Raw genomic sequence first — 137141 nt, forward strand, 5'->3', positions numbered from 1 at the left:
GTATTTCTGAGAGGTAAGGGGTACGTAGGAGTGGAGGTATCTGAATACACCTGTCGGGAAACAACAAAGAGGTCTTATCTCCGGGCTGGTGGGACAGTGGGGGGAGAGGGGAGGGGGCTTCAATCTAATTACAGACTGGGCAGCTGATTTTATTGAGGTGACGCCCGACCCCAGGGTGAGTGTTTTTCTGTCTCCCATCACATTAGGGACAGGCCTCTCAAAGTACTTTTCCACACTAATTAAAAGGCTGACTATAGTACTTTGTCATATAGGAATTTAAAAAAAACATATTTAATGTAATATACAGCCTGATTGTATCTCCTAGTGTCTGCAGCAAACAGTCTCAGTCCATTTAGACTTCCGGTCTTCAAACAGTGTTTCAGTAAGTGATAAAGTCCTCAGTGCATCATTCACTTGGGTTTTGTGGTTTTAACATCCATTTTCCACAAGATTAGGGAGCTTCAAAGATGGGATACTAAAAAGCCATCCTTGGGCACTACCATGCTCAGAACCAAATTACAAGCCCGTGTGTGTCGTTCATCGTCTCATTCCCAGGACAATTAACTGCGTCTGACTGTGGCCTAATGAGCCAAAGAGCCACAGCATTTGTACTATCTGCAGTTCAGATCAGTTGCCATTAGTGGTTGTGAGCACCCCGGGCAGGAAATGAGGTTAGTGTACGGACAATCATTACTGTGGAGGGGCGGGACTGGAAAAAAAGAGTAAACTCATCAGGAAAAGTATGGGTCTGGACGTATGACTGCAATGACAGACCAGGAGGCTGATTGTTAACCCAAATGAGCAAGATCAACTGCTTTTTGTTCACATGACACAGATGACCTGTTGTTCCTATAAATGCATCAGCCACTTCACTACCGCTTAGGAGCATTCTCCAACCATGATGTGTGATTGAAGCATTGTGCCATCACAGGCAGTTTTTTCTCTTGCTGGGAAAATGCAACAAAACAGACTCAATGTACGACGTCAGGACCACTTGAGTAATATAAAAATACAGTTCCACTGTTTCAGAATCAGTTCTAATGAATTCAGAGATGTAAGAGATTAATGATGCTTGTTTAAAAGGTTGATATGAAAGCTCAATCTTCTCGACAAACAATGTAATTGTCTCATCTTGATCAAGACCTTTTCATCAGCTCACTAGTTCTCATTCAGGTATTAAAGCGCCATCTAGTGATCTATAGAAGTGTGCGACACCATTACACATTTAACCTCACAGATGTTGTAAAATCATTAACCTAACATTATCATCTTACCAAAGTGTAGAAGAGTTCTGGTATTTTAGGTGCCTGTCTGTGTTTTATGATGAAGGGTTGCCATTCATCAGTCATTCAAAAACCATGAAAAGAAGCGACGGTGCGGAGCCACGTCCTGCAGCAAAGCCAAACCATTCCTGAACGGGCTGCTTTGTTATCTTTCCACGCCAAACACAATGGAATTGCTGTAAACCTACATAATGTATAGTATGTTGTGACAGCATTACATCACTTGTTGGCTCTCGTCATTCAAACATTATTAAACTTGGGTTGTTGACATGTATAGATATCCATCTTTATATTCAATGCTGAACACACTCAGAAGTATTAATACGTCACTTAAGAGTTTAAATCTTTTTTTTTATTCATAAGATGAACAGTGGCATATAATAAAACTGCCAACACATTATTTCAGTCATTTTCAAGTGAAATTATTTGCATTAAAGGTCCGATCCTCTCATTATAATAAGACACTTTCTAAAAAGTGACTTAGAATCTCAAAATTATGACTTAGAATTTAATAATTAGGAACTAGCATCTCAAAACTATGGGATAGTGTCTCATGATTATAAGATGCTATTTTTCATCACAGTAAAAAATATCTTTGTCCATATCTCTTCCATATCTTGTTGTTATTTCCGAAATGATCTCGAGGGTCATCTACGAAAAGTTCGTTAACGTGGATCCAATGGGCTTTAGGACCCCACGGACGCCCACCGATACCCACGTGACAGGGCTTCACTGGCACGATGTTGATGATGATGCTTCGCTGGACTCTTAACAGAGACGTGAAACACCAGCATCACGTGCGTTGGCGACGCACCAGTCAAAGGTTTAACGTGAAGTCATCGCGGGAAGCAGCGGACATGGCTGCCGGGGTCGCACTCTTCGTCGCGGTGAACCTCGTTTGTTTATCAGCTGGTGGAAACTTGGTAAGGAAGAAGCTAAAACTAAACTGACGGTACATTCATTATAGAACAAGTCACTTGACTGACCGCAGCTGCGTAGTTCCTGGAACATTTTGATAAAAGTTTAAATAGAATCAGCTTTCCATTTATCTTGATTTTACAATAGAAAGACTCATTGGATTCAAGGCTATCCGTTCAAACTAATGTTATGCCCTGACGACCAAGGTGATGAATACGGGGCAGGTCTGCGATATGTTAGTTTGCTTAAGTACAAACCACAATACTATAGTGCAGAGGTCTTCAACAGGGGGGTCGCGAAATTTTTGGTTGATAAGACAATTTTTTTTCCACAAATTTAAATGTCTTCAGAATCAGAATTGTATTTGTCTTCTTTATTGTTACACATTAACATAAATCCAACATATTGTAGCGAATGGATAAATTAATGGAGAAGACATTATCTTTCAGTCCACAGCAGCTCTCAAGCTGGGCATCGGTTCATTCACAGCACCTTTCATGCTGATACGACAGCAGAGGCACTAGCCAATCAGATCACGTTCATGCTCACGTAAAAGCGCAAAGCTCAAAAATAAATAGAATAAAGGGTCCCTGCTCCATCTCGCCATCAGTTTGGGGGTCCTTGGCCTGAAAAACGTTGAAGACCCCTGCTATAGTGTACAAGTAAATGTCCTGCTTTAAAAATCACAGTCGTGTGTGCATATCGGTTACCACATATCTTCATTACATTGACACGTCTCAGCTGGTTTGGGAAAACTGTTATTCCTCATATCTTGGCATGATGTATTTGTTAATTTTCCATTTATTATAAACAATGTAAAATCTGCAAAGTAAGTTGAGTCTGGAGCTTCAAAGCAAATGAAGGAGAAAAAAGTAAAAGTATTTACATCCGATTTAGTTTAGTAGAAGTATCTTACTTTCTCGATGCCACGACGTCTCTTGCAGGTCTCTGGAGAACGATCGTTCTCTATAGACTACAAAAACAACTGCTTCCTCAAAGACGGGAAGCCCTTCCGGTACATCTCAGGCAGTATTCACTACTCCAGAATCCCACCGTACTACTGGAAGGACCGTCTGCTAAAGATGTACATGACCGGACTCAACGCCATCCAAGTGTAAGTGCACGCGCTTTGTGTGTTTTTGCATTAGGTCGGCTCTTTCTTTGCGGGACTTTTGTTCTTCCTCCCCACAGATATGTGCCTTGGAACTTCCATGAAGCGGTAGAGGGAGTCAACAACTTCACAGGGGCCCAAGATCTGGAGCGTTTTTTGCATCTGGCCAATCAGACCGGCCTACTGGTCATTCTGCGTCCCGGACCGTACATCTGTGCCGAGTGGGAAATGGTGACAAAAATAAGTTCACAATCTCAGCTTATTTATCAGTTAAGTGTCATAAATCAAAAATGTCCCAAGCGTGACAATAAACTATATTTGATCTTACCGCCGTAAGATCAAATATAGTTTATTGTCACGCTTGGGACATTTTATACAACGAGGAAATTGAGAAGGGAACCAAACAAATGATTTCACAGTTCAGCATAAAAGATTGACCTTTTTGTAAATGGAGATCCATCATTAAAGTGAGCAAAACCCCCTTTTTCTACCCAGGGCGGATTGCCAGCTTGGCTACTTCAGAAACCAAACATTATACTTCGCTCCGCTGACACAGGTGAGACCCCTGCACCTACTGCACGTGTCCTTGTCGTTTTGGTAATGCAAATACGCCGCTGATTTGGATTTCCTCTGCCTCAGATTATGTCCAGGCAGTCAGCAACTGGCTCGCTGTTCTTCTTCCCAAAATGAAGCCGTGGCTGTACAGCAACGGGGGCAACATCATAAGCGTCCAGGTAGAGCATGGAGTCGCTCCTTCTTGTTTGTATCAGTGTCACGACGTTGGTTTCCAATCATCCATCGCTTTCGGCTGCAGGTGGAGAACGAATATGGAAGTTACTTTGCTTGTGACTACAACTACCTGCGTCACCTGCGGACTCTGTTCCGCTTCTTTCTGGGGGAAGAAACCGTCATGTTCACCACTGATGGAAACACGGACAAGGAAATGAAATGCGGCACTCTGGAGGGATTGTATGCCACAGTGGACTTTGGCACAGGTATTGTGTGAAAATGATTAACGGGATACCGGCACTGTACTTCCTGTCATTCACAAAGGAAAGTTGTAATTTCTTGCATCCCCTCACGCAGACACCGACATAACTAAAGCCTTCCGCCGGCAGAGAAGGTTTGAACCTCGAGGGCCGCTGGTTAGTTATATATTAACCCGCTCATCTTAAGATGCAGTTATTACCGACTCCACAAAAACAAGCGCACGGAGTTGAAACATTTAAATGACGTCATAGGTGAACTCGGAGTTCTACACCGGCTGGTTGGACCACTGGGGAGATCGGCACGCTGTGGTTGACGCGCAGAAGGTCAGCAGGGTGCTACAAAAAATGCTAGTCATGGGGGCCAACGTCAACATGTAGGTCTCCCCGAACACACACACACACACCCCAAAAAACTAATTTCTTCCTGGATCACCAACCAATGATATGAATATAGAACACCGCCAGCCTTTTTCTTTAGGACGCATCAACCGGCTGTTTGAGGTGACGCTACTCCTACCAGGTGAAAAGTAACAGGCGTCTCTCTCCTCAGGTACATGTTTGAAGGAGGCACCAACTTTGGCTACTGGAACGGTAAATTCATCGTTTTTCATGATCAGTGTCTCGGTTGTTCACACGACCTCGCATAAAGATAAAAGGCTCAGCACGTGGCGCATTCGTCCCTTTGAAACCCCCCCCCTCCCTCTTCTCTCCACCCCGAAGGTGCCGATCACGACACCCGCTTCCGCTCAGTGGTGACAAGTTATGATTACGACGCCCCGCTGTCTGAAGCAGGAGACCCCACAGAGAAGCTGTCGGCCATCAGAGACGTCATAAAGCAGGTCGCCTTGATTTGACTGCCACCCGCCGGGGATGATGTGCTGATTACGCGTCCCTGGGAGGATTAACTTGATGTTTCTCTACAGTTTAGAGACATTCCCTCCGGCCCCATGCCACCAGCCACTCCAAAGTTTGCCTACGGATTTGTGACCCTGAAAATGGTAAAAAATTAATTCAGCTTCTGAAGGGCTAAATCCGTAGAGAGCTAGAAGTTGCGACTGATAAAATAACGGACATTTTTCAGGTTGGCAACGTCAGCGGTCTGCTGGACACGCTGTCGCTTTCGGGTCCAGTGACATCGCTGCATCCTCTGACGTTTGAAGAGATGAAACAGGTACAGTGTGTCCATCAAACAGGGGAAGGGGGGACCGGCGCTGCGGCTGCAATAAGCTTCTTGAAACGTGGAGAACTTCTAGAGGTCTGCAACCTGTCACGTCTATTGTGTTCAGTACTATGGATACGTGCTTTATCGGACCACGCTGCCCCGGGACCTCTCGGAGCCGACGCCACTTATCTCTCCGCTGAATGGGGTTCATGACCGTGCATATGTGTCCGTCAATGGGGTGAGCCTTCACAATGCACTTTTGTTGTGTGGGGAAAACATCACAGGTTTAAAACCAGCCGCGCTTGTTCCTAAAATGTCCGGGTTGTGAAAAATGGGAATTCTTCCCGGGTTCTTTGTTAACGTCCAGGGTCATTGAATGTTTGGAACAGGTGTTCCGGGGTCTGTTGGAGAGAGACACGGTGCTGGTGATGAACGTAACTGGACAGCAGGGGGACACTATGGACATCCTCGTTGAAAACATGGGCAGGGTGAACTTTGGAAGCAAGATCAATGACCACAAGGCAAGACGGCCAAGTCCAACCCTGTAGACTTTAGGCATTCTTTGGTTGATGAATCAATAGATTGATGAAGCCACAGTTATCAGGAACAAAAACTAAAATGATAACAAAAGTTGAAGACCATTTCTATTGCTTGATGGTTATTGTGTTTAGACTTAACAGAATGTATGTACTTCAGGGCCTCGTGAGCAACTTGTTCCTGGGTAAAGACGTACTGACCGACTGGAAAATCTACTCTTTGGACATCGATGGAGCCATTGCTGGAGGATGGCCTCATTCAGGCCGTCGTACGTCCTTCCCCGTCCCTCACAGAGACCCTTCAGTTGGACCGGTCTTGTACATGGGGACCTTACAGCCCAACGGCCTGGCGCGGGACACCTTTCTCAAGCTCACTGAGTGGACAAAGGTATTGTTTTATTGGAAGGGTTACCTCATGATTGCAGGGGGCGGGGGGGTGTATGTACCCATATAATGTTGTATTTTTTATATCAGGGTCAGGTGTGGATTAATGGTATGAACCTGGGACGATACTGGCAGGCAAGAGGCCCTCAACAGACTCTGTATGTCCCCGGACCCCTGCTCAGCACTGCCCTTCCCAACAACATCACAGTGCTGGAGCTGGAGGGGGCGCCAGCACACCGACGCGTTCTCTTCGTGGACCGACCTCAGTTCAATGTCAAAAAGTCCAAATAGGGTTCGGCATCACTGCCTTCTCCAACATTCAGCTGACGGAATGCTGCAGCCCAATAGCTATAATAATAATAATAATAACGATTCATCTGACACAAGAAATACGATTTCTTTTCAGCATTATTTCAGTGCCAGTGTAATTTATTGCCCATTCATAATCATAACGATCCAAGGCCAAATGCTTTAAAAGCAGCAGCCAATTGGTCATGATTTTGTCTTCATGGTTGAACATACACTGATGCCTTTGGAAATAAGTTACAATGAGAAGTCTTAGTTTGTTTTTTAAAAAGACATTTGCTTATTTACCTTTTCCATAGTTGTCGCTATTGTAAATAAATTATACATTTGTGTTTAATATGTTTGATTTTCCCAGTTGTCTTGAACATCTGACATAATAAAAATACAATTTTAAATCCTTGATTTGAGTTGAATTGAAACCAGCACATTGGCAAGACACGTCCATATTGAGACTCCATCAAGGCTGCCCAAGATCAGGTCGCTCCAATCTTTCATTATTCTTAGTTGTTATAAAAGAGGGAAGGATAATCTTCTCTGCATTACCCTTTGTCCATTTCGTCAAAGTCTTATTGTTGGCTGACTTCTGCCCCTGTGCGGGTGTCAGGTCCGGCCTGGAGGAGCGCGGGCTTTTCGATGTGCTTGGACACAGCGAGGGGTGCAGAAGGAATACTCCAGGTACTGAAAGGGGATCTTCCCCAGCAAGGACTCTCCACACATCCAGCACCTCCTGGAGACAATAAGACAAAGAGCACGTTGTATTTCTGTGTTGACAAAAAACATTGACGTGGTTCCATTCAGGCGGAATGTGAGGGACTTACTTGACATTAGCTACTTGCTCGGCTAACCTCCTCTCTGCTGCCAGAGCTCTCTGGAACGAAAACAAGAGAACGGGTATCATTTTCCAGATCATTTAATTAGAGATTAAATACACATTAACTCACCTTTTCACGGTCAGTTAGAGACGCAAACTTCTTCTTTTCCTCTTCCTCCAACTCTCGTTTCCTTTTTTCCTCCTTCTGCTCTTTTTCACGCTGTCTTTTTAAAGCTTTTTGGGCCTTTTTCTTCTCCGTCTTTTTGGATTCAAGCTCTGCCGTCAGGGGCGCAGGGACCTAAAGATGCACATGGACAAAAAAAAATAATTAAAAAAGGGGGGCTCTGCTTGTATTTAATGCCGTGCGTGGAACAAAAGTTAGACTGTACATTCTTACCTGTGCCTTGATGTAGTCATATTTGTCGGGATTCTCGGCCATGTATTTACGGAAGACATTCCTCGTCTCTTTGTCGGGACAGACAACATAAGGCGTCTGTCCTTTGTTATCCCTTTAAACCAATATGTAAGAAATAATGTTTCAGCTCCGGCATGGAATCGTTGCGTTCTGCTGCCGATTGTCGCGCATTTTCATACCTGCACGCTGGGTCCGCTCCTCCATCCAGGAGCAGCCTGACCGCGGCCTTTTGTGCAGCAGCTGAGGCAACGTGCAGCAACGTGAACCCCGACGAGTCTATGGGCTCATTGAGGAGCGGCGGAGGACTCGGCACATCAGAAGGGGCGCTCTCCGACCGCTCGCCGCTCTGCGGCGCTTCCCCCGGCGGCTGAAGGAGTCCGCGCAGGGCGTCCACATCCCCGACCTTACAGGCCGTGAACGCTTTGTCCCTCAGGCCGTACTCGTGCGACGCGTCGACGGTTTCTAGAGACACTGACAGAGGAATGGTTCTTTTCTGAAATGTTCTATATCACAGAGGCGGTGAGTTGCAAGATGCGACATGGTGAGCTGTGGTGAGGGAAAAGCACACATGCACACCTTCTGGTTGCTTCTTGCTCGGCGCTTTCTTCCTCGTCTTGGGCTTAGACTGGGTCTCTCGGGGGGCATCTTCTTCTGGGGTAGCCTCGAGCACTTCTTCTTGATCGTCCGCTTCTGTTTGACTCAATTCTGTCAGACGTGGATGTTAAATTCGGTTAAATCTTGCAGAACCGTCATGTGATAATCGAGCGGTCCCTGGGGGTTGTGTGATGTAGCTATAGGGGGTATATGGTGCAACACCCTGGACCAGACCTACCCTCTGTTTGCAGTTTGGATTCCTCCTCCTCTTGCTCCTTCTTCCTCCTCCTCCTCCTCCTGTGCCTGGGGGGATAGATTTCAAACTCCCTGAGGTTGAGCGTTCCTATTGTAAGCTCCTCCATCTCCAGCTGGATGTCTCCAACTTCTTCTTCACCAGAGCTTTCGGGATTTTTATCTGCTGATATGAAGGAAAAAAAAAAGAAAGAAAGTGGGCTGGGATACCAAAATTCACTGGAAACAGCGATATGAACACCTAAGGAGAGTAATAACATTTCTACCCACAGTGTCCCCACTGCGCATGTTAACCTCTGAGGCTCACCTTTGTCTTGATCTGCATCCGTTTGTGTCGTGGGTCTGGCAGATTTCTTCCAGGCCTTCTTAGATGGAGCAAAGACCGCAGACATGTCCGTGTCTTTCCCTGCGACGAGAGTATTTTGCACAGCGCATTGCAGATTACACCCTGGCCGTGCGACAGCGGGCAGAGAACATGTCATTATTCCGTGGATGCGCGATTTGTCGGCTCACCATAAACATGGACAGTGGAAAGCACCTCGTGTACCCGCCGAGCCTCCCGAAAGGTCGCCCTGCGCGTGGGAAAGGGGATTGCGTGGATCCTGCGATCTTTTTTTTCAAACGGAGCTGCACGACCCCCGAAAAAGATGCTTTTATTGTAGCTCGGCGCTCGCACAAATATGGCAGAGGCTTCCTTCAGGTGTTCGGCCCAGCTGACCAGAAGATCCTGAATGTCCTGAAATTTTTTTTATACAAAAGGGTTGAAAAACGTGGCACCTCGCTCCTGAGAACGGATTACATCAGAAAACGTTACATGGTTTATTTTTGAACTGAGAAACGTATTGATTATAAAGACTCAGTTGAATTAAAGCGTTAAACGCTCACAAAATAAGCAATTCGTGTCAAACGAGGAATAAATGACAAAATGCAACTGCTCCCTTGAATATTCAATGGCTAAATAAAGAAACTTTACACAGAGACAAAAACAATGTATTTTCAATCCCGCAGAAGAAAAAAAAAAAGTCAAAAGAAAGCATCACGACAGGACATCATAGCTGAATACGATTGTAAATAAAAAAGCAAACTATCAGTGTAAAGGAAGTGGAACCTTGCCTTCACTAGCGCTCCTTCATTGTATCGCCTCAGAGCAGCTCCAGCGGATTTTGGCGCGTGGCCGCGGTTCTGAGCGTCTCGGAGTCCTTGAGCGGTTCCCCGCTTCGCTCGCACCGTGTATCGATGGAAGGTCTTGTGCTGAAGGACTTCTTTTCTATAATTTAACACATTGTGCTCACATTTTAGTCTAAGCGCGACTGCAAAAAGCGTATTCCTTATTAAAGTGGTACGATACTAAAGAAAAAAAATCATAATTAGAGGCGATGAAGTCATGTATATGAGGCATTGAGTGACAGCTTATCCACAGAAGACAATTCATTTTGATAAACAAAGCTGGTTTACATGTTAGCGATAAATCTCCACCTACAATTACAGCCAGTAACATGTCATCTAAGATCCTTGTAAGCAAACAAACCAAACACACTCACCCTTGGAACACGGCGCCAGCAAAGTGGCCTCCACCTGTCATGAGAATGACCCACACGGTCTGCTGACTTATGGCTCTCAGGGACGATCCTGCGTCTTGCTCAACGTCCGCCTGAAATATCACAGGAGATCAGCATGAAACGTCCGTTAACCCACAACGTCGCGCCGCCGTACCCGCCGAGCCTCACCTGCCCCCGTAGGATGCAGCGGTACACCGAAAGATATTGTTCGGCCGAGTTCTGAAAAACCACTTTGTTGCAATGCCGCCCGGCGAGCGAACCGCGTCCGGCTGAGCTGTCGTTGGCGGTGCCGGGAACGTTGCTGCTTGTCCCCCTGCTCTCGCTGTCGGAGTCGTCGTCCTCCTCCTCCGAATCCGACTCGGAGCCCGAGATGCTGGACATGTCTCCTGTGAAGCGAGAAGCGAGGATGAAACGAGCGCTGCGAACTATACGATCGCGCTCGCCTGGGGGAGTTGGCACTCCGGTTTCCTCACCAGCTCCGGTCTTCCTTTCAAACTCCTCGGCTGTGACCGGCGGCATTCCAGAAATCTTTAGTCTCAGGTTGAAACGATGCCAGTCCAGCTTGTAGTGCTCCGTCTGGAATGTAGAAGGATGATGTTTAGCTCGAAAAATACGACCCACGCTCGTGCACATCCAACGGATCTCATTTCATTAACTGGAGCAAACTGTGAAGTTGTGTTTTTTTGTCACCTGTTCCTCGCGAGTGACGAAAGAGCTTTTGCAGGCGGTGCAGAGCATCTTGTCCGAGACCTCTCGGACCAGGCTGGACTCCCGATGTCTGTCATCCTCTGGGGATTTGTCCTCCGCCTCTGTGGAGGAAGCCAATAGAGGTTGAGCTCCATCTGGAAACAAAACACAACAACACAAGGAGCAGAGCTGCGATCCGAGCGTAGATACCGTGTGGGGCCGGGTCGGTGTCTCCAGGCGGCCTCAGGAAGGACTTGACCTCCCTCAGCCCGTTCAGAGCCTCATCGTTTGGGCACAAGTGGAAGATGGAGCGGTACTCGGCTCCTGACGTCATGTTCTGGACCGCTTTGACCTTTAACCCCAAAAATTAAGCCGTGAGAACCAGATAGAAGCGACGCAACGTGAGATCGCAGCTATCCAGAACAATACGCTTCGTGTGGGATAGACGCCTACTGGTCTAACAGCTTAGTCCAGCTCTTACGGAACAATTGGACCCTGTAGTGAGAGATAACGTTACATCAGCTGATGTAACCTTAGTGCTCTTTGAACGCCACATGTGGTAGTGACCAACAGCCTTTAACAACAAACATGGCGTGTAGTCCTCCTTTACATAATATGTAATTTGATGTATTACAATTAACGTTAGATACAATTAACTAATTTATAAAAAAATAGGAAGCAACTCACCATCAAAACGTGTTTAGAAAAGCAGTGCTAATGTTGTGTTACTTCGCTCGCTCCATGACACAACTACGGGAATCAAGAAGGGACAAACAAAGACAAGGCGCGCAGCGCCCCCTGCAGCGGCAGAACGCCGTCATCTCACCGAGCTTCTACTTTGCTTTATTTCCATTACAGTTATTTTTCCTTTATTACATTTGTTCGATCACTTTTATAGTTGCGTTGCAGATTTCGGTTATAAATTAAAAAAAATCAAATTAACTAATTACTTTACAGTAATTCTGAAATGGCCCAAGCTGCAAAATGAGTGCTTTACTTTTGTGATGGCAATATCTTTGCACTTTTGTTTAAATGCAGTACTTTAATTTGAAACAGAGTATTTCCGTACTGATTTTTTTTACTAAACATTTTATTAGTTGTACGAGTTTTGTCCTCTTTTCTTGCAAAAGGAGGGTGGTTGATTTTTATAAGGAATAATACGTTTCATGCACAGAGAGAAAAGCTTCATTAATGGAAGCTTATATGAATGCACACGGCTATATATTTGTATATCTCTATTCAAACCAAAAAGTATACTGTGTATCGTGTGTGTCACATATTAATGTTTTTTTCTGACCAATGGATTATTATAACTTGATCAAACATTTTATTAGGAGAAACAAAAAGGACACACAATCATTATAAATATGAATACAAACATGCCTGCAATCTTTAAAACACATGTTATATCTTTGAGTCACTTGGGTTTGTTTTGATGTCTCTTTGATTTTTCAGCTGGTGCTTGAATCAAAGCTTGTGCTGTTTGCAAAGAAACAGAATGATTACATGATGTATTTCAAATGCAACTTCTGTATACGCTCCAAACTCCTCTTACCAGCCATATTACGGGCCTTAGTCTCTGCCAGTTGCTCTTTCACCTCCCGAATTTCAGCAGCAAGGCTTTCCGCTTTTTTTGTGATGCGCTCACTCCTTTCCTGCAAGTCATTATTTTGATCTCTGAAAGACAACAAATATTTTGAAACACTTCTTGCACAGGGAAACCAGCTTGTTTTATTCACTCTCTCTCCAAGCAGGTAGAGCAGCTGAGCACATTGACCTTTCCACAGAGTCTTGTCCATTCAGTTGTTCAGAAAGGTGCTTTTCCTCTTGCAGAAGACGACCCAGTTGCACCAACTCATCGACAACATCACCTTTTTCAATCATCAGATTCACTCTCCGCACGGTTTCTGCTCTACTGCAAATGAGAACACCACTCATAAGTCACAACTGAACAAAGACGATAGTCTAGTCAACCTAAACTGATGAAAAAAAGGGTATAATCAGCACAAGCCTGTGTCTTTACATTTGGGAAGTGTTCTGCATAACAACAGAGAGCCACTCACTTCTAACAGATTAACAGATGAAATTATCAAGTTTCACAGACTGCAGCTCATCTTGACCTGTTTGCTTTAGGCACAGTTTTGTTTTCCTCCTCTCACTGGCTTCTCTCTAACTTTATCCAAAGAATGCTTGACTGTGACATTCATTTGTTGGATTTTAGAACTTCCGTGTTGTCATGCAAAGTTATTTCTCTCACAGATGGTTGCTCAAAATGTGAAGGAAAAAAAACCCGTGGGCCAGACCGACTGAACACAGTCCACCAAATCAACGTTAAATACTTGGTGTATAAATAACGTTACCATCGAATGATCTCTTCTTCAGTGCAAAGTCTCTTTCGCTTGACCTCGGCCAGGAGGCGAGTGTTTTCTTGGATCGCGTTCTGCAGCCCGCGGATCTGATCCTGCAATGAAATGAGAAGCCAAACGTGTTCACACCGCAGATCATTTTTGTCAAAACGCCATAGCAGGTTCTATATATAAAAGTCGTTGATAATTTGTCCGTTTTAAAAAAAACGTGTGTCGCTGGTTCCGCCGACATCAACGTTTGCACATTTGGCAAACGCTAAGTATTTGTTTCTTTCTATTTTTGAGCCGCTAGCACGACAGCGTCAACCTACCGTAGAACTGTGCTGTGACTGAAATGTATGACCGGGAAAAGCGGCCATGGTGTCTTATGGTAGTAAAACGTTTTCTAAAATCTCGTCCAACATTTATAAGCTGGCTTCAACAGGAGTTGAACCGGGTAATATGTTGTGTATATATAGCTCTCTTCTCACCGCGATGTTAGAGCCCGGATAGCTCAGTCGGTAGAGCATCAGACTTTTAATCTGAGGGTCCAGGGTTCAAGTCCCTGTTCGGGCGGTATGTTTTGTTTTTTCCTGTTCGGAATTTATTTAGAACAATATTATGTTACTAACAAGTGTGAGTAACTTATCACCTGAAATTAGCAGTGTAACATATAACTGGTTGGCGCGTTTAGCTTCAGTAGAGAGAAAACAGCTCTCCTAGTAGATGTCAAGACACCTAAAGCCTAAAATTGCCCCATAACCTGTGCCAGACATTAAACCATTTCATTTTAAGATAGTCATTGAAAGTGGGGCTGTAATTATCCACAGTGAGACCTCGCATTATCTTGCTGTTGGAGTTGTTGTTTATGAAATAATCAATCTAATACAGGGATCAAGCTCACTCACAAACACATAACAGTAACCTGGTAATTTAGCTGATATAATCATGGGTATTATCTCTGCACAGTGATCGGGAACACCTATAAAGCGTTGGTGTTTGTGCCGGTAAAATGGCAACACTGAAGCAGATCTGACTGGCAAATATGGAGCAGATTATCCTCTTGTGCCTGGTTTCCACCATTCTATCGGCCGTGCATGCTCAGGTAAATATGCAGATTTTAACAAGTTTAACAGCAAACTGCAACACAACGGCTAACGTTGCTCTTTTTTTCTGCAGAAATTCTTTTTCAGCCCAAATTGGGGTCCAATTGGCTATAAAGGTAAATGCAATTCGGATTGGATCTACTGTAAATGTTTGTGTGAGACAGCTGTAAAAACGCACTTGCAGACTTCTTTTCTTTTCATTTTTTTTAGAACGGGAAGAGCATGATAAGACTGCAATGGATGAAATCATTAAAACTAATGAGTTCCAAGGTAAGTTTCACACAACAACAAGTTCACTTAAATTCCTTTGAAATCCGCACAACTAATTATTTAATATTCACTGACATATGTCTCAGCTTCTCAGATCATAGATGGCACTACCACTCTCAGAGAGGGAGACATTGCTGTCTCATCTGGACGGCGCTCCAAAGTCTGCTTTGCTCGTAGCTGCCTCTGGTCCAAGTCAGTGGATGGACATGTCTATGTTGCTTACAGGCTCTCATCTGAATACTGTATGTTGGTTTACTTTTCCTAGTGTAAATAAATGTAACGCAATGCAGTGTGATGCTTAAAAATTCACAAAATTAGGGTTTGATGTTTTATAAAAATGTCTGTTCCTAACCACTCTGTCCACACAAATGTAAAGCTGAAATGGAGACAAAGCTCATAAAGAAAGGGATGGAAAATGTAGAGAAAGGTACCTGCGTGCGCTTTGTTCCTTGGACTCACCAACGAGACTACGTCGACATCCAGCCAAAGTCTGGGTGAGATTCTTTGCTTGGAAAGTTTGATCCCTCCAGTTTTTGTTTTGAAAACGTTCTGCGTGGAAGAGATGTGAAAATGCTGCAGATCCTGTCATCCTGACATTGAATTATCACTTCACATGAACTTTCCTGCTCGCCGGTACAGCACTGAATTCATCCTCAAAGTCCATCTAATGCTGTGTGTTGTGTGTGTGTGTGTGTGTTCATCCAGCTGTTGGTCCTTCCTTGGTGCACGCGGTGGAAGACAGACCGTGTCCCTCCAGAGTCCCGGCTGCCTCCGTGTCGGAGTCATCTCCCATGAATTCATGCATGCCCTGGGCTTTGTGCACGAGCAATCGCGCTTCGACCGGGACAACTATGTCACCATCAAGTGGCCAAATATTTGGAGGGGTAATCTCGATGGGGCAGGATGAGAGGCGGGGTGGGGGGGCGGTTTGGGGAATTTACAAATAGTAAATTCAAGAATAATTATGGTTGTCTGTATTTCTGTATGAATATGAAAAAGCAAAAATGTGAAATCAACAAAAAAATATGTATGTTACATATATTACAATAAAATGTAATACGTTAAATATTTTCCACCTTCAAACAGATCGGTTAAGGAACTTTGAGAAATTCAAGACTGACAGTCTGGACCTGCCATACGACTACAGCTCAATCATGCACTTTGGGATGTAAGTAACACTTGTATGTAGATCCCTCAGTGAGAAATCATGCCATGGTCCATGTGTTATTATGTGACACGTCTGATCTGTATGTTCAGGTATGCATACTCTCAGGACGGGGAGCCAACCATCATCCCAAAGAACAGCCAGAACAGCAATAACATCCGGCTGGGCCAGGCAACAGCCCTCAGCCACCTCGACACGATGAAAATCAACAAGCTCTATAAATGTGGTCCGTAACAAACATCCCAAACTAACCTCGGCTAACCGAATTTTCCCAATGGGCATATGATGCCGACCTCGTCACTTTTCTTTTGCCTCTCTGCCCACAGATACCATGGATGACAACTAACGGATCTGAACTGGGAGGAAACAGGAATTTGCTGAAAGGCTAGATGCGAAATCAACAATTTCAATAAAGATTCATTCAAGAGCCCCGCGTTGTATCAGAATTTTCCCTGTGTGCATGCGACCGTGTGCGTTTACACACAACATGTAACTAGATAGAAGTATGTTTTCATTAGAAGAAGACTGGAAAAATTGATACCTGGATTAGTTGGTTTGCCGAGAAACAAATGTATCCATCCCTGAAAGCGTGCACCATTAACTCATATACAGATATAATATAGAACTATGACGTCCTGCGCTGACGTAGAACTTCCATCCAGCGTTCCCCTTTGAATTTGCCCCTCTATGAAAATAAAAACACTTCTTGGAGATAGATAAGGGTTTGTTCTTATATATTTTCCTATGCGACAAAATTATTGTTTATCAAGACAGCGATCAACTGATAGTTTATCGCAAAATCACTAGTTGCGGATACAGTCAGACACAAATTGTTGGTCTGTCGGACCGGGTGGATAGTTATTCACGTGATGGCAGCTGCTGAGTTGTACCACGTCCAGCAGCAAAACACCTTCAAAATATCTTCATTTATGAAAGTGCTGAATCGCACACGCACTAAGTACAGCGTACACGTCAAGGTCAGCATCAGGACCACCTGTTAAGGATCAGCAGTGGACTTGAGTAAATTACACACACTGGATGATAAGGGGTCTTAATCATGCTTCATCGCGGAGCATGTGCCCAATCAGTGGAGAGCAGGAGGAGAAGTGCTTATAAACTGTAGATTCAGTGGAGGGAAGGAATTCATTTAGCTCCGACGACTGCAGAGGGAAACTGGTACAGCAGTCTGAAACACAATAATGCCCTCTACCATGATGCTTCTGGGTGTTTTGTTTGGCTTGCTGACCCAGGCGTGCACTCTACCCGTTAAGGTCCGTATCGAGTAGAAATATTTCACAACAAAAGCCCATTTTAACCTCGTCCGGCTTCGCAAAACCAAATGTATCACGGTGCACCTTTGTATTACAGAATTCTACTGGAGTGCACGATGGGAAAGTGAGGTCGAAAAGGAAATACTCAGGTGGGATCTTTCGAAAAAGTGTAACATTCACCTCTTGAATTCAAATGATGATAATCTACATATTAGATCTGTCTGTTTTTGTGTTCAGATGAAATGTTGGACCGCGATGAAATGAATACAATGGATCAAATCCTGGAAGTCAACAGGAGTAAGTACGCTGTGATTGTTGTGAAAAGTTAATCACAAGCTAAACACACCCTGGGCTGATTTAATGTTATTTTTTTGCCATCAGGATTGCGAGGCCCCCGAGGGCTCACCTTCAGAGAGGGAGACATTGCCAGCTCGTTTGCACGGAGTGCCATAACTTGCCCAGGCAACGCCTGTATGTGGCAAAAATCAGTTGATGGATTTGTTTATGTTCCCTTCATGCTCTCCCCGCTGTACGGTATGAATACACAGATTGAAGCAAGGTTTTGAAAATGCACCGGGAGTTCAAATCTTTCTCAAACTCAAACGTCTTCCCTGGCGTTAGATGACATGGACCGAATCACCATAGAAACTGGGATGCAAGACATCGCCTCGGGAACGTGTATTAAATTCGTTCCGCGCACTCACCAGGCCGACTTCCTGGATATTCAGCCTAGATACGGGTGAGCATGACTGCCAAAGGTATCTTTTTAAACCTCTTGGAAGTCGACCGTGTGCGTGATTCCGACGTGGCGATTGCGTGATGACGATGTCTTTCTCCTGATTATGTGCTCCCCAAGCTGCTGGTCGTTTCTGGGGCAGACCGGAGGCAGCCAGGTCCTGTCGCTGCAGACCCCCGGCTGCATGTGGTCAGGAGTGGCCTCGCACGAGCTGATGCACGCCCTGGGCTTTGTCCACGAGCAGTCTCGCTCAGACCGCGACCAGTTTGTCTCCATTGTGTGGAGAAACATCATGCCAGGTTCAGGAGTAAATGATGAACAATGTTGTGTTTGTACAACCGGAAAGCCTTCTCTTTATCTAGTCTGTGCTTTTCTTCTCGTGTTTTATTGTTTGCAGACCAAATTCATAACTTCAGGAAACATGTGACGAACAATCTGAATAGTCCGTACGACTACAACTCTGTCATGCATTATGGAAGGTGAGCTGCTCTTTGAGGCAACGTCTTTATTGGTTTTAGCATATTTTCCATGGGCATCACAACACCATATTCTTTATTTAACCTGCATACAGATATGCCTTCTCTGAAGATGGCGGACCAACAATAATCCCCAGACCAGATCCTTATGTTCCCATTGGCCAGCGAGACGGACCCAGTAACCTAGATCTTCATAAAATAAATGTCCTATATAACTGTGGTAGGTGAACATATTCTGACTAAAAGAAAACAAATATATTTGTTTTATTCAAAATGATTGATTGCAATTTCTCTCTTATCCCCACAGGTGTCACTAATTAACAGGCTGCAGTGTCATATTCTGATGCCACACGTGTGACGTGTTTACAGTAACTTCTTGTATTGAGTAGAGTAGTAAAGCAATTTCATCTTTCTATAATTGAATTATTATCAGTTTGGTCTGTACTTATAAATTCTTTCAGTCAACTCTAAGGACAATCTACTAATGTGTGCTAAGATAAGGATGAACAAAATAAGCAAGTAAGAATTGAAAACTGCTTTTCTCTTACATCAATCAATCACCGGTGTAGTTTTAAGCCTCCTGCTGCATATTAGATCACCTCTGGTCGTTGAATCGGCTTGTTTCTTTTTGTTGCCTCCTTATCAGCTTCTGCTCACTTAAAATAAAAAAAATGCAACTGTAATGGAGTAATAGTCGGTTTTGTGCATCGTCGTTTACATCAATGAGATGTCTGGTATTGCTTTGAGGTGGAATATATTTGCTGTACGGAATTTCTGTCTGACAAGAATTAAACTTTTCTGCAGTGTGAACATATATAGTTTACCTTTCCCGTCCACTGCACTAAACTTTGTTCAAAGGGTCCAGCGTTTTAAATCAAACCAATAAAATCAAACACAATACATTTAATTTTCATCATATTCTCATGTGATTTTTAAAAGTTTATTTAATTCAAAAATACCTTATACCTTGACTACATTTCTGGTTTCTGTAATACATTAACATGAAGAGAATACAAAAAACATGATTTGTTTCAAATAAATCAGTTCATCTTCGACTGAATTTTAACAGTGTTTTAGCACTAGATGACAATGTCATTGACATTTGCTTGACTGTGTATCCCACAAGGTAAAAGATTTATTGAACTTGATCAATTTCAGGTGTATATTGCCATCTAAAAAGTTCCTAAACCATCATACCAAGTGTTTCTTAGTAGTTTATGTTATTGGGATATAAAATCAGATAAAACATGCAATATGTAACTAACTCTTTAAGACTGAAATCACTTAAAGAAACTATAAGAGTACATTTAGGCAGAAAGTACAACAATTGCTTATGATAGTCACGGGCCGGCTGAATAGGAGCCGTCCCGCGCTGCCGGCCCGTGGGGGGTTTAAAGTGTGCACACACGCGTACACGCGCGCAGACGGCGCACGCACGCACGCACAGGCTGTTGTAGCTAGCTGGTTAGCACCGCAGCGTGAAAACCTGACATTGTATTATATCCAGTGGCACAAAAAATGAGCGATAACGGCAAAGCTTACGGCGAGCGGGTACGTATGCGAAGGCCTCACACGGTTTTAATTGAGCTAGCGGTGTTAATTCCGTGATGTGCAAATTAAAAGGCGGCATTACCGTTACGTTAACAGTCTTCACATTGTGTTTAGCTGCTAACCGTAGCTAGCTAACGCGGCTCTCCGGCGTTATATGGCTTATTCACTATTGTATGCAACGCAATCATGTTCATTACATTGTATTTATTAATGTTCGATGTCTCGACCAGGGCAAGGTCCGGTAACGTTACGGTAACGTGGCTAATATTCCTCGGCTTAGCCAGCTAGCTGGCTAGCTAGCTAACGCTCGCTTACCAGCGCTCGCTAGGCCGCAGCCGCATGCCATTAAGAACCCAAACCCACGGGTTCTATGAGCAGCGGGGTGAATGCTAATCGATACATATCAATAATTTGAAACATTGCATTATCAACATTGGCCGACATTACGTTGGTAAAGGGCGGTTATATAAGCGGCCAGGCGTATGAGCTATCGTTAACGTTAAGCGTCGTGGATTGCTCACGTTAATTTCACGGTAACGTCGAGGAATACAGCGTTTATGTCGGTGTAGTTTCTCGACATAATCGACCAACATTACAACGAACATTTTATACAAAAAAAATACCTCAAGATGTCTTCTCATTCGTTTGTATCCCCTCACACGTTCAGCCCTCGTGTTCCCGTTGCATAGTAATTGTTTTACTCCCCCAGGTCAATAATTTCGTTAAAGTAAATGATCATTACAAGGTCACAATGTGTAAATATGTTGTCACGGTGTTTGACCGGAGCGGTGTCTCTTTTATAAAATATCTGTATACTTTGTTACTCCCGAGATGTCATGTCTGCGCTAATGTTGAAGAGAAGCATCTTGAGGTCGTTAGGACTCACTTAAGCCGGTTTATTTATTATTTTAAAAGGAGTTCAGTAGGTATTATACACATTAAGTGGTTTGATTTGCCCGAGAGGCCACTTAACAAACATTGTCTGAACAGGTTCCATTGAAAATGGCACACAGTATATTTATGGCAAAATGACCTGGGTAAATAATAATGAGGTAATAATCACAGGCGATATTATTCTACAGGACAATGTGTGTGTTCTGTTTTTTCGCGTGTTTAACAAAAAACGCACAACCAATTTGCCTCTTAAAGGTTCTAAATGAAAGTGGCATGTCAGCATATGTAGAACCACTGAATGTGAAATATTTATTGGTCTTTAAATTAAAATGTTGTATTGTGGTGTCTTAAACCTTTCCATGCATGTCATGAGATTTAATAAAATAAAAGTTGAATGAGGGTGCTATTTTAATTGTAGTCATATATTCTTCATCCTTTTCTTTTTCATAAAGGTTAAGAAGAAAGTGCGGAAGAAGTCCACTTAATTTTCAATAATATGAAGCTCAGATGTGTGAAGCTGAATTGTTGAATGCATGCTAAAACATGACGAGGGAAGAAGTTTGGGCAGTGTGTCAGATGGGGGAAGTAAGAAGAAGTAAAACAATTGAAGAAAGAAGAATAATGTGAAGTAATGAAGTTACAGAAATGAAGTTGGTAATCTGGATAAGGCCGCAGCGCTAAGTAATTCTCTGGTCTGTTTGTCAAATGAGTGCATGATCTTGTTATGAATACAACAAACAGTTTAAATAATTGCCATTTTTACACCACTGACAAATTCCTGTTATTTCATGTTGCCAATATAATTAAATTGATTAATGTAATCCTGTTTAGCATATTATGGATGGCAACAAAATAGTTTACCTGTATTCCTAATCCACTATCCTATTTTCTGTACTATTCACAGGATAGTCTTAATTACTACATAGAATTATTAAGGCAAAATTCTCTGTGTGTCCTCTCCTTGATGCTGATAAGAGGTGTGTTGGTGTGTGTGTGATTCGTTCAGGAGTCTCGCTCCGCATCCAGGAGCGTGAGTCCGCGGGCCTCGGGGAAGTCGGCAAGCCGCTCCCCAGCCCGCTCACCTGCCCGTTCAAAAGAAGGCTCCCGCCACTCCCCTTCCAAATCTCGATCTGGTTCCAGGTCCAAATCGGGGTGAGACTTTTTTTGTTACATACATATGTCTCATGGAGCAGCTGCTGAGAAGTTCAATATGAAGAACCACAGACCCAGAATGAATGTTGGAATTGCTTCTCTGCGTAGATCTCACTCTCATCGCGGCTCACGGAGGCACTATAGCCGATCGCGCTCCCGCTCGAGGTCCTATCGCCGCCGATCTCACAGTAGGTCCTACAGTGGAGAGCGCCGGCGCAGGAGTCACAGTCGCTCGCCGATGTCCAACCGCCGCAGGCACATCGGCAATCGCGTAAGTGCTGAAGTCTGCTCTGCGCTCTTTCTGCATAATGCATGACTATATTGACCTTGTAAAGAAAGAAAATTTACATATTTTGTAAAAAAAATTGCAGGCTAATCCAGACCCAAACGGCTGCGTGGGAGTGTTTGGCCTCAGCCTGTACACCACAGAGAGGGACCTGAGGGATGTCTTCTCTAAATACGGCCCGCTGGCGGATGTCTCCATTGTGTATGACCAGCAGTCAAGGCGCTCCAGGGGCTTCGCCTTTGTCTACTTCGAGAACAACGGTGATGCTAAAGAGGTACAAGAACCCCACGTCCCCCATCAGACCTGCTGCTGGAATGTTTCTGGGTCTAAAGAGGTCATTTGTTCGATGGTAGGCAAAGGACCGAGCCAATGGTATGGAGCTGGATGGGCGTAGGATCCGGGTGGACTTCTCCATTACAAAAAGACCTCACACCCCGACCCCTGGGATCTACATGGGTCGGCCCACATAGTAAGGAACCTTAGTGTTTTCGTCGATCTAAAGATTATTGCTTGTATTGTTATTTTATTTTATTTTTTTATTTTTTCTTCATTTATCATATAATAAATTGAGAGGCCAATCAAATATTTATAGGCAGATGCAGAATATCATAAAACCAACACCACAGCATTTGAAACAAAGATGTATGTATGACACAAATAAGTTTATCATTGGGTGTTAAAGAATAAATACAATAGGTCACCAACCAGTTATACCTAAATATAAAATGTTTTGATGGCGCCGTTGATTTGTTCTGCCTATAATTTCTTAATGATGCATCGGCCAATTATTAATAAATGCTAGGAGCTAATATTACTTTTATTTATTGAATCAATTCCGCTCTGGTTACTTCAATTTGCGTCACCTGAAGTGACACATTTAGCAGGATCTATCCAGTTGTGTTGGGTCAATGTTTTTGTCAGACGGGAGTAAAACGTTGATAATATTGAATGGATAAAATGGAAGAACTGTAAGTCTGCGTGAGCTGAAAAGGAAATCTGATCTTTGCATTGTCTTCTGTTTAGTGGTGGTGGAGGCGGCGGCGGCAGCAGCAGCGGCGGCGGCGGAGGCGGTGGTGGCGGCGGCGGCGGTGGCAGCAGCGGTGGAAGCGGTCCAAGTGGTCCTCGCCGCAATTCTCGTGACTACGACCGTGGATATGACCGTGGATACGACCGTGGATACGACAGAAGCGGCTATGAACGCTATGACGACAGGGACCACTACAGATCATACAGGTGAATATCTCAAATGTCTTCTAAAGGTAGTCCTTTACATTAACAATGGGGAAATTAAAGTGAATTAATTATTGTTTTCCCTCTAAACCCCCCTTTTTAAATGTTCATTTTTTTCCCACTCGTTTCAGAAGGCGATCTCCGTCCCCGTACTACAGAGGGGCATACAGGTCTCGGTCCAGATCGCGATCCTATTCTCCACGTAAGTCATTTGTAGTAAATTTCCCGCTCTTTTTTTATTGAGGCAGTAAACTTATTGCAATGGGTTTAATCCCGTTTTTTCTTGGTTTCACAGGTCGCTATTGAACATTGCTGTCAAGCCCCTCCAACTCCCACACAGGAAGTGTTTCTGAATGGAATGATTGGTTTCAGAGTAGCTCTACTTAAGGTGATCTCCATACTTCTGTTGTCTAAGGTATATGACTAGTCAACGTGTGCTGGGGTCACTTTTAAAGCCGTGTCATTTGTCATGACTAAGCTGTCCCCATTTTGTCTTCATTTTAAATGTATCGGCAACAACTGCCATTAAAAATACATTAATGATTTTATTAATGTATTTTTTTGTATGCAAGATTGAGTGCGCATTCATCTTTGAACAGATTAAAAGGAAGAAGCTTTTTTTTCACTCTGACTCGTGTCCTTTCTTCCAGTTTTTCTACAGTTCAACCATTTTCTGCTGCAAGGCCGTTATGGTACAAACAAACAAAGCTTTTTATCCTGTTCCATTGCTTTTTGTGAGGATTTCTGCAGCATTTTAGTTCTGAACTTCTCCGATTGAATTCCCTAACCCTCCTCTAGCACCGGTGATCAGACGTCACCCATCCTCAAACGCTGCCCTCGTTTTGATGTCAGCTGCACACCTGTAAGGTTTTGCCGCAGCATCTTGGACGGCCGTGACACTGTCAGTGTTGACGAGATCTGTCCTCGAGTGACGAGAAATACGAACACCTGACAAAGTAATCCAAACCGTTTCAGAGGTCGTTTCCGCCGGCACAGCCATCTCCAGAGCCGCAACACTTTCTGTCGCCGCCGGTAACGAATAGAACTTCAGCGTGATTATATGGCCCCAGTTTATCTAATTAGACAACTAAATATTCCCTGAGCTTGTTTGCATGTCTTTGAATCTTTACCAACATGTGTGATTCATTCAGTGATAATAAAAAAGGAAAATTAAATAAAAGGGTTCATTTATGGTCACGTTTTTTATTTTACAAAAAATAGGACGAGGGATCTATAAGTCAATTTCCCTGAACTGATAATTAACATGTGGTGAAGCAGGATCTGCCACATCTCACCTGCTCACACCTTCCCCTACTGGTCACACAGGAGCACATGAGAAACTGGTTGATGTCCCTGTTTATTTAATCCTGTTGACAAAGTTAAATGGAAATTATTTAACGGAACGCTGATATCTTGAGTTTCAATTGAACATTTTGAAATATTCTGAAATTTTACTCTATCCTGCTAGGGGTGATTTTTTTATTTAATTTTTTTATTTAACTAACCTAAAGGTGATGCGTTAACGGTACAGTTGTTAAAGGTATTGTGTAGCACATTAATCCACTGTTTGATGTAAATTGTCTCAACCTTTCTTTTGTACTTTGAGAATACAATGGTTTCTAGTATGTTTTGCATGTGAATTTCCTCCTGGAATACAGAGAAGAAAATGAATCTACTAGATGAAGATAACGGTTAAACTCCCTGTTCTTGTGTGCAATACGCTACTTAACACATTTTATTGCCCAACAAAGGAAGGGACCTTTGAGACAGTGTAGTTATTGATAGGAATGTGTAAACTGTTATTGCCCCATGTTTTATTCCACATGGGATACCATGCTACAATCAGAAGCATTTAAGGAAGATGTAAATTGACATTAATTCCATATGAATTCTAGTTTGGTATTTTACTTTAGTTTTCCATTGTTCTTTTACCTTCTCCACCCTCTTTGAATCTAGACAATGTGTGTGTTTGTTTTGGTCAGCTGGTTGCTTCGTGTTATTAAATGTCAGATCTTCAATCCTGCTTAATTGTGCTCTTGGAAGCGGGAATCATTTTGGAAGGAAGAATTGTAAGTGCTTTGTGATTCACTTGGCATTTACCATGAATGTTTTCTTTTCTATGTAAATATTGATGCAATGGCAAGCCGGTTAAAGGTAAATGCCATAACTAGATATTTTTTAATTTACAAAACCTAAAAAAAAGTTTAAAACAAAACAGTTTAAAAAACAGTTTTTAAAAAAAGCAGACATTTGAAGCCACTAAAGACCTTGATCAGTTCTTGTATTTGGACTCCGCTAGGACTCTTTCAGAGAGGCCTGCTACAACATGGTTAGCATGTCATCAGGAAAGTAACTGAAGATCTGTTTTGTAAATAGGCCACAGCTTGAACATTCCTCTGTTCACACACTAAACGTAAACACAGCGAGGAGCGTCACACTCTCTGGATGGGTGGCAGTAATGTTCCAGTCACACGTAGAAACGAGTGCTGTAGGCTCCTCCCCTTGGCAACTGGTAACTCCTCCCCCCGCCCCACCACCATTCAGCGCCGAAGCCCTTCCCCTTACATCTCAGCTTTTATTTTGAAATCCACCGTATTTGCAAAGTACCTTACCTCTTCCCAAACACAAACACACACGGACACACATCACCCCAAAATATATGCTATACGCTGTGGCCTGGGTTATAAATGCAGACTGGCTGAGTGACACATGCAAAGATACAACGGAGGGCCAGGAATCCCCTTGTGTCACCTTATCAGCAACTAAAATAAATATTTGCTTAGTTTTACATGTTGCAATTGGATCCATTATCAATATCAACTGGCTAAGCACAACACGGAAGTGGCATTACCTTTAATAACGCCGTGTGAGGGTGCAGGTCGGAGGCCCTTATCCGGGGGCCCATGATAAAGATGCAAAACACTGCTGTTTATGCCGCTGTTATTTCTGCTCGAGGACAGAATGTGCAAGACTTTCTGTTTCAAGGTTTCACTTTCTGCATTGCTTTATAAAGATAACCTTAATTAGCTGCTGTTGTTGTTTTTTTATAAGCGTAGAAAAATCTTCAAAAATCAAAAAACATGTTCACAGATGTTTTTATTAAAGGAGACTTACGCATCGCCGGCGTGATTTTGACTCCCCGCGTGCGCACAGCTCCATAAATCCATATTTCTGCCCCCCCCCCATAAATAAAAGGCAAACTGTGGGGATCAGTGACACTGTTTGGGTCGACAAGTACAGTGACAACGGCTTGATTTTCCACACAGTAGCCCTTTTTCTTCACTCCCCCAGCCTGGAGGGACCCGAGGAATAAAGTCTCCTTTAAGCCCATCCCTTTGCTGAATGTACCCAGGGATCACCATGCCATTCCCGTACCCCCCCTCCTCCACATGTAGGCTCCCTTCCACGCCGGAGAACCGGGACTGATCCCACATGCACCTCCAAACATTTTGTTCTTGTGATTTTTTTAAGGGAGATTTTATTTAGAGGCGGTGCTTATTGGCTCCAGAGTAGCGTCGTAACGACACTTTTTTTTTCCTCCCCCCCAGTCCCTTTTAAAAAGAGTTAGACCGGGGGCAGAGTTGGTACTGGGGGGTCGCCTATAGTTTAGTCATTTCTTGGGGGGGGGGTAATCGCTGCGTTTTTTTTTCTTTCATACCATCAGATTTTCTATTTTATTATTTTTATTTTTTTAATTTTTCTATTTCTCTGAAATACCGCCACCCTCTCACTCTCAAGATCTGATACCCCTTCGAGATTTTTCCATTCAGACCATGAACAAACTATATGTTGGGAATTTAAGTCCTTCGGTTACTGTCGAGGACTTGAAGGAGCTCTTTGGGGAGAGGAAGCTGCCCGTGGCCGACCAGGTCCTACTGAAATCCGGCTATGCTTTTGTGGACTTCCCCGACCAGAACTCGGCCATAAAGGCTATAGAGACTCTTTCTGGTAAGTGCAAGATTTGATAAGTGATGCTGCTGCTGACAACGGGGCAAAAAGGAAGAAAAAAAATCACTTTGAGTTTAACTGCAAGATCGGCGTCAAAAATCCCCACAGCTCAGCGTGTCCAAAAAACAACGCGAAATAGTGGTGATATATTGTGTTAATAATGTCTTGTTGTTGCATGGGACAGTGTTTGCGAACACATCCGTGTGCCGTCGGAGTTCAGATGAACGCTCTCAGCCGTGCACGCTCCGACCCAAGAAAATGGATAATTTATCGATCACAGGACACACTTGGCGTTTTAGTGCCCGTTCGCCTAAAGAAAAAAACACACACACACACACACGCGCGAGCCGTCGTAACGCCACAAACGCGCACAATAACCTCCATTTGGGAGATTCCGATAGTCTGGTGCGCTACTTTGCGATCGCCCGCTGGAATGTATGGGATGGTCTGATGCTTCGCGGTAGGCATAATTATTTTTCACTTATTTTTTATCCTGATTTTATTGAGGAGAGCGCGGCGACGCCACCGCGAAAAACTTGTCAGATCCATGTTCCCCTGATGTCTGGCTATGTTTTTACGAGGTGTCTTGGAGGTGGGTCACGGGGGTCCGGAGGAAAGCGCTAATAAACAGGTAGCCGCGAGAGAGAGAGAGAGAGAGAGAGGGGGGGGAGAGAGAGAGCGAGAGGGACGAGGTGAGACGCTAATTCCGTGCTGCGCCAGGGCCACTCATAATAACCAAACCCCCCCCCCTCCACCCACCACACCACCACCACCACCACTGTGTTCAAGCTTTCGCCGAAGAGCGCTTTCGAATTCAACCCCCGGTGCTGGATCAGCACGGAGGACCGAGAAACACCTTCCCAGGAATAGAACGAGTCCCCCCCCCCCTCCTCCAAAAACACCATCCACTGTGATGTTGCATTTTCTTTCTTTTGTTTTTTAAAACCGAAAAGCAGAAACAAATACCCCTCATTGCACTGTGTGGGTTGTGGGAGTGGAAAGCATGGCTGCCCGTCCCCCCCCCCTTCTACACACACTATATAAGCTTATCGTGCTTCGTTTTGGCGCCGATTCCCCTCAATTGTGACGCTCTGAATGTCCCACGGTGGTTGTTGTTGTTAAATACGAGCGCACCCGGTTTCTCGGTACTACTGGTTCTGTTTGAAGGGGTTGAGGTGTATGAATGGAGGCGCGTGAACTCGGGGAAGTGATTCAAAGTGTGAGGCCTAACCAGCACGCATCGTTGCTCTCATGGCGCACAGCGAATGTTAAAACTGTCATTTTGGGCCCCACAGGTAAAGTTGAACTCCACGGAAAGGTGATCGAGGTAGACTACTCTGTTCCCAAAAAACTAAGGTAGGGTTACAACCTCTCTGCTTCTTATATACACACAAACACACACACACAATGTGGCATACGCCTATACTGTGCCCCATGGCGCACTCTGACCTGTAGGCTTCCGCTGTGAAATATAGTGCGCACATTTCCCCTCTCCCCTCGGATTGTGTGAGTGTTTCCTTTCTTTCTTTCTTTTTAAACCGGGGCTGTTGTTGTTGTTGTTTTCTGTTTTCCGTTCCCCGCGATGCAAATGTAATTGCATGGCAATTGAACAAAACGCGGTGACAAAGAAACAGTTTTCTCTCAACATCCGCAGAGGCACACGATGGCCGCTGCCCGACTCGCGTGATCCGCGTCGAGGCCTATCCCACTTTAAAAAACGCGCACACGCACGCGCACAGTGCATAAGTTTAATAATTGCTTGTTAATTGAATCCCCCGATAAACACAATGCAATCAGAATTACATGGCTGCTTCGTATATATAAATGATTTCCCCTGCACGTTTCACTACCGACTGCAACCCTGCAATGCACGACGAGTAGCATACCAATCAGCCGAGGCGCCTCCGTGGTTCATGTATACATACATACATACGTGCGTGTGCGTGAGAAATGCAGTTTGAGTGGGTGCGTGCGAGAAAAGCGGGAGTTGAAGGTTTGGGAGCAAATCCGTAGGTTCACACTAAATTCCGCGACACCACCGTCACGTGTTGTGCTTCTTCGTTCCACGCGGTGAAAGGAAATCCACGAGCTTTTAAGTGGTAAAACAATGATATTACGTGATCAACTCCTCTTTAGATTCCGCAGCCTGCACGCGCGCAACACGTAGAGGTGCCCCCCTCCCATTTGGGAACAATGCATTTGTCTTTAAGGAAAGACTACGTTGCGTGACACGAAGGTAAATATTCAAGCCCCTTGTGGAGGAACACGTGACCTGTAGTCGTTACCAGCCCCCCCGTGCAGCATATACGCCCTTTCTTTGCTGTGCTCAAGGCAAATCCGTATGCTTTTAACATGTTTTCATCGACCGAGCCGCGTTCTCGTTGTGCACAAGCTCGCGCCACTCCCTGCAGTGCGCGTGCGCGTGTAGGCCGTGGACATGCCGGAGAGCCTCATAATGGCTGCCGCGTTGCCCCCCCCCCCCTCTCTCCCTGCACTGCACGGCTATAGGCGGAACAGGATGGGGCCACATGTCCACACATGTGTCCGCCGTATGTGAGCAGGTCCTTTATCTGCGCCGTGCATGTATGCGGACCCGGCGCAACACGTACAGGTGCTCACTGTGAATCTGGGCTAAATCACGTGGTGTCGAAACGCCATGTTGTCATTTCACGTTACACCTCGCTGCAGTTTTTCGGTCTTTGTTAGAAATGATTAGAGCCGCTGTCTGTTGCAGAAATATTTTAGTTGATTGTAATTGTAAAGCTTGATATACACATTTTTTAAATGCTCCTGCAGTATAAACAATCTTTACTAATAATATATTTTTTAATCCGGTAGTTGTCTCAGGCATATTGAGAATAACACTGTTACATTTAAAGGGTTTGAATACTCGATAGCTGTATTTAGTTTATTTAGTTAATAATATGATGATTATACGTATTGTTATGATTTGATTTGAAAGTGTGTAAATGGTTACTACTGACTGGGCTTGAGAAGGGAACCGAGCACCAATTATTTCGTGTCATTTAGGAAGCAGCTTGTGAGTTCTTCTTCAGGCCTCTTATGGTTTTGTGAGAGTGTTGTAGTGTCAGCTGCTGTTTGCTGTCATTACTCTTTGTTTATTTTTCTGCGTCGTGTTTTGACTAATGTTTGCCAATAGGCATAAGGGGATTAACTATTAAATTCAGTCTCTTTTAACTGCAACACTTTTTGATTGTTTTAAATTTAGTTTGTTAGTGGTTTTAGGTTTGGGCCTTTTTTAGGCATCTTTGAATTTTTCAAGTTTTAATGTGCAAAATATTTATTTAATGTTATTTCACTTAGGTATAATTTATATTTTGATATTCCAAATTAGTTGAAAAGTGTCATCTCTTGTAATATTTCTATATAAGTAATTCAAGCAGAAAGCAGAAGTATATTTTTCATTTTTGTTGTTAAAGCTTCCTGTCATAGGAATAGACATTTTTACTTTTTCAGTAATCTTTCAAATGGATATTTCGAAATATTAGGTTTGTTTTTACTATAATTATTGCTTTGATCATTATTGATTTGATGCAAATTTAAAAATAAATTTCTACTACTGGGTAAATATTTTGGGATCCATCTCATTTAATTATAGTATAACCTGAGTTTGATAAAATTACTGTTAAATAATTTGGTGAAATAACCAATACAATAAAACTCTTAAACCATTAGAGAAATAAATAGCTTTGAGTGTAAAACAGGTTACACTTAACTCTTTTCTTTCATTTATATCGTCTGTCTGATTGAATTACTCTTATAGTTTGATAGGTAAATCTGTTAAAAAAAGAAATGTTTTGATATGAGATGTGTTCTTATTCTTGTTAAGCTTCCTTGTCCAATAAAGCCTGTGGCAGAGTATTGACACCAGAGTGCAACTTGGTGCTCATTGATGCTGCTTCTGCATAAACAGCATGTGCTGTTGTTTGACTACATCAAACCGGCGACGTGCTGAAGGTGTGGACTAAAGTGACTAAAGTGACCTCTCTCTATGAGCCTAATTAAATAATGCAAAGCATGTGAAGAAACAAAGCTGTTTCCGAAACGTATACAGGTTTGTCCATGGTAGTGACAGGACACGAGCTTTCTCAAATTATTGCTCTACATCTTTGACCTGACCTGAAAATCAGTTCAAATAACCCGGTGATGGATTTCAGATTGACTGAAATCCATCGCCGGGCGTGCTCCTCCCCATTGGTCCGCCTTCCGATAAACTCAGGCTGCATTATTCTTCCCATGAAATTCCAAGTTTGCAGCTCAAAGCCGTTTTGAAGAACGCACATTGAGTACAGAACACCTTTCCCGGCAAAAGGACTCGAACCGAGACACTGCTGTAAACATCTGCAATGCACCACGGTGGGGCGCATGCACGTATGTGACGGGGGGGTCGTCAGCGCAAGCTGCGAAATGCGATAGCCATCAGTTGATCCACTCTGAATCCATTAATACTCCCCAGTTGATCCTGGGTGGAGGGGAGGCTCTCCAGTTTAGACTTTTGTCCAGAGTAGTAGCAGGAGGCACTGCACCCCCCCCCCCCCCTCTCTAAAGCCACATCCGCTGCCCTTTCCTCCTCCGCCTCCCTTCACCTGTCGGCGAAGAGGGGAGGTCGCTCAGTGAGGGGATCACATCCACGAATTCTCACTGTGCTTCTTTTTTTATTAATTTTTTTTATGCCTCTGGCGTCGTTGTCGACGTTCCCGTAACTCTTTTGTTTTGTCCCGTCTCGTTTAGCTCGAAGAAGACACTGCGGAGACAATTGTCTCTTCGACTGAGCCCTTATTGTGTTAAATGATGCACATGAGGTGTGAAAAAAAAAATGAAAAAAAAGACAGTTGTCTTTAAACACAGCGGAAATAACGTCTATCTACTTGTCAGGTATTGGCTGAAGCCGTTTATTTGAGTTTGTTTAAGCTGCAGATTTTACGTCTGAGCCCTCGTTCTAACGCCGCCACATTTGTGTAGCAATTAGGGACTTTTTTCATGAAAACAGGGGCGGTTCGTTTCTCTCCTGCATTAGCAACACGGCATGAAGGAGCGGCGGCATAAGATGCAGGCGTGTTGTAAATGTATTGTGTGTCAACAAGAGCTTTGGACTCCTTTTGTCCGCCGACGCTCTGAGCAACAGCCGTAGGGACGGTTACCCCCATTCTCCTCCTACGTCATTCCCGGCCAACCTGTTAGGCGAGTAACATCTCACTGCAGAATTACACTTGTTACGAGCAGGAGCAAAGTAATCACATGACTCTGTGGCAGCGGGGAGGAGCTGTGGAAGTGGTTGCCGAGGTGAGGAGGATTCCTCCAGCTGCTGCGCGTCCCAAGTCTGGCATTTTTCTGTTGATGCTGAATCGAGCAAAGGAAGGGATGCTTCCTCTGTCGGATTTTTAAATGTATTTATTTGTTACCTGACCATTAGGAGGGTAAATTAGCGAACAAATGCTCCTTTTGTTAAAGATGAGCGAGGTGAAGTCTTCTTGAATTGAACCGTTGGCTCGTTGAAGTCAGCAAAATAAATAAATAAATAACAGCGTCCAAACTTTCACACTTCTTTCCACACGTGTTTGGTCGTTGTCAGCGCTGACAGTGATATCTTCCTACCAAATGTAATCTTAAATGTGCTCCATGTGACTATTTAATGAATTATAAATAATGATTACAAGCGCGACAGTTTGTACCCAAGTTACCCAAGTAACAGCTGTTCAGTCTCCTTATATCTGTCTGTGTGTGTGTGTGTGTGTGTGTGTCGTAACACTGGGGAAACCGAGACTGTACTATACAACCTGAATGCCGGATGTGAACTTGTGTTACTCACCTCTCAGAGGGGCAGTTCTCCCTGTGGGCTCTTCAGGGTGGGGTTTCCATGAAAGGATGGGCAGCTGTGGCACACGGCAGGTGGCATTTCTCGCTAAGCCAAACCCCGTCCTTGTCCCATATCAGCCCCCACATAACCGCCCCGCTGGAACATTATCTCTCTGAAGGATCCTGAGCCGTGTGAAATGAATGTGGCAAAAACTCCCCGACAGCCAATCGAAACGAGGCAGGTGTCGCAATGCCGGCGCGCAGCCGATCGTGTGCGAGCAGGTCGAGCGGTGTGCTGATGGAGGCCTCTGTTACGCCGGCCCGGAGCCGCGAGCTGGGAATGCTGTTGGCCCGAAGCTTCACCCGGGGGGACGTCCCACCCCGGGGACCCCGCTTGACCTCAAACCGAATAACTTGATGTTTAAACCGATGATCAACTGAGCTTCTTATAACGTAAGCTTCCAAAGTGAGATGTAAGGCTGCCTTAAATTCTTCCAGCATAAATAATAATAATAATAATAATAATAAAAATAATAATAATAAATATATAATGTATTGTGGCTCACCCATTTTATCACAACTAGGGTGGTGCCCAAAGAATTTGACTTTTACGCACAGTATGCATTTGTTGGGCAAACTAAACCACCTGCGATATTATCATGAAACAAGAACAATACTTCTGATAACGTGCACAGTGAGATTACTTGTTGTGTAGCTCCTCCTTAACTACTATGTACTTTATTTGGCACAAACGGCGATATGCTTGCAGGGATTATTTTAAATGCAAAGAAAAGCCCCATTCACAGAACTGTCACTTGTTATTCCCCTGGAGATTGCAGACAGTTTACTCCCTCTTCTCCCGCCTTTTTTTAAAACAATGCACCAGTCTTGCTCTCCCATTCAGATGTATTTAAACCTGCCTCTGGTCCCAGGAACATCTGGATGTGGTGTGATAATACCAAATAACATATACGCCATTTATTCCCACGTAGAGGGGGTGTGTTTGTATTCCTTATGTCAGCGCTCGGTGTAGCAGCAAACGACAAAACAGATCTGACATTTGCAGCACCTTGATTTTGGAGCAAAACCGCTGCATTCCTCTAGTGAATATGTGTGTCCTTGTGTGTTTACAGGTAGCGACGTATTCAGTTCCCCAACTGTTCACCGGTAAGGTTCTACATGTTGCCATGGGAACCAGTTTTGAGTGTTATGCCTGGTTATAGGAGAGCTATAAGGATGACGTCCTCCAGTGTACAGAACATCGTGGGGAAGTTGAGTTGTAACACCCTGAAATTCACCCTATAAGTGATCATTATGAAATCGTTTTTTTTATTTTTTTTTATTGCTAACAAGCATTGTTCAATACTCAGACCACATTTTCAAAACTCTTCACACATTCAGCGACACACCAGTGTATACGGACCAAACCTGTGAATCTTTTTTTTTTTTTCTTGCGTTCAGACCAAAGGCATTAAATCACCACATTTTTCAAAATCAACACTTTGGTCGGAGGCTGCAGCCAAATCTGCACCACTCAACATTTGCGTCGATAGTACGAATTTTCCGGCAAAACAGGCGAGATGATCCGTTTATTCCAGCACAATTCATAGTCTAAATTTTGAAACCTATTACAAGCATCCAACGATTGCCTTAGAGAGGAGGGAGAGGCAGGAAAACAAATTATTCCTGATTAATTTGTGTGTAAATACGTATTCTTTAGTACATTCAATAAGTTACATATCTTATATTCTATAATGTTTTAATGTGAACTTTCAATAAAAGTTAATTATATATGTAATGGTCCCTGTTGCTAGTGTGTTATGAGTGACTGCGTGTTTTCTGAATGAGAATCTGCCAGTGATCGGTTATTTTGAGACATGAAGTGTTTTGTTGGTCTGAGTGAGATTCGGAGGTTACATTAACTGTGTGAAGAGATCTGAAAGTTTGGTTTCAGTATTGAACAATTCTTTTTAGCAATTGAAAAAAAAAAAAAAGAATAAAAAAATGTCCCTAGGGGGTGAAAGCGGCTTATTGGTTACAACAGCAGTCGCGCTGTGTTTTGGTGGCTCACGATCCGGGTGATGCAATGGGTGTTTTTATATGACAGTGAATGACTATTCACTGGTTAAGTGCCTCAGTATGCCTGCGTACAGATATTGCTTCACACAAACCTTTTCATGTGCTCATTTTTCCTCCTAACAAGGGAAACTGGGAAAACTGCTGAGTGGGCAGTCTGTCTATGTCACCACCGCAGCCCTTTTGTGACCGTACTTATCCATAAACCCACTTGTACCCACCATGTCCATCCTTTTCTATATGTATGTAACGGATGCTGGGAAACCCCCCTCCCTGCCCGCCTCCCTCCCTCCCTTCACGCCCCAACAGAACAAGTCCAGTGTGGTCCTCACACAGCAGAGCCTCCGACATGGACCTGGAGCACAGTCCGACCATTGTGTTTCCTCTATTTCACACACTGCCTCTGACGGAAGAGGAAGACACGAAGAAGACTTCCGATTGAAAGCATGCGTGCGAAGCCCACGCGCATGCTTCACTCTCACTGTGTGTGTGTGTGTGTGTGTGTGTGTGTGTGTGTGAGTGTTTTCTCCTGCGTGGGGGAGAAATGAGCACAGCTGATAGAGGGCAGTATTTCTCCCTTTGGCTTTTTGGCATCTTCTCAGCAGAGCGCGACGGGTCCGCTTCTCTCCGTGCGCTTGACAGAGCAAGTGTTTATATTGTCACATGAAGTCCTACCGTCTTATTGACTGATTTCGTCCCATCAATGGGTTCGCAGCGTACCTGCTGGTAGTTAGTTTAAATAAAACAACATTGTAAATTCCTGTTAGGAAAAAAAAAAAAAGTATTCAACATGTGTCGCAAAAAATTGGAATTCAGATTTTTGTTTTCCTTCTCCTGCACTGTGGAGTTGCTATACCTTACAATTAAATGAGTGATCCTGTGTGGAACTGTAACATTACTTTTCTAAAACAATACCTTCCGTTGATCTTTTATCTGAATGATGGTGAAGTCGTCTTCCCATTTCAGGGAGGAGCAGAGTGAAATGATCTCTCTGATATGACCAGACCGTTGGGTTGGTTGTTTGCCCATATAATATAGAGATAGGAGCTTCCCTTAGCAGACACCGGTACCTAGTACACCGCTCTCATGTGTGCTTAGCATACAGATACGTCTTCTCCTCCTAACGGTTAGTTTCAGTAGTAGTTTTGGTGATGTGCCGTGAAGCCGGTTGTTTAGCACAGCTGTGCTGCATCCTGGCTATGTTTAAAAAAAAAAAAAATTTTTTAGGCGGAGATGAGTCTTGTAACGGGGGGCCCGGCAGGTGCTGGAGACGGTACAGCTCCATCTGCCTCCCTGCCAAGTGACCCAGCACACGCCAATACCCAGTCAGTCACAGTGAGCGAGGAAGACGCTGCACGTGTGTATAAGGGAGCCAAAAAAAACTGACTTGCGGAACCTCGCTAATATAAGATGTAGAATATTTCATTGGAAGTTGTTCAATCTGCGTGTTTCTCACTAAACTGCCTCTACTCAGGGTTTCCCCTGTGTGCACTATAGCTGCTGAGGGAGCTCTTCTATTGTTTTACCATTTTTTAAAGCCCCCTGTTTTCACCAAGAGTTTTTTTTAAATATTTTTTTGTTCCAATCTTTTCAGCTGTTGCCTGCCGGCCGGTTGTCCAGCCAGCAATGTCTCACGCATGCAAACCACATCCCGACATTGTGACTGATGGGCCGCCATCAGGTCAAACGATGCACGCGCTGACACAAATCCAATTAAAATTGAAGAGGGCCCCTATAGCGCAACACCATCCTGATAAAAAGAAAGGGGGGAAAAAAAAAGGAAAACTGGCAACAGCGCAGATCTTCAGCTCGCCGAGATTTTAAATATTTGATGCCGATGCAGCCGTGCGTGCGTTCTCGTTGGAAGGTTGCAAAAGTTAACGCGGCCTTGTAAGATGCTTACTGAACATAATCGCTCTCATTCAGTTCGTGTTCATGCGATTTCCTCTTTTAATTAATGCTAAATTCCACCAGATGCAGCTGCAGCTCGCCTCCTCTCTCTCCAGGGAGAGTCACACTCTCTTTACACTGCAGCATTTGGCCTCCTCCGCCTCCTCCTCCTCCTCCGCCCCTTCCCTTTCCCTGGATGCGCATGTTTTGTGTCAGCGTATCCTGTCATGTGAACCACCGTTGTCTCTCACCGCCTCCTTGCAGCTCACGATGTCACGGCTCCCCTGGCACACGGGCCGCGTGTAAACAGAGTAGCCTACAACTCCGTGTTATGTACTGTAAGCAGAACGTGAGCCGCCCCGTCGGACCGGGTAACGGAGACGGGCCGTTTATTCTGAGCGGAGTTCACGGTTACCACCGGAGGAATTCTTTGACAACGGGGGACGTGGTGGAGTGTGTGGAGTGTGTGTGTGTGTGTGTGTCCGTCCATGTAATTGGATAATATGTGTGTGTGTGTGTGTGTGTGTGTGTGTGTGTGTGTGTGTGTGTTTGTACAGTGCTTCTGTGTTCCAGCTATTCCCCTGAGCGGGAGGCAAAAGTTCATTTCTAGAGACGGTCGCTGTGATGGTTTTTGTGTTAAATGGTGTGAGAAGTGACTCCAGGCGTGCCGGGTTGCGGGACAATAAACTACGGAGACGCAGAATGACGGACAGGCTTCAAAAGGCTTTGAGTCAAAAGACGCCAAAAGAAGGCCGTGGATGCGGAGACGCCGAAGATGACACATTAAACGTGCTGCACTCAAATAATCTTTGCTGTCGGCGGGACGCGTGTTTGCTCCCCCCTGGTTTCTAAGTCTACTTGCTGCACCCTTTGATGGATGCCCGGGCCACCTCAGGCATTTGAAGATTAACGGCTTCCTCCCCATCACCACACAGCATCAAAGCAGGCGCATCCCAAACGCTCAAGGCTCACGATTCACAACCAAGGTCCACACACACACACACACACACACACGCACACTGATTTCATCACAAAAACCAGAAATGCCAGAGGACGCATCGCAGCTCTGATTTGCTATTCGTATCGCTGGCCGTTGCCTTTCAGAGCAGCCGGGTTGTGGCCGTGTGGCAGCTTTTCAGGTCAGCTCTCGCTCATAATGGCCCCTTCAACTTAGACACGGCGTTCGTTAAAGAGGGGAACTGGCCTTGTGTGTTTTCCGCCAGCAACGATGAAAGCAGCCGGCCTGTAAATGCTTGCAGATTTGTTTTGGTGTTTCCGTGTGGAGGAGAATCACAAGCCCAAGTAGGGCTGGAAATAGTTGTTAAATCAGTGGACGGCACGCTGGAATATCCTGTCTAGCAAAACATAGGCCGTGTCTCAATTGTTCAGCTATTAGTTATTAATCCTGCGGTATTGAGCCTCACCCCGATTGGTCCGTGTGTTTTTTTTTTTTTTTTTTTTTTTTTTTTAACTGTATTACCGGCTTGTGTTAATGGCGCATTCACGCTGCTGGATTTAATCTCTAAACCTGGGTGACGGACAACAAACAAAACGTAACGCGTCTCCGAGGCCGCGCCTCTCGTGAGTTGAAGAGTGTCTCTGGCTCGCCAGACGTTTACCGAGCGCCTTTTTTATTAGTCGCATGAATACGAGAGCTACCAACAACAAACCCTCCCCTCGGGCTTTCTCACAATCACCAATAACTCTTTCTCGCCTCCTCTGTCTCGCTCTGGATGCCGCCCACACAACCGGCCTTTGCCCCAGCACCCCTCTGCAGTGGTGCTCAGGCTCCCTAACTGAAGATATCGACGTCAACTGAGGATATTTACTCAAGCATTTATTGCATATTGATCAGGGCTGGAAACCCCGGAACGTCTCCAATAATTGAATTCGTCTGCATATTCAACACTGGACTTTATTTACTTTACTGCACGTCAGTAAAGTTGCTTCTGGCGTGCAGTTAATTGAATGTCTTTATCCGGTCTTATCTATCGCAGCTCCTGTTTTCTTTTTATTTTCAATTGCCAACTGATGAATGAATAGATATTAGTAATTTGTGGTTGATTTATTTTGTTTGTTTTTTTTACATTCATTTTTAAGTCTCTATGAGCGCCGAAGCATTTTAATAAATATTTCACGGCTGCAACTCAAAGAAGAATTCTGATTCTCAATTTGTCTGCCAATCTTTTTCCTGTATAATTTATTCATTGTTTGGCTTTTTTTTCAATCAGAAAATATTTGGGGTTGTTGCATCCCCCAAAAAAGAAGTGCTGGTTATTGACCAGTTTTGTCAGTGCTGCTCAGAGGATAAATCCTCAGTCACCTCCTGCTGGTTGCTTCACACGTTTTCACTCGCTCTGCGAGAGGTTCCCCCGCACACGGGGGGGGGGGGGAGCGCATAGGTTGTGCACGAACAATCGAAAGCTCGCTCTCCCCAGGGAGCCGGAGGGAGCGGTGAGACGCGCAGAGAAAGAGAGAGGGACGGTGGGAGACAGAACCGAAGACCAGCGGGTGACGGGCGGGCGGGCGGGGGGGGAGGGAGAGAGAAAGAGTTTCAGGGCTTTCGTGATGTTGAGCGCCTTCGGTATTGATCCCGGTTAACCCTGGCGAGACCTACTCCCACTGCAGGCGGGCTCATCCTCCCCGGCTACAGTATAATACCCCGCGGTCGGCAGATTAGAGGACGGGAGACCTAAAGGAGCAGGCTGCACAACTCCACACGAAGCAGCAGCCATGAGGAGCAGCTACCAGCGGACCCTCTCTGCACCCACGCAGTGTGAGCCGGTACCCACCTGTCAGTAGCCCTCAGCACTGAGGTGTGTGTGTGTGTGTGTGTGTGTGACAGAGAGGGAGACGCGCAGAAAGTACGTCAGTGTGAGTGCTCGTAGCATCGGAGTAGTCGCACACCGCTCAGCCACACATTTGTGTGTGTGTGTGATTGCGTGTCAGCTGTGTCCCTGTGGGCTCGCTGCGTGCCTGTCAGTGACAGTGCTGACTGCTTGCTTTGTGACGGGGGGACTCAGAGGAGTCCTCGGTTAGCGGGGGGAAGCAGTGCAGCGTTTGATGTGCACAGTGCAGGTCGGAGCAGCGTGGCACAAGTCCACTTGAATCATGTCTCTGCTTTTTTTTTTTTTTTTTTTTTTTTTAAATGTAATCTGCCGCGGCTCTGTTGCAAAGGGAAAACGGGTTTAAGCGCCAGCAAATAGAATGGAAGGCTGTAATTGCAGCTCATTGAATGTTTGCTGCATTGTGAACGGTCAGCAGAAAAGACTTCTGAACAGGAATGCACATCAACTTCCCTGCCCTTGACATTTATTGGCATTTTGTTTTGGAGCGCCGTTGGAACGTTGTTTGCGCTGAATATTCAGAGCTTTTAAATAGTTTGACAGGACAAATATCTGATGTGATCAACAAGATGTGTATTTAAATAAACATACAGCTTGGAAGCTCCTCATTTAGACGTTTCCCTGTGATTTGGAAGATGAAAATATTTTTTGTTCTTGTAATCCGCAATGTATCATAGTTCAGGTAGTAAAATCAGACACATTACAATCGATAAGCTTCCTATTTACCTGCTGGCAGGAGGTCCAGCCGACCATTGATTTAGATGAATGTGAATGCATGTTCCGTTGCTGTGGTGGAGCCAACAATATTCATGTACATGCAGATGCTTTTTTTTAATGCAGTTTTGGGCCAATGGAACATTTTCAAATACTAATTTCACAGACTTTGTAGGCGTGACAGGGGAACGTTTGTTTTGTGTCAGCTGAGGCATCCAAGCGTTGAGTGAAAATACATTTGTTGTCAGTAGAACTGGACATCATGTCACCGGCAGCAGTAAACCGATTCAGAGACTCCAAAATAAAATCCGTTATAGAACAGTTCTTTACTTCTTTATGGCATCGTCTGCATGTCCTTGAGCCGACGGGTGGTGAAAATCAGCCCCTTTTGATACAGTTGAAGTGAAAGCCGCCTGAATCAGAGTAAATCGGTCTCTCGCGCTGTTCCACCTCAAACTTGATTGTCTGGCTTTACCGGTTTCCTGTCGAATCTATTCCGTCACTTGTAATTACCACGTGACACTGAATCGTTCCCTGTTACAAAATACAGAGCCTCCTCCAAATTCCCTTCGCGTACCGACGGGCCGCGCCGGTGAACCGCACGCCACACGTGACGGAGGAAGCGACACGCGTGTGCAGCCTCTCCTCGTTTGCATCTTTCTGTGGAGCAGCTGAGCGAGAGCGTCGGCAGCGAGGAGCCGGCGGGCGTCAACAGGAAGGCTGCGGCTTCCATTAGAGCTGCGTGTGCCTACCTGCCCGCCTTGCACCATGTGCCCTCCCCCCGTCTCTCCCCCATCCCCCCTGCCTCCTTGCCAAAGAGAGAACTCGTGTGTGAAGAGGGGAAACAGCCAGCGGGGTGAGGCGGCTGAATTCTGATGAGTTCTCACCCGCTGGGGGCTGGATGGGGAAACCGGAGTGGGCACCAGAGCGCCGCTCGCGCGCTGAGACGAGATGGTTAGCGGCAGCTTTGTTCACTCTGTGCGCTGTCAGTGTGAGAAATGTGCGGTTGCGGAGATGAACAGCTGATGCATTGTCTGTTTTTCTTAGTTAGATGATGGGGACGGGGGTTGGGGGGGGACCATTTTTGATGTAACACCTGAGAGAATTAAAGGATTTACGGAGAATTAATGTAAAGAACCTTTCAACAGGAACAATTATTTTGTCGCTGCAATTCAAAGGAGCAGTGTGAAGGATTAAGGGGGATTTATTGGCAGAAAATGACTATATGTAGAAGTTTTCATTCATGTATAATCACATGAAACGAACAGCCTGAAAACCTCAGAATGAGTCTTTTGTGCCCATATACAGAACAACGTCTTAGGAGTCCGCCATGTTTTCTACAGCAGCCCCGAGCGGACAAACCAGACGCTGGCTCGAGAGAAGCCCTCTGCTGTCTTTATGTGACCTCAACCGTAGTTCTGTGGGTGATGGGGAAAGGCAGGAGCGGCCGTTATAAGCAATTTTCTGTCTGATTTAATGTTCTCCCTATTCAACAAAACGTGATACGCGAATGAGAGTCTTTAGAGTTTGTTAAAGCTGCTATGATCAGTGTTTTTACATGCAGTAGCTACATGTAGGGGAAAGGTGTCGCTGGTTGTGATGAAGCCAAAAAGAAGGATCTGTGAGGAGCGTTCTGAAGCTGAACTGAAGCTCCACCACTGCTGCCTCAAAAGCACCAAATCTTTTTGTTTTTTTTCTTTTAAACTGTGAACTAACTGCATTATTTCCCATCAGTCTAACGAGCTCCACCCGCAACTGAATGGAGCAAAACGTCGGCTGCTCAAGTTGATGTTTATTAAACTCTAAACAGCGTTTGTTACGTAACTTCCTTTTAGGTGGTAGGACTAAAAATGATTAAAAATGAAACGGTTTGAAAAACCTTTCTCATGCAAATCCGATTATTTCCTTCAACAACAATAGGATGGGCCCCGGAGGAGTGCTCATAGGGGCACGGCGAAGAAAAAGGGCCTGAGCTCGGTCTTAATCCAACAGCCCGAGTGGGACACAGTGGGAGCGCCGCCGGAGCTTGAAAAGTGGAGCAGAGGGACATCTCCCCCCCCCACAGTACGCTCTTCTGAATATTGTCGACTTGTCGCTTCCTCTCTGAGATTTCAGGGTATTTAAGCGCTTAAGAGCTTACGGGTCAAAGCTAGAGATTGGATTAATTTAGATTAGACGAGTCTGTGGTTGGTGAATAAGGACCACCGGAGTATTTGATCAAATCCCTCAAACTGCCCCATGTCTGATGGTGCATATCAGACCTTGTATCATCTGTGGTTGCAGTGAGTTGTAAAGGAGTAACAACATGTATTTCCCAGCTTTGAGCTGAGGATGTGAGGGCTCACATACATGCACATGCAGCTGAAACGTTAGACCCTCACACAGAAAGGAAGCGGACACATTAGTGGTGCTTGGCCAGTGCGTAGCACCGGCTCGGTAATATGATCGGGTAATAAGTGCATTATTGCATGCCTCCAGTGTGATTTATGAAGGGAGAGGTTTTCTATTTTTATCTCCACAAGCATGACAGCAACGAACACCACATAATTTTTCAGTTTGAAAGTCAGCAATTATCCCGCGTGTGACATTGAGTCTTTCATCGGGACGGTTTCGGGACGGATGTGGAATTCCTGCGGCCGCCGCCGAGCTTTCAGAGGCAGCAAAGCAGTTTGGAAGCTACACGGAGAGAAAAAGCATTATCCGCCAGGTGAACTAGAAATGTAGAAATAATTTGGCGTGAGGTTTCTGTCTGCGGTGTGCAGAAGGGTGAAGGCAGCGCGCTCCGGTTGGGTCCAGTGGACTGAGCGGCTATTAAGGACGCCTTTTTGGTTGGTCCTGAGGCGGAGCCTCCTCGTCCGGGAGCAGCTGATCTATGACAGCGTCGACCTCCGCACGGAGCGGGCGGGGAAAGGCTCAGTCGACAGAAGGAAATGTCCTGGGAGTTTCTGTGAAAATAAAAGAAAAGGGATTGATTTTTTTTTTTTCCCTCAATCAAGGAAGTCCAAAAGGTATCGGAAAGTGCTCTGATTTATGTGTGGCGATTCCTAACGATGTGAGGGACTTTTTAAAAACCGAATTTATGACCGATTTAAGAGCCATTTTGTGCCGTGAATACTGACAGATTTTGCAAGATTCCCTCCTTTCCATTGTCACAGAAGCAAATGACGATTCCTAAACAATAAATCCTGTAAGAAAAAAATAATTTTCTCATGGTGAAAGTCTTTCTAATGGACTTCTATACATTTCGACCCAAGGAGCCAATCTCAAATGGCCATCAGAATAAATGCAAGGTTAAGGCACGTCTTCATCGGCATCACTTTTCAGACTCATTCGTTTCTTAATTTCATATTTAATTTCAGACAATAGATCCTCCTGAACACTACATGCGTCTATGGAGTGCATAAAGTACACTACACCACAATGTGCAATGTTATACGGTACAGTACTTTATTCAAGCACTATAATAATAATCCTGCACTTTCAACAGTGTCAGATAAAGGTAACTAAAGTGTAGGAAAATAGTTTTTCAATGTATAACTCCGCCGTTTTTATAAATACTCTCTTTCCCACCCCTCTGTCCGGCCTCTCGGAGGCTCATTTTGGACATATGGGAAAGAAACAAACCGATATCAGCAGAAGCACGCTGCTCGATGTGCGCCAGGATTATAACGCAACTCACACAACCTGATGGCAGTTGATGTTTGCAAGTGGACTTAACACACTACAGAGAGTAGGATATTTTGTATCAGGAATCTGGAACATTTATTACCTAAATATGCTAGACATACAAGGAATCTGGCTTGGCGGTCAAATCACGGGCCTCTCCCTACGCCGGAGACAGACGGGGACAGAAAACAGCGATCCCTATGGTGAGCCGGCGCCCACAGGCATACCGAGAAATGGGACCTGTCCGTTTTTCCGAAGGATGTCCACTCGGCGTCTGTCGCGCGTGTTTCAGGATGACACACGGTGCAAGAGGCCTTTAAACGTTTTCAAGCTGCAGCTCAGCGTCTGCAGGCCAACATCAACTGGCAAATCCATTGGGGAAAAAACAATGGAGGACTGGGCCGTGTGAATCCACTGGGCTACTTGAACACAGGATCTTTTAGTTTCTTTATTAGTGGGCTCGGGGAGGCCAGCGTTTGGGGCTGCTTTGAGGCGTGGAGTTGGCCAAACCCTTTTCAGCTATTAGCTGCTTTTGGACAGCAAGAGGTTGTTTTACTATGTTTAAAAAAAAAAAAAACATGTCTTTTTGTGGTACACGCTGTTTTCTATTGGCTTACTTCTGTTTGGATACCGGTTGCCAAGAGAGATCTTTCATCGAGCCACTCGCATTAAACCGCCATCAGTGAGAGAAAGCTCGCAGGCCACCGTACTCGCCGGGAATAGTTGTTTTTCGGTCTTCTGCGTCCGCTGATTGACCTGACCTGACTCATTTTTCCCTTTTTATCTATCTATCTATCTATCTATCTATCTATCTATCTATCTATCTATCTATCTATCTATATATATGGAAGCATATGCTTCTTTTTAGTTACTACTGCCTACTACTATTTTCCCTCTCACTTTCTTCCCTCATGCTTACTTATTCAATGACAGCAGTCTATTTTGTTGCTATTCTATTATGTTCTAACAATAATCAAGATGGATGCGACTGTGTTTCTCTTCAGCACAATCAGAAAGAGTCATTCATTCACGTGCAGCTGCCGACTCGGTCCTCTCACCCTCCTAATAACAGGAAAGTCTGACTCGCAGCCCCCTCCTCCCCCTTTTTTTTCAGATACAGATAGAAAGATGGCAAAGCTAGATGGAGATGTGCCTTTAGTGTGTAGCACCTGATGCACAGCGAATATGCAGGCTCCACCACTTCTTTATAACCTTCCCTCCACGTTACTTCTGTGCTCCTAATAGCTCTTAAATTGTGTTTTTTGGGGGATACGGTTTCTCCGCAGTGTGGTTTCTTTTTTTTTTTCTTTCTCCGCCAGCCTCTCTGCTTTGTAAATCAGCGGCTCTCGCAGCGGAGCTGGACTCTGTCACGTTAATGTAGTTGTTAACAGCCTGTGGTCAGCGGGCGGTTTGTGTGGCCGTGCAGTCTGAGCTGACACGCTCGGCAGAGAGAGCGGAGGCCCCACGTGGAAGCTCCGGATCCTGAAAGCGAGCGGCCGGAGAGGGACGCTGTCACACTCGTGCATCTGCATCGCTGCCTTCCCTGACGTGTTTAGATGAAGAACTCCTTAAAACTACCTCGTTCCAATTATTTTCATCTTGATACATCTTGTTTTATTAGTTAATATTGGTATTTTTTTGTGACTGCCTTTCTCTTTTCGGGTTTTATTTTTTTACTCTAACGATACAATGCTTTATAACCACTAACAATGCGTCATGCACTTCTGCTGATATAATGTATTCTTATAGTTATACAAACGTCTTCATAAGATGATTCATAAAGTACTATAATAATGGGAGAGTCATACAACTATTATTTCCCAAGCATTTTCTTTCTTGCAGGTGGGACAAATAAATTATAGATATTTGTCATTTTCTAACAATCTCTCAAAAATTGCTTTTGGTTCATCCAATTATGCGTCATCATTGTTGTTGGATTTATCACAGTAATTTCCCTCACACTCTACTTATCCTCATGCTCTGTGTCAGTTCAACGTCTCGTAGTGGGACTTTTGGCTGAGCAGGGTGTTATTGAGAGTCCAGTAAACATGTCCCCCTGCACACGGCGTGATGATTCTGTCTAATGAGCTGTGGGTGTTTGACAAAGTGAAGAGGACACTGACTCTCTGCGCACATCTCTGAATCCCCGCTCCTCAGCTGTCCAATGTCTGTTCTGTAAATGACTTTGGCTTTTCTGTACACAACTCAACGTAAGACCGTAACTCTGTAAGTGTGTGAGTGAGTGCGTGTGGTTCAGGTCTCCTAAATCCACTCAGTCTGTGTCTCTCATCTCTGCAGGAGTCGGAAGATCCAGATCCGGAACATTCCCCCTCATCTACAGTGGGAGGTCAGTTGTTTGTCTGTGTGTGTGTGTGTGTGTGTGTGTGTGTGTGTGTGTGTGTGTGTGTGATGCCCAGTCAAGCACCAGGTAGCACAGAAACCACCGTCTGCAGACCATAAGTCACCATACTGTGTTCTCTGCAGCCCCGAGTCTCTGGATGCACGCGTACGCTCATGTCTTTGTCAGTGTTTGTTACTCGGTCAATGTGTCTGTGCGTTAATATCTGCAACCGCGCCGCTGTCTAGCTGTGCGCGTCTCCGTTAACAGGCACGCCGATTCCCCCGTTTGTCAGCGCAGCGACTGTATCTGCATTTTTCCGATCAGGAGTATAAAAATATTGACATTAATGTAATCTTTCATTGACAGATATAGAACCATGGCATATATACGTACGTGTAGTGTAAACCCTCCAATACTCCGTTATAGATAAATGGATGGTTTGTCTTTTTACATCAATATCAAGTATAACATAATTTTTACGGTATTTCCTATGTATCATAATTTGGAATGGAACTGAAGAAGACACAGCTAAATGAAATGACCTAAAACAGCTTTCAAAAGCACAAGAAAACCATCTAATATGTATTAAAACGTCATCGTTTTTTATTTATACCGATTCTTTAAACTTGTCCTCTAAATTAACATTAGTAGGTGGTAGTTACAGGCAGTCGTTTTTAATAAATAATTTAACATCCTAATAAGGATTTATCAACTCCCTACAAAGTTACAAAATCAGATTTTTTTCAGATGTGTCAAATTGTGAAATGCATGTTTGTGTAAATTGGTTGCTAGGAAACAGCGGGAGAGACCTTCAATCACAAACAACTGTGTAAACTTCTGATTATTCACTACAAATCTCTAAGGGATTGTCAATTTCAGTGTACTTCCACTTGCTACGTAGTTCCTCTATTGACGTGTGTGTGTGTGTGTGTGTGTGTGTGTGTGTGTGTGTGTGTACGTGTGTACGCAAGGTGGTTTTCAGCAGCCGTAGTTGCGTGTCTAACCGCCGCTCTCCTCTCTCCCTCAGGTTTTGGACGGCCTTCTGGCGCAGTATGGCACTGTAGAAAATGTGGAACAAGGTACGGACCTCTTGTCCTTCCTGTTTTATTCACATCACATCATCATCCGGCTCAAGCTTTTCAATGCACATTCCTCTATTTAGCAACACACACACACACACACACACACACACACACACACACACAGACCTCCCAGTGAATCAAGTCTCTTGTGTGACTCGACCTCCTTGTTCCCACCATCCCACACGCCCATCATCTGAGCATAACCCATCTTTGCATGTAAATCAGTCTTTATCATCATGTGCATGTGTGTCATGTAAGTTTGATCCAGAGGAAGCAGCGTTTGATTCGCATAACAAGCACCGCGTATTGGTCTCAGTGTATGGACTGAAGTTGGCAGACATGGCAAAAGTCCAGCGGAAATGTTTCTATATGTATGTATGTATGTGTGTGTGTGTGTGTGTGGGTGTCTGAATGTCTGTGTCTGTTTTGTGAAGGTGCTTTGGGGGAGGACAGCGTGAGGCTTTTGCACCGTCTGAGGGAGTTTATTTGTCCCTGTGTGTGCGCTCGTCTACGACTTGGACACGTGTGTGTGTGTGTGTGTGTGTGTGTGTAGACAGCTAAACATTCATAGACTACTCTGCAGACACACACAGTGTGTCTCTCTGTGTGTCAAAGCAGCCAACTCCAACTACCACCCACTGTAGTCATGACAGGTGCTAAAAGAGAACCCTGCACAGAGATTACTCCTCTCAGAGTTTCCCAGACGCCGCCGTGACGCGGCCCACTTCATCTCGTGCCGTGGCCGATGCCAGCGGAGCGCCGGCCTTTTTTTTTTTTTTTTTTTTCCAGTCCGGCCCATCGGTGCGTGAGCGACAGCTCGCTCGGTGATGTCGCTTCCCCCGCGGCGGCCGCTTTTCTGTGTCTCTCCGTCCAACTTCCTGTCCGTCTGTCGCTTCTTCCCTGCCCACCTCTGCGCGCTCTGGCTGCGAGGGGAGGTTTTTGGAGCGCCGGGCTCTTGTGTGGCGTGGCGGAGGCCGCCCGTGGCGAGGGCGGGGCCGGGCAGAGCTGGCTGTGAACGCTGGGGCCGGGCGCCATGCCAGGCTCTGCCCATTCACCCTCACTAAGTCAGCGGGGCACTCTCACCGATTTGAACCCTTCCAAACATGCTGTCCGCAGCGCACTCGAAGGGTTTTCAAGTTTTTTGTTTTCACCGACAGAGAAACCGCATGTGATAAATAATTTTATTTCTACCGCTTTTTAAAAACAAAACAAAAAATTCCTATGGCATTACTTTATTTTCTGAGAAATCTAAAGCATCTGTAGCGGATGTTTTTGAGCAGGCTTCCTGATCAAAGAACAGTGGCTTCTTTGTTGATTTTATCATTTTGCCATTTTACCAACGAAGAAGATCCTTCGGTGGCAGAGCACAGATGCCATTGTCTGGTCAGACAGAGGAAGTGCTTTCAAAAAAGCATTTAATATAAAAGGCTCGTGATGTGCTTTTTTTCTTTTTTGCCACACTACTCCGTTATCGGTTATTGGTAGTACACAGTCAAATGATATACCATTTATCCTCGCTGGAAAGTCTCCTAAATGTTTGTCATTTTGGCTTGAAAATTGATAAATGATTCTTTATCAAAATAGTTGCGATCAAAAATTGACTCATCGTGAGATTGTTTCAACATTGCATGCGCTGTACGGAGGACACCTCAGTCCACCCACAATGCAATCCGTTAAAGCATGTGTGACCCCCGTGGGAATCAGAGCTCTGAGCAGCACTGCGAAGCCACGAGTCTCCCCCAAGTGTGACCCAGTGGTTGCACTTCATCACCGATAAACCTGCTTCGCTTAGGCCGTCGTGTCCAATTTAAATCTGTTATTGTGCAAATGGCAGCCGAGGCTTTTGTGTGGAGCGTCCGCTGTCCGTAAAGGCAGCTGCTTGGTCTGGAGGGAAGCCAGTGGGGTGATGCCTGCAATGGATTCACACAGTTAAGAGGCTCTTTTGGGGTCACCACGGAAACCTGGGCAATTCGTCTCACTCACCTTCGGCAACAACAATTTGTCTCATGCTTTTTCTTTTCGTTCCACAGTGAACACGGATACAGAAACAGCGGTGGTGAATGTTACGTACGCAACCAAGGAGGAAGCTAAAGAGTAAGCAGAGCCAATAAAGAATCCAAGTCAGCCAAGTGTTTTCACAGACCAGCAGCCTTGTTTACATACTTATCCCTGTACTTTGTTGGGTTAAAAAGTTTATCCACAAGAGGCGGGGCCAATCCCCCCCACCCCTTTTTTTTTTTTTTTTTAAAAGGCGCCCGCAGTGGATTAACGTTAAAAATAACGGAGGTCACCAGGAAGTTTATCTCAAAAAGTTAGATTCTGTCGTTTTACGTTAAGTATAATATAATAAACAAGTTCTATATTGACAATTAGACCCGTGGTTTTATTGTTATTGCCTCATACCCCTTATTCCTTCCCCCCTCAGAGCGATCGAGAAGTTAACGGGACACCAGCTGGACGACTACTCTTTCAAGGTGTCATACATCGTGGACATGGAGGCCGCTCCGCCCGACCAGGCTCCCCGCACGCGGCGCGGGGGCCGCTCGTCCCGAGACCAGGGCGGCAGTCAGGCCGGGCCCTCGGGAGACTTCGGCGCCCCGCGTACCAGACAACACGACTTCCCCCTGCGCATGCTTGTGCCTACTCAGTTTGTGGGAGCCATCATTGGCAAGGAGGGCCTCACCATCAAGAACGTCACCAAACAGACGCAGTCCAAGTAAGCTTCATCTGATCAGCTCGTCTGGTGTCTCTCCTGCTTTGTTAAATCATTTTGTAAACTTCTCAAGAGGCTCCGCCCTTTATTTGCAGAGGCTTGAATGAATTGGCCCCTTTTGGCTTTGTTTTTATTGAAGCTCGCCTTTGAAAAACAATAGTCTGAGATTTGATGCAGGAAAGCACACGATGAAGCTTAAGCTTTAAGTTTCGAGTTCAATTTTAAAAAGGGGCAACTTTAAAGTGAGTTGTCTCTTTTTAATACCTTACTCAACACACAATGCAAGTGGACTTCACTCCGATTGTCTCCCTCCCTCCCTCAGAGTGGACATCCATCGGAAGGAAAACGCAGGTGCGGCAGAAAAGCCCATCACCATCCACTCTACTCCCGATGGCTGCTCCTCCGCCTGCCGCATGATCCTGGACATCATGCAGAAGGAAGCCAGCGAGACCAAGACGTGAGTCTTTCCCCGTGGACGCGCACAAACACGCATGAATGCAGCCGCGGACCTGCGTTGCTTATGCAGAGCATGCAAACGCCTCCACGGAGAGATTAGCCATAATGTCTGCAGGGCTGTAATCTTATCCTTTTAACCTGCATGCACACCTTTTAATCTCGCCGTGCATTCTATCGCTTGGCCCACCGGCACAGTAAACACGCTGCACACGACACACTTAGCGTAGGCTAACACGTGATCGCAGCTTAGCATTTGAGAAAACGAGGCCAACTTGTCTAATCGGGCTTGACACCTTCGACAAGACGCTGCCCCTTTCAAAGCATCAACACGCAGCGTGTGTTTGAAATCTAAGGGCTACATGTCTGAAAAATACCTTTAAATTCATTGAAACACCAAAGTGTTTTCCACTTGAATTCTAGGAAACTTTACACTTAGAGTTGTCAGTTGAAGGCTATTTTTTTTCTTTAGATCTCTCCTGCCAAGTGTTTTGTATCACTTCGGGCTCCTGTTCATTCACACATTATTTCAGCATTGACTCATATCTCACATTTTGATTCCTGGCAATCTCTGGACATCTAGAGGAATTCGGGTCTAAAACTGGGGAAACGGCTAATCTGCCTTTTTATATAATTAGTATTATCTGCATAAAACTGCTAAACAATTTGCTTGTTCTTCTGTCTTAATTGGTTAACGGGTACTGCGAGGTGTATTGTTTTAGAACAGATTTTATGCAGCGCTGAACTAATCGGCTGCTGGCTGTGGTTTTCTATTCACTGCACAGAGTGGCATCGATCGTCTCATTTAATTCTCAGCGAGAAGGCAGACATTCAGAAATGAACACGTGAAGCCGTCCGTCTCACACCTTTATAGTGTTTTTTTACACCCAGTAAAACCCAAACCCCCTAAACGTGCTCCCCAAACACACAACACGGTCATCTCTCCTTACTCCGCTCCCCCCTAAACTAATTCCACCTTACAGAAAAGATAAAGACGTACAGATTATTACGTGCCACAAACTGCCTCCCCCTAAATACACACACACACACACACACACACACACACACACACACACACACACACACACACACACACACACACACACACACACACACACACACACACACACACACACACACACACACACACACACACACACACACACAGCCCAAAAGAAACCTGCAGCCTCTGATTATCCTCCACCACAACATTAATTCTCATTAACACCCCACAATTGTGCCACAAAATGGGAATATAGATCACACACACAGTACGCTCCTCCTGCCCCTAATAGCATGTCCCCATCCACACACACACACACTCGCACATAAACCTGGGTGTTCCAAGTAATGCTTTATTTTCATTGGTTATTTTCTATTACTCTCTTAAAGGTATCCTGGAGAGAACCATGCATTTTTTTAATGAAGTATGGAGTAGAGAATAAGGTCTGAGACGTGAGGTAGTTTTGGTTTTATTGTGTTTAAAAGCATTTCCAGATAAATTACCTTCAAAGAAAAGCTCAAATTGATCCAAATAGTATATTATATTATATTCTAAAAATACATTGTCATATCATAAATGAGTATTCAGACCATCAGTCTACATCAGTCTACAAAACACACAATCGAGAAATCTGAATTAGTTTTAGCCAAAGCCCTTGATGCCCACCAACCTCAACAGCAAGGAGAAGAAAATGAATCCACTGTGAGACCCTTCAACACTGCATACAAGTCCTGAATATGCAAAAATATGTTTGCAAAATGTGATTCTAGTCTGTTCTTCTCTTCTCCGATTACCCAAAGCTTTGGTTGTTGCAACAGTTCTGTGTTCACTGTAAACTGACGTATTAGTGTCTCCTTACAGCAGGAAATAAATTGCTGGTTTCTTAACATTTGTGGTGAGCGGTCCAGATTCACGCAACCTCAGTGACACTCCTCAGCATTTACCTTCTGTTACCTGAGAGCTCAGTGTGTGTGTGTCTGCGTGTGTCTAGGACGGAGGACATCCCTCTGAAGATCCTCGCCCACAACAGCCTGGTGGGCCGGCTGATTGGGAAGGAGGGCCGCAACCTGAAGAAGATTGAGGAGGAGACAGGGACCAAGATAGGCATCTCCTCGTAAGTCGCCGCTCCTGCCTTTCTCTCTCTCTCTCACACACACACACACACACACACACACACACACACACACACTCTACAGGCTGCCATTCCAACTTTTCCACCCCATTCTAAAAAACATGCTCATCAACCACTTGGCATGTGATTCCACTTAAGCGAGTTGTTTGAGACAGAAATGTGAATTGTAGCTTACACACTGGTGTCAGAGCGCTGGTGATCCCCCCCCCCCCGTTTAACGGGCCGTGTTCACAGACCTTTGTTCATTTGGGGCTAATGAATTGCCTGCGTCTGTGTGAGCTCTGGGCAGAGAGGTAATGAGAGGAGGAGAGGGTCCTTTTGAAAAGAGGCGATCGGCACATTCAACATTATTGGTCATGTGATGTTCGCGTCCTCCACCCACGCCGACGAGAGAATAGATCGTCTCTGCTTTCAGAGGATGTCAGGGTGGCCGAGTGGTCTAAGGCGCCAGACTTAAGGATCGGCTCTGTCCGCAGTGAAGAGACTTCTGGTCTCCAATTGGAGGTGTGGGTTCGAACCCCACTTTTGACATGTGTTTACCGTCTTCTTCCCTGAGCAAGACACCTAACCCCTAATTGCTCCCTGGGCAAAATGTAAAAAGCCATGGTTTTAAAGTGTAACAAACCTGTAGATTAGCTCATTATTTGCCACATACGGTGCAGAGGATTGATGAATCTATTTGATCTCTTCTCATCTCTACTGATGTTCACATCCTGACCTTGAGATGGGCAGAGCAGTTGTTTGAAGAGCGAAGCCTTCGCATGCAGATGTGTTTACCTGTCATCGGGAGTGCAATGCTAAAGCTGCAAAGAGCGCTGAGTTATGTGTTCTGTAGCGTGTCTCTGGAGGAGTACTGCCATCTTACTCCGGGCAAAGAAACCGCTAAATTGATGGCGTGGGGTTCAAAATATGTCTGTGTTTCCCATTTATTTAATTAGGAAGTTATTACCAATATCCAACCTCTTAAGTTGTGTGAACACGCATGTTTTTTATTGCGGCTGGGAGGTTTTTCTGAATGCTGGGATGATGCAATGTGTACGGGGTGCTTTTGAAACCCCATCGTGCTGCATTGTGGGAAGCAATTTGGATTGTACAATCCGCTGCCTCAGTTTTCATTATCCCTTTGTCCTCTTCTGTGTCCTCCAACTTAATGCAAAACTGAAGCAAAACTGTTTGCTGGAAAGAAGGAGGAAAAAAAAAAGTAATGTTACTTCTTGGTGGAGATGACGCAGCCTTCAACAACACTTAAGTTGGATAAACACAAAGACGGGAAATGCAATTAAAATCTGCTCAGTCACATCCAAGCCTGTCAGGAAATGCACAACGTGAGTGTTCCTGCCCTCTGTATTTGTAGTTCCACATACATATTTATGTTTGTGTGTCTGTGTGCATTTTCCCTCTCAGGTTACAAGAATTAACCCTTTACAACCCCGAGAGGACCATCATGGTGAAGGGCAGCTTGGAGGCGAGTTGTAAAGCCGAGGTGGAGATCATGAAGAAACTGAGGGAAGCCTACGAGAACGACATCGCTGCTGTAAACGTAAGCCAAGCTCAAAGGTCACCATCTGCAGGCCTTCCTCGGCGTTTGACTCGCGCAGACTGACACGTGAACAACGCCGTGGTGACACGCGGCGGGGGGGGGGGGGCTCATATCGCCTCCCCATTCAGTTACCACCGGCGTTAGTAATACCAGCTGTCGTCTGCTTGGTAAACGGATCACAGTAAACGATAGCTGAATGGCTCATCACTGAGTCTTTGACTACAGCGTACGTCTGTGTGTGTGTGTGTTTCACGCAGCCTCTGACTCACGCTCGCTTGCCCGCTGCGCACGCGTCTGTGTGTGTGTGTGTGTGTGTGTGTGTGTGTGTGTGTGTTCCTGCTGTGGCACACTGCGCTTCCCAGTATCCATGTGATATGCGCAGGCCGCTCTCTCCCTCTGCCCCGATGACATCACCGGTGATGATATCACACTCCCCTATAACACGGGGACGGCCGCTGCGTTCGCCGTAATGAGGCTGCGCGCGATGAGCAGCAGTTACTCAGAGCTGAGATCGAAACTATCTGCTTTTTTTTTTCTCTCGCCGTGGCGCGTTTTGACCGGACCATTATTGGCTCAGAAATAATCAGGAGAAGTGCCTGGCAGCGGGCGGTTAAATCGTCCCGGCAGGGGAGAAGCGGCGGCACCTGTCGGGCCCGAGCGGCGTCTCTACGGTGAGCGGTGAGGGCCATCTAGTGAGACACTGTGGATATTACACAAAGCGCACCGGGAACAAGGAAGTGAGCGGCGGCCTCATGTCTCGTGTCAAAACACGGAATAACTGACTTTGACTTTGAGGGAGAAATGTTTTTGTCGCGCCACCACGTTTCCTTGTGGTGGTCAAGTAGCTTTTTAAATACTTCATTCTCCCTTAAGAAGGAGGATCATTTGATCCTTCGCTTTATCCGGTACATGATTTGTTTAGAAAAGTGACAAAATACACAAATAAAATACACTTGACTATCAGTCAAGGAACAGTTAAGAAAACAAGCAATTAGCTGTTAATATCATTATTAATCCGCTAATTATTTTCTTAATTCATTATGTTCAAATAATAGCTTGTTTTGTCTGAACAACAATCAAATCCCAATAAATTTGATTCAGTTTACAGCAAAGTAGCATTTGCTTATAATGAAGAAACTAAAAACACTCATTTTAATATTATTGGATTATCATAGTTGTTACTGTCCATCTTCTTTCTTATCTCACAGTTGATAGAGATAAAATCATGAAAATTGGAATTTGGATTCATTTAGAGGACTTTTTTTATACTTTAAAAATAAAAGAGACCCATTTCCCTCATATTTGTCTTTCATCATTTATTTGCAGTAGGCGTTGTGCTGACTGCAATGATTTGCTTTTTCTGTTAGTCATTAGTCAGCATCTTCATGCAAAAGGAAATACCACAGCTCTGTTTAATGGCGTGTGCTCCTCACAATATCAGCATGTTTTTTCTTTAGAAAATTAGCCTTAATTCAATTCTCATGTATTTTCTTGTAGCCTTCAACTAGTGGTTACAATCTGCCCGTCTTCTTGTGCACAGCAACAGTCCAACCTGATCCCAGGCTTGAACCTGAACGCTCTGGGCATCTTCTCCTCTGGTTTGCCGGTTCTGCCCCCGGCTGCTGGACCACGTGGAGCAGCGCCCCCTATGGCGCCAGCGGGGTACAACCCATTCTTTGTGAGTATGATCTTTTCTTTTTTTTTTTAAACCTCTGCACACAGACATAAATAACGGTGAAAAACGCTGAGACGCTTTGAAGCTCTTCTTTTAGAACGACCATGCACAGCTCCTTTTGACCCCGATAAAGTGATTGGTTTCCAGCACATGGTAAACCACTTCCCGCCGGAGTACCATAGTGTTGACTCAGGTCTTCCTGCATAATGTTGAACACAACAAAGTTAGAACCCGCCAGAATTCCCCTGTCTTTCCCAGAGATGAGTCAGTTTCATCTTTAAAACAAAGTCCTGACTCACTGCCTGTGAGGCTGTGTGCAAGAACGTATTTGTGTGCTTTGTAGTCACGGAGGTCAACGTGGGACTCACGGTGAGTTAATGCCCTGAATTCCCCCTTGTGAGAGCTCGAGTTGAGTGTGTGTGTGTGTGCGCGTGTCGGTTTAACGTGCCATCTGAACGGCCTGCTTGTCACTTCACTTTCAGAGTCACTCTTCACATCTCAGTGGCCTGTACGGCGTCCCTCCAGCGAGTGCCATCACCCACCAGCACTCAGTATGTACCAGTCAATGTTGCCTTGGTGATCAAAGACATGACCACAGATCTTTTGTTTTTTTTTGTTAAGCTACATTAATGTGTTTTTATAGTTGAAAGCACGTTTTTTTGCAAAGAAAATGATGTTTAAAAAAAACGTGGAAAGGACTGGCTCCACAGAACAAGAGAAAGATATAAAACTGATGGATGGGGGACATAAATAAGAGACCATAAGAACCTCTCAGTCAGCGGCTATGTTGAGTGAGTCAAGCATTCCTCACCCAGTCACCAGAACACCACAAATATTTCTGAAGGGAGACTTTCTAGCCAAGAGTTGTCCAGGACTTCATAAAAAAATCACTTCATAAACCCTGAGTACATGAGTGTTGCCATGCTAAGAAAAACATAAGGTAACCCTCGGCCTGAATAGGAAATATTCCGCTCAAACCCAGCGGGCTGTTTACTCAAAGTGAAGTTCGGCTTTCCTTGCCCCAGTCAGTGGCAGAGTTTCGTGAACGTGTACTGAAACATCTGGGTTTTTTGTTTTTTTTTTCCTCCAGCAACAGGCTCCAGAACAGGAGGTTGTCTACCTCTTTATTCCAACTCAGGCGGTCGGGGCCTTGATCGGCAAGAAAGGCCAGCACATCAAACAACTCGCCCACTTCGCCGGAGCTTCCATCAAAGTGGGTTGGAGACTTTTGATTCGCGGGGGGGGGCAAAGAGGTCAAACCGCGTCTGATCAGCACGCGGCGCGTCCTCAGGAGCTTCACGCGGAGGGTGACGGTGACACAGACCACAGCCGAGGATGTTAGATATTTACGGGCAAAAAAAAGGAGAAGGCTGATAAGATGAGCGTCGCGGTGTGGTGATATTGAACAGCTGGTCATGGAATTGTCATAATTTAGTTTAAAGTTAAATATTTGTAGGAATTACACGACTTCTCAGATATTTCAGTGGTTAAATGCATAAAATGATCAGTAAAAGATCTCCATCTTTTGGACACATTTCGTAACCATTCTCTGTGTGTGTGTGTGTGTGTGTGTGTGTGTGTGTGTGTGTGTGTGTGTGTGTGTGTGTGTGTGTGTGTGTGTGTGTGTGTGTGTGTGTGTGTGTGTGTGTGTGTGTGTGTGTGTGTGTGTGTGTGTCTCAGATTGCTCCAGCTGAGGGCCCAGATGTTTCTGAAAGGATGGTTGTCATTACTGGAACCCCGGAGTCTCAGTTCAAGGTAATAAATAAATGAGTCCATAGACATGCAATCAAATGTAATTATTTAACACAACATGGAACCCTTTTCAAGGTAAAATAGCTACTTGAATTATTATTTACTATTATAAAATAGCTACTTAAAGCTACTTGAATTATTCCTCTATTCCAGGCCCAAGGTCGGATATTTGGGAAGCTGAAAGAGGAGAACTTCTTCTCAGCAAAGGAGGAGGTCAAACTGGAGACGCACATCAAGGTCCCCTCTACTGCAGCTGGCAGGGTCATTGGTAAAGGCGGAAAAACAGTGAGTACACGCTTCAACTGAGCGGCGTTACGGTCGAGGATGGAAAAGAAGGTTTCATCAACTTGCGTGGCGTTAACAATAAGCATCGGACTTTATTGGCTTGGTTTTGGGGAAAAGGGCGTTTCAGTTCACCTCGGTGAGTAATGCGTGTTTGCCGGAGGTGAAATTCAAAGCAAGATGATGACTTTTCTTACAGGTGAACGAGCTGCAGAACCTTACAAGTGCTGAAGTCATCGTACCGCGGGACCAAACTCCAGACGAGAACGACGAGGTCTTTGTGAAAATCAGCGGGCATTTCTTTGCCAGCCAGGTACGCTGTGCCTTGTTAAATACCGAACACTGGTTTAGTTTGAATGTTTCACAGCAACTTCCTTGAGCAGCTGCGTGCCGTCCGATCACAGAAAGTATGTGGATGAATGTTTCTCCTTTCTGTCATCGGGGCGTCATCTGACATCATGTGGTCATTCCTGCTTACTGCACTTTGGTGCACCTTGTTGTAATTTCACTGCACAAATTGGAATGTTAAGGCAATATTTCCCGAACACCTTGTCAGGTGTTAATTAACCCCTTGTTCCGCGTGTGACGTCCCTCCCAACAGACCGCGCAGAGAAAGATCCGGGAGATCATCCAGCAGGTCAAACAGCAGGAACAGAAGCACCAGCAGGGCGGCGCCGTGTCACCGCACCACTCCAAGTGACCGGGGCGGGGGCGCGGCTCCATCGGGCGCCAGTCAATGAATGTAGCCCCTCCCAAACGAACAGAGAACTACCCAGACAAAAGGGCCGAGGCCAAGGGGGGGACGTGCAGGGGGAGACCAGCAGCACCGGGATCAAAACCAAAGAACTTCACCAGGGGGGAAAACGAGTGAGAGCCAAAGGCCGAGGGTATCGCGTGCACTGCCAGCCCCGCGAGAGCAGATTGAGCGGAGAGAAATCGTACGGATGTGATATAACAGTAAAAGACCAAAAAAAAAAAAAAAATCTACTAGGTGGAAATGGCAGAGAAATTGGCCCCTGCGGTTCTCACAGATAAAAAAAGGTAAACAGGAAATAGTATACTGCCCTGCATAACGTTATCTCTTTAGCTGGACTAACATAGGCCTAACCAACTGATAAAGCATCGGCCTTATCTTTGACTATTATTTTGGTTTAGAACGACAGCGAGTGACAATGGACACCTTCTCTCACAAGAGTTTGAGATATTCAGATTGCAAAGTGGATTGTCCTTAGCAGTATTAACACACCGTAGATGCGTATATTGATACACACTTTGGGTATGCACTGTTGTTTTTCTCTCAAAATGGCAGTACAACTTGGTGTAGTCTTTAATGTGATTACTTGTTCTAGAAAACGATATGCGTGACAGTCACATGAAGCAGTTCCCCTTGTTTGTTCACATTATAGGCCACTGAAATCAAAAGGAGATAAACCCTTTATAAGTAAATATGGTGAATGGGTCTTTGTAAGCAGCCTGTGTGCCAACGAAAAGATAACGTCCCTTCGAAACGTCTCTCACTATTCCTATCTGATGCTTCTTTTTTTTTTGTCTTCTTTTCTGCTAATTCTTGCTTCTTTTTCTCATCACTCTCTCTCATTTGGCATGTTTTTTTTTTAATATTTTTTTTTAATTGGATGAAATATTTGTTGTCCAAGAAACGCTTTTCTTTCCCCCCGTAGCCTTTTGATAACATTGAACAGACTGCCACTTTCACTCGACGGAGCCAAATCACAACAGAGGGATTGTTATCACTCCTCCGCGATGTGCAGCAGACCAAATCTGCATTCTCGTTGTAATCCTGATATAAAAAAAAAAATCCAAAGGATGTCTCCGTCGGCATTCCCCTCAATGACCAGAGAAAAAAAAATCGTCTTAAAACAACAACAACAAAGGTATGAACCTTTGCTCTCCCAACAGGCGACTAGTCATTTTGAATGTGTACCGCCACACGCTTCGCCTTATGAGAACCTCTTCGAGGGCCGACACAACATGCGAGCTGAGGGGCCCCAGACCCCCAGCTGTGTGTGAGTGGCAGTGAGGGAACGGTTTGGGGCAGAGGTCGGGCACCGGGAGGAACCGCGTGACCTGTGGTACCAACCGCGGCCACGAGCCCTCTCTCGTCAGGGAGCTTTCGAAAGCGGCGTGACAGCTGTGAATGTACAATATGCAGCCTTTTTTTTAATTTTATTTTTTTAGATCGTTCGCTGCCCCCCCACGCCGAGTCCAGCTGGCCGGCCCGAGAGGCACAGATTGTCACCGTCGTCGTCGCTCTCGCTCTTCTGTTAACTTTTCCTCTTGTGTTTCTTTGTTGTTTTTGGCGAGCTGGACACGCGGGTCCTGGTGTCCCTTTGTGCGTTACTTTGGAGACCGTGGAAGCTTGTTGCCTTATTTTGTCACCCGTCACCCATCAGCTTCATCTTCCAGACAAAGTTATTGCCAATACGCACAGCTTCCTGCGTGTGTGTGTGTGTGTGTGTGCGCGAGCGTGTGCGCATGTTTGTGTATATATATATAAAAAGAGAGAGTAATATTTATGAATCTATTTTTTTTCCTATTTTGTGATGAGAGCTATTGATAAGAACTAAAAAGAAAACCAAGTCCTTTTTTTTTTTTTGCTCCTCAGTGGGACACTGCCATATTATTTTGAAGGGAAGTGTTTATTTTCTTGAAAACTAGACTATGAATAATAATAATACAACTAAAACCTGAAAAATAGGAGAACAGTAAAGTGAACCACCACGTTAACGTTGGTCAGGATGTGAACAGTGCGCATGTCAGTATTGTGATCTACCTCAGGCTTCAGGGTACCTCAGTCCAATCTTTCATTTCCCCCTTTTTTTCCCCACATTTGTATGCCTTGTTAACTGATCATTTGGGCGTTTTTATTTTCCTTTTTTAATGGGGGAAGAAAAAGGAACAACACAAAAGATCTACAGTAGGCGATTCACTAAACTCTTCAGGTCCAGCCAACTAGTGAAACTTTGCAAAGCGTAGTGAACTCTGTTGGACTGTCCTCGCCTGGGCGCCATGCGTCTCCATCTTAAGGACACACGTCAAAAGCATTATTGCTAGAGAGGGATGAGGAGCGGGATGTGAGGGGTACACGCCTGCCCGAAGTGGTTCTGCATGTGGATGTTGTGTACTGATCAAACCATCAAAGACAAACGACAAAAAAAAAGGTACAAATCAAACCGAAAACAACTGTACCTCCAGGTTATTATTATTTTTTTTAGACTTTTGAAGAACACAATGAAGTTCCTTCACTTGCGGGGGAAAACATTTTTTTTAACAACCCAATTCAATCTTACCAGCTCTTTTTGATAACAGCATTCTCTGGGGTTTGGATTTGACAACAAAAAAAAAAAAAAGAAAGCTGCAACAACACGGCGAGGGGACTCCTGAAAACCTCCCCGTCGTCTGTGTAGAATGTAGAACAACTCTAGTGGTGGATACGTCACTGTGTACGGTGACTGTATCCCTGTCAACACGTACAGTGGAGTCACACGTGGATGCGTCATTTTCCGTCTCTCCACAACGGTGATCGGCCTGCGTTGTGCGAGATCGCCGGAGATTTTCCTCCGAGCGGTCTCCTCGCCCCCCTGCGGAGTAGGTGTTTTTTGTTCTTGTGCTGTACATTTCAGAATTACCTCTCAGAATCCAAGGCTGACGTTAGCTACTAAAATCGATGTAGGGCAAAGTAATTAAATGTATGAACAATAAAAGTTTAGTTTATCTTTCGAGCTCTTGGCTCTTGTCCTCGGATGACTCGGATCATCCTCGTCCCACTGAACACGAGACTATCAGTGCTCAAAATAAACCTACAAGGTCTATCAAACTCACACAATGCCTGAGGCCGCTTCAGCGAGCCTCCCCACAGCCGGCACGGTACCTCACACTGACGACGACGATGATGGCTCACCGGACCAGGTTCAGACCGGACCCAGGTGATCGCAGCACGGTGCTGCTGCTCCGGTTCACCGTAGTGGGGCACGTTGAGATAATGGCTTTTCACGGTAGCACTGGATATCCTAGTTTGTTTGGACTTGTCGGTAGTAGCTTCATAGGGCGGTTTGACGGTTTTGGGGCGCTTTCCTTGCATTGCAGAGGACTCTCCAGACCTCTGTTGCTCTTGTGTTTTCGGCTCTTTTTACACAGCGAGGTTTTGGTGCAGGTTTTGGTCGGGCTGGTTTGGTTTCCCCGTGGCGCTGGCAGCACAGCGTCCCGGTTGTTGAGACATCCGTTAGCCGACCGCAACCCGAGGCAAAACTCGTCAAGATGACAGTAACTTTTTATTTTTTATTTTACTTCCAAGGATTGGTGTTTCTAGGTTTTGTGGGGTGTTGCTAGACATTAATATTCAGTACCAGAAAATCACAAATACACACTTCACTGTGCTGTGTTGTTAGTCATATAACATGGTGGTTTGATAGCTTAGTTTTTTTTTCTCCTGTTGATCTGGTTTTCTCGTCATTGACACTGATTTAATAATGTAGTCTGTGCCGTAGCTGCGATTCTTTGCTTTAATTTTCATTCCTTTTTAGATCACTACCAATAATACTAGCGGTTCAAATGTGATTTGAAACAGATCCTAGCTAGGAGTTTTAACAATTTTTAATCAAAATTGCAAAATAAATAAATCTGACATGCAAGGAAGGAAGGTTGACAGATTATCCAGGTCTGATTTATATTTTTTAAAAGCTGATAAAATCTTGTTCTGCGTTTGCATCGGAGCAGAAAAAGAGGGCATTCAACAACGATCAGAAAACCACAGCTGAGAAAAAGTGTAGTTAACTCTGTTAAGAACCGCAGCAGTGTTTTTTGTACTGTCTTGTTGTTAAATGGGGAAACACAAAGCATAGCATGAGACTGTTGTAGGCGATCCAGTACGTACACTCTATATAGCACCACACTCTCAGTAGTGGTTTTACATGGATCCATTTCTTAACTGCATTTCACCATTTGGGAGATTCCTTTTGTTACAACCCTCAAGTCCTACATTTCCCACGGACCTGCAGGTCCCAAACACCTCAAGGTAATTGGTGACTGTGCGCCGGACAGACATTTGATCCCTTTTGAGTCCATCTGCTGGATCCATTGCCTTTCTGGTAACAGCCATGCTGTTGTTTTGAGTTGTGAGAGAACTGTATTGCTGAGCAACCTGGATCTGAGCAATAAAGAATATTTGAAAAAAAAAAAAAGTTTCTTCATGTTTACCATTTTATTATAATATTTTAAAGTTCAATTAAAAAAAATGGCACGTCATTTGTGATCTGAGACGATATAAATGTAAACAGCACTTAAAATATTGAATTTACAGAAAGCTAACCCACAGGGAAATCACATTTAAAATAGAACCACAACTGTACAAAAGACACACGTAATAAGTGTGCTGCCAACCCCATACAGTTACAAAAAGTATTCGCACAGATCTTTAAAAATAGGAATCATCCATCCACATTAAAGGAGAAGTCTGTCACATTAACTCCCATTACGGAGGTTGAAGATTTAAACCATCACCGCATGACACAGTGACACGATGGCATTTTAAACACTAGCTGTTTACATCTCGAACCTCTCAGAGCTGATTGTCCCTTTCTGCACATTCATACTTACAAATCAACGTCACATGTACACATGCTGTGCCCATAGACATCATGGCACAGAAACACCAACATTTGGTTAGACAGAATACTTCAAATCCCAGAAAAACACATCCACTTCTTAAGGGTGGAGGGTGCTACATCCCCGGGACAAATCACTGGACCTTCTTATCCGCGACGGACCCGTTCTGCGATTGGACGTCCGCTTTGAGGCGCTTCTGACTCAAGCGTCGGATAAGCGCGCCGGGCAGCAGGGCCACGCAGGCGATGGCCAGCAGCTGCAGCAGCCTGTCCCGGGAGAACAGGTCGTCCAACGACGTCAACTCGGACAGCATGACGCCCGTCTGCACACAGATGAAGTTGTACGGCAGGAGGCCTGCGAAAGCAGAGCAAAACCCTGGTTGGACAGATATGCTGAGCTTTGTTTTTGCAGAATTTGCAGTTAAAAAAATGCTTGATGAATACCTTTTAAATCTCCAAAAGGCACGTAATGTAAACATGTCTCACAATTTAGAATTGAAAGCAGATTTAAAGGGACAACAGAGGAACATGCTCTGTGTCGTTTTGATTCAGTGAGTGCGCGTTTGATAAATGCGTCATCGCACGGTTTAAAGGTCAGCCGATGACCTGCGCTCACCGATGAAGACCGAGCCGAAGAAGAAGGTGATGGGGATGTTGACAATCGGGGCGCACATGTTCAGGAACCAGTTGGGAGTCATGGGAAAGAATCTCAGGAAGAGCAGAAAGAAAAACAAACTGTCCTGGTTCTCCTCAACCTGGGAGGTAAAGAGGAGAGGTTGTAAAATGACCTTCGTAGGGACGGCAGGTTACGTCACTCCACTTTCTGATACAATAACAACTACCTTGTTATAGCAGAATCAGGAGGGTTCGGGTGAGTAACACTGGCAATATTAGTACATAACACATCACGGGGGAAGCAATGAAACCTGCATGGGATTTTCTTTATGTTATGTTCTGTTTTAATGAAATCTATTTGGAAACGTTTGTATGTACTGTATTGTCTTTATCTGTAGTTTGTTGTACTTGAGAGACAAACTGCTGAACTGAAAACTAATTTACTTTCAAACCCGACGCGGATGGGGGTGATATTTTTACCTTCCTCTGTAGCATGGAGACTTTATCGGGGAAGAGGCTGATGATGTAGCGCTTTCCGAAAGCCTTGGACAGGAGGTAGCACATGGTGGAGCCCACAGTGGTGAGCACAGAGGCTAGCAGCAGTCCTTGATAGGGTCCAAATATAGCACCTGCTAAAATGTTCTACACAACAACATACGGAGAGGGCCCGGGTTAATAGACATCACCAATATGAGTGACCTGCACGTTAACTAGCAGAGGTCTCTTCGCTGTGCTGCAGAGGAGGATTGAAGGAATGTATCCGGGGACAGAAAAACTGTCACAAAAGCCTTAGATCGCCGATACAAAGACAAAGTCTGTCATCCCTTTTGTTGTTTGATCTAGCGGAATATTTTAATCCCCTGCAGGACGTCTGAAGAGACATTTCACTAAAGTGATCCTCCCATGCAGGTCTACTTTCTTTCACACCCACCAGACACAAGAATTTTCTAGCCAATTGTAATCAATGTGTCATCTGAACAGAGAGCCCTTTGAACTGTATTTTTTGTTTTGTTTTACGCTTACCAGAAGCGTGGACCCAGGAATGGCAAAGGACTGCTTGTAGAGATATGCACTGCAGAAGAGGAGCAGAACATATCCAGTGTGCTCCGTCTTGTAGAACTGCAGCAGCTCAGCCAGCTCCCTCAGCTCCTCCAGGTCCGATGGGAACTTCAACCTGCAGGAACAAATCTGTCACATCATCCAACATCTTAAACAGAGCGCAGCGTAAATAACTGCTCAGTTAGAGCGGATCCCAGGTAGAAGTGCGAGTGGAGGAGAGACGGGTGAACTAATAACCCAGAAATGTAACGTTAACTAAGTTGCACGGTGGGCAGCGGAGAGCCACTAGCGTCCCTCACCTGCTGGGTGGCTGGGACTCCTCCGTCTCCTCATGACGTCCCTCGGCGGGCGGAGGAGGACGTCGCCGCGGTGCGGCCGGCAGGTACAGCGACAGATAATACAGGTACACGCTGGCTGCGACGACCACCGCGATCAGTCCGACAAGCGAGCGCATATTCTCCCCCCCCGGCTTTGACCACCAGGACGCGGGCTTCGGCTCCTTGTTGCCGGCGAGCGAAGCAAACGGCCGGATCTTCTTCTTTGCGGTTGACCTCGACGGTGTTACGTCACTGCCCCCTAGTGGGAGGAGTCAGAGCTACCGGGTTCCGTTTATATTATGATGTTAAAAATTGATCTGCGACCACCAAGCCAAGTTAAGTGAATAAAAAAAAAGGGGGCGGGGAAGTTGTTGCCATCACATGTATGTGTCTGTTGGCAGACACATACATAAAATAAAGAAAAACAGAAAGAGTGACTGGGTGTAGACAAACACTTTTAACACTTTAACACAGATAATTTAATGCAAAATGGGGCACACAATAAACAACGGCAACAAAACAAAGCCCACGAGAACAAGCAAAAGTATAGGGGCAATAAGGCCCTTTCTTTCTCAATCAAAATCAACCCTACCAAATACAGTCAAAAGTCCAAAGTTCGTTGAACGAATATCTCCATATTCACTATGTTCGATCTTGAAAATTAAAAATAACACATTGGAACTATAGGTGGAATAATTATACTGGGAAAGACATATCGGAAACTCTGCTAATATGGATTATTAACACTATAAAATCTTTAAAGTTGTTTTCCTTCCCCAGTCGACGTGGAGTAGTCTGAGAACGAGGACGCACGTGGGCGGTCCGACGGATGGGAGGCGGGGCTAAGGCAAACGCTACTGCGCATGCTCAGTGGGCCCAGTCATCCGGGTATTTCACAATCTATTTTCATTCTCGGAAGTTGGAACTTTTTTTTAGCTTCATGCGCCATTGAGCAACTTTCACGGGAACGAACGTGGCGCCATCTTTGACACCGTGTAGTTCTGATTGTGCGTCCATGCTATCACGTGATCAAAGATTGACAGACGTAATGCTGCGTTGACAGAGTGTCGTTACAAAGTTCCGTCTCCGTAGCTGAAAGAACCGCGATACGGTGTAGTGGGACTAGTAGGAGCGATGGCTCAATATACTCGCGCATCGGGGTTTGTTGGCGTAATTACCCTCCAGAATCCGCCTGTTAACGCACTCAGGTGAGCTGAAGTCAAAAAGAAGCCTGGAGACCTTGTTTAATGCAAATTGTTTTTTAAAAACATGTGCAAATGTTACAATTGACCGCAAATCCGTATGTTGTGTTTTAGAGATGCAAAAACCTTTCCGAACGCACTTTTTAAGAAAGAGAACAACATAATTTCTAAATACAATAGAAAAAAATCCCTGTTTTGCCAGATTGTTGAGGTCATAGGAAGAGCTTTCTCAAATCAAGGACTTGGTTGGCTTAAATACTGAACTTAATATTATATGTCATAGTATTGTTATGGCACTGTCAGATACTTCTAACCTTGAATTCTCTAAGTATATTTTGCAGAGAATCCTTCTGCAGGACTTTCACTTGTAGTATTATGGGATACAGCAAAGTCTGATCACCTGGTCAATGATCTACTGCAGGAGCGACGGGGTTGAAGTTCTGACCATCTCTGCCCAATTTTACTGAAACGTATTGTATTCATTGTCCTATTCGGCACAATGAATGTATTTATGGCGAAGAAGGGCTCTAGTAGACATTTCTGTAATGTTCCTTAAGCATAACCAACAATTTAAGGGGGATAAAGGTGAACTTGTCTTCTTTTTATATACAGTGCGGTGGTGAGACAGGCGATTGTAGACACGGTGAAGATAGCTCTCAGTGACCCAAAGGTGAAGTCTGTGGTCATCTGTGGCCAGAATGGAAACTTCTGCGGAGGTATGGAGGGTTTTTTTTCTTTTCAAAAAATATTCTAACTTTAAACCCTTAAAATCCTCAACATCCACAAGCAGACATCTTCATGGAATCCCAATTACAATGCAACCCTGTTAACCGCGTAAATTCAATCTTTTGCACAACAGGGGCAGACATTAAGGAGTTTGGGGGAGAAATGACCGGACCGCCACTGATACCGATTATCCACGCCATCGAGGCCGCCAACAAGCCGATGGTGGCGGCCATAGAGGGGAACGCTTTAGGTGGAGGCCTCGAGCTGGCACTTGGCTGCCATTATCGAATCGCACACTCTAAAGTTAGTCCGTGCTTCCTCACTGCGTGACTGACGTAGTAATACGTCACATGCACTGCGAAAGTATTCCATGTAACAATCGGTGTGCTATATATTTGAAAGCTGTCTATGATTGTCATGAACCCCCCCCACTGATCGGCACGTCCCATTCATCAAACTTTGTGTCCTTTCAGGCCAGACTGGGTCTTCCAGAGGTGACTCTGGGTCTGCTGCCAGCTGCAGGAGGCAGCCAACGGCTGCCGAGGCTCATCGGGGTCCCAGATGCCTTAGACCTCATCACCACAGGTAGCAAAGACAGATTAACCTTGCAGGACCATCAATACTTCATAGTAGAAATTTGAAAATGTATCAATTCAGATACAAGGAAGTATCAATAGATATATTGTGATCACTTTTCCTTCCAGGGTTGTTTGCGCACCCATGTTTTGTCGTGTTTCAGTTGAGCTTCATGCAGGCTTAACCTTGTTCTGAAAACTCATTATTAAGCTGAACGGCACTGTTGGTTGTAAATCAACCTGAGATGTGGAGACTGGTAGTGTACTCTGATGACCAGCAGAGGTCAGCATGTGTTCAGTTTTACCGCGCTCGCTTTCGCAGAAGTGTGAATCACCGCCGTTTTCACAACAAATACATCCAGATCGTAATTCTTCCTCATTTCAAAGATTCTAACAGGGGATTCTCAAGTGCCTGGAAGGCTCGTCCTACCGTATTTTAATAATCTGAAATGCCACATGTCACTCTGATCGACCTTCGATGCCCTTCACAGGACGCATCGTAACGGCCGCCGAGGCCCTGCGACTCGGCATTGTGGAGCAGGTGACTGAGCACAACACCGTTGACGCAGCTGTGAAGTTTGCCCTGAGTGTTGCAGGTGAGCAGCAGAAAAAAAAAATCCACTCCCTTCTTCACGGGTTTTAAAAAACGGGAAGCAGAGAACACGGCAGGCGCGTCCTCCACCGCGGAAGACATGAATGTTTCATGGCTCTGTCAGATGTGCTCCGACGTCTTCACTGCTTTTGCTGTATTATTCAGAAGGTGAAAAGGGACAAACTTTCCTAGAATATTAATAACCGCCCCTCACCATTCATTTTTGGGGATGGAGATTGCTCCATGTGCGAGCATGAGACTCGTCAACCCACTGGATGGATGCTAAAGTGTGCCACGTCCCTACAGCTCAGGAGCAATGATTTCTCAGTCTGTGTAAAGACAAACCGTTCACATGCACGACTGCTACATTATAATGCTGAGGGAGTATTAGTGGGCGCGACTGAAACAAGATGTCGTTTTTTATTTTTTTTATTTTTTTTTAGCTAATGCTTTTCTTTTAGCTTCCTTTTCAACCATTGGCAAAAAAGTAAATATGCATATTTCCCACAAATGTCTAAACTATTCCGGTAATTGGTATTGTGAACTAATAGGCATACCTCCCAATCTGGCGTTTGGTTTAGTATGTTTACGTCGTCCGATTACACCAGTGGCTGGAGTCACTTGTTTAGTCTTGTCTTTGCAGAGCCACACAAAAGTGTTACATGCACGTTACAGTTTTTTTTGTGACAATATTTTAGGGAGCCAGTAAGTCTCCGGGACAACCTGCGAAACATTTCATAACCAAAAGACAATTGAAGTGTTTTGCTTTTTACAAATGCGCCCCCCCCCCCCCCCCCCATCTCCACTCCCACTGCCAAGATGACTATGAGTGGGTGAGCAAGTGAGCGTTTGTAACACCGAGGCTCCGAGTGAGTCACACAGAGAGGCCAAAACCACACACATGGTGGGAGATTTTAGGAGATGGGACTGAAATCCACGGAGACCTCTGGGTTCTCCAGTACTGATTATCAGGCGTGTTGAATCAGGACAGGAAACGTCTGTCTAAATGTTCAAACTAAACGTGCGACTGTTGGTGACATTGAGACGCAGCGGTTTGGTCTGTCACGTCCATAGATGCGAACATGAAGCGCTGCACAGCAGTGAAGCTGGCACATGGGTGCATGGAGCCGGAGGCCTTTGCATTTGTGCACGCAGACACACACACACCACAGATTCAAGTCTCTGCTCGTGACGAGATTAACGTTTTCGCCCCAGTAGTCGCAGCATCTGCCCGCCACATCTGTCAGGACGACCAGGCTTTCCACCCGCTGCACAACAAATCCATCGACGCAGCTCAAACATTTGCAGCTTAACCGCTGGAATAATGCCCTCCTGAAGTCCGCTGGTATCCCATTGCTCTGTCACATGCCGGTTGACTAAACTGAATGTACTTTTAACGGAACATTTTATTCATTCATTCTTCAGCGCGAATTGATTCTGACTTTTTTGTTGGCAAAATTATAAGTAACAAAAATGGGAGACAACCGATCACGTATGGCTGCTGTTCCCCTTTTAAGCTTTGCCACGGTGACCCAGATTCTGGCCTCGACCCTCGGATGAGTGTAATTCAGTGGAGCTGTTAAGGATTCTGACCACTGGCTCGTGTAAGAGGGGACATAAATGGGTATTACGATGCTTTTAACAACGTTTTAGCACAGTGGCCTTCTTCATTCTCATTGTTTGCAGGCTATTATCTCAGCAGGCAGGTTTGTAAGATCCAATGTCATGTAGTTCCACCTTGTAATGGTGGAACTACATGACCTTGTAAGTGTTGTACGGTTGCTCTCAGGCCCAAGAATTCCAGATATTCATCCCTTTGCACTTAGAGTTAGAGGTATAACTATTTAACCTAGAACCAAATTTGGTGAAAGTTAACAGTAATAGCGCATTGGCACCGGAGTCCATCCAATTATGCTGGAAATGGTCTTTCAAATCGTTCTGCCCATATAAGCTACTGGGGTATTTTGTGATTGAGGGGCCAATTATTCCTAGACTGAGTGCTGGTTGAGAAATAGGACATGGAGAGGGGGAAAAAGCTGTATTACTGGAACCTAGGGAGCGCTTTTCATTTTAGAAAATACAATTCTGCTAGTGAGGACAAAAAAATATCCTTTAGAGTACATTTTATGATGTACTTTTCACAAACTCGGAGGACTAAGTAAAAAGGCAATTCCTCAGGAGCCATGTTTTCCTCCCATGTTTCTATTTCAGGTCAGCCCCTGGACGCCCGCCGTATAAGTACTTTTCCGTGTCCCCGGCCGCCTGATTCGGATGCTTTGTTTGAGGAGGCGATGCGGAAGGTGCGAGGCAGTGCCCGTGGAGCTATGGCGCCGGTCGCGTGTGTCCAGGCGGTGCGGGCGGCCGCCACCCTGCCGTACGAGCGGGGCATGGAGCGGGAGAAGGAGCTGATGGCCACTCTCTTCACCTCAGGCCAGGCCCGTGCCCTGCAGTATGTGTTCTTTGCTCAGAGAGCCGTGGGCAGGTGGAGTATGCCCAGTGGAGCCGGATGGGATACGAGCAAGCCCAGGCCCGTAAATAAAGCAGCTGTCATTGGTAAGAGCTGTGGACTTTTAATCTCTCTTCCGTACGCACAAGCGCATTCACTCATTCAAGCTATCTGTGTGGCTTTTCCAAAATTTGTGTTGCCTATGAAAACTAAACCCTGGTTTATAGTTTGGCTGAGTGTAGATGGATGAACCCGCTCTTCCCTGCAGCGAGGATTGGCTGCATGACAATCTGGATATGTGAAGCTCTGCAGCTTGTGCATTAATCTTGCATTGGTTTGGACAAACTTTATGCTCCCAGGCTAAAACTATTTACAGCCTATCCTTATGTAGAGTGCCCAGATGGTATAATTCTGTGATATAAGCTTGTATATACTGTAATTTGTCTTGATTAGACTGATACAGTGATGTGCGGCGATGCCAGGCTAGGCACTCCGTTATGAAAGTCCGATTACCTCATTTATTGTTTAGGCTAACACGTCAAAACGATATAACGTCAAGTCCATATCAAGAAATTTCTGATCTCGATGACGTATTGGGCGTCACTCTTGGTGTCAGCGAGGAGCACGTCTACGACTGAGTCGATCAGATCACCTCGTATTCTGTGAGATGTTCCAGAAACTGCAGTAGACGTACGTAGATGTCTAGCCGACCTCTCGTCTCTCTCTCAGATAGCACATCCAGCAACTCAATGTAATTGCCGCTATTACTGAAGCTAGCGCTTTTATCATTGCCACCAAAAGCAAGCTCTTGCTTTTCAAGGAAGCAGGTCGCATTTATCAGATCCTTCGATACCTCTCGATTTTCTTTTACCTTTTTTTATCGTAGCAGGTTAAATTCAGCCTCCTTTGCTCGTCAAGTGCAAGGTCGATCCGAGATTTGCCAAAGGATTTCACCGTGATTTGACACTAGAATTGAGCTGACAACATTTCATGCTTGGTTAAAGCTGTGCCATGGTTGTTTAAATCACAGCATCCCATTGAAGTACAAACAATCTGACTCGTTGAAAAAAGCAGGCAGGTATAGCGGTTCTCCAGAAACTGCACAGCCACATAGTCTGTTTGAAACAATCAGTTTCTGTTTTTTAGCCCCTTTGCTGCAGTAAGCGATTATGCTTAAAATGTAGCTGGTGTAGTGACGTTAGCGGCGCAAATGTCCGGTAATGTCTTGATTTTAATTGGTCCATGTTTGATATGTTACGTAGATGATTACTAGCATAACATATGTACCTGCATTATTGTGCTTTTTGCCGTTGTTGAAGAATACAGGATCGAAGTTGCTCGCCCAACATTGTTTTTTTGCTTGTCCTCCCCAATGAATGGACAGTAAAACCACTGCTTATTCTACTTATTCTTTTGTATTTGACTTGCGTAACTGCTACCTTTTGTCATTGTAACGTCTAAACAATTGGAATACACATATTGCGTGTATAAATCACAAGAATAAACGGTAAAATACAAGTTTATTAAATTATTTTGGCAGGGTAGGCCGTGCCCCGTTTGCCAACCCAGGCTGCACGTCTCTGCTGTGACATGTATGACTTGCGACTCTGGGGTAATACTTCTGTGGTTGCCATGTGATCTTGTCTTCAAAGGTCTCGGCACCATGGGGAGAGGCATAACGGTGGCCCTGGCTCAGACGGGGTTGTCCGTGGTTGCCGTTGAGACCCAGGAGAAGCAGTTGATGGAGGCAAAGCAGGCAGTCACTAGCATGCTGGAGCGAGGAGCTAAGAGGCGCGGGGCGGCTCCCGCGCTCGATCGAATCAGTTACAGCCGCAACATCCAGGCCGTAGCAGACGTCGACCTGGTCATCGAGGCTGTGTTCGAGGACATGGCCCTGAAGTTGGAGGTATTCCGGCAGCTGTCTGCTTTTTGCAAACCAGGAACTCTCTTGTGCACCAACACTTCTGCCCTCGACGTGGACGAGCTGGCCCGCGGAACCCCTAATCCGGAGCTGGTGGTCGGGATGCACTTCTTCGCCCCCGCCCACGTCATGAAGCTCCTCGAGGTGGTGTACGGGAAACGGTCCTCTCCCCAAGCAGTCGCCACTGCCATGCAGCTGGGAAAGAAAATGGGCAAAGCCAGTGTGGCAGTTGGCAACTGCAGGGGCTTTGTGGGGAACCGCATGCTGAGGCTGTACGTCGAGCAGGCTTTCTTCCTGCTGGAGGAGGGCGCCACACCGGAGTTGGTAGATGGAGCGCTGGAGGAGTTTGGTTTTCCCATGGGTGTGTTCAGAATGTCCGACCTCTCCGGGCTCGACGTGGGCTGGAGAACCAGGAAGGCAGCCGGCCAAGCGCAGCCTGGCGAGGCATCAGGGCAATCGGCTAGAATACGAAATGGCTCCAGGTACAGTCCCATTGGAGACCTGGTCTGCGAGCAAGGACGGTTTGGCCAAAAAACTGGCCGGGGCTGGTACCAGTATGACAAACCCGGCAGTCGGGTGGCCAGGTCCGACCCCTGGCTGCACAGCTTTCTGGAGCAGTACCGAGCCCGGCACGGCCTGGTGGCACGCAGCATAGACCGCCAGGAGGTGCTGGAGCGCTGCCTCTACGCCCTCGTCAACGAGGGCTTCCGCATCCTGGAGGACGGAATCGCCGCCGGACCCGAAGACATCGACGTCATCTATGTGTTTGGCTACGGCTGGCCCGGGCACCGGGGAGGTCCCATGTTCTACGCCAGCACGGTGGGGCTGCCGAAGGTCCTGGAGAGGCTGGAGCACTACCACCAGGCTCACCCTGACGTGCCCGACCTGCAGCCCTGCGGCCTCCTCCGGCGGCTGGTGGCCAGTGGCAGCCCACCTGTCCACAGGTGGAGGGAAGTCATCAAGAAACTCCATAGCCAGCTTTAAATCTCAAACATCTCAGCTTTAATCTCTTTTAACAATGAGGGTCTTGTACTGTGATAAGCGGTCAATGAAATACAATTATATTGTGCTTTACAATAAAGCTGACGTAGTGATATTTCTTATATATAATGTGATTTATGGGTGGAATAGTTGCCATATCAGTATCCACCTGTATTTAAATGGTGGGTCAAAGCACCGGACAATATACTTCAACATGAAAAGCTGCAGCGATTGGATGTCTTATGTGGATGTGAATTAGATGCATTAGATGTGCACATGTATCCAAAATGGTAAATCAATGTGTTGCAGAATAAATAAACTACACTGAAATACAATGATGTTTTGTAATTAAATCAGATTTAATAAACGTACTCCTATTGTATGAAATATGTCATAATGATCCTATAAATCTACCCTCTGATGCCTCAATAAAGCCCGGTTATGGCTTCATGTGTTTTCTGTCCCGTTTGTGTGAATCTGGTTCACATCCGAGTAATTCTGGCTTGTGTTTCTGCTCTGGAGTAGATTCATTCAAACGTCGGGTTTCTTTTTTTTTCTGACTCGGGACTTGGGTGACAGCGGAAAGCTCAACATGCTAAACTGCTTTCATATAAATGAAATGCTCACTCTCTAAAGACGTCCCCCACCTCGGCAGCGAGTAGATCACGGGGTCGCCATCCAGCGGTTGACGCCCCCAAAATCAGCAGCTGGATAAACCATTATGACGCTCCATTGTGTCTGCAAATACAACCAAATAAAACCATTTCCGATCGTATGGCTGTTTAACAGCAGCCCAATACGAGGCCACGAAAAAAGAGCAGGATGTACGAATAGACACGAGATGCTACCAAGATTATATAATGAGCATCTCTTCAGGATTCACACAGCGGCGTTCAAGTTGCTCCATCAGATCGAGACCCCGCTGTTTTGAAGTTATGAAAGGGGCCGATTGAAGTGTGTGTGTGTGTGTGTGTGTGTGTGTTTGTGTGTGTGTGTGTGTGTGTGTGTGCGCGCGTGCGTGCGTGCGCAGAGCAGCTGGCTTTCGTGTCCGCGGACTCCTCCCGTCGCGTGATGAAGTTCAGACGCGCGTCACCGGCTTTCGCACAGAGGAGGTTCCCGACGCGAGGAGAGGATGGAGAGACGCGCCGCCCGCCACCGTGGGAGGCTTTAAACGTCGCGTCACGCGGAAACGATTTTTCTCTCTTTCACTTATTACGCGACGTGAGCAGTGACCCGGCCGCTCCGGCGTCGCCTTTTTCCCGTCCGTCCCCCGCAGTTGAGAGGCTCCGTGGGCTCCGTGGACCGTCGCGGTTATGTAGTTGTAGTTTGCTCGGACGAAGCCTTTTTCCCCCCCTGTTATTTTTTGGAGGAGGAGGGGGAATACATGGGATGTTGGCATGGCCACCTCGCGAGCACAGAAGTGTCCTAAGAGCGAGAAGTTGGACGAGGCGCAGGCTTTGGCCAAGAGCTGCGCGGGGAGACCGGACTTCCTGCCCTGCGACGGGCTCTCCATCTGCGCCACCCACAGCCACGGGAAGTGCTTCAAGCTGCACTGGTGCTGCCACTTGGGCTGGTGTCACTGTGAGTTTGTCTACGTGCTGCTTTTTTTAAATCCGAGGTGACAAGAATGCAGAAGCATCGCGGCACTGTTTGCGCAATGATTCCATGTTCGCCTCAGTGTTGCTAAATATCTTTTTTGTTAAAACTTCCGAAACGTATTTGGAGTCTAGTTTTGTTGGTATAGCTTTTTGGAGTCATCGTTATCCTCCCTGCGAGGAGACGTCCGAGGGTCTCACGTTCAGAAGCAGGGAAATAGATGTTCCACCACCCTGGGTGTTGTGTCGCCAGTTTGGTTGTTTCCTATTTCATTTGTGTTTTATTCGCAGCTCAAACTTCACTTCGTATTGAAGTCCAAACAGGCCTACAGCTGACACTGTAGCATATGCTTACCTGTTATGAATGCATCCGTCCATCTTACATCCTAATTATTACGGAGGTTATATTATGTAAAACCATCAAAATAATTGCACGGAAAGATATATAATGTTAGTGCACAGTTGAATGACGTCACTCTCATTTCTGCTTTTAAGGACACGTCTTGTGATGTCTTCCTCAATGTCGCAAATCAAGCAAAAGATGTAAAGTATTTGTGTTGGCTAAACCTGATGTATTTTTATGCTCCACTATTGTAACATCAACTGAAGATGTAGTTCATTATGAGCTAATACCAAATCCAAATACAGTGAATACACGTAAGCACCAAATGTGCATCAATGAGAGTGGAAAATAGTCCCCAACAAATACAACATTTTTCCCCACAGTTGAGTAATTATTGCTAAAAACTACAGAGCCCAGCTGAGTATTTTGCACGTTTTATAAAGGAAACAAAATAGTGTAGCGATGTTGGAAAGTCCTGAAAGGTTAATGAACATTGTTGGTCTTTTGATGGGACTAATTAACAACAACAACAACTAATCCCATTTAGCATCATTCTTTGAGAAAAATCCTCCCATGTTGAGACAAAGTCCAGTTCATCAGCTGATATTCTTCAGTTTCAGTACCTGATCATGTTAACGTAATATAATTACGACACTGTTATCAATTTATATTGACTGTTGAATTGACCGTAAGAGACTCAATTGGACTGAAGTCTAAGTGCATCCTTCACCACCTCCTAAGACACCGTCTCTCCATTCGAGCCTTTCTCAACCTGTCACTTCCACGCCGCCGCAGAACTACAACCTAGTGTCCGTCCCTTTGTGCTGCCTTAATTCATCACATCTCTGGCCGCTCTGAAAATCCTCAGATCAGCGTGAAACACAAACAGCCTCCACTCTGCAGCCCCCACGTCAGGGCTTATGGGTGTGCAACTGCACAAGTCACATTGTAATCTTTGCCATGTAATCATTGGATTTAGATGCCCTCTTCCGTCCAGAATGAGACCAGTGATTTCATATATCTGATGAGGCAACCCCCCCCCCCCCCCCCAAAAAAAAACGATGGCTTCTTCCTGGTTTTTATCATGAGCCAACTGGGATTTATGTTTCTCAGCAAAGCCTGTGTAGTGTTGCATCATTTGTAAACATTTAGTCTTGCGTCCTCTTTTCTGCTCTGAAATATTTATCTCTCTAAAATTCTAAAATCTCTCTAAAATGGATCTCTCTAAAAAATGTGCTGGTGAATGGACAAAGAAGAAGCCAGCCCGGTCATGAAGGAGATTCTCACCGCCTCTTCTCTTTTCCTCTGTAATTTTGCACCACGGGGAGAATAAACCAGTTTGGACTGCTGAATCAGGCAGAAACGGAGCACCTAGTGAGAGAAAGTATAGCAGCGCGCTTCTGCAAGGAGCTCACACCCTCTTCTAGACAATACATAATTGTGCCGGATGCAAAAGAGGGACATTTTGAAACCACCCTTATCTTGTCAGTTTTTAAATTAAACATTTCAATAATTGTCGTCTGGGTCGTACACTTGTTCTGAGGCTGATCATTGTGCATTCACCACAGGGGGGGGGAAGCATGCTACACTGCTTTTTTAATTACATTTTTAATAGGTTTCAAGGCAAACAAATACAAAAGGTCAATGTGTGGCATGTCGGCATTCCAATTCTGTAACACAAATTATTCCCGCTATCGTACCCTGTGGAGCATTGATTATGTGATATGATTTCCGGCTTCTCCTACTTCCTATGTGCTGTTGCAAGCAAGCAAGCAAAAAAAAAAAGTTCTGTTTGCTTTCCTTTCATTTGCTGCTTGCAGACTGCACATATTTGCGAGCGAGAGAATGAAAGCAATGCTCTGGTGGCCTTCCAGTGGTTTCCACTGAGTTGTAGCTTTGCAAAGCCGGCTGGCTGAGGAAAGGGGGAGAACTGGAGTTGGACGGACGCGGAGGCCCCTTTCCCCAGCTGGTGACTGCATCAGTCCAAGCTTCTCAGTGGTAATTAGCCGTGTTTTGAGTCACCGCCAATATGTCGTGTTCTGCTCACAGCAACACTGAAACCACCTGGTTTGAATATTTATTTTCTCTCTTTTTATCCTCCACTAACTGATTACAATTACAAGGCAAAGCAATGAATTACTCATTAAGGTAGTCTAACGCAGTGCAATGAGTCCTCAACATTGTTATCAGTCTGCTTGTTCTCTGCCAGCATCAATTTTGTGCATTACAAAGTGTGCTTCTCTCCTAGATGAAGAAAATAGGGATCGTTCTGTCCCACTTGCTCATCTCATCTGTCACGCCGTGCAGCTGTAGCATGCAACTATTTCTGAAGGGAATACGGAGGATTGTTGGTCAAAGTTCTGCCTTACGTCGATTGATTTGCTGACCAATTCAAAATTTTCCGCAGCGCTCCGTCATAAAAGGCTTTAGCTGTTATTATATAGAGGCCAGAGGGGATGCGTTTTGATTGGTGGTTCATATTTGGGAACCAGCATGCCGGAAACAGGGAAGTCAAACAAGTTTAAAAAAAAGATGTTTGTTGTTACGATCCCTCATTGCGGCTCGGCAAGAGGAATCACAAAAAGTGGGGATAATGTACAAGAAAGACTGCAACTTCAAAGACGCCCGCTTGACTTCTCTAATACAAAGCCTCATATATCTTTGTGGCTTCACGTCTTTGTTGATGCCTTAGAACGAATATCCACATTGCAACGAGATTCCTTCCTCATAGAAATCCACTCGCTCAAACATGAAACCCACGCAGCCTAATTATTGTTTTGTGGGCAAACTAACACGGGACCAAATGGTTGTTGTTGTTGTGCTCATGTCACCTTTATGCCCGATGCTTTCCCTCCTCGCATGCTGTTGAATCTAAATGATTGGGTGTACATGCTCATCACGCATTAGCAAAGAGAACAACAACTTACCCAAGGCGACACTAACAGAACAGAGCCGTTAATGTTATTAGTAACATCTGTGCTTTTCATACCAACTCAAATCGTCTGCTACAAAAAATGTATTTCTTCTGTAGATCCATAGAGCAGATTACTGGGAAGGAAGTGCATTTCTTAAAAGCTACTTTGGGGCTTGTGAGTTTTATTGAGACAAACTCCCAACCAATCCTTTAAGGCATTTAAAGAGTTGCATTTCTTCCCCATGACCAAAGCCTTTTCCAACTGGCAGCCAGTCAGGAGCGGCCGTGTGCCTCTGGAGGCATGAAACAGGAAATAGGAAAGGAGTTCCACATGATGCTGGGTCGGACCGTCCCCTTCGTTGAAACCTGAAACCTCTCGGACGGATTTAAACCCAATGAGCAGCGGATGTGTGAGCGCAGCGTCCCACCCCCCCACCTCCACCACCACCACCACCAAATGGGTGCAGCAGCTGTTGATAAACGGGAAACAGTCTACCGAAATGCGTTTGTTCACTTGATTTTGCCGACCTTTGAACCCGTTTGCTGCACTTAGAAGAAGATTCCATCAACGCAGCACATAAAGACGTCTGGCTTCCGCCCAAACGTACACAAAAAAACAATTTACGGGGGTTAATGACTCGGTTACTCCTGAGGCTCTCAAATAAAATGATGCGTCATGCTGATCATCTTTATTAAATGTTGAACTTGTCCACAGTAAAAATATATATATATATATTTTTCTTACAGCTGCAATAGAAAGGATCTGAAATTTCAACAGCGATGCCAAGAGAGAGAGAGAGAGAGAGAGAGAGAGAGAGAGAGAGAGAGAGACCTTATCAGAGAGACTGTATTAAACTACTAGAACATGCAGCCGCAGCCCAGAGAGAGACCAGAGAAGATATGCAAGATGGAGGCCGATGGGAGATGGGAGGAGTTGCAGATACCCGTATTTTTGAGCTATGAATTTGAAAAAACGCTTTGAGATTCTATATACCCGTTTTTCAACCCATAAATAAAGCCAATTAATTATCTCAAATGATTGATACAGAATTTCCCTAATTTTTATAACATTTATTTTATGTTGATTCTCTCTATCTTTAGACCAGTATCGTCATATTTCCGTTGACAAACCCCAAAACTGTAATTACAATCTCTACTACTCCTTTTATGTACCGGAACGCCTTCCACCTCGTCCAGTCCCCGAGCTCCTACATCCCCCAGGATGCCTCTCAGCATCCTCCAGTCAACGTCTTGCTTTCAGCAGCTTCTTATTCTAATGTGATGAAAGGCCACTTATAAAACAAGTATAAGGAGTCATTTTCTTTACACTAAGTGCAAAATGCCCCGAGGCTGCATTTTATTCTGTTCTATTGATGCCTGGCTTCCACTGGAGTGGATTTCTTACAGGAAGATTGAAAGTGTAAAGTGGAGGCAGTGAAGCTTCTTCTTTTGATTCTGAAGCACTGACTCAAAATCGGTCTTCACTGCAGCAGGTTTAGAAATATCAACCAATGTTGTGTTATGTTGCTTGTTGTTGTTTTTTGTTGCTCTGCATCTGTCCGTCCCACAGTATTGCTCTTGGTTTTTGCAACTCCAGATGGATGAATGCAATGGGACTTCGTTGTGCTAAAAACTAAATGCCTACACATTTGTGTGCCGCCATTGTGTCTGCCTGAGTGGCTTCATCCCAGTCCCAACATGGACCATTGGGTTTCTCTCATTAAACCGAGGACTGCTTACTCTCTCCCTCTTTTGACTGTATCGTAATAAGCTCATGTGTTTTGTGAACAGTGTTCTCAAAGAATACGGACATGAAGCCTCTTTAAATGGTTTCACATGGGTGGATAATGCAGTTTTGTCTCCTTAATGTGGTCAACTGAATTAAGTCAACCATTCTTATAGGCGGTTAATAGAGATTTAAGATGCGATGTCAACATTTTTCATTTGGACACATGTCTGAAAAGTCAGGGTCTATAGTTAAATAGCAATTGAGGCTTTGGCCCACTGATGAAAATGCGACATTATCTGTGTCTATGGTTATATTCCTGGACAGTCACACAATTCAATTTGTTTTTTCACTAGAAATGAAAATATGAAGTCAATTCTATGGCACGTGCCACGGTTTTCCCTTTATAACGCAACAAACAGTACTGATTGTCACTTTAGTTATACTCAGTATATCTGTGGTGGTGCAATGTCTCATCCTCCCAAAACAAAGCCCCTTCCATCCAATGAAAGAGGTTTTCAATGTAACCTGTGCAAAGATTTTGGTTGAATGGATCCGGCCAGTGAGACCAGGACACGGAGTGAGAGGAAGCGATGGGTGGTCCTGTCGTCTTCTGTAGTTTCTCTCTCTTTTCAGGGAGCGGGTTAAACACACATCTGAGAGTCGGAGGCGGTGGGCGGCAAACAATGAGTAACATTTGGAAGAATTCATTTTGCACACCAGCATGAAATATCACCACTAGTTTAGGTTTTGCCAAAAATGTGAGGCTTTACTCACATTGAGGGGGTTAGAAAATTTGTATAAAAGTGGACGGTTTCCACAATGTTGGGGCCTTTATCTATATCTAGGATTAATATGACACCACATCACCACCATCGTAAGCCATTGTGTTAATAATACAGTTGTGAATCAAAAACATTTTTGTACAGATTTGTCATAATCCTAAATATTATATTGTCATGTTTTCATTACGCCTTGTATCAGTTTCACAGAGTTGAAAATGATTACTACACTACTGAGGAGGGCCTGGATTTAAATGATGTTACGCTCAGCTTCATCTCATATAGTGGTGGCAAGGCAGGTATTTTTTGGCCTTGGGCAACGCAAAATCGTTTTTGGTGTGATAATTGCTTTAGCTACCAATTTCATTTCTTTAATTTCGTTTCTTACATGCACGCTATTCACTAGTGCCTCCCTCCCTACTCGGCATCAGAAAACATTGTCCTTGGCCGAGACTGACTGAAAACAAATTACCTACTGATTCTACGACTAATATTTATTTGCTAGATACAACAAACAATGTAATGGCTAAGGGCTTTACGCTTGATTGGAAGGATTGAAATGAACACAGCAGAACAGAGGATAACAGTTGGTCAAATGTATTTATATTTCCCTGCAAATCTTTTAAATCTTCACAGCTATGTTTGCTATCGTGCTATCTGGATCCCTGCCAAATGTCTCTACGTGGCGCCAGTTAGGAGTTGACTCTTTTTATTGATTTGAACCGGCATTAAGTGTTTTTAAACAAGCTACATTGACAGAAAATCCCCTTTTAAGTTGACGTGGGGAACACATTAGTCTCCAGTAATAGATCCAATATCCACTCTCCTTCAAGCTTCTTTTTGGTGTCGAACAATTCCGGAAATATGCGTCTCCTTAGCTCCAGAAGGCCAATACGTACACCTACTACTTGTTAACTGTGTCAGTTTGCTGTTTGGAAACATACGGCCAATTAATCACAGCCTTTTATTATCTTTTTTTCCACCCACTTTAGGCAAGTATGTTTACCAGCCCATGACCAACGTGTGCCAGCTGCCCACCACGGCCGTGCCAGCTGTTGGGACGGAGTACAGCGGAACCATGGACCTGTCCGTCGCGCTGGCCGAGCGCTTCCTGAAACTCGCCCCCTGCTTCCAGTCCCCGCCGCACCTGGAGTCGCCCAAGTACTGCGTGATTGCCGACCTGTTTGTGGACGACTACGTTGTCAAACGCATCAACGGAAAGATGTGCTACGTGCAGCGGCCCCCGCCTTCCATACCCGAACCTCCGCGTGCTTCCACACCCCCGGCGCCTGCGCCCTCCACACCTCGGGTGCCCCAGAGGCCCGCTCCGCCTCGTCAGCCGCTGAAGCCGGCGCCGCCGGCCCAACATGCGCCTTTTCAGCAGGTCCAGCAGGTCCAGCACGTGTACAGCGAACACAAACATCCTACCCCTGCGGATAAGATAAAAGGCCCCAAAATGGACCACTGCTCCTCCCCGTCCAGCTCTGAGGACTCCGGCATCAACGCGTTGGGTCTGCACTACCTGGAGTCCTGCGAGGAGGAGACAGAGGGGGAGGAAGAGGAGGAGGAGGAGGAGGAAGACGAGCTGAGCACAGGTGGGAACTCCAGTCCCGGCAGCGTGTGGGATCAGGACGACTGCTCTCTGCTCTCCCCTTCCAAGTCAATGATAGAGATCATCGAAAAGATTGAAACGACGGTGTAACCGACACAACGGGGACGTGGATGCCGGCTGTGAGCTGCAGAGGAGAAATAACGAGAATCACACTTGAGGATTTATTCCACGCGGACTAATGGGACACAAATCCCTCCCTGCTGTTCGGCAGAGCTCCGCTTGGTGGTTTGGTTGAATTTGTTTTGCGGCAGGTGGCCGAGGACTGTGCATCTAATCCATCCGGCTCCCCTGCATGGAGTGAATTTATTACAATACAGAAAGCCACAAGCACAAGAATATTAAGCACATGCACAGTGGACCAAATACACCTATGCACAACAGCATTATTCAATAATAGGTGCACTTCAGTCAGAAGAAAGTAAAAATAAAAGCGGGACATTTTTCTCAGATTTTTCTTTAGGCATATATTACTGGAGCGAAATTTTGTATGAACAAAGGCGGCATAAGTAGGTTTCCTGATGATAATACGCAGTTAGGCAATTCGCCATTCGTCAATCTGCCAGACAGACTTTATTCTTATTCACTCTGCAGATACGTAGGTCTGCAATTCTTGTTCCTCTGGTCAATGGACCCACCCACACGTATTATTAATTCTTACAATCAAGCATAATAACTACAAGGCCAGCCGCCTCTCATGGGCCCAAAAGCAAATCAGCCAGTTAACCACTCAGCTCCGGGCTGCTGGGACACGACTGTCAGGTCGATAAAAGGCCCACAGTTTGTGTGCTACCTCACTGACACCAACACAGGCTGGAGGTACGAAGACAGGACAGTATTCGACAATCAAGGATTACACAGAAGCACATTCATACACTGTTCCTGCCAGCGGGGGGGCAAGGAGACTCTTATGGAACCATTCATCGGACATTAACACATTCTTCTGACAGCATATTCTGGTCAACCTGGTCTGAACTGCTGTGCTGTTCCAGGTTAAATGGGGCGTTAAGCAAAACATGACTTGTATTGACCTCTATTAGCATCCAGGAAATGAAATAGCAAAGACGTGTCTGGCAGAGTTACAGCGACAAAGCAGAGGTTGTTGCAGCGGAACATTAGAAGAGAGCACCTAGGGAAGAGGGAATATATATATATATATATATATAATATATATTAACATATAGACTTTAAAATTAAATTGCTATTGGCTTTTTGGGTTCGATGGCGAGATTCCAGCTGAGAGTCTGGTAACGTTGTGCAGGATTGAAAGCTATTTTATGTTAAAGTGCAAGAAATCTCACTTAGAGCGCCTTTAAAGGAGGTTAATGTATGGAATAGAATGATGTTGTGATGTGTTATAAGAAATACACTCAAATATAATACTTGTCAGACAGACCCTCATTAGTCAGTTAGTAGAAGGAAGATGAGTTGGGTCTTTTAGGAAAATTGTTTTAATGTTTCAACTGTTATTTTTATTTCCTGGAGAGTTATCTGCAAAAACCACTAAAATCTTCACAAACATGTACTGTTACAATGAAATGCTAGATGTAACGAAAAAAAGAAGGAAAAAGATAATTTTGCATGACTGCATTCATTTGCTGAAGTCCCTCAAGTAAAAACACAATTTAACAAATTTATGGTTCGGTGTTGAAACGTAAACAAATCTGTCAAATGTCTTTTCCTTATTCGGGAACAGTCCTTGTCATTACACTCAAGACAGTCCCTCTGTAATGCATCAAAACATATGTTATGTTCTCACTATTGTCATATTATTTTCATATGAATAAATCCAACTGATACTCACACTTTTTCTCCTTCGATTTGTCTTTTGTAGTCATTGCAGAGCATTTTCTGCAAAAGAAAGTTCAAATCTTTCCTTGCACAGCGCCCAAAGATCCTTCTCCTGACACACAGATGACTAATGCTCTCCACAGTTTGAGTGGAGAAGCAAAGCGAGAGATAGATTGAGTCATCACTTTAACTCTGTTTTCTTTTCACCTTTACATTTTTTTTATGAATGTTCTTTGTTTTTGATTCTCTTCCCTGCAACGTTTTCTCTCTTGCACGGCAATGAAAAATCAAGATTAGAGCAGGAAAAAAAGAGAAAGAATTGAGGCCGTACTTTATGCTGTGTATGGTGTAAGAAATGCAATGTGGGTTAGAGTCCTCCACCTCTGACTCCTGTTGACCCAAACCAGCTATGTCCCGTGTGTCTCTGCACCACACAGTCTTCATCCAGCAGCGGACTTTGTGAGAGACCATCAATGCACCTCTCTCCCCTTGACTTTGAGCCCCAGATTGATTTCTTTGTGCTTCTCTTTTTCCGCTTCATCGCGTCTATCGACTATTTGTACTCCGAACCAAGGCCGAGATAAGATCTTGACTTTTTTTAATATTATGTATATGCAGTCGATACCCGGCTGCATGAGGAGAAGGTGTGTGCCAACTGGAGAGCCTGGATGACAGCAAAGAGTGAAAGTGTGAGTATGGAAGCGACAGGCAGAGGAATCTCAATTAACGACGATGATGCAAGCACATGAAAATACTTTGCACGGACTTGCCGCGCGCGCGTGTGTGTGTGTGTGTGTGTGCGTGCATGTGGGAGAGCAGACACACAGACTTGCATGTAGTTCAACATCCAGAAATAGTTTTTTCAAGCGCTACTGACAGATTTCATGAAGAGATAGATTGCTGTTACTGTTAATCCCTCACAGCAAAGTCATTCAACTGGCAGGCACCTTGAGCACTGCAGAACCTGCTGACTCTCTCTCTCTCTCTCTAACTCACACCACACACACACACACACAGACATACACATACACAGTACGATACACGGCAAATCAAAAAGCGCCCTTGTTCAAGGACTGTTGTGGAAGCGTGGTTGGCACAGTCACACAAGCGGTAGAGAGATGTTGTCAGCTCCTTCTTTTGATTTGCCTATGCAGACAGATTAGCTTCCTCCGGGGTTTTCCTTTTAATTTCACATAATTGCGCTTTCTCTCCAGTTGCCCTTTATCGCTAGAACTCAAATACTCAGACTAAGATTTTAGTGACTAAATTAAAACGCGTAAGAGCGTAAGAGAGGCTTCAGGCTCGATCAATTTAAAGCATTCTCTCTAGGAAAAATGTTGAATATTACACCTTGTTCATTTGATTTAGTAAATCCATTCTATTACGTCTATTATGTTTTGAAAAGCTTCTCTCTGAAAAACGAACCTATTTACACATTCAAGGTATTTAAGAGAATATGATGCTTTGCATTTAGCAAATGACGGTAATTTGGGATTTTCAATTGAAATCAACTGTCTATTTAATGCCAAATACTGTAAGCGTGAAGTAAAAACACTGGTAAGAAACATTACATTTTTACCCCAGTTGTGTGACGCCATCATGCGAACGTCACGCAGCTTCAAAGGAGAGCTGATACAAGCTGACAAGTGAAGAACGTGAATCTGTCAAACGGAAGGCAGCGCCAAAAAAACTAATTTAACCAACTTCAAAGTAACCTTGAGGGGAAAGTTAAAAGTGGCAACCAGAAGTTACAGGGTTAATTTCATTTATAATTTGACGGTGCACCTCACGGATATCCGCTCCCTTCAGGGAACCTGCACCATATTGCATGCAGCTTCCTCACACAGCCCCGTCTCTAATGTGAGACATCCGGAGCCAAACCGCAGCACTCCATCAAAAAGGCTCATTTACATGTCCAATTCACAGCAAACTGTCCCCGTGATTGGCCTGATGCAGGCGGTAAGCAGGCAGCAGCGGGCCGCTGATAAACAACCAAACACCTGCGATGGGTTTCTGATAAGCTCCATAAACGCCGGAGCGTCACCCGGAGAGCAGCTCTGCGCTCCCCGCCTTTAAAATATTCATTACTTTTTCCCGTCACCGTCTGCCCTCGTCTTTGAAATGGATTTGAGAGCGCTTTTTTCCTTTGACACACACAGAGCGTGACTTCGCCCCCCCCGCCAACTCCAGGCTACGGCTTCAAGTTCTTGTGAGGACAGACAGGTTCTGTGTTTGTTGCCCCTTTGTCGCTCAAAGCCTCTTGGTGACTCATCCTTTCTGCTGAAGAGCTGGCGAGGCCTTTGTGCGATGGCAGAGTGACTCACGGTGATGTACAGTAACGTGATTAGTTGGCTTTGTTGCTGAGTATTAGGCTGTAATAGATGGGGATTCTTAGAGAAAATGCTGGATGAATGATGACTTTTCTTTTCCGTTTCTCACTCAATGGTTGTTGATTCAACCGGTTCAACAATCATCAATAATAAAAGCTTACTTTCTGCAGTTTTTGCGGTTTTACTAGTGGCCGTTGGCCGAGTAATTCCTTGTTTTTTAGCTCTGAGGAAAAGCGTGAATCCATCTTAATCACATCAAAGAGTGGGAGGGTGTCGGGAAGGCTTGTGCCGGCTATAATTTCATTATAACATTAATTATGCTGACAAGAGAGTAATTATCTTTCTTTTAATCCTCACACGGCACTGAAATAAAACACAAGTACCTAAATTCAAAGGTCAGTACACCTAAAATGTCTAAGACTCCAATGGGGAACAGAAGAACTACGATATTGATTCATATCACTTCAACACACAAAACTTGAGAAATAATGGAATTACAGGGAAATTACAGATGTGACATTGGGACTCTGTAAATTCTTCGTCTGCACCAGTCGAGGGTAAATAAGCATCACAATATAAATTGACATGATTGGCAGCTCCAGGCCCCTCCCACAACACTTTGGACAGATGTGGCCCTCGTCTGCGGAGTATTTTATAATGCTGCTGCTCAAAAATACCATTGTTCTCCACCGTTTAATACTTTCTAAAAGCTTTCCCAGAATAGAGGAACAGAAGTAGGCCAGTACTGCACCCAGATTGCTTCCAGCAGACGACTGAAATCATATGAGACGCCAGCCTTCTAAATCTAAAGGCCGAGTGCCCGTCCACCTTAAAAAAACACTGGTTTCGGGGGAATTATTCCATTACGAGATCTTGGCCACCACAGCGCCCCAGGATGAGCTTTGTGGATGCATTAATGTGCGTGGAGATCTTGCAGAAAATCTCAGAAACCCTTTATCCTGTAAGTCAAGTATGAAAAGCAACGACGACCGTCATAGCACTTGAAAAGGTTCTTTATGTTTCTAAAATGTCAGACTGTGTGACTTTTTACTAATCACACGCAATAATCTAGTGTTTCACACTTGGTTATCCAGGAGCTTGTTCTCGGGTATTTTCTTATTTCGCTTTCGGCGGCTTAAGTTACAAAACACGCGTGTCAACAAAATATTCCACACTGACGATCACATTATTTCACGGCCTTCTTTCCGTGAACTTATCAACAGCTTCCCATCTGTTCCATCTGAATAATTATACACAAATACTGAAAACAGTCTGAAGTTACTCTGTATTCCAGCTGCTCCAAATCTCACAACTAACACATATCTGACTGTGATGTGCGGGACGCTTGTCAGCATACATGTATTTGCTGTGGTTACCAGTATACTTCAATCACGGCTCCACTGTAGGAGGTTATCCTTGTGCTTTTTTTGCTTCTTTCTGGATGACTTTAGTTGCAGTCCACCCACACCGACCTTTGTATTGCATCTAAATAGAGGACATTACACCTACACCGCACAGTGAGAGTGTGGGTGAAAAAGGTTGCTCGTGACCTTGAATCCTGCTGCTAGTGACACGACGGGCTGATGAAGGTGCGTTACACACAGACATCACACACAGTTAGCTGGGACATTTAAACTCAAAACACGCATCAAAGTCCACAAACAGAAGCTAAATCCTAACAATAATAACAGACTTCTGTCCGCCCACCATCTGAAAATCAACCCCGACAAGACTGAACTACTTCTCTTTCCCGGAAAGATTCGCTTACCCAGGACCTGACAGTCAACTTTGGGAACTCCGTACAAACGCCCACCTTGACCGCTAAGAACCTCGGCATCACACTCGACAGCCAACTCTCCCTGACTCCCAACATCACCGCGACAACGCAATCCTGTAGATACACGCTCTACAACATCAGGAGAATACGTCCCCTTCTCACTCAGAAGGCAGCGCAGGTACTGATTCAGGCTCTTGTCATCTCCCGCCTGGACTACTGCAACTCTCTCCTGGCAGGTCTCCCTGCCACCGCCATTCGACCTCTGCAGCTCATTCAGAATGCAGCAGCTCGACTGGTCTTCAACCTTCCGAAATTCTCCCACACTACTCCACTCCTCCGCTCTCTTCACTGGCTACCGGTGGCCGCCCGCATCCAGTTCAAAACACTGGTGCTCACGTACCATGCTGTGAATGGATCGGGTCCAGCTTACATCCAGGACATGGTCAAACCCAACATCCCAACCCGCACTCTCCGCTCTGCATCTGCAAAACTACTCGTCCCTCCCTCACTGAGAGCAAAACACTCGACTAGGTCTCGACTCTTCGCTGTCCTTGCGCCGAAATGGTGGAACGAGCTCTCTGAAGACATCAGGACCGCAGAGAGCCTTCACATCTTCCGCCGCAAACTAAAGACACACCTCTTCAGACTCTACCTCGACTACAGACTAACAAATTGTAGCACTTAAATTGTACTTGTAACGTCACTCATCTATAGCAAATTGTAAATTGGCTTATTTGAGGAAATTGCACTTTCTTGTTTCTTGTTCTCCTGAGTTTGTACCCTATGGTTGAATGCACTTATTGTACGTCGCTTTGGATAAAAGCGTCAGCTAAATGACATGTAATGTAATGTAATGTAATGTAATGTAACTTCTTCAAACCGCAAGGCATTTGATGATGGCCAGAGCCAGGTGCACAAATCCGCCAGCTGAGCGGCAGGAAATAAGAGCGACTAATCTGTGTTTGAAAAGACGCCCGACGGTGTCTGCGCCAGGGAGGGAAGAGGAGGAGGCCCGTCGGATTAAGCAGTGTGTAAATGGACCTGCTGGCTGGACCAGATGAGGACCAGCAGATGCTTTTCCACACCACGTGGGGTTCGATCGGCTGGGCTGCTCTGTGCCCCACAAAAAAAAAAAAAACGCCTTAACTTGTTGCACAGCGTGACCCCCCCGCCTCGCCCCCATTGTCATCGCCTCCACCGACACCATTAGCATGCAAATGAGAGCTGGGCCCCTTCGCCCGTGGGTGCTGATGGGGTGAAACAAACCTCCCGCTTCTCGGTGCATTAATATCATGCATGCAGGGTATTACGTTGCATGATACTTGGCATGAATGTGAAAGGTTGTTGTGTTGTGTATTTTTGAGCAGTAAAACAAAGGGGAGATCTCCGTTAAGCAGATCTTTGAGCGGCACATACAGAGAGCCTGATAATATGAGTCAGGAGATCAAGAATCCTAACAAAATGTTTTGCCATCTGTTCCTCATAAATATCAAATGCATATTGCAGCAAGGTCAGTGAGTAGGTTTATGCTTTGAACCAGTATATTCTAAATAACACTGATCCTAAGTTTAGCCTAGATTCTGCTTTCACTGAAATCCATCGTCTTGACCTAAAGGACCTGAGAGATGGCACTAATCTACTACACTAATCTACTCAATTGTCCACATTGATCATGCGGCTATTTGCCAAAATGTACAAATCCAGTCCTGAGACAACCATTTTGTTTTTGCCCTGATGAAACGTGTGGGCGTGTTTGAACTGCCACTGTGACTAAACAGCCAACATAGAAGGCTTTTCAATAACTACGCTCGCGAGTGCCTCAACAACACTTCTGCACACTGAATATCATCACACACCTTTCCCACACACTCACAGCTGCCTTTGTTGTAGCAAAGTCATACCTCCTCGCGGTGCATCTACGCTGGATTCCTCTGCCTTCAATGCTGCTACTTTCTTTCTATGTTTCCAAATCCATTTCCATTATTTCCCCATATGGGTTTCTAATTTTTGATGCATCACATTAAGGCTTATTTCAATTATTATTCTAACTCAATTAGAATAACTTGGATTTATTGCTCATTGTTACGCATAGAGGCTACTGATGACACAAAAGGAGTTGATGAACATCGCATCCTGCATCAACCCACACCCCATCAAAATAAAACACATAAAGAATTCAGTGCTAAGTTGCTGCTTCCTTTGATCAACCCCTTTTTTTCCACTGTCTCATCTTGTCTGCTGCAGGAGCCCAGTTGATGGCGCTTGACTTCCCTCGCATTTGTATACTTTAATGATCATGCTTGTACATGTCACATCATACACAAACCTTTAATTTGCCCAATTTACTACGCGCAACATGTTTTAATAACCTGTACTCTCTGTGAGTTATTTGGTTTGTACTCACATTTTCACCATGCCGATTCGAGTGTTTATGCATTCTGCATCTAGTGCTTTGTAAACTAAAGTAGGCGATACCTTCACTGTGCTTTTATTTGCGCTTCCCTGCTTTACCGACTCACAAGGTCAGTGGGTTTTACTACAGCTTCTGTATACAGTGCCATGAGTTAGTGATGTCCTTCACAGCTCAGAGCTTGTTTGTGCCAGCGCTAAATTATTTATGATACAGCAGCCATCTCTGAGGAAAGCCGACAGCCTCTCCACTGCGTCCCGTGAGCCCACGGAGATGCAGGCGGGTAGCCGGGGCGCCGATGCCGGAAATAACTAGGCAGAGAAATCCGGCGGGTGGTGGCTTTGTCACAGGACTGGTATCCGGTTCAAAGAGCTCTGCTGCAAATTGAGTAGAAGCAAGGTTTCCAGGCAGATGTGTTGCTGCCAGGCAGGAACAAAGGCCTATATTCTTTGGAAGGGTGCAGGATCACAGGCGAGAGGATGGCGGCGTGTCTTAGGAGAACGTCGGTGCGGTGGGCGCAGCCAGATCCAAACAGAAGTGCCTCAGTCCTCAACTCAACCTCTGCTGCCTTTTGTATCGCTGCCAGCGCCCCCCCTCACTTCCCCACACCGAGACGCCTTTCTGAAGGTGACAGTCCATCTCCCCTCATCCTCAGGCGTGACTAATCAACCCTGAAAAGGGTGATAGATGATCACTGAGTCCTCTCACTCTTGTTCCCAGCACCTCGCCTCTTCAATCTTTTATTACAGCAAATCCATGTGTGCAGAACAGTACACTCTCTTTCTTACTTCTGCACTTATCTGGGGAAATTCTACGACGCGTGTACAGACCGCTTTACCATGTTTCTGCAGCATGAATAACAATTAATAGATAACACTGATTGTTTTGCAGCCTGGTTTCCGTTTATGCTGTGACTAGCAACAGTAGCTTCAGGGTAAAAAAAAACTGTCCGGAGAGGACGCTATCGATTCTACTGTCTTCAGCCCCCCGGTCGAAACGCATCAAGTACAAAACCTGCATGTTATTTTAACACAGCTGACTCGGTTTCACAGTCTGTCAAAGCTGTCTGCAGTTACATCCGTAGCTGTGACTGCGGCAAAGCCGGAAAAGCACGCAAATAGTTTGAATTCATTTGGTGTAATTGGATTTAAATAAAAAAAGACAGTATGCAGGGTTTTACTTGCCATTACACCTCCACATGTACACAAACACACACGGACAATGGGTCCTTTTAAACTCTGGCGATTGTCCGGGACCTGCTGTCATACTTCTCACTCCAGATCAACATCACCCGTCATCCCTCATGGTTTGGATCCATTGTGTCAAACGGCCTTTATTTGATCACACTCACCGTCTCAAGCTTGCGTCATTGCATGTTGCAAAGGTCACTGTGGAGCAATCATTTTAAATATCAGATATTGCCTCAGAATTGCAGCTGGCTGAAAAAACACGCACAAAATGAAGATCAACTTGTTTCAATCAGTGTCTCGTAAATGTCTCAAAAGTGTTTTATAATTGTAGCTGCTGGGAAGGGAACCTTTCTCTTGATTTTATGTTTCTTTAATTTGTGTATTTTAATTAGACAACAGTAAATTGCTCTCCACATGCCTGGTGTCTTTCTTGAATAATAATAATAATAATGATTTGCTTCATTTTACTCTCAGAAATCCTAAACCTACTTCGCAGAGATTCCACTGTAGCTCTCTGTTTAAAATTTGAGGCACACTTTTAGACATCAAACACTGACTCATTGTTCATCTAAAAACTCAATAATCAGATGAGGTATTTCTCATCACTTGCTGTAACGTGATGCCCTTCCCTTTCACTTAAAAGGCATCGAAGGAGACACAAAGACTCACATTTCAGCCTCAGAGTTGGATTTCTGTTGACATCATCAATAGTTCTGCACGCCTGGTGAAATTTGATGCAAGCTTTTCCGCAGTTTATTCCCACACTCCATTACCCAGTTTAATTTCCCATTGTTTCAAGCTGGATGCTAATTTGATCTATGTTCTATTCTTCTCCATCATGGATCATTACGGATGTTGCACTGAGCCTCCAAAGATCTCCCTGCTTTGCATTTACTTTCTTATTCGTTGATTGTAAAAATAGATGCGTTTTATGTTGTGCTGTTGAGATTTTGGGTGACCCCAGCTCTTCATTTTTTACTTTCCCAAGCCACCCGAAGCTGTTTTAAGTGCTTGCTAACGAGAGAAAAAGAAAGTAGTCGGTGTGTGAGGAGGTTCTCAAAGAGATGAGTCTCTGGGCTGCTCAACCTTCAGCCTCTGTGAACTTGTGTGTGTGTGATCATGTACTGGATATGGAATATATACATTGAAGAAGCTCCATGCGTATTTCAGATTAAGTGTATTATTGTGGGATTGCCCAACAAAGCACAACGGCAAAGGTGTTGGAGGGGTTACCGCAGGCTCTTTAAACGGTCATCAGAACATGTTTTATTTGTTAACATTAAACTGGAAAAACGCTCATTTCCTTTCCAGGACTAATAATACTGGGCCTCTGATGTCAGATATTTTCTCAGACACATATTTTGAACTTGGAACACGATATTCCAATTCCTGTCAGCATTCATTCAAATCCTCGAAAAAAGCAGCATTGGCAACATTAAAGGAGCTGAGCACCGAGTCTACTTTCTGCTGTAACGTTCCTGACTCTTTCCTTGGGGAGCTGTAAATTTACATGTCATTATAGCTTAGGTGTCAGGAGCTCTTATGCCTGGACAGACCCAACAGTGGTGTGAAGATTATGTCCTTCAACCTCTCTGGTGCCTTTAATACCATCCAGGCCAGACTACAGAAGGAAACGCTGGAGGACATCCAGGTGGAACGAACTGGAATGATCCCTCAACGCGCTGCCATCCGTACGAAGGGCCTGCACTGGTTTCCCTTCGCCGACAAGCCTCCCATCTTTCAACATCTGCAAGAAGATGTTTTTCAGTCTGTTATAGTGGGAACCGTCTTCCATGCTGCGGTTTGCTGGGACGAGGGGAATCAAGGCAGCAACCCCAACCGACTCAAAACAACTTGTGAAAAAAGCTTGGTTTGTAATCCAAGTTGGCCACACTGGAGGAGGAGGCGGAGAACCGAATGCTGGCAAAACCCGCTGATCATCAAGGATGACACCTCCCGCCCCCTTACACAGAATGACGGCCGAGCCAAAGCAACAGATTTATTGTGTAAAGGAGCAATGGAGGGGATAAGTCATGTTAAATGCCATTGGACCGCTTATTGCAAATCCAGAGCATTAGCATTAAAAGCAGTTGTTATATTTTATCCGGGGATTAATGAAGTCAACTAACCATCTGTGTCTATCTATTTCTATCTATTATCTATCTCTATCTATTTCTCTCGCTTGTTAGATCCAGGTGAACGAAAGCCAGCATACAAAGACAAACCTTCAGCAGAGGCATCGCACATTTACTGTAGACAGCCGACGCTCTGCTCCCTCCCCGCCTCCTTGGAAGTTGCAGGTGACTAATCTTCACTTGTCAAACTTTTTTTTTAAAGCTAACACTTTCAAGGTCTCAGCTCATACCGTTGAATTTTTTTCCTGCAGTTTGTTTTGCACAGCGTGTTGGCATGTTTTTCATCTGGTCCCCCGCTGAGAAACAAACTACAGTTTTATTCTTGTACTTTAGCAGCAGGACTCAGGTTTCTGAGTCACAGATTAATCAGAGTCTTTGAAGAATATAATTAGTTCCTGCTGCAAATGCCTGGTTAAAAAAGATTTCCAGTTTGACCAGTGTCCTGTGAATAAGATTTTTAAATAATTGTGTGCAAAATAGTGACTTTTAAAATAATCATCTTGATATGGCCCGTGAATATTTGGTGCTTCATTTTTACCTGTACTCAGGATTTCCCCATTAACCCCAACACCTCACGCCGCAGCGACTTAATCACATCACACAAAAAGTGCAAACACAAGGCTGACACTTTGGTATTAGAGCCAGAGGAGTGCAGGAGTAACAGAAGAAAGCAGATGAATTGTCATCAGAACTACGGGGGCACAGAGGAACAGCAGGTCCTACACTCCCCGGTCCCCTCCACTGGCTTTGTTCCTGCATCTCCTTTGCAACAATTTAAAAGCAGCCAGCGCAAATTAGACCCACGGGAAGAGAGAACAGTCCAGCGTGCAATCTACTGTCACTCAGACAGCCTACTGCCGAGGAGAGCGAGGAAGAGGACGCTGGAAACACACCACGCTCAAGCAGACGAATTGGCCACAAGGGACCAGATGTTCCTCTACAGTGCAGCATTTTCTAACTAATATATGCCCCCGGTATTGCACTGCAGGATTCAACTACATCCTTCTTTTCTTTCCATGCAACTTCAATATCATGACGGCGTGGTGGTTTTATTTGTGTGGAGCAGAGGAAGCATTTCGAGGTGTGGAATGGTTGCATTTTCTTTCTGCTAACGACAAGCTTCTGCCGGTGTCCTTTGCAAACCCAAAAGACAGACACACACACACACACACACAACACGCCTGGTACAAATAGTGAAAAATGGCAACATAAAAGAGAACGGGACAAAGAAAGGAAGACGTGCAGAGAGAGAAATGTCTCGTAGGAGGAACCTTTTATAGGAGGCAAGTGTTGTGTTTGACGATTGTGTTTGAGTGAGGAACGCCACACATCAGTGCAGGCGCTGCCAAGTCCGGGGTGTCATATGTGCAGTGGATTGTTGGAACAGAACCCTTATTCTGTCGCAGCCAACCTTGTGATATTTATCATGGTTAGATCTACTGGACTCAAGATCAACAAAAAAAGACAACGTTTTGGGGAAACGGGTGTTGAGTTACAGAATAGAAAATTGGCCCGCTAGCATCCCCTCTTGATAAGCCCCAATATTGGGTTGCAGCTAGCTTTACATTTTGTATGTATATTTTTTTTTACATATTTAGACTTTTTCAACCTAACCGTCACATTTTTTCCAAAACATTTTTGTCCTTACATATTTCTTTCATGGATAAAGTTTGACCAAATACATTCTGACTTTTTTGTCCTTTTCTTCCATCACATATTTCATTTCAACGTTTTTTGAATTTCTTTTAAAAACATTTGTCATGTTAACTAACCTTTTTTAGGAATTTAGTACAAATGAAAAGAGTTTTAGAGCACAGCAGAACCAGGAAGTAGTTCAAGTAGAGACTTTGCAACTGAATAAAACAGACGGAAAAATAAACGCCACATTAGAAACATGCATAATTTCCAATTACGCATGTTTGTTCTTTGCTCTTTGGCAGATACAACGTTTCAAAAGGTGGTAGACGGAACATCTTTCTTTTCAAGGATGGCGAACCGTCTGTAATAGCATCCAATTAACGAGGCTTTTCATCCGTGAGGCAGCATCAAACGGTCGGGCTCTCAGCTTTTGTTGCCGCAGGCAGACAGGCGGACCAGCCGGGGGAGAAACTGATGGACACAGCAGCACTTTCTCCTTCTCCAAACGCACATCTCTAGGTGATAAACGGTGTTAGGAGTGATCATTTCAACTCTGCCGTGATTATGACCTCTTATGGGGGATAGAGGTGAAGGCACTGAAATACAACACAGACAATCTTTTTCACAGCAACAGAAAAGCATGTGCTGCTTTGAGTGTTCTCTCTGAGTTGAGAGGTCCTAACTTAAACCTACCTGTTGTCTGTTTTCTGTTCCACCCTGTTGCCACGTGAGGGATTTTTCCGACTACTGTAGCTGCCCCCCCCCCCCCCCCATCCTGGGACCTATAATAGACATAACAGATGCATAAACAGAGCATTGAAAAAGCTCTCATTTCACACAGACAGGCACACACACAATGTAAGCATCCACACAGACAGAGCACAGAGGTAAAGGCAGCGAGGGACAAACGCTTCCTGCCTGGCAGGGGGTATATTTAGAGTCTTGCGTAATGTGCTTTTAACACAACATAGAGTGGATGAATTTTTAATGCCAGGCGAGAGACAGAGAGAGAGTGAGAGACGGAGAGAGACAGACAGAGAGAGAGAGAGAAAAAAATGAATAAAGTTAAGTATTTAATCTGTGCTGTTGCTTAGGGGAGAGACAGGGATCTGAGAGCAGCCTATAGGCATCGGGCACGGCACACGGGGTAGCCACCGATGTACCAGTTACGGATGAACAGGTCTGCAAGGGAGGGGATGGAAAGCAGGAAAGAGAGCAAAGTGATGGAGGCAGAGAGAGAGAGAGGAGGGGGGGGGGGGGGATATTGGGAGATATGTAAGGCAAGAGGAAGAGAGAGCTTGCATGAATGAGCGAGCAGGAATAAGCACGAGCATGTCAACGCTGTGTCGGTGTAACCCGAGGAAACAAAGCAGTGCACAGCGCCGTAGTCTGTCTGCAAGGCCCTTACACACGGATGTGAGTGTTTACAATGCAAAGACTTGTGCAGATGTGTCTGTCAGACTGTCTGGCTTGCATGGGTCCACATCAGCATTGTTAAATGTAAGGTGAATCATTGGCTAATAAAAAAAAATTCCTTCTTTTACGTTGTATAAAATCTGCAGAGGGTAAATGAATCTGAATAAATCAGCTTGAGTTAATGGTGGATGATTATTTTACAAAAAGGCATCATAATGAGATACCAGAGATGACATTTCTGTGACTGTTGGACATAAAGGGCAGCGATAAGGGGGTGTTCAGATCATTCCTCCGATAGGAGACGTCTTCACAAACAGCTTACATAATTATTCAAATTGGATTTATAGGCTTTGTGATTTTCACATCTCATTGTTATCGTCTCAATACAGTATCTCAACCACAACTGTTCAAAGCCCACCCAATTTTTGGAAAACATATTTCCACCACTAACTGATTAGCTACACAACAGATTTTCAGTGTTAATTAGTTTTACAAATGTATATTATTTTGTGGAACCGGGTTGTGATATCCGCCGCTGTCGACAAGGCGGCACATTTAGTCATAGATATTTTATTTCCTCTGGCTTTATTGAGTTCCAAACGATTATTTTCTTACTGTCAACAAATCCCTGAGTCTTCTCTCTCAGACTACTTTCTGACTTTGCTCATAGAGGCATCTTAGACTTCTAGCACGTTAGAAGTTCCCCATAGTAACATACGAGTCAACAAAAAGCAGCCCACTGCTACATCACTGAGTTGAATTTGCATAAAGACTTACCTCATTTCCTTTAGGTTGCTCTTTACCTGCAATGACAGGCTTTTCCAAAACTTGCCAGATTATTTGAGCCACGAGGGGACGGAGCGTTCAATTACACATGACACTTCATCGGGGTCAGACTACGTGAACGACGGGACAGAAATACACCAAAATGTCACACGTAAGTTAGCGTCACATTTGACATTTTTACATTACATTACATGTCATTTAGCTGACGCTTTTATCCAAAGCGACTTACAATAAGTGCATTCAACCATAGGGTACAAACTCAGAAGAGCAAGTAACAAGAAAGTGCAATTTCCTCAAATAAGCCAATTTACAATTTGCTATAGATGAGTGGCGTTACAAGTACAATTTAAGTGCTACAATTTGTTAGTCTTTTAGTGGAGGTAGAGTCTGAAGAGGTGTGTCTTTAGTTTGCGGTGGAAGATGTGAAGGCTCTCTGCGGTCCTGGTGGCATCAGAGAGCTCGTTCCACCGTTTCCCTGCTGCTGGTTTGAAATCAAATCACATAAAACACACCTGCCCTTAAACCCAGCTGGCTATGCACGTTCCACTGGGAGCTTCATTGCCCTTCTGCTCGACTCACTGCGTGATTTTACTCTCAGCCTCATTGCTTTCTTGGCCGGAAAAAACACTTGAGAGAAAGCAAGATGACAGAACACCACAGCGGCCTGCTTGGCCTTTGCCAGTGTTTGCCCAAAAACATTATGTCACGGAAATGCACGTGAAGCGGCCTCTGCCCTCTCCAGGAGCCCAGAGTGTTCGGTGCTGATGGCTTCTGCGAATGACAGATGGCCAACGAGGAACCGAACGAGGGAATCTTTAAGGGCAGAGGATTGAAACAACAGCCGGGGGGTCACCGCCATCAGCTGACGTGAAGGTTCACTGCCGCTAATCCCGTCTGCGCGTGAGGAGAGATGATGACGCGACAGTGAGTGATGGTCAGGTTGTAACCTCAACGCAGCCTGCAGCAATGAACAGGGAGAAAGGTTGGACGAGGTGCCACACATTCAGTGGTTCTATCAGATGCACTTTAAAATAGTTCCCCTCTTTTCAGATGATGATTAAGAGAAAGAGTACTGTGTTGACAAAGTTGTTTTGTTAAGTGCTGTTTTTCCAGGTCAAGAATGAATGTTGAATTTGAGTTCTTAAAATCTGAAAATCTACAATTCAATGCAATTCAATGATATGATCATCACATTCAAAACAGCCACTAAATTGTTTGCAAAGCCGAGTGAATTAATCCCAAGCACCATTTCACTGTCAAATGAGGCACATTTGGTTTGCAGGCATTTCCTCCCCTGTGATTTCTTGTTGTGTTCAGATATTGCACTACTGAAATGTAAGATATGACACAAGAAAGAAGAACCCAAAAGAAATGGGTTCATATTATCGGCACACATTAATATGTTACTTGAAAATATCAATTTTACATTTTTGAAAGACCATACATACATACATTCATTTTATTGTGCGAACTTTCTCGTTCTCGAATCACTTCCATACTCTTCATCTCCTGTTTGTGGGCCTGGAATAAACGTTGTTTTTTATTACCAATCAATCTGCTGACACAAATATTTGCACAATTGTTTAGTCCAACAAATTGCAGAAACTTCAGAAAATATATTTAACACAGTATCACTTATTCTTGAGAGACTCAAACCCAATCGGATCGTCCGAAACTGAAGCAATGTAAAAATAAAGAACTAAATAAAATTGTCATCCCATACTGTACATATATATATATATATATATATATATATATATATATATATATATATATATATATATATATATATATATATATATTCACTTCACTTTTATTCCTAAAAGAAGTTGCACCATCCTTCACTTGCTGTTCCATTCAGCCTTGGCAGCGTTATCCTGGAGCATCAGACATGTTTGTGTACACACTCGGGGGAATCTCTTCATGCTGACTTTGCTCATAGCAGAAATGAATTCAGAGACCCATCAGTCAGGGAGGTGGCAGTGATCTCTCCTCCTCTACAGTTTCACACTGAGGCTATAAACTGATCTTTGTCAAAGGAGGAACAAAACCACCTAAGCAGACAGTACACGCGCTGGCGCAGGAACAGGATTATTACCACAGTGGAGCTTTCAATTTAGATATTCTGTCTGTGTAGTCAAAGCTGAAGCCCCAGATGTGCCGGCGTGATTTCCTGTTGGTTTTTCAAATCCAAGTCATGCTCCATAAGACAGAGATAGAAAGATGAAAGAGAGTTGGGATACTGACGGTAAGGAGGATTTGAAATGGGACAACAACAACAACACACACACACGACTGCTGTCTCTTACTATGCGGGACGATAGGTGCTATATTTTCACGTCACACGGTGAGATTGACCAGAGCAAAACATCGGAGCCATTCTTAAACAGCAGCAGTCTCCCAACTGTGCCCTTTTCTCTCTCTTACAGATACGTTGTGATTGATGGAGCCCAGAGGTGCGTGAGCCGCCATCTGGACGCATCTGGACCCTCCCGGCGCCGAGGCGCTGGCTGTCACCAACAGAGCAGACCTCCTGCTCCGGCTCCGGATTTCCGGCTAATGAGGAAGTTATCAGATCAGTGTCTTTGGGCCGATATGAGCCCGGCTGCCGGAGGAACTGGTCTGACCTTTCTCCTCCTGCTCTCAAGATGAACGACAAGGAGCTTCACGCAATTTAGTCACCATAGCGCGGGTTTGGGGGGGGGGGGCATGGATAATGTGTATCACTTCTGGGATGCAAATGACTTTGAGGATGAATAAAAGATGTAATATGATTCGTGAGACACGATTTATTATTTTTTTGGTTAAGTGTCGTCAGGTCAACAGACTAAATTAAAAAATGCTTTTCTCATTTAATTGTTATTTCTTTACTCCATGTACACACGTATCTTTAGTGAACATGTTAACATTGGCTATTTAGAACTGGATACCAAGTTTAGGCTGCTGAGAATGCCATTAAATCTGCACTAGCGAAAAGTAAGAGGATCTAAATTTGAAGGCAATCCATTAAATCATTTATAGATACTAATGTCAACCTCATGGTAGACCCTGGAGGAAAGTCAGGGGATCAACAAAGATATGAATGAAAGTTACAAGAATGTTTGTAAAAATGTCCTGTCAATCCAAACAAGAATTGTTGAGATATTTCATCTGAACCAAAGTGGTGGAGCGACCAGCCATGATGAAGACCTGTCAGATCTCCACATTTATGAACTCTTTCTTGAGTGTGTTAATGAGGCCGGGGTGTGAGGTGATTAAGTTACCCTCTGACACCCTCAATACGCCGCCTCGCTGACGGGTAATTGTTGTGTTTCTACAAGCGTTGCCGCCCTTAAACTGTCATACGCTGAAATATAAACACGGTCCAAACTTTGTAAGTGTAAAAAGTAGCTCTGATTGCTGTTGTCGCACTGCTGAACAATTACTTGATAGTGCAAAGTTACCAAAGACGACGACTAAGCAACAACGGAGGGCCGTCTGTTCGTCACCGTTAGATGAACGCGAACATGTCATTCCGGAATGGAAAGGCAGCATCTTTTTTTCTTCGTGCTGTTTAAGAGCAGAAACAATGTTGTATTCAAACATAAATAGGACATATGGCTCTTCAGCCATGTGGAATGTTCTCCCAACAGACACCTCAGAGCAAATTGTCTTTGTTTACAGGTTTATGCTAATACACCAACGTAATTATAACCAGGATGATGGATGATGCGTTGAAACTAATTTTACCTTTTGAATTGCTATCGCCGAAAAAGAGCCATTCTATCATTTCCAGGGCCTTATGTGGGTCATTAGTATGCAAAATGAGGTGCACTTCATCTTCGCACACAGGGAGCAAATCAACTTCAGGCACCAGCACCGCGGTGTGATGTTGCACTTTCAGAGTAGCAGTTGTATCTGTGGTTGCTTTCAGTCGGCTATAGGGAGAGAAAGGTTGTAAACATCACATGACGTCATATCCTTGTATTTTTCCCCCTCTATGCCGTCAGTTTCTGTTCGTGGTAAGAGAGAGAACATACACTGCATATTGCTATTTACAGAAATACATTTGGGAAGTAACATCCACAGAACATGCTGCAGACATTTTTGAGAAGATGACAGATTAATGTCCCTGTTGACAGCTAATTTGCCTGCGTGGGAGTGAGAGAGAGCTGCCAGAGAGTTTATTTCCCTCAGAAAAATCAACATATCTGATCTCGGGTGGGAGGGAAAGTCATTTTCCAGAGTGAATTTTCTTCCTTGCTGACAGTACCGGCTGTCAAATGCTGCACAACATCACTTCCTGCTATTTCTACAGGACGCCTTTCTAAATTGAGCTTAGTCACAGAGGTCATGCTGTTACTAAATGCACACATTCGACAGCTTCTTGCAGAGCACTTAATGAACCTAGCAGCCTTGAATGAATATGCATGGAAGTAACAAAGACACAGTAAGACACACACACAAATACGAAGAGTTGATCCAACAGCATTAATGCTGATAGCCTCCACAGTACCAGCAATACAAAGAAATCCTATTTTCAGTCAAACGATTCAGTCTGAATAAATTGTGGTAAGAAAATGTAAGAATTTCTTAATCCAATAAAATTTGTTCTTGCATCAGTTAATCTTATTTTCCATGTAATGTAAGGTTCTAAGTGTAAGTGTTGCATCATTGGAAGATTTAAAGTTGAGGATTTTTCATTTCACTTCACTGGGAAAATGTATAAACTGTGAAGTGTGAAATGTCCTCTTTGATTAAATACTGCATTGTGACATATAAAAAAGTAATGCTTTATTGTCTTACAGGTACCACGCGCAGTATTAGATGACTGAGACGTATACCAACCGTTTCCTTCCATTTGTAAATTTAAAGAACGTCTTATGTGCTTTAGGCCCAAATGCTCGACAGGTTAAAATTATAATCCAATAACATGGCAGAAGCCTTCAGCAGTGGCCTGTCCCAGCGCACAGAGGTAATAAAAAGGTGACCAGCTCATTATTGTACTCGTTCGAAGCACCTTGCAATCTTTGAATCGATGTGTCCCTCGACAATTTGAGTGGCAGTCACATTTATTAACACTTTGCACGAAGCCCGGTGTTGTTGCAGCCTGAGGTGAGAGAAGCTGACCATACGCAACAGCGTGAAAGCCTCAGAGGGAATCTGAGAGAGGTAACGACAGGGAGACGGACAAACGGGCAGGGAAAACAAATGTATTATAACACCATTTAAACACAATTGGTGTCTTATTCAAATACATTCTGTTTTGATTTGATCTTGATTACCTGGTACATGAAGGCTACACTAACTAACATCTTCTATATAAACCAGCGATCTGAAGACTACAGGTAATGTGACATTAGTTGCTTGTTGCATCAAACCAAGAGAAAATTGTCCCTGCCCAGAAGGTATTAATACCATCTCAGAGTAAAAATACAGAGTGTAATTTCAGAGTTCAAGCATGATTGAAAATAAATCATTTGTCTTGTATCTTCTGCCGTTTTATTTCATAACCATTGCCCAAAACTGATGTCACATCAACGTCAAACATAATCACCTCTGTGAGTGTTGTTTTTCAGACCACTGGTTCAAACCTCTTCACCTCAGACTGGCAGTCAAAGGACATTGGGAAGGTGATGAGGCCGGAGCATCTGGTTCGTGCAGCCTGTCCCTCGGTTTCTCTGAGCAGATGGTGAATTGGATCAGTGGCTTTAGAATGGCGGCTATCTTCTCGTCTGTGTCCCGTCCGTGGCAATGAACAGCTGCCTTCTGGACAGTAAACATACTGATTACAGGTGGCACGGATCTCTAAACAGCCAAACTCAGCCGTCTGGGCCTCAGAGGCAGAAAACAAAAAAACAAGGAGGAGCTTAATGCTTTTCTCTGCTTTTATATCCAGATTTATCGAGTGTGCGTTTAATTTTGTGTTGAAGATGATGGTGATGCTGCAAAGTTCCAATAAAACACAGGATGCTGACTGCCAGGAAGCTTGGTAACAAGTTTAATTAATGTGAGCGCACATGACGGATACACGCTTGCTTGCCACACACCAATTAGTCACAGAGAACTTCCTGTGTGATAAATGATTCACAAAGGTTCCTCTCCTCAGGAGTGATCAGATCTCCAGGTGTTCTGTTTCCAAGGGTCCTGAGCAGAGTAGGAGGTTTGCTTCCTTAACGCTCATTAGACCTGTGATTGCACTGGGTGGCCACCTCACTCGGCCTCGCGTTGCATCTTTTCTACTTGGTTTTAAATTATCTTCAATATTCTGATGAATGAATCTGGATAACATTTGCATTGAGAAAATGCATGTCCTGCACATTTATGTCTGCAGCCACTGTTAAAGTATGTGCAGCGCCTGGTTAATGCATGTGTCCTCTCCACAGCGGGAGCTGCCGGTTGTTCGCAAGACATTGGTAAAAAGTTCCCTTGAGCCTCTGCAGTCTCCTTCTGAAGTCACTGTCTTTCAACACGGCTTTGATAATACAAGACAACCACGCTGTCAGTGCGCAACATCTTCCAGTTGCTTTGTGATGAACTTAACCTGGCTACACTCGGTAGGGTTTTACCCGGACTAAATTCGCTTAATCCCAATCCAAGAAAACCACTAGCTGGGTGGTTTTGTGGAGTAGATCTCCCATGCTTAGTCAGGCAGGAAGATACCCCTAGAACAGGCTCTTGTTTTCCAAAATGATCTGTTCTTTTAATAAATGGTCAATTTAAGACCATCTGAGTGTTCAGAGATAAATGACTGGATGGTAAATCACTCCAGGCTTCAGTTGACATTCCTGAATGATCAACTCCTCCATATCTCACCTTGAGAAAATGTGGGCTCAGACTGTGTTCGTACGAGATGCAAGACTGGATCTTATGTGGACAACTAGTAGCCTTGCTCCTGGAGAACACAGCCAGCATGTTCTGCCAGCATCATGTGAGGTTAACCGAGTACAAGTCAGCGTGAAAACATTCTGCACCCCGCAGCTAAAGAGAAGAATGCTGCTATAGAGAATGCAAAGCCAACACAGCCCTAATAAGAAAGGACTTTTAGTCTTCAAAATGTCGCAGAAGTTACTAGGACCCTTTGTCTAGAATAAGCTGTCTTACCCGTGCCCATTGAGGAGTGTTTAAGAACATCTGAAGGTATCTCTCCAAGGCCGTAATAATAAGGTTAGGATCCCATTTTAATTACGCAGTCCTGGCCAGAGTCCTCTGAGAATATTTTTACTCCGCTCCCAAACATTCTCACAGAGGCAGCAAGGTCAAACACTTAAAGAAATTAATATTTTTAAAACGCCAAAATCAAAGAGTCCCTTCAGATACTCCTCTTAATTAGGAAAGTTTTTCCACATATGTCCCACTTTGGAACAGTTAATGCAGAGCACGGCTACGAATGAATATCTGAAGATGAACGAGGCTGTAATCCCCCCATGGCACCTTTAAATAATCAAACCAGCGTGTTACAGCGTCCTCATGAGCCTGATATTGTTGCTAAATGTCATGGTAACAACCTTGCGAAGCAGGACGCAGTCTCCCTCTGACACTGCCTCCTTCCGCCCTTTCATCATTAAACTGCACACATGGGCAAAGGGCTTTGAAAAGCCTGCCACTATCGAGCACTCTTGAAAGGAAGGCTCTTTTCATTTAGTGGTTTACTGAAGATGATTTGCATTCGGGGATTTTAATTGTGCCGTGTAATGTTCAACAGGCTGAGGCGAATCCGGAGAGCCCGCTCCTCTCATCTGCATTAGTGATTGATGGTGGGCTGATTTTCCCTTGAACTTTCGGGGCTGTAGAGTTCAGAGCGCCGGGGGCAGGTGGGGGTTGGGAGGGGGTGGTAAGGGAGAAGAAGGGGGGGGGGGTGTGGAGTAGGGTGGGCTCAAGGAAGACAAGCTCTTTAGTCAGCCCATATTCATAGATAATCAGACAGCCGCGGTGATGCCTTTTGAAAAGGCTTGATTGTAATTCTATGATAGTCAATAGTCATTCAGCAGTCTTCAAAAAAAGGCTTTTAGCTGCAACTCCCCAAGTACTGAGCGGATAAACTGCCATTAAATTCATAGTGAAGTAGCACTTTGAGAGCACCTCGTGTGATTTTACATATGTTCTTTTGAAACGGGAAATGAAGTAACACGTAAGAGATTGCTCTTATACCAGGGGGAATTATTCAGAGAGAAGAGCTTGAAAACCCTGCCTCTTAGGAATGAAGTTCATACACTAATTTCCAAGAGCAAATATATGCTAAGAAATGACACCTGCATTATATTGCTCTGTGGCGGTTGTGTGTGTGGGGGGTGGGGGAGGGGGTTATGTATTGGTCCCTTAGTTGCATTACTTATTCTTCTGGCAATGGTGGTTTATTAACAGCAATGAATTGTGAATATACAACTTGTTTCTGTTGCCCCCAAGTGCAACAAAAAACATGTTGTTGCAGGTTTAAAAGCAACTTCAATCCTTCTAAGCAGCTCACCTGAGCTGCATGCAACACATACACGTAGTGCTTTGAAGCCCAGAAAAAGAAGGATGCAGGAGAACATAATAGATCATTTGCAAAACAAGTCGGCGGTGTACACGGCTTACAGACTGGTGAGGAGTTTAGATGTAATCAGGTGACAAAACAATTTCAACTCAAGGTCCACTCTTTCACTTTGCTCTGGAGCTTTTAGACCACAATCAGCAGTTGCATGGTTCAGATTTTATTATTTTAGATTACATTTGAATTTTTGTTACATTTATCTAAACTGTGTCTTTATTCTCAAGCATATACATGATAAAGGGAATTTATATTTCAATGCATTTAGAAACAACTAGAAGAATATTTTTGCTTGATGGTACAAAGTTACAGAGCACTTCATTTGATTGTTGTTATGGTGTGATGGGGAAGATCTTATTGTACTGAATTGTTTTGCAGCATGTGGACAAACCTACAGATAAAGGGTTAACACCTATTATTTTAACAATGGAGGAAATGACAATAAAGCATTTCTTTACAGCCATAATTGGCAGGTGTATCAGTAAAAAAAAACCACAATGATATGGCCACTGAATGCAATCAGCACCGATCAGCCCCACATGTGAGGAGAGTTTAGCAGCTAAAGAGGCAGATATTCCCTTCAGGAGTTGATGGAGACCAAAGAAAAGCTGAAGTTAGTGTTGCATAATAATGTCATTTGGGATCTATATTCACCACATGGAAAGAGACACATGAATTCAGTCTTGTGCATCAGTGTCGGCAGCGTGTAATACAGCATGTCGGGGTGAAAATCCGGTTAAAACAGTTAATTTACCGCCACCTTTCAACCATATTTAACCTACTTAAACTAGTCCCAACACTTTCATCTCTAGACATGTTTTAGCAGAGAACATGTCAACCAGGGCTAAATGGTGATGGTCCATCACTATTTCTTTAGCCGGTTGTGGGGTTTGTTCTTTCCACCAACATCCACGATTGAATTGCACACACAGGCAGGCTCGCCAACAGAGATTGCATTTTGTACATACAAACAGCAGCTTATAGAGCTTTAGGAATCGATTAAGATTAGAATCTGCAGTTTGAGGTTTCTTGAAGGCAATCAGAGATCAAGGAGGGATCAGCGATGTTTCATACAACAAGCAGATTCCTTTATTTAGAGATGTCACCATTTAAATGGTCTTGCATTGTTAGCGTAAGGCTGTGGATTGGAGGCCACCTCCAGGCGCTGAGGCACGAACAGATTGGTTCAGCTGATTGCTCGATGTGGTGCTTAACACCTTTCGGTGATGAAAGCATACCTGAATAAAAGTGAATTTAAACTCTTAACTCCAATTCACTTTAAAGATACGGCTAAATCAATAAACACTTTTTTATACACACCATAAATGGAGGCTGACATCTAATGCTGAGAGTGTGAACGGATCATCTCTTGTTGTGAGATTAACGAAAAGCCAGCTGCATTTTTATTGCATCTATAGCAAGAGATAACAGTTGTGATGTTTTATACATTTTCAGGGAATAGATATCAGTTCTGGAGGGATTTTAGTAGGACCAGTATAATTGCTGAGTGAAAACTCTCCTGGCTGAATCACAGGCAGCGTTGAGGGAGGCAGCTAACTGAGAGCTTCTGGTGGCCGTCCATCCTCCCATCTGAGTCAAGAATGTCATCTTTGCTGCATTCATTCTTTGAATAATGTATTGTAGCAACCAGAATGCATCAGCAGCAGCAGCAGCAGCAGACGCAGCCTCTGTGGTCACCACTGCAGGCATCCCATCTCCGCCCGTCAGCATTGAAAGCACCAGGAGTAGTGCCTCAGCTTCCCCAAAACGTTGAGACTTCAACAACCCATTTACTCAAATGGAACACGGCCTTCCTATCTGCCATGTGGATTATTTTGGTATTCATTTATTTCGATTTATTCCCTACTTTTAGTTGTATTATTTTGTCACCGGTGGTTAAGACAGTGAGACTCTCACATGTGAGAAATGAAAGAGGGAGGCAAAGCAAATAGCAAATAGTCCACATCTGCATTTGAATGGCAAAGATCACAGCTCATTTTCTGCCATCTGCAGGAAGAAATAGGGAGCAGTGTTTTCCTTTGCTTTGATGTTTTGTTTGTTTTGAATCTCTGAATTGTTGAAGCTTTGTATGAGATTTGAGGATTTCGTGCTTCGAGTTTTAAAATATCTCATTTTTTTTATCCTTTTGCACACTGGTCAAAGAGGTCTGGCAGTTGTAAGTCAGCTGCTGCCACGTACGTCTTTAACTCAAGGGACTTTTCCAGCGTTTGGAGTCCATTCACTCGCTGCTATTTCCTAAACACTTGGATCTTCAAGAAACCTTTGAAGTTACAGACAGAACAATTGAAAGTAATGAAATGAGCAGTTGCTATACAGACAATGCTTGTCTGTATAGATTTCCCCGAAAGCCGCAGAAATAGATTGCCGGACTGCAGTGCTTGTTTTGCCTCATGACTCACAGAGGCCATCACACAGATTGTTTTCGTCAAGTACAAAGGAACACAGCTGAGAGGCCTGCAGAGCAGATAGAAAATGAAACATATTAAACATATTATTACCTCAACATTGATTGTATTCTCATAATTATAGCACGCAAAGTAAGTTTAAAGCAGCAAGTAAGGCTGGCCGGGGAATACATCTCAAAGAGCTGCAAGCATCAGGTGTATTATCTATAATCCCTTGGGAGGATGTTCGAAACGCGGCCTTTAAATCCCGAGCTCACCCTGCGAAGGCTGTCTAGCCACTAATAAACACGGCTTTTCAATTAGCACCTACCTGACGTTACAACGATAACACAAAACCAATTACACGCTTTGCCACAGATAACTCGTAATCCACTTAATAGGTCTGATTAGACTTGGTATTTCTTCTCCCTTCCACCGCTGCTTCCCTGGGGCGTTTTCTTTCGCCAACCGGGACCAGGTATCTCTTTGAATCATCAGTACTGAGGGCACATCTAAGATAGCAGGCCAGCCATTCTGCTGGAGGTCCTGATAGTGTTTTTCATGTCTGTGTTCGGGGTGTTGATGACAGCTTTGGAGGAGAGCAAAGGGCAAAGTTCTCAAGCATCAACCACTCGTTTTTTCTGCTTATTCTACAAACGGCGTATTATCTTTAGGACTTTTACAATTGCTGAAAAATATTTCACCGAAAGAAAATATGAACCTGATAGTTAAAAGAATATCTGCTTGTCAATCCAATCAAAACTGCACATGGAAGAAGTGAGCTGCAAATCTTTGCAAGCAGCAGAGCTGTATAAAAAGACTGTGTGACTGCAGCTATTAACCTAAAGCAGTTTGAGCTGTGACAGATAACAGAGATCTGCCTCCGTTAATGCCACCGAGCCACAGAAACAATCCAGCACTTTAATTGAGGGGAGTGGGACCAAAGATTAGCTGCCTTATTAATCCACTGCAGTTCTCCTGCACTAACAAAGCAAAGACAAAAATGGAACGATGAATTTCCACATTTTTTGTGAAAACAGGTTTAGCCTCAGGAAATGTTCTTTCCGGGTCTGACATAAGGCAACTCATCCGGCAATCCACAAATCACTCATGATTTGCTTCAAAATAATATTTCCTTGGAATATTTTCTCATGGCTCATTGCATGTTCTCCCTTTTTAGGAAGACCAACAAAAAGCCCCTTTTTTTTTTTTTTGCTTCAGGCCAATTTGTACCAACGTGTGAAAAAATAAATGCTGGATGCATCTATAAAACGTGGCAATTTGCTTAATGGACTCTGACAAAGCCATTGGCGGTCTTTATTTAGATGCAGATGACTTCCTCCATAGCGGCTTGCTCTGTCACTGGTGGAGCCGCCTGTCAGGGCGAAGGAAAGCTTGCCCCTGTTTCCACGCGCTGACAGTCAATCACCGCCGCTGTCTGTCTGCATGTTGAGACTCCCACGGTTTCCCCTTCACTCTCTATAGATTATCCATTTGTGCAGCAAAAAGAGAAAAAAGTAATCTCTCAAATGGTATCTTTCATGTGTGTGAATACACGCAGACTCGTCTGGTCATGGTTGTTTGGAGGTAAAAGAAAATATCGGGAATTTGGCTGATAAAAATGGGTCTTTACATTACATCCAGCAGAATATCTCGCAGAAGACACCTGTCACTGCACTCTAGTGAAATGTTTTCTAAATCTTTAAAAACAATTAAGCCATTCTGTATTCCATCGCTGCACGTTGGATACGTTTTTCGGCTTGCAAGAGCTGATAAGCATACAACCAGCATTTTGAAAGCACAGGGTTTTCTTGCTTTGAAGCACTCTTGGGAGGAGTGAGTCGGGGAGTAAGTGGTCCAATGGTGATGCAACAGTGCCCTCTTGGGAAGCAAAGACACGTGTTTGTTTCATCCCTAATTCTGTTGTATGATGATGCATCCTGATGTTTTTGTCAGAAAAAGTAACAAGTATTCGCAGATCTGTCAATTAAACATTTCTGACATTTTCTCTTTCTCGCATGTCACAAGTGAAATGAGATACGTTTTTGACATAAATCTGAAACTTTCATCCTCGTCTAACAAAGCCAATTTGGGACATTCTGCATTGCAGATGTGCAACATCACTTTTTTTAATACTTTTTGAACTTGCGCTAAACTAAAACAAACCGACAATGCACAGAAAGATAATCAGCAAACACAATACTGCATTTTGTCATTTTTTATAAACAAAAATAGATATTGGAAACTTTGAAGATGTCACCTTTTGGATCTTTTAACAAATTATTAAAAAAATAATATTCAGCAGATTCAGCAATAAAGAAGATGTTCATCTCTGCCTACCGCAGTCCATTTACTCTCATGTTTGTACATGTAAATTACTGTATCTCAGAGTGAAAGAAAAGAAACGATTAAGATATTTAGTTTGTTTTGAAGAAATCCTTAAAGGCAAGAAGCTACAGATCAACTGGGAGTGCAACAACATTTCTTTCTGAACAATTAGACCAAAACCCTTAGGGCTTATGTTTTGAAGAGGGTAGAATGAAGCTTCTTACAAGAATAAACACAGCAGATGGAGTTTGGTAATTAGGCTTAAATATGACTTCTGTGTGTGTAAGATGTGCTAATGGGGTTTAATCTCCAGAACTGTCGTAGCCTGAAATCCTCTGTGTTTTCCCTCACTGACGAGAGATTAGCAGTTATCCGCCAGAGATGATGCCGAGTGGTTTCTTCAAGGCCTCAGAGGGACTGGAGGCTTGTATCCTGGAGAGGGACCTGCACGGCAACACGGAAACCTTTTAGATTAGCATGTTAACCGGCGCCAAGCATCGACCGTGGCAAAGCCTCTGACATCCTGCAGATTCATGTTCTCTGAGTTCCGTCGAGGGTCAGTAGCAAAGTACTGTTGCATTCACACGTCTTCATTGATGTCGCCCAAGAAAAATGTTTGAGGCATAATCTAAGCAGAAAAAAAACACGTTTTTTACTGTGTTACTGCATGAAGAACCTAAATGAGATGGACTACATTGTCATAATAAATCAATAAGGTACGAGAGGCTGTACTTTATCGTCCAATAATGTAGCAGTTTAGGGGGATTGTTAGGCCCGACGCGTGGCGGAGGCCCAGCAACCCTCGAGCCCTCGAACTGCTTTTATAATACGGTTAATTATAAATAGTAAGTAAGTAGCTGCCTTTCAGCACAGAATAGTATTAGCCACCAAACGCTGTGTATCTCATTTCAGTAGTCTAGAGAAAACATAGTCCCCATACGTGCATTGGGTCCTGCACCATCTCATTCAATCACATCGCTCATGACGTCCACCTTAATTGTCCGGTTGCAGAAGTTCGCATTGCCTGAAACTGATCATTTGTGAGATTTCTGGGGGGTTTTCGGCGATCGCCACCGAGCTAAAAGCTAAAATGTCAACTAACAATCGCACAAAATCAAACTTGCCACTTTGAGCAACTGTACATTATTGCTCAATAATGTACCCCCCGTGACTCACTCTCAACCAATCAGAACGCTGGAGATCATCTACCTGTATTAAAATAAGTAAGAACATAGGTTTCTCTGTTCTGTTGATGCATCAAGATTATATAATGATATAGAATACAGACAACAAAAAGCAGACGGCCACCATCACTCACCACCTACATAAATTAATTAAATTAATCTGCAGAGCACACAGCCACCCTTTGTCTGAACAGTTGACATACTGACTTACAGAAATGAGTGATGCAGCTCCGCCCGTTTGGAATGAGATTGGTGCATCTCATCTCAATACCCTCCAACAGTCTTCTGCCACTGCCGTCCCCCGGGACGGAGCAATCACATTTCAGTTTGCCGGAGCATATCTGTTCAGCACAGAGTCAACCGCCGAACACTCAGGAGCAGTCGCTGCTGATGACGTTTGACAACACAAAGGCCAAGATTTGAATTGGGCACATGGGACACATCAAATGAATGTTTTGTATTGACTTGATAGAACAAAAGCAATCACTTCATCGAATCTCTCAGATGAAAAGTAGAACAAAAACACAGGCCTGAATATTTGGGCACTGTATGAATCTTTTTTTTTTCCGAGGGCAAGGACCTTGTCACAGCTGCCATGGTGGAGGTGAGGAAATTGTAGTTCCCATCTGGCTGAATAATGAGCTCGGAGCGAGACGCAGGGTCACTAATAGAAACATGCCATACAATACAGCGCAGCGGGAGCAAAACAAACCGCGTGGCAAACCGTTTTGACAATAGCATAAAGGGCCCTACAATTTATTTTTGAGTGTCTCGTTTTATGATGCTCCTTCTGGCTCACTGTCGCAATGTGCTTTGATTTCGTTTTTAACAATATCACTCAAATTGTTGGACTTGTTTTTGGTTGTTGAGCTGAAGGTGCAAGCAGCTCATGGGAATTCAGGAGGGAAGCGTATGAGGAAATGGTCCTATTTCTCTATTAAATAAAACGTCCGTTTGAGGGAAACCTCTTTGAGGTGTCAGGAAATGGTAATCTTACAGTGTGCTTTTTATTAAATAATTATCCAAAAACCTGCTGTAAACACCTGATGCTATTGCCTACTAAATCAGCAACGGAAAGTATAAGGATTTAGAATAACATAATAGTATTTACAACTAGAAAAAAGGTTTAAAAAAAACTAAAAAGGAAGAATGCAAGGCTCTTTCTATGGGGAACTGCTCCCATTTAGTTTAGGGGAATGCAGCAGAATAAAAGATCTGTCACTATGTGGCAATACTGAGATCTTCAATCCTTAGTATGAGTGAAGCTCCAAAGAATACGGGATCCCACACTCTTTCGGTTGCATTTAAGTTCCCTGCTTTCAGAATCAGAATCAGCTTTATTGGCCATGCATGCATAAGAAAACATGGAATTTGAACTTTGTACATATTGTTTCTTTATACAAATAAACAAGAGGAATATAAAAACACAAGAAGTAAAAACAGCAGAGGGTTAAAACATTTAACAAGTAGATAATATCGATATAAATATATACAAGAACAAGAACAATAGTGAATTGAGATTAAGTGAAAATGGAGGTGCAGTATGTCTGGTTACTTGTTCATACGTGAAGGAATAAACTGTTTTTTTCTGGTGGTTTTGGCGCATTCAATATTTTATTATTAATTACAGAAGTATTTGCTCCCCGCAGCGTTCATTATATAATGCTTATATAATTGCATCATTACACTTGATTCATCAACATGTCAGTAGACGTTTGTGTTATGATGTTGGATAGTTTAATAAACAACAATATCTTCAACAATTGAAGATTAATTATTTTCAGAAGTCATTACATGCTTTGAATGTGGAATTTCTTTAGTAGAAATTAATTAGTGACGGTTAAATAAATAAAGTGGCGTTGAAAGAACTACGTCCTTCTGATATGTAATTTAGTAACTTAACTTTAGGGTACAAATAGACCATTTCAGTAGATTAATTTCACTTTCCACTTCTGCTACTGTATGACATGACGTTACATATAACGTTGCCTACTTTATGTTGTGCTACTGGTATCAGACTTAGTATTAATAACTATAATGATCTATTATATTAATAATTACATTTCATTGAAGCCTTTTAGACCCGAGTGAAGGTAACACACCGAGTTAAGACGTAGAAACGAGGACCTGTTTCGCTCTTAATTAATAACGAAAACATTCTATTAGAACGTTATATAGCGGCTGCCGCGACCTGCGGCCTAATTGGTCGGTGATAGCGGGATCGCCACGGGGGGGGCGGGGCGGAAGGCACCGTTGCTTAGCAACCGACTTCTCAAACAAGCGCGAGCAGAAAACTCTGCACGTTAACTTTCCTCCGGAACGTGACTCGACGGACCTCTGAGATATTTTCCATTCGACCGGGTGAATGGCGGGCAAGAAGAAAGAGGCGAGTCTCCAGGTCGGACGAACACAACGCGCCGCGTGTAACGTTGACATGAGTTTGTTTAAAGCTTAAAGCTCCCATATTAATTGAGCTTTTTCTTGTGCAGGCCTCCGTCACAAACCAAGAGCAGTGGGAGGAGATGCTTGCGACCAAAGGTTTAACAGGTAAGACCTTCAGAATTAAAACAACTAGCGTTATGTGGCGTCATAGGTGAATACTAATCACAAGACTGAGCATCTGTTCAATAGCGTCGTGTAAAACGAGCCGTGAGTGTCATTTATTGTGCGTTGCTGCCCCACTGTGTTCACCGGGGTAACTGCAGGTCCATCGCGCGCACCCGTCCTCCCACTGTCTCTGCTCCAGTTGTAGACGTGTACCAGCAGTGGTGTGGTCCCTGTCGAGCAGTGGTCAGTCTCCTGCGCAAAATAAAGAACGAGCTGAGTGATGATCTGTTGCATTTTGCCACGGTGAGCCCTGAGAAAATGTAAAACTTAAATTAACAAATGAATTTCAGGACTAAATGAGTGAGGGAGGTTGACTGGTGTGTGTGTGTGTGTGTGTGTGTGTGTGTGTGTGTGTGTGTGTGTGTGTGTGTGTGTGTTGTCGCTGCTGGTGGAGGCCGAGGCAGACGGCATCGACGCCTTGGAGAAGTACCGAGGGAAATGTGAGCCCACCTTCCTCTTCTATGGGGTGAGATGAAGAGTGTTAATATACTGTATACTGTGTGTGTTATTTTACTGTACACAGTGTAATAATGTAGGCCAGGAAATAGGGTTGTGGACGGGGTGCTGATTTCTGGTGGTGATGCAATATGCTACCCATTATTTCATTTACATTATTCATTTAGTTGTATTAGAATTATGCTCATTCTTCTGCCTGAACTCTGCCTAACAATTTTTAGTTGTTCAGACTTATTTGATTGTTTTGCGTCTTACTTACGTGGGCCTAATATTGTCAACGCATATCTGTGTGGCCCGGGGTGTGTAATTAAATCTGAAATGTCTTTGTGTCGAATGAACAGGGAGGGGAAATGGTGGCTGTGCTGCGAGGGGCCAACGCTCCTCTCCTACAGAGGATGATTGTGGAGGAACTGGCCCACGAGAAGTCGGTTCTGGAGCGCGGTGGTGAACGCAAAACGGTGGGAAGTGAGACTGGTGTGATTTTGATATGTCGATTCGGCTCGGGGTGTAACAACAATTTACCACTGATTTAATCGTTTATCTGATTTGATGCTTTCCTCCTCTTTTCTCTTCTCCTCTTTGTGCAGATTTAACTTGACAGCTCTGCCCATTGTTTAATTTTATTGTAGACAGAAATTAATAAGTTACTATTTAGACAAGCAGTTCATTGTTGAAGCATTTTTTTTCTACTTATGTTGAACATATACTCCAATATATACTTTTAAGTAATTTCACCATCAGAAACTCTAAACATTCTTGGGTTCTGGTTTTCAAACGTTCTCTTTGGCGTAAAAGACACCAGCGTTTTGTAGAAATCGGTTTTGTTGTGTCCATCAGGTTAAAGATGATGGTCTGAAGGATGCTGAGGAGAAGGACGAGGAGGAGTCACCACAGCAGTCAGAAAATGACGAAAGCTTAATTGGTACTATTAAAAACGATCCAATCAAATTAGTCATTAATTGCTGGTAATGTTATTAACGTGATTATCGTTGTTGTTTACCAGCATCATCATGATTCAGCATTGGATCTGCATTACTGATCTAGACTCAAGCTGTTCTTGTCTCCTCTAGTTCCCGCCAGTAAATCCTACACAGTTGCCATCATCAAACCAGATGCTGTTGCTCACGGCAAAGCAAATGAGATCATTATGAAGGTACCCAGAGACTTAACACTGCTCGCTACCTGAGAAGATATGATTGTCCCAAGCCTTCCCGCTGACGTTACTCCCCTGGCTAGATTCAAGATGCTGGGTTTGAGATCCTGGCCCACGAGGAACGCACCCTGACTGAGGTTGAGGCTCAAGACTTTTACCGACACAGAGCAGAAGAGGTACTGTGAGAGTAGAACAGGATAGTAGCAAAGGAGCACATCACCCCCCCCCCCCCCCCCCCCACACACACACACACATTTTGATCTGACTGCAGGTGTTCTCATATTAGTCAAACTATTAGTTGGTTAATATCGGTCCATTTATATTCAACCAACATGCCAGTGGGAGAGCGGTCACAACCGGTGCAAAAATCCTTTCAATTAGTTTGCAATACATCACACTTCCATGTGCATTTCTGCACAGAGCTTAAAATAGATCTGCTGTGTGAGCACCTTTTATTTTTGCTTATCTGGCTGTTTGTGCTGCGACTAAATGATTCAAGACTCAGAAATACGGAACATTTAGTTGTTGTTGTTGAAATAATATAGTACTATACATACAGTATTGACACTTTTATAAATATATTAAATACAAATGTTCCTCCCTCTTCTCACTTTGGAAATCTAAGGTCTGATTCAAGACTTCTGTATGTGTTTGTCAACCCGTCTGTGTGCACGTGTGTATGTGATGGTGGTTTTAGGCTGGCTTTGAAGACTTGGTGCAGTTTATGTCCAGCGGTCCGTCCCATGTTCTGGTGCTCTCTCGGGTCGAGGGCTCGGCTGGTGTTGTGCCAGCGTGGCGAGAGCTGATTGGCCCAACTGACATAGAGGAAGCTAGGAGAGATAAACCACAAAGGTTGGTCTCTGGAAATGACACAAACGTTACATTCATAAAATATATTATACATATATATATATATAGTGTTATAGTTATATATAAGAACTTTTCGCTGATTGCGACAGTGTGAGACAATGAAAGCAAACAAACAGCACATTCTCGCCTGCTCCTTCAGACACACCCAAACATTCTGCTTCCCTCTAGCCGAGCACCAGCCGAGCAACCATCTGCTCTCCTCTCCTTTCTCTCCCCCCCCTGGCTTCCTGCAGCTTGCGGGCACAATACGGCACGCAGACGCTGTTCAACGCGGTGCACGGTAGTGAGGACACGGACCAGGCCAGCAGGGAGCTGGCCTTCTTTTTCCCAAACTTCAGGACGGCCTCAGTGACGGAGCAGGATGGGGAGGAAGAGCGTGTGGAGAGGACACTGGCTCTCATCCGGCCTGACGTTGCCAGAGATAACAGAGGTGGGCCTGTGCCAAATAAACACACACACACACACACACACACACACACAGGTGGTTCATACTGACATGGTGGGACTGCTTTGTGATTCACACAACAGAGGTTTTGCATGACAAAGCTGCAGCTGCAGGTAATTGATCAATGTAGGAAAATGTATCACCTTTCAAACTGGAATGTGGCCATCTCTTCATGCCACATGTACATCTAGCTAAAACAAATGCTATATATTTCAATTAAATGTATGAACACTGCTAAAACAGGAACTGACGGTTTAACTTTATTGAAGGTTAGATTGATTGCTGGGCTGTTTCATTAGACCACATTAGCTAGCTGTACCGAATAAACTGGCAAATGAATGTATAATTTGTATTTATTATTGTTCTGCAGAGGAGATCTTGGCTCAAATCCACAGGTCAGGCTTCACCGTGGCGCTCAAACGGGAGGTGATGTTGACAGAGGAGCAGGTCAAACAATTTTACTTCCAACATGTTGAGGAGGACTACTTCCCTGCTTTGCTCCAGAGCATGACCAGGTTACTTACACATGCTCTAATCAAAGCTACAGAGTAGTGTGTTACTGCCGACAGGAATTCAACCTGTGTGTGTTTACAGTGGGCCAGTGTTGGCTTTGGCTCTGGCCAAAAGGGGGGCTGTGCATCACTGGAAGAACATCCTTGGTCCCGCTGATGTTAATAAAGCCAGAGAGGAGAGTCCTGAATGGTGAGTGACATGTGCCTCTATTCCTTCACACAATGGAAAAACACGAGTTTAGTGCGTTAGATGAGTGGAACTCCAGGTTTATTACTTCAAATAAAGATTTAGCATAACGATTGACGTTTGTTCTTACTTGATGAGTCCAAATGAATCGAACCGTTTGTAAAGGGTAAGTAGAAATTGACTTTGGGACAAGCAGATTGAAACAATTTATTAGATGTAGATGATGACCAACAGTCTAATCCCACCTTTAATGCTGACCTTTGAATCCCTCATCACAGTCTGAGGGCCCAGTTTGCTGTGGAGAACGAGCCGATCAACCAGCTGCATGGCAGCGAAAGTCACAAAGAGGCCAAACGAGAGATCGACTTCTTCTTCCCTAAACAGCGCACGCTGGCAGTGATCAAACCCGATGCCATGAATCAGCACGGAGGTTCTTCTCCTGGTCGTTTAGTACAAAATAAAAACCTGCTTGTGTTTTGGATCTGCACAAGCAGTCACATGATCTAACTGCGGTCATCATTCTCCCCTGCAACAGAAAATATTTTGGAGGAGATCCGAGGCAGCGGTTTCTCCGTAACGCAGCTGAAGGAGATGGTGCTGTCGAGGGAGATGGCCGAGCAGTTTTACAAGGAGCACCGAGAGAAGCCTTTCTTCGGCCAACTGGTGGAATTCATGTGTCGGTAAGAACTCACCTGAACACAGCAGACCGTTGCCTCTGGAAGTATCACCAGTACTTTTAATAGTAATCTTAGCTGGTTAAAATCCAAGAGGCCCCAGGCAAGTGGCTAAAGAAGTCCATCTCAATTTCATCCTTCGTTCCGCTGATCTAGATTTTGGAGTGATCTTCCGCTCCGATTAGTCCCTTTACTTGGTTGTTACACAACTGTTTGGACACAATGAGCAGAGAGATGTTTGCGGCTGAGCACTGAAGCCTGAGAAAACGACCTTTATGGTCCGTCTTCTTCAAGATCGGCTTCGCTTTACTCTAAAGTGTCGCTTTGTATTCTCACCTTTGTAGAATATTTCATATTTATTTCTGTCATTTAGCTAAGTTACCACTTTTTATCCTACAATGTATTTAAGGAGTAACTTAACACCAGACCTTCTGGTTGGACGTTTCACCTCTCGGTGTGGTTGGAAAGTGTGCTTTTCTGCACATGTGACCACACCCAGAGGGGATGTCAGGTGGAGAGTAACTAAGAACATTTACTCAAGCACAAGAATGTACTTAGCAACAGTATTTCTAGCTGGAAAAAGCAATATGAACGCAAAGGTATTCTTTAAAGTTATAGTTCTTATATATCTCTAATTTGTTGGTTTGCATTCCAACATTGATCTAAATTTTAAGGTTAAAATTGTACAACTTTTAATTTAAAAAGTGTTTAATCAACGGGTATATTTCAGTGTAAAGCAGGTTCTTGCTACAAATAGTGATTTAAAGCAGCTACATTTAGCTAAACATTTAAAGCAGCCAGCCATCACTTCACCAGCCCTTTGTGTCATCGATGAAACCTGAGCCTCACCTTTTGAATGCACGTTACCAGGAAATAATGATGCCCGTTTGCTTCAGGGGCCCCTGTATGATGCTCGTACTGACCAAGGAAAACGCAGTGGAGGACTGGAGGGCCGCCATGGGCCCTTCAGACCCTGATCAAGCTAAGACGATATCCCCAAACTCCCTGAGAGCCCGCTTTGCCTCCGACATCCTCCACAACGCCGTGCACGGCTCCTCCGATGAGCAGCACGCAGAGGAAAAGATCCGTTTCATCTTTGGTGACAACTGCACGGAGCTCGCCGGTGATGGAGAGACTGACACATCCAGTTTGGGTAATCACATGATGTGTGTGACAGTTATTCCCATCTGGCTCACCATCTGGTTCCAAATAAATAAAAATGTTGTTGTGATGTTTATTCCTGCTATCAACAATATTTCATCCAGCTATGTTTCTTACAGTTAAAAAGACAAATGGTGCAAAGCTGAGACGTAAAATAAAGATCTGTTTCTTGCAGAAAAAGAGACAGACGATTCTGCAAATGAAGACACAAGAAACTCAAGATGTTCAACTGGAGAAATGTCTGACAACCTTCCCGAAGGTTGGCAATGAGTATTTAACACATTAGCTATCCGAATTCAAGGGCCAGCTCATCAAAGCCTTCTAAGTTGACATCTTTAGAATCCTTGAGTTTGGTAACACTTCCCAGGTTACCGCTGATATTTTAACATTATCATCTTAACATGATAAACATTTGATGGGTACTGGCCAAAACAAAAGCTACTTTTCCTCTTTGTGTTGCTAAAATTGTACCTGGGTCCTTGTCGGTGTCAATCTCTTGAATCAACACACAGCAAGTACTGCATTACATCCTGCGAAGTGAGACTAACAAGCAGATAGATTGCAAGAGTATGGAGAGGCATCTCATCTGATTCAGTGAAGAATGAGGCCATTGGTCTTCATAATGTCACTTAACATCAACTGGAATGGAGATGAAACTGCTTTTATAGTCGCTTTTATAGACAGTAAAGTAAATCTTCACCAGCTGCATTGAGAATAATTCAAACGTGCAATTCCTTCTCACAACTCCATTTGGTTGATGCTTTCAGCGGTTTAGGTGATAAAATGTTTCTGAGTCCTTTTCCTGATGAATAACATAACATCTAATAGTTTTATTTGTTGCAGGATTTTCCCCTCTATAGTATGAATACGCAGCTGCCTTTCAGAAGCTTTGTGCTAACTCCCCTTCTTTACTTTACAGGTGAAACCACGAACTTGAATCTGCGCAGCCCGCCGGCAGGAGGTGACAACACGCAAACTGAATCGGCGGTCTTAGCACAGTAGTTTCTTTTGTATCGTGGGCTCATTCTCTAACATTAGGGGAACAATCCATCACTCCACGAATCAGGAAATCGACAAGACACGTGTTTCGTAGACATGCATGTGGAAGATCAATAGCCAGTTAGAGGGAGTACTTGCAGACTGGCGTCCTTTTAAATAGTGCTGACTGTCACTGACCGTTTATAGACATTCTTGACACAGCAGCTGTAAGCTTTACAACCAAGACAAGGATCCCACAGAGCAACTCATCAACACAGAAGTATTCAGCCTAATCCAAAGTGTTCAATCATCCTCGGTTTGCCTACAATAAAGTGTTAACAATTTTAACTTCTACATGATTAGTTGATTGCTTTGTGTTTTTTTTCTGTTGAGCTGAATGTTGACAGAATATCGTAACAATTGAGGATAATTTACTATTACAACTAATTTAACTATTAGAACACAAGTTATAAACAGCTGTACCATAAACAGCTTGCTGGTACTTGGGCCGAGGTTTATTAAACTAAAGGCAAAATCAGATCAACTGTTTGAACTGAACATTAATTACGACTTTACATGTAGGTTACAATTCCCAGTGGATTAAGAAAAAAACCCTTCAGTTAGCCATTTATTTAATTTCTCTTAGCGTAAAGCAAATGTACAAATAGATTATTCTTTTACATCTCTTCAAATTCGCAGATGCATTTGTTAGCTTTTACAAAACGAATGAATGTTCACATCAGTCATGATGCTGAGCTAAAAACTGGGACTTCTTCCAAAGATCTAAACAGAGTCACGTTGGTATCATTTGTCAACTAAGCCGTTTTGAGGCGGCGTGTCCTCCCAGTCGTTTGCCGCCTCCAGTAAGAAGTCTTCGTCAATGTCGTCTTCGCCTGCGGTGAAAGACCTCTGGAACATCTCCATGATGTCCCTCTGGTTGGTGTCCTGAGACAATACAATCCATCAGCTTAATCACTCAATGTGCAGACACCACTCTCGATCTAGCGCGCTCGGTGAGCTCCAGGTCAATGCTTCTTGAAAACCCAACGGGCCGACACATGTATTTCTACACGGGTGCAGAAGCTTACCCTCGAGTGGAAGCTGGCGGTCACAGCTTTGTCTGAGAGGTTGGATTCAGACAGGCCCACCTGCTCCAAGATATTCATTTTCTCCTGGATCATAGGCCTGGAACCATTGTTGTAACAGAGCAGATACAACTTAATTTCCCAAATAACCAGATTAATTATCTAGACCCCCTGCTGTTCCCTTAGTGGAATTTGGCCGAACAATTACTTTAAAATGCTGCGTAATTATCATTGCAATTGGGTCATACATGGATACATACCACAGGTGATCGTCTGCGGTTCCCTTGGCAACCAGGTAGTGAATGTTCACATTGCTGGTTTGTCCAATACGGTGCACTCTGTCCTCCGCCTGAACCAGAATCTGCAGGAAAACAAAAAACAGCATTTTAGTTTTCTTAGCATCACAAAATGTTTCCTGGGTCCGTTTGTTGGTTCCTCTTCTCACCCCGGGGTTCCAGAACAGCTCAGCGAAGACCACCAGGTCAGCAGCATGCAGGGTGAGACCCATGTTAGCCGCGGTGATGGACAGCACAGCCACGCAGGTCTTGCTCGAGAACTGGAACTTCTCACACAGCTGCTGCCGCTCAGCAGACGGAGTGGAGCCGTCAATACGGATGTGGGTGACGTTCTGGAGGAGAAATTAGAAAGGCCCAGATGGGTTTAGGTTATAATATGAGTTGTAGTAGCAGCGGTAAGCTGCTGCCCACACTCCCGGCGGTGTGGACTTGAGTCTCCTGTGCAGTCCGTATCGTACTAACCTTTTTTACCAGTTCGGTGGAGATGTGATCCAGGACCAGCTTATGATGGGCGAACACGAGGAACTTCTCCCTCCCACACTCCAGCATGTCGGTGATGTACTCCCTGGCAGAGAAACACCACAGCTCTGAACTATGTCACAGAACTATTCAGTTCCCGAATGGATTTATTAAAACTCTTCAAGTGATCTCAGATCCAGTGCACGCACAACGGACTGACACAAAGGTTTGGATTCTTCTTACATTTTAATCTCGGTGCTCACAACATATGAGCTGAATTGACTTACTGATCTCTAGTATTAGAGCGCCGTCGTACTTACATGATGGCCTGCAGCTTGGCTTCCGCTGTGTGGTTATAAAAGACGAGGAGGGCTTGTTTCTCTTCTATTTTCTAAAAGAGAGAGATAAGGAATAGCAAATAAAGATAAGAACAGACGGAGGAACCTGATAGAGGATTTGATAAGACGGCCATTACTCAGATGAGCGGTGGCAAAATGAACAATGCCGCTACGCCGCTCACGAGTGTAAAAGAACTCCTCTTTGTGTAGAGGGCTGAAGTAACATAACGTCAGTACTAAACAAAATGTTATTTTATGTATGTTGCCGTGTTAATGACAGAAACTCCATTTGAAGTAGAACACACTGTTGCGTTTAGCTTTTTGGATATATTTAACCAAAAGTTGACAATTCTTGCTCGATAATAAAGACATTTAGTACATTTCTCTTTTTCTGTCGAAAACTGACATAGCTGCCAGTATTCTTAGTTATTTTATTTCTTCAACAGAGTTATTTCTGCCAGCCATTGTTGGAAAGATGAAGATTCATAACACAGGAAGCGCCGGGACAGAATTATTTTTAGTTTGTAAATACTCCTCTTGCCAAAACTACAGATTCTGTGACTGAGTTTTTCACGGGGATTGGTAACTTACATTTTGGTGTCCGTTGGCCAACCGCTTGGCAGCAGCTGACAGAGCAGCTTTGACGCGGGTGTTGCCACCATCTATGGTCACCGTGACAACCTTGCGCTGCTTAGCGGGAAGCTGGGACAGAACGTCGGACTTGAGGCGGCGTATCATCAGACACTCGTCGAGCAACAGCCTCAACTCGCCGAGGTTAGAGGAGCCGGAGTAGTCCCACCCCCAGGTGGACTAGAGGGGGACAGGGAAGGACGGTGAGAAAAAATAGAAGGCAGGAATAGAGGCTAATGGGAAGATGAAGATTAGAAAGACTAAAAAGCTCAGGACTTCATTCTCAGATGGAGGTGGATGTGTGACTTCCACGGTGGACAAAAGCAGAAATTTAAGAAGGAAAATCTTCTAAATGAGTCATCGCATCCAAATTAGGCATGTAATCGGCCTTTAAATCATGAAGGCTGTTCCCTACTTGAACCCACCCAAATTAATTAATTAATTAGGAGATTAAGTGGAAAGAGCAAAGCAACAGGAAAAATCACAGCAGAAGAATCTGCAGGGATCTTAAAAGCAGTCTTAACGTACCGTAATACGCCGTTCACCAATGTACACTTTAAAATGCTCAGTTCATAATCACAGAGGTCACTCAATTTCACGTACCTGCGTGTAAGTGAGGCAGGTAAAGTGGATAAATAAACACTGCCTCACCAAAAGCCTCCTGTATCCTGTGAGGTTTGTCTGAGAATAAAAAGCATTGAGCATCACACGTAACAAACAGGGCTCCTCTACCTGTGTGGCGCCGCAGTAGCGCATCCCAAACTCATGGAAGCGAGGGAAGAGCGTCGGCCTGACCGCCAGGATCTGGGTGTAGAGCTCAGAGGGTCTGGACATGGCAGGAGTCCCGGACAGGAGAATCACTCTCTTTGCAGCCTGAGGATGGGAAGAAAACAAGTCTGATCAGATTACTGTCGGGGGAGTCGAGCTGACGAGGCAGAAAAAGCAAAGCCGACCGTGAGCCAAATGTTGCGTGCATGTTACGGGCTTCAGCCGGTTTGTGGATCTATGTTACAGGTAAATACACAAATACACTACGCACTTTCATCTCTGATGTGTCGTCAGAGGGAAGATTGTGCTCTAATGTGGGGATCTCATCACACACTGTGGGGAATGTACAATCAAAAGAAGAAATTGATAGATGAATGTAGCCCACTGTGTAGAAAAGGATCCCTTCAGTGTTCTGAATGGTGCTGCAGTGGTCCTTGTTTACTTTGGGATTGAAGAAGATTCTTCCTAAACATGTTGGTTTAATTGAACGCAAACTGTCACTGTTGGTTGACACAAAAACATGTTATTTGTCTGATGGAAGAAATCCCAAATCTGGTTTCACATGAAACTGGTTAACTGGCCCAACAGGGGTTTGACAGCCAATTTTATGTAAATCTGCCTCTCAATCTAAGAATTTTAATGAACCGTGGAACTCATTGAACGAAAAAGAGGAGAAGAATAAGCACCTTCAACAACGGCAAAGCCGCTTTGCAACGAGCAGTCTTCATGTTCTTCAGAAAGTGACACTCGTCCTGCACACAACAACACAATCATACATTTCGCTTAACATACACAGAAGTTTCTCCCATGGGTAAAATACATCAAATAAAAGCACATCAATGACGAGAATAGTTGAACTAGAAACGCACCATGATGAGAACGTTGAAGCGGTGTCCCAGCTGCAGCTTGTCCATCCTGCTCAGCAGGTCGTAGCTGATGATGTTGACCAAACCAGATCGCAGATCGTCTTTGGCCTTCACCACCACGTTGATGCGGTCAGGACTCAGGGAGGGGAGCCAGCGCCTGAAGGCCTTCGGGTACAGATAATTAGTCATGTCAGAGAAGCAGGAGGGACTCGTCGGCAAAACAGCGCTGTACTTTAGACCGGGAGTTAGTCGAGACGCTGAAATGAGCACAGCCAATTAGAATTGTGTTACTGATAGCCGGTTTTAATGTGACTAATTGCAAACAATTCCTTTTAACTGCTGCGACAGTGTTCGCTTTTAGAAATAACCCATCGTGTAGTAAAGAAAAATGTCCCCCGCGGTCAAATGTTTCTGACAGTCCTCTTACTCGCTCCCCATTCGCCTGTCAACCGGACTTAAACTCACAAATTATAGCTTCCGTGTTCAGCAGTAGATTTGGCCAAGTGCACAAAAAGAACAGGGCAGATGAGAAAGAAGAAAAAAAAGAAACTGACATAGTAACTGCCCCTTAATAGGCCGACATCGTGTGACTAAACCCTCATTGGCGACTCCAAGTTTTGATTTGAAGACTGTGCTTGAGCCAAGAAATCTATTTAGAGAGCAGACTGTCTCGTTGTGTCAATAGACAGAAAGCCAAGTAAAGCTCCTCGGAGAAAGTGCCGCTAGTGAAGCCCGAGAATGCGAGATAGGCCGACAATAGATGCTGCAGAAAATGAGACGACAATACGAGAAGAGAGACACCCAACGTGAAATTACAAAGTGGTGATATTGTAAAAGGAAAGTGAGACAAAGGGTAACATTTAAATTATGCCGAGGGGGCGTCATAATGGCCTTGTAGTCTAAGACCAGTCTAGCTGTACTGTTAAAAAAAAAAAAAAAATGTAATTCAAAAGCCATATTGAATATAGTCTGTGAAAATATTTAACATTTAACAGCAATGTCAGATAAAGTGCATTTTTAACAACAAAAGCCATTCAACAAAGAAAATAAACTGTAGAGCCGGAAATCAATGTAATACTAACGTGATCTCCCCTGCTGAAGATGAAGTATGGAACAGAATACAAGCAGCCCTGAGCATTAACATTGCTGAAATGCAGATGAGCTCTGAGCACAGATGTAGCGCTGTTGTCCGAGGAGAGAAGAAGAATATACTCAAGAGGCCGTCTGCCTCCTGGATTTAAAGATCTGCAGTACATTTTAAACTAACACTTTAAAACACCCACTGCAAAGTTCTTTCTTTCGTTCTTTTTTTTTTACCTCGGCCCACGTGAATCGCACAGAGGAGGGAGCCACCACCAGCAAGGGCCACTCGCTCCTGTAGTAGGCTGCGATACAGATGGCCTGCACAGTCTTCCCCAGGCCCATGTCATCAGCCAGGAGGAGGCGGCCTTGTTTAGACACCGCAAAACTACAAGGACACAAACATGCTAAAATTAACAGTCGGGACAGATGGTGGACACACTGCTCCAAAACCCTCTCTTATTATACACAACACATCTACAACTGTCTCCTTATTTTCACAAGACTGAGCCAATTACAGATGGTATTGAATTATTGGCTGCTCAATGCAGAAAGAGCCCAAGCGGCTTTCCAAAGACACCCACTTGACTCCGTCCCTCTGGAAGGGCATGAGGCTGCAGGTGAGCGAGGGGTCGATGCCGGAGAGGTCCGCCGCAGGGACATCTGAAGACCTGGCTTCGGTCCCGTCGAACCTGGCAAAGAAGGCCTGGACTACAGCCTTGGGCAGAGGCTCCACCTCCACTGCTGCGATCCCACTGAGGAGATCCACTGGGTGTGGGGCACAGCGCGGTCACAAACAGAACCACGGAGATAAACCGGCTAAACAACGCAAAATGTTGTCACTCACAGAGCCTCTTGTAATCCCCCAGTGAGAAGCTCCACTTTCTCGTTTTCATGTCTGCCACACAACATAATGACATCATGTTGTGCGTCAAAAGTTGTTAAATGCAAATACAACATGATCAAAGATCGTAAAGACAGGAAATGAAACATAAGAATAATCCTAATAATAATTTGTTTCATTGTTACCGTAGCTCTTTGTCGGCATCTGTTTGAATGCCGCGACGACATCGGCGTTGTAACCGACGTCGACCTCAAACCGCGTCGGGGACACCAGGACGCACATGCCCTGCAGAGTGGCTCCGGGTTTCTGCCAGCCGTTGCACAGCTTCAGCAGGGCGCCCAGCGCCGCGCCTTCGTGAGCTCGGCCGGGGGCTTCGGCCGCATCCACTGCTTCTGCTCCCTCCAGAGGCCTCAGGGACACGGAGGGTATAGCGGCCGCTTCCTCCACTGCAACAGATCACGTTGTTTTAGGCTGCTTCAGCAAAGAATGAATCAGAAGTGCATGATCCCATTAATACTTTGGAGATGTTCATACTTAGCTGTTGATAGTCCTCCAGACTGAAGTTCCAAAACTTTGTGGCAGGTTCTAAGGAAGAACAGAATACTTTATTCAAAAAGACAGTGCAGACATTCAGATATATGGTACATAAACAATAGTTTGATACTGTTTATGATGGAAGTGCATACAGTTTTTGTCTGGCCACATAATATGACCGTGTTATTTTGTACAGCTGTGAGTTCAGTCAGTGAGTGCAGGTAGTCCTGATTGTGTGCGAGGACGCAATCGAGCCCTCAGGCTTATTATATTATTTGAACATTTCCATGTCTGCTGCCAGAAAACGCGATGCAAAAAGTCAGCACTTAAAAAACAATAGTTTTTTTCAAGATTGCGTATTAACTCTTGGTATGAGGATATACAGGATGGAACCCAATTAGCAGGAGGAAATAAATGTTGAAAGATATTGTCGTCCTGTCCATCTTGAATATTGTTATGAATGAATGAAGTGTCTTTACATTACTAGAGTATTTCTAAAAATGTACTGGCGCTGAAAGGGTACTAAATGTCCTTCATGCAGACGGCTGTGTGCCGGTGAAACAGCAGGAACTTACCATAGTTCTTTGAGGAGATGGATTTGAAAACAGCAATCAAGCCTACGTGGTAGCCCACCTCCACTCGGAAGCGGCCCTCCGCGTGGGGTAAACACTTTCCTCTCACGGCGATGGAAGGCTTCTTAGCAGGTGCGGCGTTCAAAGTTGATGAGTTGGAGGGGAGCTGTGCCACAGACCTTTGGTCAGGTTTACCGGTTTGCTTGTAGAATGAACCCACCGCACCACCAGAACCGCTGGCGGTGACGTTGGGTTCGGGATGAGCCGGCTTGGCACCAAAGCTTCCACCAACAGGATAGACAGGACTGCTCACATGTCGGCTTTGTGCCCGAGGAAGCGGGTCGATGACTTGTATCTACAAGGAAGGACGAAGCAAGGGATCAGGAATCGGTTTAACGCTTTCTCTCCTCAAAACATCAAATGACTGAACAATACAACACAAATCTCACCTGTCTTGCAGATGCAGAGTTATGCAGAAGACCCTGTTTGATTTGGTTGCCAGGCAGCTGCTTATACTTTTGTCCTTGATTAGAGTTATTGAAGCTCGTAAAATCCTTCTTGAAGGATTGAACATCCCGTTCTGGTGGCAAAGCTGAGCCGAGTGCCCCTGGGTGTCGTTGCTGATCCGAGCGCTGTACCTGCGCAGGAGTGCGGATGATGCTCACTGGCGCGTTCGTGTTGATGCTGCTGGTATTTCCAAGTCTTTGAGCTCTTCTCTGCAAAGCCCTCTGCCGGTTTTCCTCGATCTTTCGTTGCTGCTCTGCGGTCAGCTGATTTGACATGATGGTCAACTTTGCTTAAACTAATGCTAATTATACGTTATATAAATTCGGAGGAGTATCAGTCATAGTCCTCGCAAGACATCTAGCCTTAACGGTGGTTACCTGCGAACAAGCGAGCCGAGTGAACCCATCTGGACTATCAGCACTAGTACCACTGTTTTTTAAAAATGTCGCTAACTTGTATTACGTAGTCTGCCCTCGCTAAAGGTATCTGCTAATGTGGTTAGCATGGGCGGCTTCGGTGGCAGTAACACCTAACGACAGTTACCTCGCAACACGAGTAACACTAATGTCGACAGTGGCTTAAATTAACACAATAGTGTGATAGAAAGACGACAAACACAATCTGGGAGAAGTCGGGTGAGAAAATGTTAAGCTAACACAAGTCAAACATTTGCTAGCTTTTCGAGTATTTGCCGCGCAGGAAGTGACGTAGAACAACAAGCGGACACGTGGATGAGGCGCCGCTTGGGGGTGAAGCGAGATCGCAAAGACAGACCTGTCACAATAAAAGGTGTTATTTAATACGATAATATTCTATGTTGTCGTGTCGATGAAATGTAGTTAAGGTATCTGTTGTATGCTGGCTGAGAGAAAAAATAACCTTTTGAATCCAGCATGTTTACTTATAGCGGAGTTAAGTGGTGGATGTGAAAATGTCTTAATTAATTGCTGTGAACTTTAGCATATTCAAAACCAGCAGGACTGTTGGCAATCTATTAAATATTTATTCCATGGCTACTAGTTGTCCACTTGACTCCAATTGTTTAATCAAGACACAGACTCTTGCCTCCCACGTGAGCATTATTCATTAATGCTGAAAATGAATCAAGCACATTTGGCCTTCTCTCAATTTTTGGATTTATGACCTTTGTAGTAGCCTACTTTACTCAAGTATTTTATAATTCTGCTCCACTGCCTTTGGCGCGGATTAAAATGTTCATCATTTTATTTGTGTTAGCTTCAACTTAGTTGATATTCCAGTTGAGCAAAATGACTCGATTAGCCGAGCAGCTGCTATGAATAATCAGTGTTCACCGTGTGTTTCCTGATAATTGAACTGTGTCTATATGAATAATTTTGGCTCAACTTAATTCTTCTGCTCTCTGTTTTTCTAATGAAAGGCAGTAAACGCCACCTTCTTTGAAAAAAAAATAAAATAAATATATATATATATATATATATATATATATATATATATATATATATATATATATATATATATATATATATATATATATATATATTCCATACCTTCTACTAAATGCCTCACTCTGCGACGATGTGCGTCTCGGCCTAATTTGACCATTTCCTTGTACATTCGTCTCGGTTGAGTGTGAACTGGTCTGCTTGCATCACTGCGCGGTGGTGACGTGTGGCGTCTGGGAGCTGTCCCAGGAATCATGGTGCTGAAGCTGCTGCTGCTGCAGCTGCAGCAGCGATTCAGCAGCCAATGATCACGGGAGGATCCGGGGCTACGGATGCTTTCACCCACAACAGGACAGTCCGACCATCGTGTTGGATTTTAACGGGAGGGATTTCTACGCGTGGAACGTGGGGATCCGGTCATTTGGGATGTAAGCTTCACGCGGACTTGTCAGCCACCTGCAGTCTGGCAGGAGATTTAACGAGAAGAAGAAGAAGAATCCTGAAACTGTGAGTCGTATGGCAATTTTGGGTGTCTCGCCAGGTAAGACCGATTTTGCTTCGTGGCACGCCGTCGATTGACTTGATTTGCTTTGAAAGCCGAAATACATCGACAGTAATCTGAGCTCTGATGTTTTTTTCAAAGAGTGTCTCGATGTTGTTGTGAGAGCCTGTTTGAATTGTAAAGAATGAGCGCTGACGTGTTGTTAGTCTCCATCAGTCCGTTGTATCAGAGGCAGATTTGATTGTTGCTTTGTGAATCTGGAGGGTGAAGCCTGTCTAGATAGTTTACGTTGAACACAGCAGGTTGACAATTTACTGTGAACGAGCCACAGCGTTATTACGTGAATGCATATGCCTCTCAATCTAACGTGTGGCTTTCCTTTTTTCTATATTTTATTTTTAGCGGTTTCATTTTTTTTTTAACTTAATGGCTTCAGACACTTGTTTGCATCGATGGGATTTATTTGCCTTTTGGATTTCTGTCACCGCATCAAGACGATAAGCGACTTTCAATTAGAATACACCAATATCAACCCGGAAAACTAAAAGGGCTCCTTGCAAACCCGCAACCCCGCACCGCGCATTCAACGCCATATGAGCAAGTGTTGACCTCCGCATGGTGCCGTGAGTTGGTGGCCGGACACAGCCCGATGCTGCGCAGCCCGGGCATGCTGAAGAGCCGCTGCTGCGTCCTGCTCGGGGACCTGAGGCTGCTCCTTCTCGGGCCACCGACACCGCTGCCCCCGCTGACCCCCATGAGCGTCCAAGGCACGGACACTCGCGAAACGTGCGTCGTCGTCGTCCCCGACAACAACAACACGTTGACGCGGAGCCATCAGCGCGCGGGGGACCGGGTTGCCCCCCCTGCGGCGGGGGCCACGGGCGCGTCGTCCGGAGAGCGGCCGTGCTGGGTTGACGCCGCCGAGCTGTCGGCGGCCCTACGCGGCTGCAGCAGCTCCTCCGACGACTGCTCGAAGGGCAAACTGGAGGAGAGGTTCTCCCTCACCAGCTACACGGAAAGTGGTTTCAGGACTCCCTTGTGCAGGATCTGCTTCCAGGGACCCGAATACGTAAGTCAATTGTACCCGCATGTGTTCAGTGGTGAGAAAAGGTTGTTGTTTGTATCATGTATGTGCATCTGCATGAAATTATTTTGCACAACTTCTGTCGGAAATCTGTTGGCTCAACTTGCTCTCCAAGGGGTATGATAACAGAAGAACAGATCAGGTGGTGGTGTTGTCCACCATTTAAATCCAAAAATCCTCCCTACCTGTCAGTCTCGACGGATTCACTGATCCAACATTTCTTTCAAGTGTCAAAACCTACTCCCTATATGTCTTAATAGGGAACCCTCTGGCCTGGGATCTCACTGCATCCTGCACTCGTCCTTTTGTGTGGCAGTGGAAGGGTAGTTAGACCTTGGCACCCGTGGTCGACAAGTGAGGACAATACACAGAGATTCGGTAACAACAGTGAAATCACATCGACCCGTTTCATTCATTAAAAAAAAAATCAAATAATACCCCTCACTCTGCTGTTCACACGCACACACACACTGGAAACAGCAAAAGAAAAAAAGAAAGGAAGAAGAAGAATGGGCACAGAACCGATGGCAAGAGCCTTCACACCGCGTGCCTCCACCTTTGGGGCCATATAGATGATAACGTCACACTCCATCAATCAGGAGAAGAAACATTTGAAAGAAGATGGCAAAGGTGTGCTACAATAAATATTATCAAACTAGACCAGACAAGGGCGCTCTCAGCAATTTGCTGACACATTAGTTACAGTGTTTGACAGAGGCTTTGAAGCCGCCTCTACAAATATGTCACACCTCACCAATTGGTAACGGAGGTCGGAACGTTGCAAAAAAGCGTAACGCATGAAAACTGAGGCGCAGAACATGACTTGTTATCCGTCAGTCCGTGCTAGTGGTTTTCCTTTACTCAAGCGTCAGGTTGAACTGTATCATTTCAATGGCCATCGCGCTGTGAATGGCCAATATAAAATGTCAATGTTTCATTACTGAACGCCTGAGCACAGGCGTGTTAATTATCATTGACATGGGGTCTACTTGTGAGATTGAGAGACAAGGCCTCATCCTTTGCACACTGCAGCGCATGCAGATAACCGCTTTCCCAATTTGCAGTGTTTCCCATGGCCTCCTCCAACTCATCTCCTTGATTATCCCTTGAGACATTGCAGCCAGTCAATAGCACTTGATTCCATGCCATCTTTTCATTATGCAAGTTCTCATCCATCGCCGGCCTTCACTGTCTTGCCTATCTCCGCCGTTGGTTTGGGTGAAATCCAGATATGGATCTGCTGAGGTGTAAATGGGAACAAAGAGCACGACTCTCCTTTTCGGAAAGAGAGATGAGTTGGCTGTCTGTACGGGTCACTGTGTGATGCAGGCAGTGGACACATTAGTTATCCTCGGCTCTCCCGTAGCCTCCAGGTTGTCACACGGACAGAGGCAGCCAGTATCCGATCTGACAATCCACCTCGAAAACATTTCCATCCCCAAGGCTTAGATACTCAAGACAGAGTAAAGAAGGGAGCGAGAGACATTGCTTTCCTCAAGCGCCGCGCTAGAAAGGGCCTTGAGTGTCTGACCGAGGCAACTATTGAAAAATGATTGTACACTGATTTAATATGACGTGAAACCATCAAATAAGTCTATCTAATCAAACTCGTCTGTTTTTTTGGTGCCATTTTCTCTAAGGTGCCCTTTGTGATTCACAATAAAAGTCCCTCTGCTTTTTAAAAAATAGGAACGTTTTATTAATAATAATAATAATAATACATTGAATTTGTAATGCACTTTATATTTAAGAAAATCCCAAAGTGCTACATGATAAAACTGTTAAGTGTTAATTACTACATTTTAATGAATACAAAACTTAACACGCACAATACTGTCAATACTTTGGATCATATCCAGTTAATGGCAAAGGCATCACCTCTAGTACATTTACACGACATCTTCAGGATGGAGGAATGATTACAAAGACCAGTAACTCTCTCAGCGATCATTTAAGCCAGACTGCTTCTGATGGAGTTAATCACACACAATGCAATAAACAGCTGAGCCTGTGCCACAAAGGCATGCGTCTTTTATCATAAACTCTGAGGTTTTTCATGTATTATAATTTATTTTATAATACATTGAGACATATCTACATCTATTGAATGTGTTTAGCGAAAGGTCAGCAATAAGCTGTACGGGCACCGGCTGGCCTGCGTGCTTTATTCAAGCCTGTGTTTTTCAGACTTGATCCCGACCTCGTCTCTCTCAGGGAATAAGCATTTTCTCAGCTATATTTTCAGATCATAGCGATGTCGAAGTAAGAGTCGTGTTGCGCACAAACTTACCATTTCAAAGGGGATTTACAAGGAAAAGTGTTGAAATATATCAGTGTGGAGAATAAACTGAAATTGTCATGCGTTATTGCATTGAAGTGCCCTTTGGGTCCAATGCTTCTAATGTGTTCTCCTTACTTGAGCTGCATGTTAAAAATATGTGAGTGCTTTGAAAAAAATGTGGCTTTCCCTCCTGTATCGTATCAAAGATAATACACTTGCACAGCGTGCTTGTCTGAGACACAATACGAAGCCTTGAGGGGTAATTTTTAGCATAATTCTTTCTTAATGGCCCCACAGTACAGAGGCGTAATGCATCTGTACTCCATCACATGAACATGGGAAAACTCCTCTTCCAGTTGTTGAAAATGGGGTAAAAACAAGCCAGCAGGCAATATGACACATTTTGGCCTCACTGCGGTTTATTGAAAGGAGCTGTGAATGTGAAGCCAGTTTTACACAACAATTTCCCTCGACCTGCTGTAGAGTTAATAGAGTCCACTCTCCTTGATTCCGGACCCTAAAGAAACATTAATAGCGATCTCCAGTTTAATTTCATGTCCCTATTTTGGGAGTGAATCAGTTATTCTATTGTTACTATTCTGAATGCCCATCGCCGATTGATCAACAAAACGTTCGGTTATCCCGTCCTGTGTGTGGGGGCTGTAATGTCGCATTTGTTATCTGTCTCTCGTGCTCCCTCCAGCCTCAGTTGTAATGGAGTGGTGTAGGTTTCAGCTCTTGGCTGCAAAGCGGGGCAGTCACAGTGAGCGGTCTGCGTCCCACTGGACACGGCAGAAGTGTTCTCGGGCTCCTGCCAACACACTCCCACCCTGGCCATCTGTAGATGGGCCGTTTTCTCCTCTAGCTCCCTAATTTTCCCTCCCTTCTCCTCGACCAGGGTGCCGCTCCGTCTGTCAGACACGTCGGCCCGTTAATGCCTCGGAGAGGTCATTTGGAAACTTTTCTTTTGCTTTTCTTCCTTCAATCTCTGTGCCATATTGATGGTAGACAGGGACCGGGCGGTATTTCATATTGAATCAACAATTCTGTGGCTTCATATTGAATGGGGAGCTCTCTTACAGCAAAATGGTTGGCTAATTTATTATTTTTACATTTACTACGGGTTTTATGTTCAGTTCAACTAAGAATCACACGTCTACACAAGAAGGTCCTGTTTATACGTTAGTGGATCCAAAGTGCTTTATGGGTCAGGACCTAAAAAAGGCTGGCGGGCCGACATCATTTCGGTCGTCAGCTAAATCCAATATGACAAGCCTAGAAATATATTTGTATCAGCTTGTGGCCCACGGTTAAAGATTATAAATCTCACATCCTCAGGCTGGATGCGACTTAAGAGTAATGACTCGTTTGGCTAAGCACATATTGCTGTTAAGTGGAAACCTAGTGATTGCAAATTAAGTGCTTTCGTATTATCTTCGCTGATGGGTTTGGAGTTCTCGAGCCTGACCAGGGGGATTCAGGGGTG

The 137141-nt window shown here is 44.5% G+C and overlaps 13 protein-coding genes and 2 non-coding genes across 33 annotated transcripts in view; 11 read left to right on the top strand and 4 right to left on the bottom strand.

The window, feature by feature from the left end:
• The first annotated feature begins 2013 nt into the window (after window positions 1-2013).
• Window positions 2014-7087, top strand: glb1l (galactosidase, beta 1-like). Its single transcript, XM_040201203.2, has 16 exons — window positions 2014-2206; window positions 3146-3315; window positions 3393-3543; window positions 3808-3868; window positions 3952-4046; window positions 4127-4307; window positions 4399-4457; window positions 4554-4675; window positions 4852-4892; window positions 5022-5140; window positions 5225-5299; window positions 5383-5472; window positions 5588-5701; window positions 5853-5984; window positions 6160-6387; window positions 6474-7087. The coding sequence occupies exons 1-16, from the start codon at window positions 2024-2026 to the stop codon at window positions 6672-6674; spliced, it is 2022 nt and encodes a 673-aa protein (XP_040057137.2). The 5' UTR covers window positions 2014-2023; the 3' UTR covers window positions 6675-7087.
• ankzf1 (ankyrin repeat and zinc finger peptidyl tRNA hydrolase 1) lies at window positions 6795-11839 on the bottom strand. Of its 3 annotated transcripts, none has more exons than XM_040201201.2 (16): window positions 11695-11839; window positions 11218-11359; window positions 11011-11129; window positions 10794-10896; window positions 10489-10706; window positions 10303-10412; window positions 9875-10028; window positions 9275-9497; window positions 9069-9167; window positions 8748-8924; window positions 8492-8620; window positions 8095-8386; window positions 7898-8009; window positions 7631-7798; window positions 7508-7557; window positions 6795-7416 (listed from the first exon to the last, which is right to left on the bottom strand). In XM_040201201.2, the coding sequence occupies exons 1-16, from the start codon at window positions 11695-11697 to the stop codon at window positions 7290-7292; spliced, it is 2226 nt and encodes a 741-aa protein (XP_040057135.1). In that variant the 5' UTR covers window positions 11698-11839; the 3' UTR covers window positions 6795-7289. The 3 variants fall into 3 exon arrangements, with proteins under 3 accessions (XP_040057135.1, XP_040057134.1, XP_077947274.1); XM_040201200.2 differs by having other exon boundaries at window positions 8748-8927; XM_078091148.1 differs by having other exon boundaries at window positions 8095-8377; window positions 8748-8927; window positions 11695-11774.
• Window positions 11840-12076: 237 nt separating this feature from the next.
• LOC144388817 (uncharacterized) lies at window positions 12077-13880 on the bottom strand. Its single transcript, XM_078091152.1, has 5 exons — window positions 13685-13880; window positions 13368-13468; window positions 12785-12922; window positions 12563-12684; window positions 12077-12486 (listed from the first exon to the last, which is right to left on the bottom strand). Exons 1-5 carry the CDS (start codon window positions 13730-13732, stop codon window positions 12425-12427), a joined length of 471 nt encoding a protein of 156 aa, XP_077947278.1. The 5' UTR covers window positions 13733-13880; the 3' UTR covers window positions 12077-12424.
• On the top strand, window positions 13856-13928 carry trnak-uuu (transfer RNA lysine (anticodon UUU)). Its single transcript has one exon. It is a non-coding gene; the product is annotated as a tRNA-Lys (tRNA).
• Window positions 13929-14302: 374 nt separating this feature from the next.
• On the top strand, window positions 14303-16323 carry hce2l2 (high choriolytic enzyme 2-like 2). Its single transcript, XM_040201211.2, has 9 exons — window positions 14303-14457; window positions 14532-14574; window positions 14669-14728; window positions 14815-14970; window positions 15105-15222; window positions 15434-15612; window positions 15815-15896; window positions 15986-16119; window positions 16220-16323. Exons 1-9 carry the CDS (start codon window positions 14398-14400, stop codon window positions 16237-16239), a joined length of 852 nt encoding a protein of 283 aa, XP_040057145.1. The 5' UTR covers window positions 14303-14397; the 3' UTR covers window positions 16240-16323.
• A 691-nt stretch (window positions 16324-17014) lies between these two features.
• On the top strand, window positions 17015-19059 carry hce2l1 (high choriolytic enzyme 2-like 1). The gene is made up of 9 exons (XM_040201210.2): window positions 17015-17164; window positions 17262-17313; window positions 17402-17461; window positions 17546-17698; window positions 17786-17903; window positions 18021-18199; window positions 18298-18379; window positions 18472-18596; window positions 18684-19059. Exons 1-9 carry the CDS (start codon window positions 17093-17095, stop codon window positions 18695-18697), a joined length of 855 nt encoding a protein of 284 aa, XP_040057144.1. The 5' UTR covers window positions 17015-17092; the 3' UTR covers window positions 18698-19059.
• Window positions 19060-19616: 557 nt separating this feature from the next.
• tra2b (transformer 2 beta homolog) lies at window positions 19617-24114 on the top strand. Of its 2 annotated transcripts, none has more exons than XM_040201204.2 (8): window positions 19617-19927; window positions 21828-21973; window positions 22082-22244; window positions 22345-22533; window positions 22613-22728; window positions 23283-23492; window positions 23621-23691; window positions 23785-24114. In XM_040201204.2, exons 1-8 carry the CDS (start codon window positions 19895-19897, stop codon window positions 23793-23795), a joined length of 939 nt encoding a protein of 312 aa, XP_040057138.1. In that variant the 5' UTR covers window positions 19617-19894; the 3' UTR covers window positions 23796-24114. The 2 variants fall into 2 exon arrangements, with proteins under 2 accessions (XP_040057138.1, XP_040057139.1); XM_040201205.2 differs by having other exon boundaries at window positions 19726-19927; window positions 23624-23691.
• Window positions 24115-26720: 2606 nt separating this feature from the next.
• igf2bp2a (insulin-like growth factor 2 mRNA binding protein 2a) lies at window positions 26721-63617 on the top strand. 3 transcript variants are annotated; one of them, XM_040200589.2, is made up of 16 exons: window positions 26721-27437; window positions 28733-28793; window positions 46745-46793; window positions 47815-47866; window positions 49900-49963; window positions 50295-50585; window positions 50905-51039; window positions 53030-53152; window positions 54575-54710; window positions 56251-56388; window positions 56868-56936; window positions 57476-57598; window positions 58066-58140; window positions 58291-58422; window positions 58619-58732; window positions 59021-63617. In XM_040200589.2, the coding sequence occupies exons 1-16, from the start codon at window positions 27263-27265 to the stop codon at window positions 59117-59119; spliced, it is 1836 nt and encodes a 611-aa protein (XP_040056523.2). In that variant the 5' UTR covers window positions 26721-27262; the 3' UTR covers window positions 59120-63617. The 3 variants fall into 3 exon arrangements, with proteins under 3 accessions (XP_040056523.2, XP_040056526.2, XP_040056525.2); XM_040200592.2 differs by lacking the exon at window positions 26721-27437 and adding an exon at window positions 27640-27897; XM_040200591.2 differs by lacking the exon at window positions 26721-27437 and adding an exon at window positions 28457-28654.
• trnal-uaa (transfer RNA leucine (anticodon UAA)) lies at window positions 53591-53701 on the top strand. The gene is made up of 2 exons: window positions 53591-53628; window positions 53656-53701. It is a non-coding gene; the product is annotated as a tRNA-Leu (tRNA).
• A 1-nt stretch (window position 63618) lies between the features above and the next one.
• Window positions 63619-66967, bottom strand: tmem41aa (transmembrane protein 41aa). The gene is made up of 5 exons (XM_040200594.2): window positions 66014-66967; window positions 65679-65829; window positions 65136-65297; window positions 64657-64795; window positions 63619-64395 (listed from the first exon to the last, which is right to left on the bottom strand). Exons 1-5 carry the CDS (start codon window positions 66166-66168, stop codon window positions 64175-64177), a joined length of 828 nt encoding a protein of 275 aa, XP_040056528.2. The 5' UTR covers window positions 66169-66967; the 3' UTR covers window positions 63619-64174.
• On the top strand, window positions 66901-74924 carry ehhadh (enoyl-CoA, hydratase/3-hydroxyacyl CoA dehydrogenase). The gene is made up of 7 exons (XM_040200588.2): window positions 66901-67239; window positions 67846-67949; window positions 68093-68262; window positions 68433-68544; window positions 69026-69130; window positions 71338-71679; window positions 73225-74924. Exons 1-7 carry the CDS (start codon window positions 67166-67168, stop codon window positions 74475-74477), a joined length of 2160 nt encoding a protein of 719 aa, XP_040056522.2. The 5' UTR covers window positions 66901-67165; the 3' UTR covers window positions 74478-74924.
• A 552-nt stretch (window positions 74925-75476) lies between these two features.
• Window positions 75477-85248, top strand: LOC120833482 (UPF0524 protein C3orf70 homolog A). The gene is made up of 2 exons (XM_040200593.2): window positions 75477-76055; window positions 82827-85248. Exons 1-2 carry the CDS (start codon window positions 75872-75874, stop codon window positions 83534-83536), a joined length of 894 nt encoding a protein of 297 aa, XP_040056527.1. The 5' UTR covers window positions 75477-75871; the 3' UTR covers window positions 83537-85248.
• A 30331-nt stretch (window positions 85249-115579) lies between these two features.
• LOC120834232 (thioredoxin domain-containing protein 6) lies at window positions 115580-122739 on the top strand. 14 transcript variants are annotated; one of them, XR_013453087.1, is made up of 17 exons: window positions 115580-115740; window positions 115832-115889; window positions 116089-116192; window positions 116344-116415; window positions 116747-116863; window positions 117243-117327; window positions 117476-117558; window positions 117642-117734; window positions 118256-118410; window positions 118662-118858; window positions 119244-119388; window positions 119468-119575; window positions 119851-120002; window positions 120108-120252; window positions 121143-121412; window positions 121583-121666; window positions 122327-122739. XR_013453087.1 is itself a non-coding variant. In XM_078091163.1 (17 exons), exons 5-17 carry the CDS (start codon window positions 116756-116758, stop codon window positions 122407-122409), a joined length of 1695 nt encoding a protein of 564 aa, XP_077947289.1. In that variant the 5' UTR covers window positions 115580-115728; window positions 115832-115889; window positions 116048-116192; window positions 116344-116415; window positions 116747-116755; the 3' UTR covers window positions 122410-122739. The 14 variants fall into 14 exon arrangements, 11 of the variants coding, with proteins under 11 accessions (XP_077947289.1, XP_040058067.2, XP_077947283.1 ...); XM_078091163.1 differs by having other exon boundaries at window positions 115580-115728; window positions 116048-116192; window positions 121143-121399; XM_040202133.2 differs by having other exon boundaries at window positions 115597-115740; window positions 121143-121399.
• Window positions 122740-123000: 261 nt separating this feature from the next.
• Window positions 123001-131515, bottom strand: smarcal1 (SWI/SNF related, matrix associated, actin dependent regulator of chromatin, subfamily a-like 1). The gene is made up of 17 exons (XM_040202130.2): window positions 130307-131515; window positions 129861-130212; window positions 129286-129336; window positions 128937-129197; window positions 128755-128805; window positions 128492-128675; window positions 128145-128295; window positions 126831-126992; window positions 126648-126713; window positions 125926-126066; window positions 125155-125373; window positions 124546-124616; window positions 124229-124331; window positions 123916-124098; window positions 123731-123831; window positions 123474-123570; window positions 123001-123330 (listed from the first exon to the last, which is right to left on the bottom strand). Exons 1-17 carry the CDS (start codon window positions 130637-130639, stop codon window positions 123190-123192), a joined length of 2667 nt encoding a protein of 888 aa, XP_040058064.2. The 5' UTR covers window positions 130640-131515; the 3' UTR covers window positions 123001-123189.
• Window positions 131516-131981: 466 nt separating this feature from the next.
• The window catches only part of marchf4b (membrane associated ring-CH-type finger 4b), a 9131-nt gene continuing 3971 nt past the window's right edge, over window positions 131982-137141 (top strand). The window contains exons 1-2 of the mRNA XM_040202222.2: window positions 131982-132329; window positions 132693-133359. Of these exons, the coding sequence (XP_040058156.2) occupies window positions 132940-133359 (420 nt within the window). The 5' untranslated portion in view covers window positions 131982-132329; window positions 132693-132939. The remainder of the gene's footprint in view (window positions 132330-132692; window positions 133360-137141) is intronic.

The sequence above is a fragment of the Gasterosteus aculeatus genome, chromosome 16, assembly GCF_964276395.1.
Source record: "Gasterosteus aculeatus chromosome 16, fGasAcu3.hap1.1, whole genome shotgun sequence".
Classification (NCBI taxonomy): domain Eukaryota; kingdom Metazoa; phylum Chordata; class Actinopteri; order Perciformes; family Gasterosteidae; genus Gasterosteus; species Gasterosteus aculeatus.

What these genes read in the sequence shown, in the direction of transcription:
- hce2l1 (XM_040201210.2), top strand. Translation starts at nt 17,093, where the DNA reads ATGCCCTCTACCATGATGCTTCTGGGTGTTTTGTTTGGCTTGCTGACC. An exon ending in GTCGAAAAGGAAATACTCAG is followed by an intron (nt 17,314 to 17,401) that starts GTGGGATCTTTC and finishes TTTTGTGTTCAG; the next exon opens with ATGAAATGTTGGACCGCGAT. An exon ending in GATATTCAGCCTAGATACGG is followed by an intron (nt 17,904 to 18,020) that starts GTGAGCATGACT and finishes GTGCTCCCCAAG; the next exon opens with CTGCTGGTCGTTTCTGGGGC.
- glb1l (XM_040201203.2), top strand. Translation starts at nt 2,024, where the DNA reads ATGTTGATGATGATGCTTCGCTGGACTCTTAACAGAGACGTGAAACAC. An exon ending in TTGAACCTCGAGGGCCGCTG is followed by an intron (nt 4,458 to 4,553) that starts GTTAGTTATATA and finishes ATGACGTCATAG; the next exon opens with GTGAACTCGGAGTTCTACAC. An exon ending in CGTTTGAAGAGATGAAACAG is followed by an intron (nt 5,473 to 5,587) that starts GTACAGTGTGTC and finishes TATTGTGTTCAG; the next exon opens with TACTATGGATACGTGCTTTA.
- LOC120834232 (XM_040202131.2), top strand. Translation starts at nt 115,708, where the DNA reads ATGGCGGGCAAGAAGAAAGAGGCGAGTCTCCAG. An exon ending in CCACCTTCCTCTTCTATGGG is followed by an intron (nt 116,416 to 116,746) that starts GTGAGATGAAGA and finishes TCGAATGAACAG; the next exon opens with GGAGGGGAAATGGTGGCTGT. An exon ending in AAATGACGAAAGCTTAATTG is followed by an intron (nt 117,328 to 117,475) that starts GTACTATTAAAA and finishes TGTCTCCTCTAG; the next exon opens with TTCCCGCCAGTAAATCCTAC.
- LOC144388817 (XM_078091152.1), bottom strand. Translation starts at nt 13,732, where the DNA reads ATGGCCGCTTTTCCCGGTCATACATTTCAGTCACAGCACAGTTCTACG. An exon ending in GAAGAAGAGATCATTCGATG is followed by an intron (nt 12,923 to 13,367) that starts GTAACGTTATTT and finishes TCTCATTTGCAG; the next exon opens with TAGAGCAGAAACCGTGCGGA. An exon ending in TAAGGCCCGTAATATGGCTG is followed by an intron (nt 12,487 to 12,562) that starts GTAAGAGGAGTT and finishes CTTTGCAAACAG; the next exon opens with CACAAGCTTTGATTCAAGCA.
- tra2b (XM_040201204.2), top strand. Translation starts at nt 19,895, where the DNA reads ATGAGCGATAACGGCAAAGCTTACGGCGAGCGG. An exon ending in GCAAAGCTTACGGCGAGCGG is followed by an intron (nt 19,928 to 21,827) that starts GTACGTATGCGA and finishes TGATTCGTTCAG; the next exon opens with GAGTCTCGCTCCGCATCCAG. An exon ending in GGTTCCAGGTCCAAATCGGG is followed by an intron (nt 21,974 to 22,081) that starts GTGAGACTTTTT and finishes TTCTCTGCGTAG; the next exon opens with ATCTCACTCTCATCGCGGCT.
- hce2l2 (XM_040201211.2), top strand. Translation starts at nt 14,398, where the DNA reads ATGGAGCAGATTATCCTCTTGTGCCTGGTTTCCACCATTCTATCGGCC. An exon ending in GGGTCCAATTGGCTATAAAG is followed by an intron (nt 14,575 to 14,668) that starts GTAAATGCAATT and finishes CATTTTTTTTAG; the next exon opens with AACGGGAAGAGCATGATAAG. An exon ending in TAAAACTAATGAGTTCCAAG is followed by an intron (nt 14,729 to 14,814) that starts GTAAGTTTCACA and finishes CATATGTCTCAG; the next exon opens with CTTCTCAGATCATAGATGGC.
- smarcal1 (XM_040202130.2), bottom strand. Translation starts at nt 130,639, where the DNA reads ATGTCAAATCAGCTGACCGCAGAGCAGCAACGAAAGATCGAGGAAAAC. An exon ending in GGGGGATTACAAGAGGCTCT is followed by an intron (nt 128,676 to 128,754) that starts GTGAGTGACAAC and finishes CCCCACACCCAG; the next exon opens with TGGATCTCCTCAGTGGGATC. An exon ending in TTCCAGAGGGACGGAGTCAA is followed by an intron (nt 128,296 to 128,491) that starts GTGGGTGTCTTT and finishes GTGTCCTTGTAG; the next exon opens with TTTTGCGGTGTCTAAACAAG.
- ankzf1 (XM_040201200.2), bottom strand. An exon ending in GAGCAAGAAGCAACCAGAAG is followed by an intron (nt 8,387 to 8,491) that starts GTGTGCATGTGT and finishes TTCCTCTGTCAG; the next exon opens with TGTCTCTAGAAACCGTCGAC. An exon ending in ATGACTACATCAAGGCACAG is followed by an intron (nt 7,799 to 7,897) that starts GTAAGAATGTAC and finishes GTGCATCTTTAG; the next exon opens with GTCCCTGCGCCCCTGACGGC.
- igf2bp2a (XM_040200592.2), top strand. Translation starts at nt 27,696, where the DNA reads ATGGATAATTTATCGATCACAGGACACACTTGGCGTTTTAGTGCCCGT. An exon ending in GGATGGTCTGATGCTTCGCG is followed by an intron (nt 27,898 to 28,732) that starts GTAGGCATAATT and finishes TGGGCCCCACAG; the next exon opens with GTAAAGTTGAACTCCACGGA. An exon ending in GAAGCCAGCGAGACCAAGAC is followed by an intron (nt 51,040 to 53,029) that starts GTGAGTCTTTCC and finishes GCGTGTGTCTAG; the next exon opens with GACGGAGGACATCCCTCTGA.
- LOC120833482 (XM_040200593.2), top strand. Translation starts at nt 75,872, where the DNA reads ATGGCCACCTCGCGAGCACAGAAGTGTCCTAAGAGCGAGAAGTTGGAC. An exon ending in CCACTTGGGCTGGTGTCACT is followed by an intron (nt 76,056 to 82,826) that starts GTGAGTTTGTCT and finishes CACCCACTTTAG; the next exon opens with GCAAGTATGTTTACCAGCCC.
- ehhadh (XM_040200588.2), top strand. Translation starts at nt 67,166, where the DNA reads ATGGCTCAATATACTCGCGCATCGGGGTTTGTTGGCGTAATTACCCTC. An exon ending in CTTAGACCTCATCACCACAG is followed by an intron (nt 68,545 to 69,025) that starts GTAGCAAAGACA and finishes TGCCCTTCACAG; the next exon opens with GACGCATCGTAACGGCCGCC. An exon ending in AAATAAAGCAGCTGTCATTG is followed by an intron (nt 71,680 to 73,224) that starts GTAAGAGCTGTG and finishes TTGTCTTCAAAG; the next exon opens with GTCTCGGCACCATGGGGAGA.
- tmem41aa (XM_040200594.2), bottom strand. Translation starts at nt 66,168, where the DNA reads ATGCGCTCGCTTGTCGGACTGATCGCGGTGGTCGTCGCAGCCAGCGTG. An exon ending in GAGTCCCAGCCACCCAGCAG is followed by an intron (nt 65,830 to 66,013) that starts GTGAGGGACGCT and finishes TTGTTCCTGCAG; the next exon opens with GTTGAAGTTCCCATCGGACC. An exon ending in TTCCTGGGTCCACGCTTCTG is followed by an intron (nt 65,298 to 65,678) that starts GTAAGCGTAAAA and finishes GTTGTTGTGTAG; the next exon opens with AACATTTTAGCAGGTGCTAT.